We start from the raw sequence: 144,179 nt of genomic DNA, 5'->3' as shown, positions 1-144,179 counted from the left end.
TAACTGCCTTTGCTCAAACAGCTTCTCTTAATAGAGAACGTTGAATTCTGTCTGGTAACTGCATCCTGAATAAGTTTGTCTTGGGGAACAAGTAATTATTCTTGGAAGAGTTTCAGAAGTTTTTTGGCTTTCACAGGCTGCCTGAACGATGGACAGATACCATCTGCTCATATAAGAATATACAACTCTAGTGTATCGTCATTCTCATGTATGAAGTATATAGACACAGAAGTGCAACATCCCTAATCCCATCCCCACTGTGAAAGTAAGTGGCAAAAATCTTGGTACTTGTTTTCTTTTAGAGGTTGAATTAGAGGAATTGAAACATTAATAACACAACGATTCATTGCTTCTAAAATGTTCCTTTGGTGATCCTTTGAGAATAGAAGTAGCACCTGATGCACCCACTTAGGTGCCGTCCTTTACAGGGCTCTCTTCTCTAAAGTTATAATACAGGTACAATATGTGGGAACAGGGTGTCTGGCAAACAAGGCAACCAAAGGCATTTTACATACAACCATAAATACAGTAGTCTCTGTAAGGTGATATTTCCAAGTAGAGAAATACCACAATTTTCCTTTCCTTAGCGGAGATGTGAGGAACAGAAATATTAAATGACTTGTTCAAAATTACATAGGTATCTGTGGCACAGAAGAGAGTCATGCCTTGTTTCCTGTGTTTCAAACCGCATACCTTTTGGATATGTGCCCAAAGAAGTTAAAACCCTTGTTTTATGTATTGCTCTGAAATAGTAATTGGTAGAACTTGAAAAAAACCAAAACAACCAACCTCAGAAATCCAAATCCCAATGATTTTCAACAAGACTAAAATTTTTTTAGCTATGAAATAGAAGTACTTTGAGGTATTGCCCAAGAGGATCAGCACATGGAAATATTAATGCAGGCAAAACATTAACTAGGATTTCCAGTAAAGACAGCACAGTCGATTCAGTTCTTGGTATCAAATAGCAACATCTGTACTCTGGTAGGTGTGTATGACTCCCATCACTTTTTACTTCACACAGAATGCTGATTATCAGTATGAGAGAAAGTATTTCTTGGTCAGGACATTAAAGTCAAGCTAACGCATACCAAATACATCATCTACATATTTTTAGAGTTCTTGGGTTGCCTGCCTAGTAGAAAAGTTTCTTTTTCTAAGATTATTCTTGCAGAGGCTAGATACCATGAAGAAGAACTGTAGACTGTACTGTGTCCTTCTCTCTCTCAACCCGGGGTCCTTCTCTTCAGTTGGCATACAGGTGCTCAGTTTTGACTAGCTGTGACAAAGTTTTTTGGATGACTACGAGCCTTCAGGAGTTTTTTTTCCTGAAAGATTGCACCACAGCCTTTCCCCCCTCAGAGAACAATGTCCCTGTTAAAGCAATATTGTCTAAAATCCACATGTGCATCGCTTACCATGACCATAGTTTGGGAATGACCAAAGTAATCTACAGTAAAACTGTAGATTATTTGCAAAGAAAATTCCCTGTAAGGCTGTCTATTATTGTCTTGAGATCCTGAATTCCAAAGATCGTCAAAATAATCCTGTCGGGCATCATTAGTTTTCTCTTTCTCAGTTAGGCCCCCCAACTCCTGACTATAGCACAGTTTGCAATTTTGCACCTCTCAATATGTGTGAGTTGTCATGTCTGTCTCTACCTTCTTTGTCATCCTCTAACACATGAAATGATGCAGATTACTCCTAGATAAAATCTGTACCTGTTAAATTAGAAACATGCATTTATACAGGATGTCACAAGTATCTCAAAACCAGCTATTAAGTTATGAAATACACAATGCATAGAGAAACCTGAGGTTTGCGCTAAAGAAGGAGAAGTAGCATGAAAAAAATTCATTTCTGTTTAATATCTGAGACTGCTATAAGCCTTAAAGGGCAGTTATCTAGTTTTTGGAGAACATTTTTGCACTGTGTAGAGAATGTCTCTACAAACATGCCACCCCAAGTGCAGCTCGGTTTTGCTGTCACTGGAGAGGAAAAGCTCTCCAGTGTCCTTGAGAGGCACCTTGACTTGGGTCTCCCTGATAATAATGGGATACTGTTTCTATTTTTGGGGGGTGGGGGGGGTGGGGAGGCAGGCTTTTCTTTATAGAAAAACATCACTCTAAGCTTTTATTGGAAGAAACCTTTTTAAATTCTGAAAAATGATGACCAAGGATAGGACTGCAAGTCCTCCCATCATCCATACATGAACACATGTTCACTACACAAGACCCAATTTACTGAACGCTTCTTCAAAATACACAGACCAAAAAAAATAGTGACCACCTTTGCCGTAGAAAGGACAAAAGCAGAGATGAAATATCTTGCCTATGATGATATAACAGGTCAGTAACAGAAGTAGGACTAGAAAATGTGCCATCAGTTAAGTGAATCATGTACTATTACAAACTATCATATTGCTTTCCTTAAATATTTACAGAAAAATAGTGGCTTAAAGTGCATGCTGGTCTGCTTTGTTTCCAAATTCCTACTTCAAAGAAAAGTTGCAAATATTTATTCCAAGGGTGCTAGTGGGCAATCTTTTAGAAGCAGAAAAGCTACCAACAGTATGTCATGTGAAATAAGTGTTGAAGTTACTTAATGGCAGGGTACTAGGACAGTTATTTGGGAAAAACAGACTCTCAACTTTTTGAGACAAACTAGGGGGAGTGGAGGAAGAAAAAGGAACTCTGAGCTGTCAGCTCACAGCCCTTGCAGATAACTGAATGACTCGAAGTCACAGGGAAGTCTTATCCAGCCCTTAAAACAAAATGTAATAGCTGAAAGAGTTAAGAAATCTTATGACTGGATGAAGGGGAGTTACTTATAATCATAAATGATTTTACATGTAATTTTTGTAGGTTTCCCTAGCTGTTATTTATTGGCAAACAGGTCGGTAATAAATGATGGAACTACATTCTGTTTCAAAAAAAAAAAAAAAAAATCAAAGATCCACAGTTTTTCTTTCTCATTCTGTGATTTTCTTTGCAAAGCTTGAAGACCTTTCTACATGAATTTGATTGCATATTTGTAATTTTTTATTCCCCTACTGTTAAACCCATCTTTTCTGTGAAAACGCTGAGCCTTTGTGAGAGCTGTTAAATGAGTGCAACTAATCAGTCCTTTTTCTGGAAGGACTCTCAGCTAGAAATGAGGTATAAGATCTGTGGCTTTCAAGTTCTACTGTCTAAATTGTTCTTCCGCAACAGCTGGAGAAAATGCTTTCAAGAGTTTTATGCTTCTTCCTGTGTGGTGATGCAGCTTTCCTCTAACGAATATTTCCCATCAATACCCACAGACACCTACCTTCTTAACCACTGGTTTAACGGTTTCTTACCACTTCCACCTTTCCGAAAAAAAAAGACTCGTTTGGGAGAAGGTTTACAAATATCTGCACACCGGGCTGTTAAAGGAGATAATATCTCAAAGAACTTAAAATTAGGTGTACAATTCTTGTCTCAAGAAAATAAACCAAAAATGTGTTGAATGTGTGCAGGCAGCAGATGTGACCAAAACGCTTGGTGTATATACTCTTTCCAATGCTAAGACTACAATGTTCTTTACTGAACACTTCACAGCAATAAAAAATAAGTGACTTTTTTCCATGCAATATAACTGTTTTAAGACTGATAGTTAATACAGCAAACTCCACAGTTCTGAATTATCCCATATTCTTTTGAATTACAAGAAACTTTAAAAAGTAAATCTTTCTTAAAAACAACAAAACACATGAAAGCTCTGTTTCTTCCAAGAGCTGCTATCTGCCAACAGACATATGCTGACTTTTCTGGGAACTTTAATGTCTGCTTCATTTTCTAAAGGACTCTGGAGATCCACCCAATTCTCTTCTTAGACTCAGATTGCATTAACAAAAGTATATTTTAACCTTATTAGGGTAAAAGTTACACACACACATTTATTAAAAATTGCAGTGAAATATTTAACTAACTGGTATTTCCTTAGATAGTAATTGAGAGTATCAGAACAGCCCAGAAAATCAATGTGTTTTAATACTGACATGTACTCTAGATTATTACAAATACTGTAAGCTCTCTCATACACATCTAGTTTACTTGTTATAAAGAAAAAAACAAGGACAGCTGCAGCAGAAGAGCCTGTACATGACACAGTCTGGCAACTGTTCATATAGACCACTATTTCATGGAGCATGTCCAAACTTCATTTAGGGTAAAAGGTGATTACATGATTCAAAAATTCTAAACTGTCACCTGTTTTTAGACCTGCTTCTAATGAAAATACAAACCGGTTTCCATGCAGAAATTGCATGATTTCCATGCAGATTGCTCCCTGCCTCAAAAAAAAAAAAAAAAGGTGCTTTTATTTAAATCAAAACATGCAGACTGAGAGTGATGACAAAATGTCACAGAATTTATGCCTTTATAAGATCAGTCAACTAGTAGCTAATTGCAAAAAAGAGTATAGTATAAAGTGATTGCTGATATCCTCTGACCTCATAAAACACAGATTGTTGACATCACTAAGAGAATGTTAAGTAGACAGTCTAAGGACTAAAGTTGAAAAGTGCTGAAAAAGTATTTACTGTGTAGTAGGGATACTGTCTGCAATCAAAAGGAAAAGAAACATTAAAATACTTATTTTAAAACTTTTTTCCCAGCTGAAAATAGAAGGCTGTTCACAACTGGAAGATTTCACTTAGTCAAATTAATCATACAGAGGAGTAGATTAAACTCAGATTAAAAATAAATTCTTGTTATCCAGAAAGGTCAGTTCTGAGGCATTCATGAACAAAACAGCAGAATGAATGATCAGGGTTTATAGAGAATCATCTGGTCCACGAGTCTATATCCAAACAGGCCAGTGCTCTGGAACTAAAAAGCATGTCCAGCCCAGAAGCTCAGCTACGCTTTGTGTGGCAGCCAGGAGCACTATCAAGGTTGGTCTCACAGACTCAAAAGGGGAAAAAGGGCACTCTAATCAGTTCGTAATTATTAGCATCACTTGATTATGTAATGTTTGTGCCACCGCTTAAACACCACAGTCAGCATCTCGTCTCCCTCCAACAAAAAATATTACAAATGCATTAATAATAAGATTGATAACGTTGTTGCTATGTTACTAATATTACTAAATATGTTAATTAACAGGAGTTGGTTTTAATGTGAAATGCAGCAAAACTTTTAAAGCAGTATATCTTAACACCAGAATGAGATGCTCCAAATTCAGTTTGTCTGGCTTGAGCCAGATTTACAGGAAATATAAAATTTACAGGAAAAATACAGGAAAAATAAAGAACAGTATTTATAAAGAAAGAGGACAAGACCAGAAGTTAGATGAACAGTTCAAATCTAAGTGGAAATTCACAATTAATTTATTCTTAGAAAGCTTTTTATGGTCTAAGAATGAGAACCATTTCAGCTTGCTTGGCTGCTACAGCAGTTCAGAAAGGTGTGTTGGATACTGATTTGGGAGAGTTAGTAAGAGAGAAAGGACTAAATAACCTAGGAAAATAGAACAGTACCCAGAATCTCTCACAAAAAAGATGCAATGAAGACAATAACATAAGTAAGAGAGTGATTATTTTTATTTCCTCTGCTTATTTAGGAGAGTATCTCAAAGAAAAATTCTGAAATTCCAGGTTTGTATTTTCCACTAGAATTTTTATCATGCAAAAATCCAAAGACAATTACCAGCAATGTTTTTATATCATTTAGTGAAAATAACTTCTACTTCCAATGCATAATTATAATTTTTAGTCGGATATCAAGATTGTTCATCTTCTGTAATGCTTGTGTTAAAACATCAGACAAGTTCATCCTATGGTTTATGTTTTCCGTTTCACTTTTCCAATTCATAGACCATTTAATTTATTGGTTTTATGCAAGAAATTCAAATGAGGTGTTTAGTAGAGCAGATACAGAACTTTTGTATTGCAAAAATCTGTCTGATTTTCTGCATTTACTACTCTCGGAAAAGCAGTTACTTATTTAATATTTGCCAGGTTTATACTTTTACATTAACTAAAGCTAAGGATATGACCTAAACTGAATTTAAAGTTTTAATTTAGACACTAAGAACTTATTTAAATATTTTATTTTAATTATAATTTTATTTTATAATCTTTTTCAGTTAATGAGAACTTTTGCCAGTTTTAAAATAATGTAAGGACCATATGGACTATTTTTCTTGCAAAAATCTTAAAATTACCACATTTTAATTAAACTGTGCATGCACCTAGGCTTGTAAACAGCCATTTTATACATTTTAGTTTCATTTTTAAAAACAGTGAACCTGTAAACCACTAAAATTAGAAACAGCTCATCGTTTCGTTGTAGAAACCATACAGACGGTTGTAACAAAATGAGAATCAGGCTTCAACGCACACATTCAACATTATAAGTAAATATATGCCCTTAGCAGATGATAAGCATTTGATTGTTTATTTTTATACATGACTAAGAGCTTGTTTGGAAATTTCGCATACATAGATATGCATCTATTTGTCAGTGCAAACACTAAACACCAGCTTGTTAACTGTCACAGTTTCTTTCTGTCCCTCCATGAAAAAATGTGCACAGAAACAAATGTACCCTTTCCTCTCTCCAGCTCGCCAATGATCTGCTACAATGGACTTTGTCAGAGGAGAGAATGTACCTTTCATTCTGCATTTCCAGACTTTGTGGAAACTCATTTTGCAATATTAAGATAGAGCTAGATTTTGTAAACAATATTCATACAAAAACATTAAGATTATAAGAATGTAAATCAACCTTTTCTCATTTCTGTGACAGCAACTGCAATAAGACAAGGAGCTTTCATTGACACTCCTTTCAGGCCTCATCCGCTGCTCCCACGGACTGTGTTATTCATAATTTATCCCTGCTTTCATGGGTAACAATAGCATCAGCTGATAATATGCCAAACCAAATAAGTCTTATTTCTTTCACTTAGGGGTAGCTTAAAGTCTTAACTGGTGGTTTCTTGGTTTTGGACTGAGAAAGTGGAGTGGAGGGAAGGCTGGATTTTACTATTCATGTGCTTTCTTTTGTATAGGTGATGGAGCATTAGCGGAGACTGGGATGCATGCATTTCTTGAAAGTAAAAAAATTAACATACATAATCCAAGGAGACAACACAATAACTTGAATAGCATCCATTCACACAGAAAACTAAGTAAAAATAATCTGTCTATACTACAGATATTCTATGTCCCCACTTGTATCTGATCTTTCTATAGATGGCTGATACACCGGCTCCTGTTGCACTTCTCCAAAATCTCATGGCAAAGAGGAAACTTCACTGTTGGTACTTCAGCTGTCTCACCAAAACAGACTGCAGAGAGCTCCCTACCTTCAACAACACTGGAAGATGCCTGACAGGACCACTGCAGTTTTAAGGTGATTTGTCCAAATGGTACCAGGAGGAACAGCCGTAAACAAGGTGCGCGGCTGCCCAAGGTACAGGTGCTAATACATCTCATAAGCCTAGTGTCCACTAGGATATAAATGTGAGAAATTACAAAATGACTTGCCATTAAGCTTCCTTTGAATGCATAATTTACAGTTGAAGCATTCAACCCTTGGTCATTCTCACTGGCAGCTACTACTTTCAGCCCTTACTGTATGAATCAAGTCAGGACTGAAACATCTCATGTTACTGCCTGCCACCACAAGAAGGACTGAAATCCAGAAGCATGAAATTCCTAATAAGGAGGGCCACAAGCATTTCTCCTATTCTACTGTATATTTCACATTAAATTTTCTAACTCACTTAATTTATTCATCTTTGGTGAGACAGGAGGTTGCTGGTAACATTTCACTAATTCTCACTGGTCACCAGGTTGGCATATACAGCTGACAAAATACATAGTTGCCTTTTATTTCTTTGCTTTCCCCACCTTTTAAACATAAATGAAAAAATATTACCTTTGTATTACACAAGCAATTCCTTTCCTGCACAGTCTAGAGCTGTAGGCCTTCCATCAGTCTTTTCCACCACACTTTTAAAGCCACTTCAACATTAAGGAACTCCATAACTGTATGGCAACTGGCTGGCTGCCAACCAGCTGCAAAATGAACACCCCTTGTATTGACATTAGAGGTTCCTTGATCATATTCAATAAAGTACCTTTGATGTTAGCACTGTTGGCTAATACGATCTTACAGGGTCTTGAGGGAGAGCTTAATGACTCTGTAAGACAGATCATAAAGCCAGAAAGGACCCTCTAGTGTTAGAATAAAACAAAGTTTGTGTCTCATGAGGTAAGAGTAGTATTTATAGGTGAGAAAATGTCAAAATACACACATCATCTATGATTCATCATTTTTTGCGTAACATTTGGTGAACCACAGATCCCACCTTGTCTAACAAATATCAAGCTGTTTTCTCTTGTTATCCAGCCTTAACAGAGAAGTCCCCATGGGACACTAAACAACCAGTTGTGCTTGGGTGCCTTTCTGTCACTCCTTATCCTCTGACCTTCCTTTGTTATAGCCAGGCAGTTGCCTCTTTCTTCCCCTTTCTGGCATGCTCTCAGAGCAAAGTCTGTCACCCTGCCCACAGTGTGGAACTTCAACACTTCACAGGCACAAAGCAAAACTTCTAGTGCTCTAGCACTGTGGGCTGTCTGGTTTAGCAACACCCCTTTAAGTCCACAAAACTGTAAAAGCAGAGAGACTGACAGGCCTCCCAAAGCTTTCTGAAACAAAAAGGACACTGCCCTGGGGTAGGGATGGGGCAGGGATGGGTGCAGTACACAGTGCCTTGTTTCAGCACAGTCTCTTTTGGGGAATGACCTCTGGAAAGGTAGAAAACTTTCCACATCCTTTCTGAAATATGGAAGGTATTCTAGGTTTTGGTGGTGGTGGTTTTGGCTTTTTCTCCCTCCTGCTTCATTAGCTTGCATGCCCAGCCCTGCAGCGGAAATCTTCTCCACTGACAACTTGGTGCAGTCATCATCTTTTCCTCTCATCTTCAGTTTTTTGTTCTGCCATGGGAAATCCCCCAAGGGTACAGGCTTCTTGTCCTCTTTTTCAGCTATTGCAGAATTACACCTTTCCCAGCCCTCTAGACCGGGAACAGCACCTGGCTAAATGTTATGACCTGGAAGATCCTTTCCAGTACTACGCTGAAGAAAGCAACTTCCCTTACATACTAGCTGTCTCGTCTTAGTCTGGGCCAGGTCTGTTTATAGGCAGGTAAAATGACCCTGCTGGAGGAAGCCAAAGTGTTGTGGCATCAGGCCTGCCTCCAGCATTGGCTATCGAAAGATGAAGTGAAGTGTGTACCAGGCAGTCACACAATGATAGTTTTTCTACTATACTCCTCTAGATTGCAATAACCAGAGGTTTATTAGCTCACAGCTCTCTAAAAACTCCTCTTCCTCCTTTTTTTAATAATAGAAGGAAAAGGCAGAAAAAGGCTATTGCAGATCACTGACATGAGAAAACAAGATATTCTATTTCAGTTTTGTGAAACCACACAGACACAGATGGAGATCATCTTCATCATCTGTTAAATGCTGGATTATGTTCTCATATTTGCCTGACTCACTCAGCAAGGCATAGTCATTCTATGTCATTATACCTAGCCCCATATGAAATAGTTGACATTATTCCTCAGGCCAGCTCCTCCTTCTCTCCTCCTCTGTCTCCCCAGCTCAAGGGCTGCTGCCTCTTCATTTCTACCATCCACCCAGGTTCAGAGATATTTTCATCTTAGTCTCAGCACCTCGTGCACACGTAGGTCTGCCATACCTCCTGCTCTGGGAACACTGATAGCACAGTGCTCTCCACTTCTGAACACTGGTGAGAAAAACCCTCAGACATGCAACTCAAATACGACTTACTCTATCTTATTGTCTCAGTCAAATACACTAGAAATGGACTTTCAATAACAAAAATATTTCCTTATAAATCTGCACACTGGAACACCTTTGTGCTTATTTACCAGCTTCCTAGATGAGATGTTTAGCTTAATTGATTTGATGCCATAAGGCAGATACTGTAAACCAAGTAACAGATGTACACACTTCCTTCAGACACGAACTGTTCAGGTTATCATATTGTGTCAAACCAACATCCAAACACGGTCTTATGAAATACCCTTAGCAGTGAGGAATTTCCCAGTGCCACAGCCTCCAAAAGAAGCAATATCTCTCATTCCTGCATTTCTATATCATTGTGACCCTTTCCCAGCTACATTCTTCAGATGAACACGTTTTTGAGAGTTATGTTACGTTCACTTCAATAAGAATTTCTTAAAACGTCTTGTTTTCTTTTAAATAGAAAACTGCAGAATAACATAATCAGAATAAACTATAGCCATATTACTATAAAAATATTTTAGCAGAAAAAAATCCCATAAATGAGTAAAATCTCTAATTTGTGAAAGACTGATTAGCTACTCAACTCCACAAAGTTAAAACTGTCAGATCACCCAAATGTTTTATACCATGACTATGACTCAGTTGCCTTTTAACAGCATGCATTCATTAAATCAGTAAAAGCTGTCACTTCTTATTATAATTCATCTGTGTCTTTTTTTTTTAAGAAACAAAGGAATAAAAAACTGCCTGAGATATAAAAGCAAGTTTCTTTAGAAGAGGAGGAAAGGAGATGTTAAGAGTAGTAAACAAATTATATACGTGAAAGAAAAAGAAACAGTACACCCAATAGTGTTATCTCCACTCTATAAATTAACTTTAACCACCCTTTCCAAATATTCACTTTAGATGTGACTACTTGAGAGGAATGAATTCAGTTGAATGATCTCAGTAAGTCAATACTTGAGTGTTGCTTTTTTAAAAATTAAGCTTTCTAGACTGTGTCCATGTCCCCTTGGCAATCAGTTCCATGAAAGAGTCTACAAGCCTTATACACACAAATGGTTATGAAAGGCAAGTTGAAAGGTGCACGTGTAAGTATTCAAGGAAACTATTCAGGTTCAGGCAAAAATATCTGCGACATGAGTACTTATCCACCTGACGAACAGAAGCATCATCACATAGATTAGCTGACTATCCTAAGTGCAACAGCACAACCCAATTGCTTGCACAGAACACCTGATGGTTGTTAATCCAGACAGACAAGATATTGCTCCCAAACAACTCTAATGCTGCCCAAATAATCAATATATTTTGGTAAGAAATTTTCTGAGCATGAGAAAACACTTTCCGTAGGAAGGAAAACCCTTAGAAGAAGGGAGAGAGGATTGTAGTTGAGCGGTAGTGGGAAAAAAGGGATTAAGGACAGGAACCCCTGAAACTGTCATTTTCACTCTATTAAAGAAGGGGTATGGAGGCATAAAAAGGGGAAAACCCTATGACAGTATCAAATTGCCTGGACCTGCAATAATCATTGATGATTTTAACTCTAAAAAAAATTTCACATGTACAAACTAGTTATGTCTCTAATCATTGGTGCCCTTTCTAAAGGAAATAAAGGGTAAATAAATTGCATTATTTAATATAAATTACTACTCTTAATTGTGAAAGTCATGAGAAATCCAAAGAGACAGCTGAAATGTCCAAAGACCCTGAAAAAGGTACTTCCAAAGACAGCCAGTTCCCAAGTGAGTCAGTACAAGAAAAGAGTTTGAAAGAGTTAAAGTCCTGATGCTTCTAAATTACTTCACAGATTTTGAGTTCAGCCAAAATAAAGCAACCAGCATAGTTTCAACATTGGATGAACAAAATTAGATCTTTTAAAAAGGCTTTAAAAGTTTCCTGCATTTTGCCTATTTCTAAATCTGATGTCTAGTATATACTGAGTTAATACTTTAACAATTATGCCTTTTCAAATCTGACCTCCACTGCTGCTAAGACAGAAAGAAAAAAAAATTATCTTCCTCATGCTAGGTAGGATTTAGATAAAGGGTTAGGAGCAGAAAATTCTAAAAAAGATAGTAAATGAGATAACCAAATTTTAAGTATTACTGTTCCAAGAAATTCAGGGGTGTCTCTAGCTTATGTGAGACTTGCCTCTCATTACAGGTATTACATGTTGAAGGTAAGATGTCTACTTTCATTTTCCTATTAAAGTCTTTACAATTTTTATTTATTTATAATTTTTTTCTTTCAATAATCCTATAAAATCAAAGGGTCCCTAGTGATTTTGCATGTTGCCTATGTCTGACAAACATTAATAGGCAAAAAGTAAATGTTGTTTATTTGAAAACTGGATGTATAAGTGAAACTTTTATCAACTAGAAAGATTTGCAGTATGGACATTTAGCTTTTCGTGATTTTGTGAACCAGTGAAGTTCTTGTAACTATAAAAATGTTAACATGAGAGTTGCATTTATGTTCATAAACCACACCTAAATAATAAATACTAAATAACATTCTTAATGGAATTTTAAAAGGTAGCACACTTGTGTTCATTAATATAACTACATTAAAGATGAGGATTTTTGCTTCTTCAGTGCAAGATGACTTTTTTGTTCATATAATACAAAAACTGAAGCCAAACAACCTGGGTTTTCTTTTCAAACCTACCATATGTTTTTCTAAAATAACAAATTTAACCTTCAAAGATGTGTATGGCATAAAAGAGGCAGTCAACTGGTAGTTTACTTTGCTTTTTATAGCCACATTACTCTCTATTTTCACTGAACAAGGCCACACATGCTATTTTAAAGTCTGATGACTCTGGCCTTTTCAGTGTGAACCCTCAGCCCCTCCCAGCCTCCTCCCCAAATCCTCAGACTGTCTGGTGACTTGAATAAAGTATTACTTTTTCTGCGCAAGCATCTCTCTCCTAAGTCAACAGCTATATACTGATCCAAGCACCGCAGCCCAGCCTATACCCTGGTGAAGGTAGCTTGTCATTTCCTGTCACAGGATACCCTTCTAAATTACCCTTTTCTTTTTAAGAGTTCAGCAAATCACGTTTCAAGAAATGACCATTTGTATTTCCTTTTTGATTTAACATGTTAAAAATAAACACCAGCCATCCTTCTTGTTAAATCCAGAGCCAGATGAGGGTATTGTAGGTCAAAAATAAACATCAAATTATTTCTTCTCCCAGCTATAACAACTTACATTTGAAGTTACAAAAGAAAACAGTCTTTAGGCTGGATATTTTAAAAGATATATAGAAATGTAGAGAAGGGATTTGAAGAAACTGCAGCAAACTATTTCCCCTGGTTTTAAGATTTTATGTTGGAGCATGCATTCTTGATTGATAAAAAACAAATGTCCACAAGAATGCTTAATATACTTCAGATTTAAGCTTTAGTAATCCAAAAGGTGATGAAAGTAAAAGCAGTTAGAATTACAGGCTTTCACACCATGAGGTTTTGCCTTGGAGTTCACAAGGCTTTAGACTCAGATGAGGAGTTGCCACATATGCTGTACAGTTTTCACAATTCTCATCTCAGAGGAAAAGTTACAGCCTCAAATTCTATGCAATGAAATTGAGAATGGAACTTTGTGAAAAATGGGTCTCTCACTTGAGTGGCCAAACCAAAACCTTTAAGCAATAATAGATTTAGGCCAAATTGTAGTGAAATATTTTATTTGATTTTCAAATTAACTAACCTTTACTAAAACTTCATTTTCACTATGGACCAAGAGTCTGAAAATATTTACTTTTCCAAAAGTTGTTTTCTGACAGCAAATGAGCTATTCCTTCACATTTTCCTTGACAGTGAAGTCAGGATACCTCTTAATCCATCTTATTACCAAGTCACAGGTCACTAACAATGCCAGCTTGCTGGAAGACAGCTGGATAGTGTGCTACCCGCTGGGCAGACTTAACTGCAGGGGTCGGGCTGGATTTGCCAGGGTATGGGCTGGCCTGCACCACGTGGGTTGGTGTGCAAACACTGATTTAGGACACATGCTCACCCAGAAAAGACATCTTATACAATCCTAAAAACCTTGGCATGGCAAATTGAGGACTTCACTGCAACTTCCCTATCTCTATAACTCTGGTCATGCAAATATGCCAACACATGCTTGGCCTTTTATAAGTGAGTAATTCTATTTATTTCCAAAGTTAAGCACATGCAGATTCTCTTTTACCGATTTTCATATACAGTTAATTTTATGTCTGTCAAGATAATTTTAGAAATATTTAAGGTTTAAATTAAAGAAAGTCATTAGCAATCATCCACCCAAAATTACAGCTTTAAAATATTTACATTCTGAGGATTAAAACAAAAGCACAAAGCGTTCAAAGTTCTCCCATTTCTTAACTCTAACCAATGTTGCAAAAATAGTAATTTTCAAAAGTCTTTTTTGTCTACTAGCATCCCTGATTTCTGAACTTTATTTTTTTACATCTGTTTCATATTTTTTCTCTACACTTAAGATTCAGATGTGGTGGTGGGACTAAACAAATGGTCATTCCTTTTCTAAATCATAAGGCAAAGTATTGATTCTCCATATCTTCTTCTGTACTCTTTATTCCCTTTTTGGTGGAAAAAAAGACAATAAAAGTTCAAAACCCCTCTACAATCTACTTCAGCATAACAGTATCAACCTGAAAAGTAAAATGTCTCATGCCAATACAAATATATGCATACATTTTAAAACAGCAATGCTCTGCACGAGTCCCTAATGTACTGCATTTGTTCATATAACCTTTACTCTTAAGCCTGCTTTAGTGTTTTGGTCAGTTTCTGAGGTCTCTAACAAGGTCTCCCATCACAAGAGAGGACTTTCTGTTTCTTAAATTTGTTGGAGGTTATCGAACATTAGTCTCAGTGTGGAAGATGCCCTGTTTTAGAGAAGTGCACAGACAATTTTCCAAAAGTAGCAAACGCATGGCTTTGCCACATGTTGATTAAGGTTAAGGAAATCTGTGCATGTCCTAAAATCAGACCATGACTGTGTTTGTGTTTTCCACCTTTACTGGATCTGTCTAGGTCTCACACATGACAGATCTTCCTTACATTGGCTCTTCCTTCATTATTGGTGAATGCTCTGGATTTATCTCTTTTTTGTAAGAGTGGCTTATGAACTTGTGGAGACTGCTTTTCTTCTCTGAGGTAACCGAGGTCTTTATTAGCACACTCAGGGGAGTAATGCAGTGCCCTGCATACTTACTCTTTGCTTATGTTTGGTAGGGTTGAGATTTCAGTAAAAGCATTATTGCTGCAACAGCAAACTCAGTTAGCATAGGAAAATGTGATCACTGGTGTTTCTTTTCATTACAAAGTGAAAGAAAAGCTTTAGGGTAAAATATAGCTTTTCCATTAAGCTTCTTTTCCAACTGTACAAAAATGATGCTATAAAAACTACAGTGGCTTTTGCTAATTCATTGGCTGTTAATTTACAATCACATCAAAAGCTAAGATTAGGTGTTTGAACTTTTTCTTTCCTCACTGCTGTATTTTAACTAATTCCATCAAACAAAATGTCAACCTTACTTTCTTTAAACAAAACTCATAACTTGCTAAAAGAAAAATTGAGTAGTTTTCTATTTGGATCCAAAGTACAATGAGGTCAGTAAAAATACTCTCATTAAGTTTAAACAGGCTCTGGATCAGGCATTTTTATGGTAATAACTGGACAACCAAGATGGATGGATGTCTTTTATAAAGCTAGAAGCATTTTGCATGAACTTTTGCCATTTATCATGTTAACATATGGATATCAATGACTTGGAATACAAACAAGAGGCATTACAGTATTTCACTGAAGGGACTAATAGCTATTGAAGTTCTTAATTGATCTGATGAGGGGCCTGCGTTCTTTAAACTCAGGAAATCTAAACAGATGAAAATCCTTTTGTAATATATGTGGATGAATATGGACTTAAACTCAGAATAATTGCAAACAGAGACATTCATAGATGCCTCGTATTTCACCTTTATCTTTAACTGCACAAACTCCAAAAGTTCTGCTGGTTGATTCTGCCCTTTTCTGTCCCTCCCCTGCCATGTTCTCAGCTTTTGTTCTACACCAGAAGTCAAGCATGAATTCCAGTATGGGTTAATAAGTGAAAAGTCATAACTTTGATTTTTGGTGTTTGTTTGTTGTTGGTTTCTTTTTTTAATTAGTACCAAACAAAATAATTTTGGATTACAGTAAATTTTAAAATATTTGAAAATCTAGCTTTGACTCTGTACTTTCTCAGCCAAAACCAGCACAGACTCTGAGCATATTTTAGCTTTAATTTTGAATTTCTTCAAGTGAGTATTTTGTAAGAATGTTTTAGTCAAGTAAAAAAACTTGAGGTGGACCTTAATTTTAGATCATGAAAATTCCTTTGACTATAATAAAATCTCACATGCAATTAAGATAATTACTGTGCGTTACACATCCTAGACTGTTCATCACAAAGTTTCATCCTCATACTGCATGTCCACAGTAAGCCACTTACCCATGCTGGTATTTCAGGTTACTGTTGCCTATTTTTCTTTGCTCATGCATGCAAGAACATAATCAGTATTTTAAAATTAGCACAGTCTTCAGTCATAAACATGTAATATTTACCATGCTTCTTTTAAAGGCAAAGAGGTTGTCAATGCAATGCTAAAGAATGCGTTCTAGTGTGGCTAAAATACTTCATGAAACTATGGAATGCGCATTAATGGGTATCACTGTGATTGGCATAAGATAGCTACAGAAACCAGCTACAGTGAGCAGAGGCTTGGACTACAACAAGTAGCAGCATTTCCAATAGACTAATTCACCTGCTGCTAGCCACATACCAATAAAAATCACTAACACGGTAGCTAGACTTTCAAATCCATAGTGCTTCTGCATAAGCCCCTCTTGCACTGCCAGCAGTATGCAAAATAAATAAATAAAAATCTTACCATGCCTAATGCTAGCCAGACAAAAAAGGATGGAAAGGAGTGGAAGGGCAGAATCAAAAATCTTTAGACTTCAGGAAGTTACCTACAATTTTCAAAGTGAACTTTTTATTTCAGTTGTGTTTTAAAATTATTGTTAAGGAAAAATCCAAGCTGCCAGTGTGCTCCTCTTTGAAGAGGTCCCAGAAAGAACAAAAACACTTGCTCAAAAGCCTTCACTCACTGCTGTCCAGATTTCCCGTTGCTGTCATGTTCATTTTGTACCTCTCCTCCATTTTTCAGGCCCACTTTTCCTCTTTTGTGGCTGTAAAGCATCATTGTCCTGACATTTTCTTCCTAGTCATCACCCTTTTCTACTCAGAGACTTCTCATTACCTCTAAGGTTCACTCTTTGCACAGATAGCTTCTGCACCATCCCCCCACCCCAGTGCCAGTCAACTGTGCTAAATGCAGACATTCCAGATGCCACAGATACTTGTCCATTATATTATTTCCCTTCAGCCCATCTGCTAAAATCAAATTTGCTGGATGAGGGACTAAACAAATGCTTCCCCTTCCCTGGCCTCTGGTAGCACTAAGCCAGCTTAGGGTCAGTAATAACAGCAGAACTTTGAACTCAGGACTTTTGGTTTTGCCTGAAGATGACCAACCCAACAAATTAAAATTAAATGACCAAATGAGCTCTCCTCTCATGTTAAATACTGTTACAAATATTTCAAAAAGCTCATCTTTGCACTGCTTTAGGACCTAAAAGGCCTAATGTTCAAGCCCTGGAATGGGATCAGAACTTGTTAACAAATAAAGAGTAACAGTAAGTATTTATCAACGCAATCATCTTTGTAGTCCTCAATAACCACAATGCTATTTTGTATACACATGCACTGCATACCATCTGCTGATGTTTATTTTAATTCACCAGGAAAGGCCTGTGTTTAAGTTGGAATTTAAGTGACAGAATCAGAACAAAAGGAAAAGGGCAGCAGAAGAAACTGAATAAATTCCAAATATGACTTGCAAAGGCAGACAATATAAAAGCTATAATCTTAGTTTAATCCCCACACTTTTTAAACATAGTAATTACTAGACATCTGCTAGTAACACAGCCTTGCTATTGGATAACCTTAATTACCCTGTAATATTTCCTGACACTCCCCAAAATATGCCCTATGGATAATAATTCATTCACGGTTCAGCCCCATTATTAGCTACTAATTCAAACAATCAAGACAAAGACAACGAACAGATGACCTTGAACAATTACCCACTCACTGAACAGAATTTATTTCATGCTTTTCAAAGACTTTACTGCTTTCCTGGCTTCATGAGCAGCACTCAAAAATTAACAAAATGCAAGCAAGAAAAGAGATGTAGAATAAAAGGAGATTTGCTGGGGTACCCCAGCTCCCTTAAACATCATTTACTTGCATTAACAACATAATGACTACCACAATATATCTGATTTTCTAAGATTAAATAGGGACCTAGACAGACTAGGTGAAAAACCCGATACAATTGTTTTATTAGACTGGATTTGTAAGCTGTTTAATTATCTGCAAGAAAAGTAACTCGGAATAAAAAAAAAGAATTAAATGCACATAGGTAAAATGAGTGGAATTCATGCAACTGTTGCAGGAGCAGATACAATAATCATTGACTTCAGTGCTGAAGCAGAAGGCTGCAAATGTCTGAGGCTTCTCTGTGGGCTGCCCAGGAAATATTTCAAGCCACAGATCACACTTTGTCTTCATTTGAGCTGCCATAACCTGATGCCCTTCTTTCTGATTTTATAAGTAAAATGAAGTGCATAAGATAGACCATTATTTCCCTATAAACCTAACCTCTACTAGTTTGGATGGCTGCTTGTCTTGTTTATTTTGAGAAATTATTGTTGTAATGAACATGAAAGGGGATATGGCTTTCTAAATTGTTTTCATCATAATCAGGTTTTGGACATTTTGTCTTTAGATTAAGATACAGAGAAGGTACACCAAGGAGTGTAAAAAATTCTGTTTTCCCTGTATCTCAGTTCATCCTCTCATTGAGAGTCTAGAAGGTCCCTTGTAATTCATCTGAAAGTCAAAACCTTCAGGTTCAGCTGGAAATAGGACTAGAATTACGGAACTCACAGGAAAATAAGGTTGACGCAAAATATTAGAAAAAATATAAATCAAAAGTCAAAGTGAAAAGTGAAAAGTCAAAATGAAATAATTGTTTTCTGAGGTGGTTCTGAGAATGACACTGGCATTGTAGGAATACAGTAAAACTGAATGGCAGAAAGAAGGTATTATAAATAAAATAAAAGAATAAAAAGACAGATGCTACAGAATTTTCTCATGCCAAAATCAGAACTATGATAAAAAATAGCTTCTAAACCCTATTTACTTATTTATTTATTTAAATGCAGTAATTACAATTACTTCAAAGATGAGGTTTTTTTTTTAAGGCAAAGTTCCCAAGAATGAATAACCTTGTGAAGTTTAGAGCAGGATACTTAGTCATAGTCCTGGCCAAACAATCAGAACACCACAGGTAAAAGGACCACTATGGTTCTCCTTGGTCTTGAAAGATATGCAGTCTGCAAATACAAAACACCCCAGCAAAGGTGGAGTGGAAAAGGATTTTCTTCTCCAATGGAAAGCACGAGACTATAATTTCTTCAAAGAATAATATTTGGGTCAACATGGCATCATAGAATACTTGAGGCTTCTTTTTGAAGCTATGCTCTGGGAGGATGATTAGCTTGTCAAAAGTACCTCATGAAACTTCTGAGATTTAAAAGTCCACCTCCCAGAAAAGAGGTATATGATGAAATTTCTCTTCTAGCTCCAAGCAGGTTTTTTTTTCAACTTTTCCACTACCTGTCTGAATGCCCTCTTCAAGGATGGTGTTGAAGTGGTAGCACATTTTCCTATAATGTTGAACTTTTCTAGTGTAATAACTGCAAGAGTGACTCCTTCATCAAATCCTTACTTCAAGATTGGACAGCTTTCCAAAAGATAGTTTTGGAAGCATTTTCAGTAGCAATATACTGGATTAAATTTGGTATAGTCTCTTCTGGCCTCAAAATTCATTAATTACATCAACATTCCCCTTTAACATCTTTTCTTTTGGTCATTGCATGATCCACAATCCAACATTTGAGACTTTCATTAGGAAGTGCCTTTTTTATATCTAAAACTTCTCTGGAAATGGACATATGCCATTTCCTTTCTCAGATCCAGAGTAGCCTCTCAGGTCATAACCAAGCATCCAGGAAACAAGTCTGTTATCAAGCCTTTGTAAGAACAGTACACTCTGTTTATGTTTCAAAAGTCACTCATGTAATATATTGTTAACATAAAATATTTTCCTGTGGATAAGCCAACAAAATAATCTCTTGGCCACAGGTCAGAAATGGCCTTTCCTAATGCATAAATATTCAAATTATTATTTTTGAGGGGAAAGTTTGAAGTACACTTGTTATTAATTTTGATACAGACCAAATTAATGCAACTTGCCTGAAGCTCATGTCCTTGTTCATTCAGGAACTGAAATGTCATGTACAGCAAGATAGTCTTTTCTTCTAATTAATGTGGTCATGAAACAAATGAAACACAATATGCAAATAAAAGCTATGATGATTAAATAAAATGCTGTCCCTCCAGGAAGAAAACACTCAAAACAAACTAGTTTCATATAGTTGGTTTTGAAAGGCCCATCTGTTAAAACTGAAAGTATTTTTCTTAAATTACATCTGGTTACTAATAGGTACTGTGTTTCAATTACTTCAGGGAAACTTAAAAGACAAAAGATTTTGCCAGAGTTCAAGTCCAGAATGAACTGCATAACTGGGTTCTCCTGTGTTTAATCTTAGATGTTGGGCCAAGATCAAAATTAAATTCACATTTCTGTTCATATCTGAAAAGCCTCCTAGAAAGTCAGTATGAATCTAGATAATTTCTCTTTATGAATGTTGCACAGCCTAAAGACATGTTTAAGAATATAGAACCTAATTTTAAAGCTCTTAATCTTATGATTGCTGCAGAATGCCAAAAAGCCAACACAAAACAACTAGTCTTATTTACAGAGTGAAGGGTCCTTACAAAAATATGATTCTAAGAAAAATTACTGGTTTGCATCAGTGGTTCCCTTATCATTTAGTATGTTTGACCTAATCATCTGGAACACACAATAGTGAATGAGGGTCTTGCATGATTATTTTAGAAAATACCTATTTATTGAAAGATTATTTGAAATAGGGCAGAAAAACAACCAGATACACTAGCAAGAATTCTGATTCAAGCATTTCTTTAGCCAACTAGTTCAACAGGGGATGGTGTCCCCTTTCAGACTGGAGAGGGTACAGCTGTTTACTAACGTCTTCACAGCAGAAATTAGACCTCCCTCCTTATTATCCAATGGGAGTTTTGACAATGGATCTACAACAAGTTTCACTTACTGGACCCTTCTGGGGTGGGACACCACATCTGAGAGTCAGTAATTTCCCGTTCCTCCTTAAAGCTTCACAGAAAGTGGCTCCTTCAATCTGTGACCCTGGAAGTTTTTATGACTTTGAAAATATTCAATTCCAGCAATCCCTTTCGAGATGAAAACAAGACAATGGAGAAGGTGGCCATTTCCTCCAGAAAATCCAGAAAGCCAGGGAACTTGTCTGACATGTAGGAACCCAACATTTCCTGAAACGAATCAGGTACAAGACCTGGCATGCAACGTTCTCTGTCATAAGCAATTGTTCTGACTACGAAACTGTGTTCTTAATTAGTTTTGTGCATCTGGACATAAAGATATTTTCCAATACGATCTCTGTCAAAACTGTTATACTCCCATGAGAAGTTTTACTGTCAAGTTACTGGTATTTTTCAGTAACAAGTATTTCTGTTGAACTTGATTTTTCAAATGAGAATATGAAGGGTAAAGCCCCTTGGGAAGTTAGAGTTACAGAAAGTAGTGTTATTAAAGAGATAAATAAATCATCGTCTGTATAAACAAAGATGATGTTCTGACAGAGTAGACCTTTTAGGTGCAAAAGAGCTGTCCAGACCCAGAAAGGACTTTGAGAGCAGCAGAACTGTATTTCTTCTCAGCTGCAGTGTTAAGCAATCAAGGCTTCAGACCTACCAAGGCCTAATTCACACAACCCAATGGAAGAGCTTAACTTCAGTTGCTACCACCTGCTTTTAATTTCTTGTTTGTTTTTTTTTTTCCCCAGCTCCCCTTAGCATGAAAGCTGCTTTTTCTTTCTTAGACTGAATGGGTTTTCCTGCTTATGCTTTCTCTCTCCTTCCTGGAGTTTTGGCTGTCTGTTTTTATCTTCCATGTAGTCAATTCCTAGTCTCTACCTAAGATTTTGACTAAAATGTATTTTTTTAAATGGAAATAAATAAACCTGCCTGATTCTTTGCTTCTCTGTCCTTCCAATACCTCCTCTATGCTGCCCAACTTCTTCTTCCTCTTAGCTTAATCTCTACTTTTATATCCTGCGAAATTAATTTGCTATATCATGTATACTTTCATTCCTTATTACCTTTCTCTCCCTACCTTTATTTTCACATGCTGTTTTCAATGCCAAAATTTGTTTTAGCTTGTAAAACTTTGTATTTTTTTTTCCAAAATAATACTTTCATTCCTTAGCTTTTTAATCTAGCAAAATATATTTGGTTGTTTGAAATCAGCAAAGATCATTCTACCTTCTGAATGGTGGATACCAACTTGAATTGTACAGTATTTTCTCTCTGAACCTAAGTGTTAAATTCCCGAAGTACACTTAGAACTTGCATTTTTAGTTTTGCCACAGATGCATTACATCGGTCTGTTTTCTAGTTTGCTATTTGATGTGAAACGTCCTGTGTACTGAACTTTCATAATTTTAACCTACTGCAGTCTTATGTGAAACATTTCTTCTGGATGATTTTTACATCTTTTCACTGCAATATAACCTGTATCACTGCAAGGGACAGAAATCACCACAGTCACATTTTTATTTCATATATTTTCTATGTGAAGTAAAAATTATAACTATATGTAAGATGCCATTGTTGGTATAACAAAGCAGTTTTAGCAAAAACAATGGTTTTTCCATTGCTTTGTTGCCCACTGAAGCTCAGATATTGTCTGGCAACTATCCTCAAGGGCAATTGTCTGGCCAACTTAGCAGTGGGCCCCCTGCCATCCTAACAGATGGGCACCAAGTGTAAGTAGCCATAAGACCATATAAGTGCATTTAGTGTGAAACTTGGGGCATAATTCCCAGCCTTGATCACCATATGGCTTTTCCATACTGAGTTTGTGATAAATGGGATATGCAGTGCTAATGTAACTTTGAACATGAACAGCATTAAGGAAAATAATAACGAGAATAACTCCCACCATGTCATGAACAGGGGCTAAGTCTCGAATTAGCAGGAGCAGTAGGAGAGTAGGTTTATTATACACCAACGTCTACCCCACACTTTTATTTCTGTTGATCCACTAAGCTTTTCATGACAAATTCAACTTCTGAAAACCAAGGAAATTGACTCCTTCACTCCGTCCGTACTCCTTTACAGGGAAAGAGAATGCAAAATTATGAAGGCCAGTGGCTTCAAGAAAAAAACTTGAATTGATTCACTTAGTCTTGTAACTGAACTGAATCTACATTTCAGAGTAACTTCAACATTGAATTCTGTGGGACAGTTTTACAAGCGAGGGTCAGAATTGCATAGAATCATTTACCATACAAATATTAATGCTTTTACTTTGTATTCTTAATGGTTATGGAAAGCATTTCACATCCCCTCAACACATGTTGTTTCATACATCTGCCATACCTGATCTAATGCTCAAGGAAAAAGGAACCTATCAGTATATTTGTGGCCACCATCTTTATTCTAGTTCCAAGTAGTACATGCCTCAGTGCCTGTGGATTTTAGTTATTGCAGCAAACTTCATTTGGGTTTGTTAACAGAAAGGATTGAAAAAAAACCCAGTAAATACTGAAACAGGCATTTAGTTCCAGGAACGGGAATCTATTAAAAATTCATATATTGGCTGTGAGTATTTTTAGACAGCACTTCTGAGTTTTAGTTACTGTTAACAAAAGGTGCTGTTTGAGACATTTGAAGAGTGAAAAGGATCTAATTTTATCAAGTCTTGAGAAAAGTATGAGGACTCTGATGAAACATTCATCTAGATCCAGTAAGGCCACATCTGGAGTACTGCGTCCGGTTCTGGGCTCCCCAGTTCAAGAAAGACAGGGAACTACTGAAGAGAGTCCTGCAAAGAGCTACAAAGGCGATCAGGGGACTGGAGCATCTCTCTGATGAGGAAAGGCTGAGACCCCTGGGTTTGTTCAACCTGGAGAAGGGAAGACTGAGGGGGCATCTTGTCAATGCTTATAAATGTCTAAAGGGTGGGTGTCAAGAGGATGGGGTCAGACACTTTTCAGAGGTGCCCAATGACAGGACAAGGGGCAATGGACACAAGTTGGAACACAGGAAGTTCCGTCTGAATATGAGGAAAAAAGTCTTTCCTTTGAGGGTGACAGAGCAGTGGAACAGGCTGCCCAGGGAGGTTGTGGAGTCTTCTTCTCCAGATATATTCAAAACCCACCTGGACAAGCAAGGGGGTTGGATGAGATGCTCTTCAGAGGTCCCTTCCAACACCTACCATTCTGTGATTCTGTGATTTAAGACTTTAAATGGTAAGAAATAATATAAAAAAGGATTTATTTGGTTGTGTTCTTATCTTCTCTCTATCATACTTTAGACTGGAGTTCATGATTGATTTACACCATTCTAAAACCATGCTAGCAAAAGGAAGAGTCCCACCTCTCCCATCCCCAGCTACATATTTCTACTAGAAAGGGCAATGCTGCCTTTCAGTGAGGCATGATTTCAGTAGTTTAAGGTATTTATGGAACCATTGTTGTAGATAAAAAAACCAGGGAAGCTTAATCTGATATACACTAATATGGATTTTCCTGGAAACACTTAGAGCTGTGCAGCTGAAGGTCTAACATAATATATCTCTCTAGGTTCAGTTCCTAGATCTGAAAGAGCAACACCTTTCATGGATACTTATTTGAATTTCCTTGCTTTCCAACAGTGTTCAAATAATCAACTCTGCTGGCATCAACACTTACAGAAAGCAAATGTCGAAGCTGCTTATGTGAGCTTTTCTGGAATCACAATGTAAATCTGGCTTTTCAAGAATTTTGTTGAAACTTTTACCTAATTAGGAAGAGAGATAGCCGACAGACACCATTTCATCAGAATCCCTAAGCAACCATAATAGAGAATCAAACACAGTCTGGCTTTTGGTTGACATATATGAACCCTTTCTGAATTAACTTCCTACTACTTTAAAAAAGAAGGGTTAAATTAGTGCCTATTTATGTATTGGTTACTTAGGCTACCAACAGCTTTTTCATATATGGTTACACATGACTAGAGCCCATTATGTTAATTTCCTCTTAAGAAGACTGGACCTCTTAATTTTCTTTTTGACTATTAACGTATAAAGTCTGAAGCTGAATCAGGTTGTTTCAAAAATCAGGGAATTAACTAGGCAACATTAAATCATGTATTTTTGCAGACCTGTACATCGACAGAAGGCTTCAAATGCTTATTCAATAGTTGAACAGGTGAGAGACAAACCAAACATACCAATAGAACATGCCCTAGTCAGCATCAGAGTATGATTAATAATGTAAAATCCCCTTGGAAATACAGAATCTAACACAAGTATTAGGAGACCAAATTCACAACAGAGAGAATGCCTTTGTGCTTCAATTGTGTCTCTGTTGAGAAATGAGTCTAAAAGTTGCACAGCTTCCTGTTCATTATCTTTCAGAAACTTCCAGGTCTGATTCACACAGTTTATCTGAAAAATATTTTTCTCAGTTGTCAGCCCTGCAAGACTGACCTTAAATATGAGAGTCAAAGCATGGGCTCCTTCTGATGAGTGCAACTATGAATGCAGCACTGAAAAATCACAGTTGGAATCACCATTACTCCCTTTTCATGATACAAATTACACCATAATTTGTCCATCGTGAAGACTTAAATATGCCAAACTCGAAATGCAGAAAGAACAAAAGAAAAAGGACTTGAGTAAGACAAATCTAGACATGAGTGAAGTAAAAATAAACAGCAAGAAATGCTCTAATAGGCATTTATCATCCTATAAAAGCAGAAATACTGTACTTTTGATAAAATGAGATTACAAAAGTTAACTCTTTTGATTACAAAGAGAGACATTTTTGCAATATAATTAACCTGCAGAACTCACTGCCTACAAGTGATTAGACAAATCAGGAGTTTCTTTTGTTTAATGGCTCAGATATTTGTCCGGATAGTGAAATTAAAGAGGGTCTTTACAAAAACAGAAAAGTCTCATCAACCCACTGCTTCATGCCGTAAATCACAAGCCTGGGTGAGGCCAGGGCTGTGCATAAATTTCCCCAGTGGACAGCTGACTCACAGAAGTTTCTGATGTTGGCAGTTATAAGAGCAGTGAAAGCCACTCACTCCTCGGCTACTTTTACTGGGTTTCAGTTTCTTCACATTCTCCTCTTAGCTGAGGTATACAGCTTCACTGCCAGCATAGGTTGTGATGCAGAGCAACCCAGGAGGGACACAGCCCTCCATCTGCACCCTCTTGATCATCTACAAACCAGCACAGCGCACAACACAGCTCTCTAACCCCCATGTGGCCTCAGGGGTCCAAATTAGAATAAAAGTTACAAACCTACTGCAGAAGTAAATTATAAAGTATTGTGTGCATCTTGAAAGAAAATCAATTCTATTTTGCAGCAGGTACATTCAGAATATTAGCCACATTTTCAGAATTAAGCAGCAACAACCCTTTCAGAGAAAGCAATACATTTTTGATTGAAATTCCATTGCATTCAAAACTATTAGAAACACATTTACAAAGTTGTGGTCATTGTAAAAGTCTCAAAAATGCTTTATTTCTGCTTGTGTTTGCTGGTGTGGTTTCAGTCCTCGTCAGCCAAAACAGAAGCGCATTGTGATTTAAACTTTCAGCTGCTAGGATGCAGTCGATGGTCCAGCTAACACTGACTCTGGCTCCTCAGTTTGTTCTCACTCGTGTCACAGCTGTACTAAGGCACTCCTGAGTGCTACTCCTCTGACGCCTGACATATCCGGGAGCTGCAGAGCCATGGGGCCCCTGGAGGCTGCACTTGCCTGGCCAGTGGCGGTCCTGGGCATGGGGATCTCCCTCTCCGTGCTGCCCCTGTCCCAGCACCAGCAGTTCACAGCAGCACAGCATCCCCGAGGCACACAAACACCCAAAGTGCTGTAGGTTGCTACTGCTCTGATACAAAACACAATTCAAACATCACGGCCTCTGAGAGCCCCAAACAGATTCGTAATGGAAAGACTGGGGGATTCTAGTTTTTGTTTGTTTGTTTGTTTTACAGTATTAATCTCAAGTCATGGTTTTATCCAGAAGTACTGAATAACATGGTGTGTATAGTCATTTAATACAGGACTGAAACTTTCTAAAGCTGTTTTGGGAAACTAATTTAAGAAAAAAATATTTCCTTATTGGCTACCTTATAATAAGTGGGTGATATTTTAAAATGTGTCCAGATTTTTCTCTAATAACTCTTGGCGTAAAATGTTAGTGTTAAAGGCACTGAATTCATAAATGAATGCAACAGAAATAGTTTTGGTTTTTTTAATTATGTTTCTATTTCAGTTCTTCTTCTTCCCAAAGTATTTTATTTCCTAAAGTATTTATCATTTGCTCAAAATTGCAAACTGGACACTGTAGTGCCGCTTTCAGATTCCACTTTTATAATCCACAGAATCTTTGTGTTTAATCTTTTGTTAGACCCTAAAGTTCTTTGATGCATGCACGTCATTTTCTAGTGATTGCCACCACATGAAAAGGGTGTTAATCCCCTGCTAATTAACAACTTGTTGAGGTCAACGGGGGTCAGCACTTTACATTTTTGGATTTAGTAAATTTTTAGTTCCTTGGAACTACTTGTTCTCATCAGTTGAGCTATTTCATCATTTTTTTCTTGGCGTATTTTTTTCCATGTCAGCGATAGCATCCTTTTGTGCTCTTAGCCCACTAAAGACATAGTAAAAGCTTTTGGTTTGACATAGGATTCAGTTTGCTTGTACTTTTTGAGTAGCCATACTACCTACTCTACAACTACTTTGATTGCAAAGCCTATTGCTTCAGGCAGTTTAGGTGTTTTGTCTAGTCAGGAAATGGAGTTTCCACTGCTTTTGACAGTCATACTACATGTTTCATTGCATACAGCATTCCGCAATAAAATTATAACACAATACTTCCGCAAAAGCATTAACAGATTATAGAAGGCATACAAAATTTTCCTATCAGTAGAAAAAAATTTGAAGGAGGTCTTGCCACTTTTATTTATTAAGTTATGTTTATTTATATAAATACCTTATTAATATGAAAACCAGCTTAACTAACATCAGGCAATTTTAATTTCTTTCACCATTACCATCACTGAGTGCAATGGCTTACCTAGTTGAAATTCTATTAATCAGATTTCAAGAATAAATTTGTTTCTCTTTTCACTTGATATTAAGAATAAAAAGATGGTAGCTTTCTTTGGGGAAATGATACACACCAAAAACGTTCTTATCTAAGCAACATGAACAAGATCCTCCTTATTTTTTTCATAGCATGTCAGTGAATCATGCTTATTTTCTAAATGACTATGTAACAACCTTTCAGAGTACTGCTGAAATATAACTATGCTGCCTTATCTGTATATTTTCTTAAAAAGGTTCTGAAATTTGAAGAAAAGTAGATAGCAAGACAGCAGATGTTTTGTTTTGCATTCAGTTCCCACAAACTGGAAAAATTGCATGAGAAAAGGCATCATAGAAACAGATTAATAAAATCTGATGGGATTGGGAGAGAATATGAATGAAGAAAAAGAAAATGGAAGGGCACCAAAACAGTCCATACATATATATATAGTGATTAAGAAACAGGTCTAGCCTTAGTAATCTTGCTAGGGAATTCCACAATTCCATCACATATTTTGTGTAAAAGCACTTCCTTCTTAAGGAAAGAATTTGATTTTTCTATCTTCAGATTAGGTTGAAGACCTCTCTCATCCCTTGTGAGAGAGAAAAGTAACACAGGCATTCCTGTTCTCTCTCCTCTACAAGCTTCAGTACTTTGCTTTTATTTTTTTCCCCTCATGACCCATTTTAATTCTTCTGCTTTCTTAAATAATTAATCCTAATCTTTGCAGTCTCCTTCACCCAAACCCCTTGCATTTACTTGACTGTTTGCATCACTATTCAAACACCCCTATTTCTAAAATACCCTAACAAGGAAACTCTGGAAACAGTGTTTCTTAGTCTAGCTTAAAATTAAAAGAAACTGCTTAGAAAGAAAAAGTGACTGCCACTCGTAATTATAATTCCTTCAAAAATTCTGGAAAAAAATACAAAAACCGTCTAAAACTGAAGTGCAGACTTATCCACACACCTGCATAGACACTGTGACTAATTACATGTTATGTAAACGGTATCTCACAGACAGCACTGTATAGGTGATAGACCATTAAGACAGTTTACAAAGGGTAGTGAGTGATCTTACCCTTTTGAATCTTGATTAAAAGAAAAAATACAATCGTATAAATTACTTGGTTTAAAACAATTTTTTTATCTGACGCTCAGTAAAATCTTCGCAAAGCAGAGGTGATTCATGATCCAGGATATGCCTATTTTTTTAACAAACGAAATACCTCCAGGGTGCTGAAGTTTTGCGGCACTTACTCAGCCATTTCAATGGTGGAAGGGTAGAAGGTTTCCCTGAGGTACCCTTACATCATTACTGAGTGCACACCTTCAGCTCCTGTTACAACAAGGCACTGATTATCTCCATAATTACTTTTGAATGGTAATTTTGATTGTTGAGAAGAAGCAACTTCTGAGATTCTGTTTATTGAGATACAAGTTAAAATGAAAATAGCTGAAGAAACACTTGCCTTTCTTTTCAGTGTTCTCTTTCCAGAATTTGTTAAAGAATTTATTAAAAAATTCCCCCTTTTTATTAAATTATTAACATCGCCTTTTATTCGTTCTGCTGTTCATCTGTAGTAATAGATTTTCATGCAGATAAACTAGTAATTCACTTGAAAGTCAATTCTTTCCTTACCCTACCAACCAAATAAGGAATTTCAGTGTAAATATTGGCATTAAAACAGTGCTATAATTTTAGCATTTGAAGAAGTTTCACTACTTGAGGAATTGCAGTATTTAGATAAAGTTAAATTAGGCCACAAGAAAATATATTTTTTTTAAAAAAGACGATGACCTAAATGGTGAATTGTGACAGCAGCCAAGTAAATAACTTAACAAGAAAAAGCTTTGCAGAATATTGATTTAATGCATCACTTAAGCAGCAGAATATCTCAAACCCGCATTATCCATGCTCTATTTCCCTGTACCTTGGATAGTTTATCTATTCACCTCTCTCAAAGGAACAAGCACATATTTCTACATGAATTGTTTGTCTATGATGTACAGTTTTTAACAGGATGATAAAATTCATCTTCAGTATAATTCTACTTTTGTGGACGATACTAATTTATAGAAATTTTAGCATACTGGAATTAAAACTCTGCAGAAATTGAACCAAGATATCGTATACATTAATTATCATCTTTACTCTGTAAAAATGTGTCACTGCGAAATAAGGTTTTTCACTATGTCAAAGGACTGTAAATTGCATTTCAACTTCATTGCACAGTTTCTGAAAAAGCATTAAAAGAATGCCAACAATCTGATGCAAAATTAAACTGATTTTAAATTATGGCTTGAAATGTTACATTCAGGACGAAGACTGTAAAGGTAGTGCTGTCTCACAGGAAGGATAAAAAGCAGGAGAAAGTACTCAGTTTCATTTTTGTATTTTTTTTAAGAAACAAGTGAAAGAATCTACTTTTTTATAAATGTCTGTTTTATTACCCAAAGTAAAATCTGGTGCTGTGAAGATTATTTCAGCCAAAATTAGCCTTCATCAGTGTTATGTAATTTAAAATGCATAAACGACAGCTTGATGTCTAGAGAGGGATCCGATCTGAATTCCCGGATTTCCACTCTGTGGCTACAGAGCTGTAGCTACTGCTGCCCGACTCCATGTCATCCAGCTGCTACGTCAGGTTCTGCACGTAGACAGGACTGTTTTCACAGAGTACACTTAAATAGTTCTACCAAAGTCCTAAATGAATGATGAATATTATGAATGGGACCCTTTCCTACATGCCTGTTCTGAGGAAGCGTTTAAACTGCCTTTTGTCCAATGGTTTTGGTTTTCCCTGATTAAGCACTCAATTTTATGGAAAATGGGCTAAGAAGATAGAGTTACTCAGCAGGTGGTACAGGAATTGCACAGGGTAACAGAAGCCCAAAGGAAACTATGATTTTCATAGCATTTTGCAAAAACATGAATGGTCAGAACATTGTCCCCAGAACAGGGTTTGGATCACTATTTATTCATACCATCTTCAGTAATTTCCATCACTGTTACCCAGTCTCAAAGATATCTTACCAGAGACCAGCAACGAATATGGAGGTAAAGCCACTACTGACGAAATGAACCACAGCTAAACTACTTTTTAGGAACACCCATTTCACCAGTAGAAAAACTGTTCTAAATTTTCAGGTCTCGTCTCAGTCTTAGAGGAGGTGGCCACAAGGTCTTACTGATTTCCCTCCCTCCCTCCATGCTGTGGTAAAAAGCTCCCAAGCTATTTGTAGTCTACCCTTTGTAATATCTGCAAAGCAGATTTAAGGAATTACAGAAGTTACCTCCTGGCCAGTTTTATTTATCTTTTACAGCTAAAGGATGCTCTAAGAACATCGTTGGAGCCTATTTGGCCACCCTTAGAGATCTCTCCAGCTGAGCAAGGCCGGGAATAAGACTCATCTGTTCACCTCATGTTGATTCGTCATTTGACATCTGTGTCAGAGCAACACCCTGTAAGAGCAGACACTTTGATGCCACTGCAGCTTTAGCTCTGTCAGGACTAGGGCTGGGTGGACTATTTACTATGAATAATGTATTCAGCAGATTTCACCCTTTCTTCTGTTTAAGAGTTCTCTATACATATCCTAATTAAAAGAGATAATTGGCTTAATACTCAAGCACTTCATTCTTACTTGTTCCCTTTGTCCAGAGGTGTCTTGAATAAAGGCAGGGGTGAAATCCTGGTGCTACTTAAGACACTGAAACCTACTTTCCTCCTTGATTTCAGTAAAGTCAGGCTCTCAGTCAAGGTCCTTCAAGCAAGAAAGCTCCAGTTTGGATTGTGAGATGCTACCAATGATGTCCATAATTAAACAGTGGGAAGGAACAAAAGAAACAGTGAGGGTCGCAGTAGTAGGATATTTAGATACCATCATGATGGCTCTATATAAAAAAAACCCCAACAAACAAAACCCACGATAGAGATTACATAAAGTAGGAGGACATTTAGAAGGGCTTAGGGTAGGATTTTATTCCACTACAAGGATCAGACAAATATGCGAACATACTTTGGTGACTGCAATTATTTGAACAACTGCAGTTTGCATTCACTTCCCCCTGCTGCCCCCCCTCCACCCTTTCCTCCCCTCTGCCTACATCTTGTTCTTTAACCAGGATCAAAACCCTCTCGGTAAAGGAATTCTTTGCTCTTTAGTGAATAAGAATTCATTAATCAATATAGGATATATAATACAATATATAATTAAAGATAAAATGTTATTACTAGAGCAGCAGTTCTATTCAACTATATAATAATCTATTTCTGAAAGCATCTCTACCCTGCATGCACCTAGGAAGGATCAGTGCCTGAAGGCATTATTGAACTGTATTCTCTGAAACATCTAGTGTTTTGCTAGCAATTTCAAACTCCTCTGTTCTTCAACATTCAGTCACTAAACTATGCTGCTTAAATTATTAAATCCTTTTAATTTAAATTTTCATAAGCTACCAAAGGAAAAATGCACATCCTTAAAGTAACATGTCTGGCTTCTTGCAAGGAAAACTATGGTATTACTATTGCTTTTATGCAGTATTAACTTCCCTTAAGAAAAGAATAAAACAAATTATTTCATTAAGGAGTAAAATGTGGAGGGCAGATGGTTAAACAACAAAAAAAAATCCTTTTGAAATTATCTTGGTTTAGGACCACCCAAAATTGGAACAGAAATGGGGCAAACTGCCTACTATCTTAATCCCTAAAAGACTGACATATCAGGCAAGAATAATGAATCAAAAAATGGGAGATGTCTTTAAATCAAAATTATTGATAAAGAAGAAAAATAATCTCCAAGATTTATTATATTGGTCCCCATCAATACATTACTTTAAAAAAAGTTGTAGTATATTTTAACTTTAATATATTTTTACTGAAAAAGAAGTTGCAGCTGTTAATGACTTGTTTCATTGCAAAGTTTTCATCTCACCAATAATACTGCACTGCTGTTTCAGACAGTGCTGCAGGAGTGGGAAAATGGAGGGAATGCTCTATTTAATTTTGTTACATATAGTATGAAATACTTTAACATTCATCTACCTCCTCTGTGAAAAAAGAAATGGTTTATCCCAGAGAACAATACAGTCAATAAAAAAATTTCAGAATTAGACCACATATGACTTTTACATCAAGAGACTTCTACATTTGAAACGTGAACTCCTAAATGTTTCTTCAATAAATACTGAGTTCCACAAAATTTTGATACGTTTCAGATTTTGAAACCAATAGAATATCTTACAGCAAAAGAAAAATTAGAATACAAAGTGCCAGTTGCAGGCTACTATAAGGAAATGGCAATTTGATGGATAATTATGAGATATACATATTTATATATTACTGTGGGTTAACTGGTGATGAAATAACTTACCTAAAACAAGAAAAAACTACATAACCTTGGAAGAGTAGCCTGAGGGAAAAAGACCCGTTATGGTTACTAAATCAGACTGCCCCTACAAAGTCCTTAATTTTTTTGGTGAAAATTAGGCCAGCTGAGTTTCAGGCCTGTGTTTTTATGGAAAATAATTTGTTTATACTGAAAGGAGTTATGGGAGCAAGTGACCAAAGTAAAGGAATAAAAATGGGAGGATTCAACAAAAATTGATGAAACTACCCAGGGGAAAAAAAAAAAAAAAAGATCATTTAAAAGAAATCACCATACTTTCTGGAATATGCAGATATGATCTAATAATTGTTCAAGTATTTTTCATTTCAATGGTACCTATATGGTTACAAGGGATTTTATATATTTTAAACTTGAGGTGCATCAGATTAAAAGCATGGTTGGTTCCAGCTTTGCTGATCAAATCTTTCTCGACATCAGAATTCTATAGCACTCTAAATATAGCCAAGCTTTAAAACATTTGTGTCACTCAGTTTCATCTGAACAATATTGCAGTTACCAACCCACTGTTTACATAACATTCCATTTTATCTAGAAATTTTCTCCTACAAATATGGTCTTTAACAGATTATTATAATTTTTTCTTGTATAAACCTTATAAAAATTTTAGAATTAATTAGCTGAAAATCCTGGATTTTTTTCCTAAAGTTATCAGTTCATCTGAATGAGATGATGATGAGATCTGAATTCCTCACCAACAGTCCTGTAACGAAAATCAGGTTTATAAATATGAAACAACTAATAGCTCGAAGTATGCATGAATTTCAGTACAAAGAGTTCAAGAGCCTACTGAACCTGAGGTGGTTTTTCTAGCGATTAAATTGCAACCAGACTATGTAAACTACCCACCAAAACTTGACCATAAAGAGAAAAAAAGGCCTGCAGAGAAAGCAGGAATAAGTTCTTCTGACTTTTACTAGTAATGGGAAACCAGCTTCCTCTTGGCCTGCTGAAAATTATCCCAGTATCTCATGGCTTCATTCACATTATCTACATAAATAGCTAGAGGAGACTGAGGAATAAGAAAAGATGTGATTGGAAGAAAACCACAAACAAAACTAAATGTAAACATAAAAAAGCCCTACAAAATCAGTTATGATATTGACAGCTTTGCTGGTGATTTTTCATGTAAATGGCAGATACTGCAACCTGGCCAGCTGGTTCATGTGCAGCAAAGTCAACTTGCTCAGACAACATTTCAGCAAGTTTCACCTCTCCTGGTGCAGGAGATGAGAACAAACCTTCCTTCATAGCCCTCCTGTACCAGATGCATTTGAAAAACTCTTCATGTTAGCTTAGGGTAGTTTTTAATTAGGGTATAAAGCTATTTCCAGGATATAGGTACATCATGCAAGCGATGTGCATGTTTCTAGGCTCTAGTAATTCCTTTCTGCAAAATCCCTTTTGGGTGCCCGTTGTTCACTTGCCTGTCCTCAAAGACTTCCGATGACTTTGCTTCTTTTTTTGCCTTTTTCCAGTTTCTCCAGTATCTCCTGTGTGTTTTGACTTTTTATTTCTTCTTTTCTTATGCATTACCAACACTGAGAGGTTTTACTAGCAGTGACTAACATAAGATTTAAACTTTAGCAGATACCACCTACTGCTGAATTATAAAAAGCAAAGGTGTATCGAAGAGCAAGAATTCTCTGGCAAAGGTTCAAGCAAATACACAGTCTAAACAGTAACGTTCAATTATTTTCCACAGAAAGAAAAATGAAAAGGCTTAAAAGTGCTGGGCAACACAAAATCTACGTCATACGCACAATAGAATTTGATTTGATTTTCTAAGGAAGTAGTTAAACTGTTTTCAGAGGTATCTGTTTATGTATTACAACACATCGACATGCAAACTGCGTAAGTCCTGTTATTCTAAGCATTTCTGAAAGAAATTTATATTTTTTGATTTTTGCCTTTCTAAATGTAGCATTCATTGCTAAGAAGAAGGCAAAGGGCAAATCTCCTCCTTCCCCCAAACAGTCATTGAACTCAGATTTACAAAAGAAAAAATAACTAACTGTTTTGTAAAGTTGTTTGGGAATGAACCCCATACGAGATGATCAAGGCCATCCTACTTTTTTCCCTCACACCTTATGCCCTCTAATAATTCCAAAGAATGAAAAACAGCTATTTTAGTGACTACCATTTCTAACTTAGTTTATTCATCTCTTTTCTTTTCTAGAGTTCCTGGCCAAAGGACAGTGAAAATTCTTAGGAACAGGACCTCTACTAAGCAGCAGTTAAAGTGTCTTTACCAATCTTTCCTTGATCAGGGGAAAAAAGCCCCAGAACCCAAGAAACCCTAACCCAAAACCAGAAGACCATTCTGTCAATGGATGGAGTCATAGAGGACCACATAACAGCAACAGTACGGTCTCCAGACTCTGACAGCCCTTTTCGTACAGCAACATCTTGCCTCGTATCTTAAGGGCCATCACAATGACACAATTTGCAAAGTAATGCTATTTTCCACACCGTGGTAATTTTATGATGCTCTCATTCTTTGTCTCTTACACTTATGAAGTCTTCTCTAGTAACCAATAATGGAGAAAGAAGCAGTTTATTATTCAAGGAGAGTGAACATGATGTTGCCTAAGTCTTCATTTTGATTTTTTTTTCAACGGAGATTATATGGAAAATAAGACGTCCATTGCAATACATTAATACATGTAAAGATGTACTTACTTCTCTCTCTGCAGACAACAGTGATGCTAAGTATTAATGTGGTCTCCATAATACTAAGAGAGTCACAAAAATGTCTGCTTGTATCACCTAAGTCTTTGATTCATGGCTCAAGAACTGCAGGTAAATAATCATTGCTCCAGATTCCCTAACATTTCCTGAAATTCACTCATGATTTGTTTGAGGAAAGAGCTAAACAATACTAAATGAATTCAGATGTTTATTCCCTCTCTTTAAATAGCTTTTCAATGTTTTAAAATCAGAAGCTGACATTCATGAGAAAGATGTATTTAAGACAAGACCATGTACTGGTCTTAAAACCAAAGAGTTTACTGCTCTCTGGAGTAAGGTTTCTTTTACTAGTATTTCTTCCCACTTTAATTGAATTAAACAACAACAAAAAAAGTAACCAAAATTATGAAGACCACCAGCGCTGTGAAAAAAAAGAAAATGTCTCCCAGGGTTTTCAGTTCTCTCCCCTCAGTGTTCTGGAGTCCAGATGTGGAAAGCCCAGTGGGGCTGAAAACATCTTTGGAGGAGGAGAGAAAGTTTTGACGCTACTGCTGTAGCCTTATTTTATCCAAACCAGGCAATTACCTTTCTTCATGAAGATTAAAAAACCAAACAACAAAACCAAACCCCACCTTTCATATATGATTACAAATCATTACTTTTAAGTGAGCCTGCTAAAGAAAAATAGAAGCTCTGCATCTTCTTAGCACTTACAAGCAAAGAAGGCTTTACAAGGCCGCCTTCTTAACTCAGAGTAGAGCTTACAGTGTATTCATCTTCTTTGAAACCCTGTTTGTCAGGTGTGTAAGTACAATTTTACAACATATATTTTTCCTGCTCACATATCAAGCAAACACATATTGATTTGCTGCAGTGATACCAGGTCACAGGCTACAGAGGAACATTCCCATATCTTATGCAGCTACACCTGGAATATGGTGTTCAGCTAAGTGATGACAAGGGTGGTCGGTGAGGTGATGATAAAAGTCTATAAATAGCTTGAGAGGGTGAGCTCCAAAGAGGAAGAAGCATTGTTTTAAGGTGGTCTGAACAAGCTTGACTGGTAGAAACAAAAAGATGTCCTGACACCCAGAGCCAAGCATAAGCTGCTGAATAAGAGCTTGTACGTAGTACAAACGCCAGCAGTGTAGTCTGTCAGTGTACACCACAGGCGTATAATGAATTTACTATTCCAGAATAATTATTCTGGTAAATTTCCAAGTATAGTTAAGTCCTTCAACTGTTAAATTAGGCCCTAACTTCAACAGTCCACCAACAGGAGCCACACGTTCAGGGTATTTAGAGCCACATGAGACAAAGCCCTGGAAAGATCGAAGAAGAAATAAACCTGCCCAGAGAGGAGGAGGGACACAAACCCTGACAAATCTGTCATACCTCTGCTTTCTGTGGTTCTAGGAAAACATGCATGTGGGATTTGGGAAAGGTCTTTTTAATAAGGGTTAATTGGAGAAGTATGTCACACATGACTGAGTACCTTTTCAAATTACTGCTCGTGCTGGCGTAACTAAATCAGGCAAATGACAGAACACCACAATAGGTGTTCTGTTTAATCTTTATGGTTTCATTATTCTCAAACTGACCAAATATCAGCAATTCTAGATTTTATGGAATTCATTTCTTTTTTCAAAATATTAACAACACATCGTAATATACCCCAGAGGTCCAATAGGTTCCGTAAAATCTATTTTCTGTTGTCACTTGAATTACTAGTCTAGGCTTTGGAACTGTTGGATTAATTTGTCTGTCCTATGTGATGCAAAAACTCAAGCTAGACAATGCTGATATATATATCCCTTTCTGGGCTTTAAAAAAAAAATCTAGAAAAGAGAAAATAACCACACCTTAGCTAGCCAGTCTAGAGTTATTCCTGTAAAAATCACTGTATGGTCTAAAACAGTGTGTTACACTAAAAGTCAAGTCCCTATCCCTGAACCTGAAGAAAGTCACTTCAGTTTCTCTGCGCTGCCCAAGTTAACTGCAAGCATTTCCTGACACACAGAACGCAGGCAGAAAAAGGAAAAACGTCGACACGAGAAAAGCACAGCTTCCAATCCCCACCCACCAGCTTCAGTCAAAGGGATGACTTCAGTCCCTTACTTAACTAATCCTGCCACTGTAAAATCCTACAGTCATTCTTCCACACATAAAGGGAAAACGGACTCACTAGGAGGACCTAGACTCTTTCGGCTTGAACTGTTAACCAATGGTGGAAATGCAAGAATGCTGAAGTTGTGCCTTCAGAGCCAATAGAGTGGATTTGTGTGTCCCACATGACTGTGTTTCCCCTGTCTTTCACATGGGCAGTATTTAGTTCAATTCAGAACTGCAGATAGTATAGCTTGCAGAGCAGCAATGGGATGTCTGAGCACAAGTGGCTGACTTACAGGCGTCTTCAGGAAGCTCATTTGTACATTTCTCCTGAATAAACTGGGATTCTGCACCCTTGACGTCCTCCTGCCCTCCTTGTCTCTGCGGAAGGAGACAGCGACCTGCACAGCACAACAAAACTGTGAGTACATGGTCTATTTATTTTTATTTTCACCCAGAAAAGCAAATCTCTTAAAATTGTCAAAATGCTATGTGCCCTAAATCGATGGTTACTTTTTCTTATGGAATTAACAAGTAGCTAAAGTACTAATCAAATTCAGAAACATTTCTTGCATGCTTCAATAAAAGGAAAAAAAAAGAGAGGAGAAAAAAAAAGAGTTATCCTCCAGGGCAGTGCCTGCATACACGCTGCATGCCACGCTGCTTCCTGACATAGCCAGCATGCTGCTTTGTTCATAAAGAAAAACAAAGACAAAAACCCCTACACATGTATGTTGTTCACTTTTATTTGTACTCTGTGTTTAATAAGGCCTGATCTGTCCCCAAGGGGAAAAAAATAAAGGCAAACTTTAACTCCGCCAGCAAGGGCAGCCCAGACTTTCCAGACATCTGACAGTTATTATAATTAGCTATGAAAGACAGCAAAGACACTTTGGGGCAAATAGCTCTTACGTTTGGAACAATGAAGTCGAGCAAGGTTCCCATCCCACCCCTTCCACGGGGGGAGGGGGAGAGGCGAGCCAACGGGGGGAGTGTTAGAAAAGGGTTATGGCTGGACTGAAAAAACACAACTAGTGTAATATCTAGACTCACTCAGCATGAGGAGAGGCTTTTTGATAAGCAACTTTAACTACCTCTAGATTGTGGCTTGCATTCACTCAGATTCCTGGTGGGGTGGGAAGGGGTGTGGGGCTCTTCGCAGCATAACGTCAGAAGGTCGGGGTGGCGGGGGCAGCAGGGACGAAGGGGGCAGAAAGAAGAGACTATCCATAGCAAGAGATATTGCAACTGCTTCCCAGAGCTTTGCTGACCAGATCTCCTTAAGCCCAAGTTGCTTTCTGGGCAAGATTTATGAGAGTTCTCAAACAGAAGCAACAGACAAAGCAGAGCTTTTTTTTTTTTTTTTTTTCCTTCTGCTTCTCCGGAAAAGAAATTGAACCCAAATGGATAATTGTATAATAAGAAGCACTGATTTGTATTTTTGTTGTGTTGTCCCCCCCCCCATATTCATAAGACCTTTATTAAGGCCTTTTCCCCTCTGCCTGCATGCTCCTTCCCACCGCCCCCCCCACCCCCCCAAAAAAAGTTAGATTCTGAAAACTACGATCAGAAGAGAAAAAGCAAAGACAATAGAAACCTGACTCGGTCCTGGCTGGGCTGGATCTCTAATAAAGCATGAAGTGAAAACAGTTTCTAAGTGAAAGATGAGCAGACTTCTTTTAAAAAAAAAAATTAAGTGCAATAAGGAGAAATTGTTGAAAGACTCCAGACGCTACTAATTATGGCTTAAATAAATCTTCCTGGACAGATGTTTGCTTGCTCCCACTGCGGGGAAGGGAACGTTAAAAGAAGCATTTTTTAAAAAAGGATTTGCCGTGAAATTTTTACATATGATTTTTATTTTTTTAAATACACCATTTTATTCTTTGTCTGCCCTCCTGTTATCTCCCCCTCCCCCAACCGCCGCCCACTGTGAGCTGAGACACCTGAAGGCTAGACATAATGATCAACAGAGCGCTGCTCTCGCCTGTCTGGATTCCAGCCAGATTTTTTTTTTTCCCCTCCACAATCAAGGAGCCTGCACGCAATGCACGGCAAACCCCTTGCTCTGCTATGTGCAGATCAGACAGAAGTCTGAACTGTGCTGCAGAAAGATTAAAGACAAACACAAGGCTTTCCTCCTTATGTCAGCCAGACTCAGTTTCAACTTCATTATGATTCACAAAAAATATGAAATAAGAAACTCTGTAAACATATACGCACATTATTGTACAAAACATGCGCATATGTGCACACACTTTCCAACACAGTGTAACTAGGGGCATCCGCTGTTCCCATTTTACAGTGATTTCTACTCTAGCTTTGCAGTCAATGCAGTATTTTGTTAAGTTCATGCATCACTTACATAATTTCCATGTAGCTCTCAAATCCTATGTAAAGATCTTGTATATGTATACAATATATTACATAAAGGCAAATAACTAGTGTACAGAGACCTATATCTGAAAGGCAATCAAACTGAAAAACATATTTGGGTTTAGGGAGATTAGAAGATCTCCTAGACATTATTGTGGCAGTTTTAAAGAAGGTGGTAATGAAACGCTTTGCGAGTAGGTTGTCTTCAAACCGAAGAAGGGGTGCGTGGCAGGGGACTATTTTAGTTAGCTGGCCTTGCAGCCCCCAGCCTTCCTGTTGCCACAGCCCAGAGAAATGCCGACTGGCCCAGTGTCATCGTGCCAGAAAGTTGGTCTTGGGAATGCAGTACTCCCCAAAATAGTTGCTCTCCATTTGGCGTGGTTATGGGTGGGGTTAGCAGAGACATCCAGGGAGAAGGGAGATTCAAAGAATTCATTCTATTTAATTTTTAAATGTATGCTGTGCAGGCCTATTTTCTAAAAGTTCTTTGGAGTTGCACTGTCTTCTGGTACAGATTATGGTACAATACACATGGTGATTAATCCTTGCTTTTCCATACGGACTTTGGGTGAAAAAGACTTAAAAGAAAATACGTTTTCATACACACATGCACACATACGCACACACACTGCTTTTAGTTTACTCCCTGAAAAGTCTTAAACCATATCTTAGTCACACTAACAGGTATCTTAATAGAAAGATAGGAAATTTTTTAGCTTTTTTCTTTAATATTGCCAATAAACACTATTTTGAAAAGAACCGAGCATAGGTATACCATAAATTTAGTCTTGTAAAGAACTTCCTTTCCAAATAGCAGCAGACACATACAAACAAAAGGTTGCATGTAGTGGCAACAATATCCACAGGCAAAATAGAGATTATAGAAAAGATATTTCAGAGAAATAAAAAGAATCAATTAAGAGCTGTGATAAAATTTCTATTCCTGTATATTTTTTTTTAAACAAGGGATTTAACACTTTTCTGAAGCAATGTTTTACACACCTTATATGAAATATACAAGCTAACTCAACACAGTGGTCATATATGAGGCCTATATACTTGTAAATTACATGTATATGCATATACACAAGTTCATTAATATTAAGTATTACTTTCTTTTCTACTTTTCCTGGCATATTATGCTTGAAAAATAAAATTTGTCACTTCTGTTTCACAAATGTATTTCAAAATAATGCCTGCAGCTACAATTTGAAGTGCTTTTATTTTCTCAAGGTAATGACAACAAACAATCATATTTTTATCCATTTCCTAGAGACTGAAATCCTATGCAAATCAATTCCTCTAACCTTCAGAAGTGATTTACACACCACCTTTTATTAGAAGGTATATTTCTACTGGCAATTTATATATTGTTTCTCAATGCAAAAGTAATGACTAATCACATAAGAGCTAAGCATTAAACCCGAGCATATGAATACAGGGCCCTTGACTCCATGTTTAGTTCAACACACTCCCCTTCTCCCAGTAAAGTCTTTTGGGTTTTGTGAATGCTGGGTGTTCAGCAGCTCTGACTGAAGTGGGTAGGAGATACACATGCCCAGCTTTTTTGCAAATATGGCATTATCCTCCAGCTGCCATTGTCCAGACACCTGAGATTTGGAGCTTTTACACTAGGTTTTTACACAAGAAGTTTATTTATCTAAATCTGAAATATTCTGACCTGTGTTTTTTTGCTAACTTCTTTAAACTTTTAAATCGTTTATGTTGAAACAAAGCAATCATGGAAGCTCATGCATAGTTATGATTCCATTTCTTAAAAATTTGATGTCTATTACAGCTCATCTTTCAGCCTATGGCCTCCAATAGGTTGTGCAAACTTCATGGTGCTACTTGCACAAACTCCAAGTTCTAATCGCTTTTTTTAAACTCTCGTCTTCCCTCTTACCCTCATGCTTCTTCTGTTGGGTCTGCTTGTTTGAGCCTTTCCTAGTTCAAGCAGAAGTGCAAGTTTTAGGCATAGGAATAAAGTGCTCAGGATTACTTCCAAAACTTTCAAAAGATTGGTTGTTCTACTTACACCTTTACACAGCAGAAGTAACTTGAGACCCTACCAGAAACATAGGCAGTCTCAATAAGGTAACAGGGTCAAATGAGCTCATGTGTTACAGATAGGAACGGAACTGCACACTGCATTTTTATAGATAAAAAGCACAGAGTGTTTTAACGTAAACAGATTTCTGTTCGATATTTTGGCAAACTGTTGCAAAGACCAAACTACAGCTGAGCCAAAATGACTTTTGGCGTGGTACAGTTAGACCAGATGGCCACGTGTTCTTTTCTTATTTAGATGAGACTTTTCCTTTCAATAACATCTTTCTTCCTGACCTGCTTAAAAATTCCAGCGAATGAAATCAGCACAGGATTTTCAATTCTAATTGACCATGTGCAGAGGAAGGGCCAGTAGAGAAATCAGTAGGGCCATTGTAAGGCACACTGCATCAATCTCCCCTTTGTCCTGCATCTTTTCTAGCATGAACCAAAATAATTAAGAATATTTAATTTATATTATTTGTACAGCAGCAAATCTAGTCGCGTTCAGGCAAAAATTATTGTGAGCTCCTATTTTAAAAATGCATGCAGCAAGGAATATATGTGTGTCTCAGATACCAGACAAACAGGTACTCAGCATCATTTAATTGCCAAATATATAAGAAAAAATAAAAACCCTCAAGCAAAAAGTGAACAAATAAAAAAAAGGAAAGTTGTGGGTGAATTAAGGCATGAACTGATTTGCCTTTTCTAATGAAGTCCGAAAATATGAAGGATATGGTACTTCTCAAATTAAAAAAAAAAAACCAACAACAAAAAACCAAAAACCCCCAAACAACACCAAAACACACCCCCCCACGACATTTAAAAAATGTCAGAAAAATGTAATTTTCCACATCCAAAATTCTCACCCTTAAAACATCGGTAATCTTCAATTGTTATTAGCTTCACTACATAGATTTTACATAGAGTTTACATAGCCATACCTCACCCATGCTATGTGGGTTGATGATCACAGTCTCACTTGTGGCTGTGTGATCTTCATGCAAAGTACATATCGTAAATACTGTACATATCACACACAAACATTATCTACAGAAATATGCACACAGCTGACATAATTACAATCTTACCTACTATTTTATTTGGATTTAGTGAGATATCTGTGGAGTAATATAACAATATTTACCAAGATTCAACAAGTATAGTATGCAAAAGATGCACGAGGTCCTGCCCATATATTTACATAACCCATGGATAAGGTAAGTGAGTAAAATGAATCCTTTAGAAGAAAAGGGAGGGGAGAGAAGACCAGTTGAAAGTAATACAGAGCAAGTTTGGTTGTGGGATTTTTTTGTTTTGTGGGTTTTTTGGGATTTTTTTTTTCACAAGGGATAAAATCAGCAACAGATTTATTATTCCTGTGTATTTTGTACAAATTTCCACTACTAGTCATTTCAGTTTAACATTATGCTTGAGTGGTTGACGGTTACAGACTATCACTATAAACTTGAATCAAGAAATGGCCAAAGAGCTCTGGAAAATAATTTCTGGAAAATAATTATGAAAATGGATTCGATAAGATATCCCTCTTTTTTTTTCAGTTGTAGCAGGTTTTCATTAAAATCACAATCACTTTTTAAATGGAAGGTGAAAAACAATCCAGGAGAAAATGCAGTGGGCAACATGGCCTTTGCTTTATGGCAAGCATGCAGTCCAAGCAACATGTGCATGAAGAAACATGCCTGAGAACATAAAACAAAGCACAGACTTTGGGACTGGGCAGGCAGACATGGTAAAAGGTCTGGTTTCAGCTCTCCAGCAAGATGCTTTGTAGCCTTGGGCAAATCATTTAACTGCCTGGCTTCTAATCTACATCATATTAGTAGAATTCAAGCTTTGAATTTGGATTATTATTGTGAGGTTGGCATTGAGATACCACAGTAAAGGGTACTAGATATACCTCTGATGCTTGAAAGGAATATAAAATTCCAGACAGAACAATAGCCTTTGTTGTTGTTGTTATTAAATCAGGTCATTTTTGGTGTGGTATTTCTATAACTAGACAAGATACAAAGTCTGTTTCTCAAGAGGTTCATGTAACCCAGTTCTAGCTTAATTTTCTTAAGTTTTTCATGTACTTCAACATTCACTTTTTATTTTTTGCTAATATGCAACAAAACATCAGAATACGGGATAAACAGAAGACACTACTGCATCTGTAATGGTGCCGTGTTCCAATATTCAACATAAAGTGCTATCATGCAGGGCCTAACGCTAAAATGCTGACTCCTGTAGAGTAGTGCCTTCTTTAACAGACTGTCCCATGGTACCAGTGAGACTAACTGCAGGCCAAAAAGCTGCACTGCATGACCAGGAGTACCAAACCCGAGCCCTAGACATTTACTAGCTCCAGTATTTGTGCACCAAGGATCTCATATTGTAATGGCATTGAGCATATTCTTACTTCTAAAGCTTGAACGCAAAATAGCAAACGACTTCCATGCTCAAAGTTCAGCACATGCTTAAAACATCATGCTGAAATAGGTCTTTAATTTCTACAGAATCCTTTACTACAAGAAGTAAATACCTTTGCTGCATTCTGCCCCCTTTGCTGGCAGACATTAAATTGTGCTCCCATTTTCACCTTTCTGTTTCTGTTAATGATTCTTTGATTCCTGCCATTGAACAGACTGCGTTAGAAAACCTGAGGCAGCAACTCTAAAAATCACTGCACAGAAACAGAAATCAGTGGGCATAAAGATGATGAGGTTTCACAGAAGATTTTTTCAGGTCACCATTTTGTGACTAACTGAAATGATGGTGTCATATACATGGAAATGAAAACTTTGGTTTCCCTCCATTAACAAATATGAGGGATCTCTGTGTGAAAGAAAAGAAATAATTTTCTGCTGAATGTTTCCATAAATCAATATTCATGCACAGTAGGAAAGAAATACTCAAACTTTCAGCGATCTTTTGTTAGCTCTGTTCAGGAGTTGTAAAAGTTAAGAAAAAGGCAATGTGGCAGATCTTCTGGTCATCTCAGTGGGTTTGCAGAAAGGTTGAGACAGTGAGAAGTGCGCGAGAGGAAAATATCTTGTGTGGAATTATGGCCTTGTGCAGTGCTCTGAATGAGGAGAGGAAGTCAGCAAAATGTGCATGGTTACACGCAATTGGTGGGCTGCATTTCACCAGCCTACTCGTACTGTCAAGGCTCCAGGCTATATTAGGAGTCTATCCAGTCTCTTAAGCGGGGATGCGGATAATGGGATCAGATAAAATGATTAAAATCAGTTTGGTCTCGTGATTTCAGCATAATAGATGTAAAACTGAAAGACTGAATTGTATAACAGAAGTATAAACACCTTTTTATGTTTACCTCTATATTTTTCCAGTTTAGAGAAATAATCGATGAGGGTTTTTTTTGTTTTTTATTTTGTTTGAAAACACCCAAAACCCCTCCCCAACGATAGCAAGAAAGATTCTTTTCTTGCAGCATCCAAGTTGAAACTGGTTTCATCTATCCAAACAAATAAGCTCAGAAGTTGTAAAAAACAAATTTCATACTACATCCGATGAAATATTTTACATGAAGTCTTTAGTTAAGAAGCTTCAGATAAAAAGGATGCATTTAAATTGTTTACAGAGTCTGATAACTACCTTTTTTCAGAAGTAAAAATCTGATCATTTCCCACAATGTCTTATCCGTACACTGAGTTTTTGTTACTGTTCCCCAGCATTATTTTTCAGTCCATTTGAAAGGGAATAATTTGAAAGGGAATAATTTGAAAAACAGAGGATTTAGAAAGATGAGAAGTCTAGCGAATGACAACGGTGAAAAAAAGCAATTTCCAAAGTTGATTAAAAGACATAGAAAGGGTTAAAATTTCAGATCTTTATGTAAGAATTAAAAATGAAAGGAGAGTTAAAAAGGGGGAGAAGGGGGGGAAGAGCTAAGCTGCTGGTGACTTGAGTGTTTTTATGGATTACTATGTCTTGAAAAGAAGAAAACCAGAGTTGTAAGATGACACTGCAGGGGTTGTCTGGACTTTTCACCGAGTGTAAAGTCTGTTTAGTCAGTGTCTTAATGCCTAATGCTGACCTTTGCCCTCTTCACTCCTCCCTGCTCCAGGTGCAAAATTTTTGCAAGTGCTTTAACATTATTGGAAAGTTTGTGCAGGTTTCACACGCTGCAAAGTGCACAGAGCATTTTACGCAACAACATCCATTACACACACCCAATATCAGGGCTTAGCACCTTTTTTTATCCTAAGTACACACAATGATTTGTTTTACAAATTTTCCCTTATTAGTTATTACTGCACTAAATTAATAAAAACAAAAGCTTCTTTGTAAGGGTATTCCATTTGCATAGTTCTATACAACAAGATACAAGATTAAGATTAAATTATGTTGCATACTCCCCAGCACTGTGAAATATAGCAGAAGTACGCAACGTATACCGGCAATGCTATTGATCTCTCTTAAATTAATTCTCTTTGCTATGGATATGGAAGACAAAACCAAAAACCATTGCTACAAAACAGCCAAGGCACTTCAGCTGATTTTCCTCAGAAATAAATTGATTTCTTATACAGTTATTAATTATATTGGATGGATATACATTTTAAAGAAAAATAACAGTTTTACAGACTAATAATAAAAAGAGCTAAACTACATAAGGTCTGTATAATTTAAATTTACAAAAGTAAGGAGTGTAGTAAAATGTATATTAAGTATGAGATGCTATAAATCATACAGTTGTCAGTGATGCAGATAATATAAAAGATGGCACATGCATATGTAATGTTTATTCATCTATGCCTTATATTTAGTAGATGGTTGCCAAGATTTCTGAGGTCTTGCAGTTTGACTTTGCTGGGGAGAAAGTATAAGCTGGGTACCATCACCTTTGAGACCATTACAGATTTTGTGTTGTTTCCGAAAAGCCTACCATGGGTGCTTCCTGCCACTGTGGGCAAGGAACCCAGTTTTCCAATTCATATTATGCTGCAGGACTGACGGCTTCTTCAGATGTGGATCTGGCATTTAAAATCCAGAAGTTTTCCACCTTGGAATACCATCAACTAAAATGCACTCTGTACAACTGTGGTATAAAGCTCACTGGAAATACAAGACTGTCCAGCACATGTTTCCTGCACTGTGTGATCTATACCAGCTAACTATGGCTAAAAATTTTTTTTTAGAAATTATGATTTAGACATTTAAAAGCTTTAAATAACTGACTTCCCCCACATTCCTTCCTCTGAGCTATGCTGCAAGATGTTCATTAAGCTGAAGAAAAAGAAAAGAGGAAAAGGATTGATTTAAAAGAGGTGAATAGCAGCAGGTAGTCTTTATGGGCAACCCTACTAGTCAGAACTGTCTAGCCAAAATAACTCAGAATAACACCTCTTCTAGGTATGACAATACTTCAAGGTGAGACTTACATAAAAAGAGGTCTCACGAGGGTTTACATTCAGGGAACTTCCATAACAAAGCTATGTTTGGATCTAGACTAAAGCATTTATTTTACTGGATTGTCTTTCAGATATGACAAGCAGCCTACGGCATACTGTGTTTTTCTAAAAGACTATTCTGTAGTTTCCCTATGACATCTATATAAAAAATAATTTAGACCATCTTCATTATCTAGATAGTTCTAAGATGTTCAGTTTTGGAGGAGTTTTCTTCTGTAAAATAAAACATGGATCTTACTATACTAGTTTATTCTAGGAGTAGGTACAGGTCAAGCGATCAGAATACCCTTGGAAGTACCCTGAAACATTTTTCTTATGTTCTTTGATTTCATTTGTAACATTTGGACTGCAAGAGAATCAAGAAAAAAAAAATGAAACATCGTTTATTGCATGACAGACTATTTCCAGAGCTGGGCAGCTTTATCTCAGCACAAAGAGTGCTCCTGTTCACAGTGCAGCTGCTAACAACTCCTCAACACTCCTTGTTTAAGGGTAGGGTACAATTAGAAGTCAAAACTTTAAAGCAACCTGAAATGTTATTATTGTAGCAAGCTATGCAACTGGATTTGATTTCTAGCCAGGCTGTATCCCTTTGCTCCTGACACTGTTTACAAGACATATTTAGTGCAGGTGGTACTCTCCTTAATTTCACTGAAGGTCAAGTGTACTTGTCATAATTGTGGGGTTTTTTTGCACAGCTGAGAATTCAACTACTACTATAGACTGAAAACAGACATTGTTTCTGTGAAGGAAATGTATAGTACTGAAGAGTTGGGCTTGAAATAAACAGAATGAAGTAATTTTTCACACTGTTTTCTCTGACTATCTCATCAAGACCATCACTTCTGAGATTCCTGTGTGTCAGTGGAAGCAGACATTTAGGTACTTACAGAACTTCAGAATCCTTTGTCTGGAAAAAGTGGTTTCATTTGTTTTGCTTTATGTGGCTACTGTGAATCTTTTTCAGGACTACAGTCTGAGAGTTGTTCTTATAATGTTTGTAAATGGCTGATTTTACAACAATTTGCAAGTTTAAAATTGAATAAAACTGAAATTAGTCAAGTTTCTAATTTAAGTAGAGAAAAAATAGATAACAAAAAATATAAATTAATTTAGTTTTCTGCTACTTTCGAACATCAAAGTTATGTCTTTCAGAGAATACTCATATAAAGCTTATTCACTGTAAATTCTAGAATGATTTGTTACAATTATTACACACCACACAAAATCTGCAGAAAAAAATAACATAGTAGAAGTAGAACATTATTCTTGTGTCTTGATTCTTTTATCCTTATGAATTATCAGCCCCTTCCATATGCAATAAGTGCACCTAATATACAAGAAATTGTCCACTGAACCTGTTTTTTCTGTGAATACATATTTCCCTTCTCCTCTAACTTACAATCATTCCTAATGCCTTCACTACACATTTTACCTGAAGGAAGGAAATTAAAGCAAACCATCTTTGAATTCTGTTTGGTTTTAAATTTCTTTTGCATGCCAGTTGAAACAAGCCTAAACAAAACAACCAACCAACCAAACAAAAAAAAAAAACCACAAAAAACCCCCAAACCCCCCAAAAACCCCAGATGTCTCCTGTAATTCTTATATACTTCAGTCTTGCACAACACTTGAAAAACAGCTTTCTCCAGTAAATGACTCCTCATATATCATGGACATGGAAGAGAAGAAAGCCTTCTTTCCAGATCCTGTGCACTATCAGGATCAGAGCTCAGGTGTGCTCCAGAGCATCACTTCACAAACTTCACAGATTCCCCTTATGAAATCAATTTTCTGGTGAGCTGCTTCTTACCTCTCTCTTCTACACCCATCCAACCTACTTCTTTAAACCACTCTGCCCTTAATTGCTGTATTCCTGTGCAAAGAGTGTGTAAGATGTAAAAATCAGAATCAGTTGCCATAAATATAAAAAGTTACTCTAGATAGGATGAGATTTTTTAAAATTTTACTTAAAAGCATAAATGCAAGTTAAATATTGCCTCAAATATTTATATTAAAAATACACAAATATTTTTGTTACACTGACACAAGAAAGGTTAGGACTTGAAATCTACATTTTCACTATTAGTGGAAACCTCAAATAAATAACAAGCTTGCAGTCTGATCAGTCTCTCTTTCACAATTTTCCTACTTCCAAAATTAGAGATAAGTTTCCTCAAAATGCAAAATAGTATAGTAAAGCAAGCATTGTCTCATTAAATTTCAGTGAGTCAAAATACGGGACATCATTACTTCAATCTGTGGGATTCATCTGACTGTTTCTAAATCCAAGCTTCCTCTTTCTTCACCTCGTTGGTGAAGACTCATGCACTTTATTTTTTAGTTTGATTTGTTTATTAAGTTTTACTGTCTTGTTTTATGGTTAAATCCATATTTCAATCCTACAAAACACATCGCTAAAAAAAGAGGTAAAAATATCCCTCTAACTGATATCTTCTGCCAGTATTGTACATATGTTCAGGGAATAAAGTTTACATAACTTCATTTAAAGAGTCATTCATCATGACTATTCCATCAGTAACAGTATTCTAGCTGAATTATTCAGGCTGATTGGCAAAATTTGGGTAACTCAAGACCTTTTCCATGAAACAAACAAACAAACCAAACCAAACCAAACCCAAAACAAAACAAGCTCGAACAAACCTAACAATCTATTGGTCATGTTAACAAAGGAACTGAAACGTGAGTTACTTAAAAAGCTGATAAAGTTCATGTTCTTTTCAAAACGGAATTAAGAATTTTTTTGCTGAAAGATGGGTTTAAATTTGTACAGTACAAAGGCTCCTGAACTTTAAGAAAGAAATAGGTCAAAGGAAAAAAGGACTAACACTGAATGTGCATCAAGTTCATGAATATATTTCTTGGTTGCTTAACTGTGTGAGTTGGATCCCCAAGGGCAATGGCAACACACCTGCACCCATGCAGGTCATTTTGTAGCAACTAGCACAGGCAATGACATTTAGCATTATCCCAGCAGGCTTCAATGTGTTAGGACTCCATCATGTGTTTCCAACATACCCCTGGAGGAAGGAGACTGATTGCATACACAAGTTATGACAACATCAAGGCCACTGAAATCACCAAAGGGACTTGGCTGAATTCACAAACTTTTTATTGTATTAAGACCTAGCCCTCTACTCTGTTCTTCAATGCCTCTCTGCTGGGTAACACACAATCCGATGTCTATGTCCTCTCCTTTTCTTCCCTTCTTTGGGATTTATACAGAACAGACAGCAATGATTTCCTGCTGGATGTCCTCAGGATTCACTGCGTGTTTTGGACATTGCAAAGGGAGAGCAGACAGTCAAGAAAATTTGAGACTTTTACAAGAAAGGGGGTTGTGGCCTTTGGCAACAAGATCTTAATGAGCTTCCTGCTCCTTTTTTCTTTAGGTCTCTACAAGAGGAGGTGGCAAGCATAACGAAGACTAGAATTGTGCATCCCTCCTTGCCAAAGATTTGTCATCCAGTATTTTTAAATTTAGAAACTTCTCTTGGCTGGCATTTCTTCTCCTGCACAAATGTAAAATAAGTGAGGTTAACATAACATGAAAGAGAAATGTGGGGGAGACCTACTTCTCAATTGTTCTGTTTGAAAACTCATACTTTATTTCATGACAAGCAATAAGATTCACTGAAAAAGGCATTCTGCACTGAAAGATATTGGGCATTCTTTATTATATGAGACTATTTCTGAATGAAGACCTTCTGTATTGTTTTCTATTACCTTAAAAAGGCCTCAGACTGTACCAGCTGTCTAAACATATTTACAGTCTCTCCACACTGCTGCAAGCCCACTGTAGTGGAATTTTTGTAAGGGTCAAAGGTAGCATAACTGAAGAGGTTTTGTTTTGGTTTGTTTTTTAAGACACAAGAAGTAGCCATGCATTTTCTGCAAACATAGCTACATGTATAGCTGGCTCATTCTAGAAACATTTGTTAATCTAGAGACACAACCTTTCTGAGTAACTGCTAACCATTTGGCAAAGTTGGGTTTTTTGGTTTTTGTTTTTGTTTTTTTTTTTAATTTAGTGCTACATTCTGCAACTTGCTTTTCACTTACCTACTTTGTTCTCTACTGCCCTTCTTTTCCATTTTTTTTTTTGTAAGATGCTAGTTGAGCCACAAAAGTAAACCCTGTGTGTCCCACTCTACTTGCCAAATTAATTTTACTTTTACTTACTCATTTAAGTTTGGGGGTGGGGTGGGGAGGTGGCCAAATGTTTTGGATCAGATGATACATCCACATCTGAAGCCAGGGGCTAAGATGAGATCAGATCAAGTTCCTAAAAGCAGACAAGCAATTACTGAATAACCAATACAGCATATTTATCACTTGAATCAATTGCTCAAAATTTGACAGTTAATATCTTTTCTGAAATTGCTATTTGGAGGATCCCTCCCCCATCCTCCAGGAAAGACATCTGGCTAGCACTGAATGGAGTTTAGTGTTTGAACATCCCATCTGGTTCCATCATGTTAACACATGATTCCAAGTCATTCAAGAAGTATGAACAATGGATATTGTATTTAATATAGTGCCATGTGGATTTAATCTTTAAAAGATGGTGGCACTGTAGAGCTCAACCTTTTAGTGAAAAGTCAAAACATTTCATGTACTGAAAACTTATTTCCCAGAGCCTCAGAAAAGTCTCATGTTTTATCCTACTCTAAGAATGACAAGCAGACAATGTTTCCCCCATACAGTGCCATTCCTATTCTTACCTACCATAATACCTATCTTGTTAAATCAAGAACATATTTCCTAAACATGGCAGTGAAAAGCAACATTAAGACAGACTTTTTCCACAAGAATATTCATTATTTTTGTCCCCAAAGTACTTCCACATTGCTTAAAAACAAATGCAGAAGTTTGCTATGAGGCAAATGGAAGTTGTGTACCTTTGCCTTCCAGAGCTGATAAATCTACCTTTCACTGAGATTAACAAAATCTACAGTATCTCCAAAACAGTGTTTTCTTCAACAGAGCAGCCCTAACCTGTCTCAATGATGCTGAAATAATGTCTCGTTTCTCTCCCTCCTCTTAAATAAAAATTCAAATTTCATTTACTAAAATTTCTTATTCAAACACCTCTTTTAAATTTATTTCTTCATAAGGATGACTGATCATTGTCCTCTAACACTAAATAGGTATTTTCTGTATTTATAAAAGGATTCCTAGTAGAAGCAAATACTCCATAAGTGGTTTGTTATGAAAAACTAATAGAACTGATTTCAGACTGAAAGAGAATCATAGAAACTTCAAATGTAAACAGTTAAGTAAGTATCTGCTAGCTGTCCTTTAAGCCACCCAGTAAAACTAGATGGCTTCATCTGAGCACTTGGGAAAATGAATTAATTTTACCTGCTAGGACAAGAAGATGGGGACGTAAATACAGAGATTAGGGACAAAAAGATCTTTTTAGTGGAATGAAGCAGGGCAAACATTTCGAAATTTACACAACATGTGTGATCATGTAATTTTTAAGTCAGATTGCTGAATCTCAACTCACATTTTATTTTGGGAGTTAAGATTCTAGAAGATTTAATTTCTCATCAGAAATCCCTGGACCAGGAAGAGGGACTAGTTTATCTTCAAAACTGTGAAGCCAGAATCAGTGCTGTGTAACAAGACATTATAGATTTGGCTGACGAGAAAAGACAGGGAGAATTCTGTGGAGGCTGATAAAGGACATTAAATTACACCATCCAACTTTTTCTGAACTCTGTTGAAATGTATCCTTTCTTTAGTGTCACCATAATTACCAGTCAGCTCACAGGGTGAAGTTAGGTAAAAGTGGGCAAGAAATGCAAAGTGGATCGCATGACATCAGAATTTTCACACTGACACCTAGATCAAAAGTATTTAAGAGGCTACTGATGATGCTTAAAAGATCACTTTGCATTGTATGGAAAATTTGTTTATGTGCTGTGTTTCAGTTGACAAAACCTATCTAGAGGATCAGGACTACTGTATTTAGAATCAGAAGGGACAATGGAGGAAGAAATGTTTACTTTATGGAAGCGAATGAGTTCCTTGTGGGAGCAACTGGATAAGTTCATAGCAAAGCTGGGTTGAAGGTTAGCTGTATCAGTTGCGGATTTCATTTTAACCTACAGAGATCATATAGACTGTTAAACCAGTAGATAATAAGGATTCAACAGTGTAACCTCTAGCTGATTACGGCAGGGAAGCCCCTGAACTCCCTAATTCATAACAAATATAAAATGCAAGAACTGGAATAAAGCTGATCAAACTTTGCTGGTTTTAATATAGTGTCTCGCTGTTCCTATAATCTTTCATGATTAAAAAATCATTAATATATTGGTGACTATGTTCATTCATGACCACCTTGGTTTTACAGAACTAAGACATTTGACAATACTACTATCAACTCTTTACAAGTAATTCTGGTTAAGCATTAATTCAGCACGGATTTATGCAAGCTGTAGCAGACAGCCTGTGTAAGAAAGTCTTCATAGTCTGTTCATCTAATTCAAGTTCTCTGTCTAGAAAGGCATTGCTTTCGAGTGCTCAAAACCTATTCATTCAGTTCCTTATGTTGGCAGGCAGAGTCTCAAAACACACAATACTTTTCTGTCTGTAATTATTAACCTAGAAAATGCTAGGTACCTCCCTCCATCATCTGTAACACCTGAATTACTACAAGCACTTGTCATGCACTAAATAGAAAAAGGGACACTGAAAAATGGAGCTTCAGGAAACTAAGTCCTAAACTGAGTCTGCCCTAAAGGCACTTTTAAAAGATTTTCGATTTCTGTGGCCTTAAGACATGAAAAGCGTGCAAGGTCCTTACTTAAAAAAAACCAACTGACAAAAAATCCTGTCTTCTAGAATTTAGACAGTTGGTTAAGTCTTGTTGGTTCCATGTAAGCATTTTGCACAAGTTGACATTTTATAGTGGAAATGTTTGACTTCTCAGACAATATCAAGAGTTACACTTGGTTCTACTCACATTCGGTTTCACTTAAGATGTAGCAATAGTTTCCAAAGGAGATAGAAATCGTTTAAATGCTTTACTGCAAGTTAGATCATGCTGGCCTAGCTAGACAACACAGACCTGGTGCCAAATGATTCTCAAAAGAGTAGCAATACATCCATATAAGAGGGCAGTAATACATTGCCTCATGGAACTCTTGTTACTACATCAGTTATTCTTTGATTTGCAAGAAAGTGTGGAATATTAATGGTAATTTTTTAGTTCTTGAATGGTGTAAGGTGTATTTATTTTCTAGAGCATTGTATTCAATCATCTTGCTCCTTCCTATGATGTTTACCTTCACAAAAAATAGAATGCCTTCACAATTCTATTCTGCATTGGGTGGGGAGGAACATCTCAGCAGTTTTGTTTAAGTTTCAGCATTAAGAGAAAAATAAGCGGCTTTACTGAATGTGCCTACTCTTGCTGGATATCTACATAGAGCTACCACCATTAACTGAAACTAATGGGTAGTCCTTATATGAAGACTTGCAAGGGTAGCCTGGGTTCTTACTTGGACTTCGATTATTTGTAACTCATGGAGGCTCTAAGTGCATTATGATATAAATAACTAAATTTAAACTTAAATCTCTTCTCCCTTAATTAATGCAACTAAGATATTTGTGCGCTGCAGACATTTGAAATCTCAGTCCCTCCCTCTTGCTAATACAATCTTGCTTTCCACATATAAATGGCAAGCTGCCAGTTAGGGAAGTGCATGTGCTGCAATGCAAAAGAAAATAAGTAGATATGTCTGTATGTATTACCTACAAGTCAGAGTATTGGCAAGTGCAGCTGGAGTGAAAAACATTCCAAAAAAGCTAATTACAACTCCAGTCTTTATTATTATAAGTGAAAGCTTTTGTGAGCTAGAGCTACATTCCTCACTACATCTTGTTGCTTGTTTTTAAGTCTACTTTGTTTTTCTTCTTCCACTGATTCGAAGTCTTGAAAATACATTATCAAGGCTATTAAAACAGCAACTATAAAAAGTTATTACAAGGCAGTTTATCAAAACTATAGAACAAAGAAGAAAATTCTCTGTATTCATTCCATTACCTCTGTGGGTGAGCCTTCTTGTTGCTTTTAGCCACGTGTAGATCACAATTCCAATATAGACACTGGAATTTCATTTAAAAACCTAATAAACAAAACCTGTTAGTATTGATCAAAATATTTTTATAAAGCTTCCTTTTCCCCTTCTTGGTGAAGGAAAGTGCAAGTTACTGGTGAAGCCAGCAGGACACCCAGATTCATATGGGCTCCTGTTGCAGATTCAGAATGATGTAACTTGAGAAAACCATCATTTATTCCCTGACTGCCGGGCAGTGGTAAGGTGTATTAAGATTATTTCCTTTTATTCATTCTACTATAAAACAAAGAAAATTTAGACTATTTTGGACATCACTATACAATAACAAAGAAATCTAAGCAGTTCTGTATGGCATATCATACACAGTCATAAAATACCCTCAAAAAACCTGGCAAGGGTAATCTTAATCAGGATACTGATGAAAACATACAAAATTAACAAAACAAAAACCCCAATATGTTCTCTCTCTAGCTGTATTTTCTGTCCAGGAACTGTAAGCGTCTTGACCATCTACAAGGTCACCATATTTGTTGAGCCTGCTAAAATAAAAATATAATGAAAATTATATTTTATTCATCCTCCTGTCTAGTTAAGAATGAGAGACTTAGCATAACTAAATTTTGTGGGCTCTGTGATCTCCACATGACTGTGCTGCATTCTCTTCTGATGAAATGCTTGGCATCTTCTTGTGCCACACTACTCAGCATAAGCTGCTTTTCTGTAATTTGTAGACCACTTCTGTACAGGACTGTTGCCATTTTTCATTGCAAAAGCAAATATATGAAGTGATAGAACTTTCAGAAATTGAAAAAGTATGTCCTACTTTTAACTTAAGAGACAGTAGCATTTCATCTTATAGCTTTGCCAGTGCACTTGTTAGTAACGTGATGTGATGTGTCATGTAAATTGAAGTGAATTTGTTTGCCTCAAGGATCAAGTGCCACTTCTCACCAAAAACGTAAGAAGATTTCACTTCATGTTTGACTCCTAATTCACAAGTAGTGCAGTCTTTGAATATCAGCTTTTCTGTCAAGCTGGAAGATGGTGATTCATGAAGTTAAACTTCATTTTTAAAGAAAACTCCTTCAGAAAACATTTCTAAGGATTAAAAGGGAATTTATAGTAAAAAACAGACATATTGACTCCAGAATAGCTGTTTTCCATTCAGCAGCAAATTATTTTAGGCAGATCTCTTCATTCTTCCCAAAGTTCACTGAAATTAAGTGTAAAACAGAACTAGTTTTGAAGTCAAAGCTTTGTGGGCTGGAAAAAATGAGTTTTCTGCTTACCTATGGTCATGAAATATTTATCAGGTAGCCATTTAAAAAAAAATAGCAACGAATGATATACTGTAATTAATTTCTATATGTGAAGGTCTTCATATAAATTAGCAATCTAGCATTCAGTGGTCACATGTATTCAACACATTGAGTGATGTTACTTTATCTCACCCTCATACAAGCATAACAAAAACGTGGCCTCCCACTAAGTTATTTAGTATTTAATGCAGTGGACCAGAAGTACCTCAAAGTTGCTTGGCATAATTAACAACCCAAGATAGCACTAAAGGCACAATTTGTGGGGAACTTCTGCAAGAAACCCTATGTGCAACGGTACCTACTGTGTATTTTTAATTTAAAAACATTTTAGTCCTATTTGGGCAAGTGTAACGGCTTATGTGAACTTTTCAAATGAAATATCCAGTAAAAACCTTTAGTAAAAAATAAAAATGCCCTAACCAGTCCTCCAGATAAAGTATTTAATTTTAATAATAGAACTATCATATCCCAGATCCAAATCCTTTTTTAAGGTATTTTGAAAGAGAATTGCAATTGTTAAGAGGTATGCAAATTTATACCTTTTCCCAGGTCTTTGAAACCTTCATCATAGTTTTATAGTTAACAAGGCTTTTGAGATGCTACTCTTGTCGAAAAACGTCTTCAAAAAGTACCAAAATTATGGCAGGCTGCCATTTTCCGAGTCATGGAACTGGGCTGTTTGGATGTCAGGCATTGCAGGGAACTTCTCACACAGAGAAGCCTCAGGTTTCACAGGAATTTGGCAGAATACCCTAGCTATTACCAAAGCCTTCACCTTCAATTTTAAATCTTTTTAAGAGGGCTAGATATAAACTTGGAAGAAAAAAAAAAGAGGGAATACTTGAGAGCATCTGTAAAGATTGATCTGTTTGAGACGTGGAATGAAGGAAAAAAAACTCCTACTAAGCACAAAACCTGTATGTATTTTGAACTATCTTAATATTTAAGACAAATCCCTTAAAAGAAATTTCTCACTGTGAATCATGTATTCGACTTGCTTTCATTGGTTTAACACTAGAAAGTTGCCTCAGAATATCAAAAATGCTGATTGTTTATTACAGCATCATAAAAAAAGCATATTGTCCAATGAAAGATATAGTTATTTCTTTACAAGGACAAACCCCATAAAATGAGAAAGGTTTTTATGATTAAAAGAGCAAAACTGCAAATATTTAACAAATATATATCTTCCTCTATCAAGTGCAAGTCAAGCATAAGGCACTGTGCTTGGTAATAAACATCGGAGATTGACTAAAATTTCTGCTGATTTGATGGGAGTCTCATCAAGGTTAGACATCTCCAGATTTAAAAAAAAAAAAGTAATCAATAACACTTGTATACACTCTACTTTTTATATACTTCAAATCATTCTGATAATTTAGGTTGTTGATTTTTTTTTTTTTGACAGATTTTTACAGATGGTTCTCTATGCATTTTAAGGCAGAAGGATCCATATAAAAATTTTAAGAAATAATTGCTAAAAATATATAATTACACATTTAAGAGGAAAAATGCTATTAACAATCAATCAAATAAAGTAACAAAAGGAACACAGAGCAGGTTTCAGTTCACTAAGACCTACTTGTGTTTGCAGAAATTCTATGTGGAAGCTTGCACAATGCAAAGAGTCATAGCACTCTTCTGCAATGTCAGAACTCAGTGTCATGAGGTATGATTTTGCTGGATACAGAATTATTTAAAACTTTTTTCCCAGTTAAAAGAATTAAAATGAACAGTTAAAACCTCATCAATGAGCCAACATCACCACAGCAGGCTATAGTATCTGCACTGGCAGTAATATTTGCCAGGGCACGTGCTGTTCTGCCACCATTATCAGAGGGACTTGTGATGGAGGAACAGAACCAAAGGCCAAATTCTTTCAACCAACCAAGACTCTGCTTACAGCAATATATGCTCCCACAGGTTTTCGTTCCCCTCCCAACTATGACCTTATTGCAGGTGAAGGGCAGATTTGAATTCTGCAGGTGAAACAAGATGGAGAAGAAACACTGAAAAGTATTTCATGCCCTAACTTGAAGGCATGGAGCATTACCATGCTGATGTTTATATATGCTAATTTAATTAGTAAAATTAAGGTATTATATACCATACTACTTACAAGCAAGACTCACTGCATGCACGAAAATACTATTCAACATACTGTGAAGAAAATTATTTACTAAAAATTTCTTGTTGAATAGCATGATTTATGTACTCATGAAACAAGTTTGCCATATCACCCCACTTCCTAGACTAACTTTACTCAGGGAAAAAATATTGTACAGAGCTTGGCAAAAATGAAGAATTTAATGTCTGTGGTTTTCTTATTTAACAAAAATCCCTTCCTGTATCATAAATGAATGCTTCAACTACACCTATGCCAAGTGTACAAACTAATAAAAGATGAGATCTTTCAAAAAAGAGAGAAAAAAAGAAAAAGTGCTGGCTACTTACAAAAAAGAATAGAACTTGCTGTTTGTGAGAATGGGAAATTATCCCCATTCAGAAAAAAAAAACAGTGGAAGAGGAAAGTATCCTTGACCTTTATTCTGTCTCCCTAGATGCTTTATTATAGAAACAAAAAATCCACTTATTTAACTGGTCACATTATACTTAGCTTACCTAGAAGAAGTAATGCTTCTGGAAAGAAGCAGCCCAAGGTAGTTGTAAAAACCTTTATGAGAACATTTAAGCAAACAAATACCCCATTTCATCATCACATATTCCCATCTCGTGGCTTTTAAAAAAATACAGGCATTTGTTTTTACAGGAGTAAGAACATAATACATGTTGGATTGATGAGTCTGAGTTTAAACTAGGACGTTAAGCAATAATAATAGGAGCAGGTATTCCCTTACTCCTCTTCTGCCAAAAAAAAGATGCAACTCCTTGCTAGATGTTATTACTGCCTCCTCTGATTGACAGTGGTGCATGTCAATTTGAGTTGCTCATGCTTGAAATGGGTATTGCAAGAAATTTTACTTTTGTTTTTAATTTGTTGTTGTACATAAAGCAAGAGTCTTTCCTTTCAGAATGAGCATTTGGAGTATTGGCATTTCTCTCTCCTTTTTTTGACACTACCACTGACTATCATTAAAGAATGCACAGTGAGGAATCCCAGGCCATTGCCCCTCCTTCTCAATCCCTTCAAGGACATATGACAGAGAGAAGGACTCCAGAGAGCCCAGAGCCTTCTGCACTCCACAGCATCAGCCAGCTCTTTCTCCTGAAATAAATGCAGTAATAAGTGTCTGCCACTTTACAGAAAAGAATAATTTTAAAAAATCTTTTAATGTTAGCAGATATCCTCTGTTCCATATTTTACAAACAAGAAACCAACAGTTTAAAGCATTTTTTAAAATTGAGTTTCTAAGGTCAACACCATTGAAATTTCACTGCCTGAACTCACATATCCTATTGGCAATCCATAGCTTTTACTACCTGTGGGTAACCCAGAACATTTTTTCTTTTGCACTCCTTCCTGGAAGCCTGGAGAGCTCCTGCACATAGTAGGGTGAACCTTCCAAGATCTGGCTAATACTAATGTGGTAAAAGTAACATTTCAGGCAAATTCTTTAAGTCATAATCCATCTGCATGCATCTATTTTCACACATCCACAGTAACTTCAAGCATTTTCACCTATACAATCATTACTTATTTTGAAAGGAGTATGAATGGGAATACCGTCTTTAAATTGTGTACAAAATTAAGCTATTGTGTTTTTTTTAAAAAAAAGCAAGCTGAGCTCCCTAACTTCGGTGAATTAAAGGGATTTGCAAGACAGTTCCTACCTTAATGTGAAGCACTATAAAAATAAACCCTTAGAATATTTAAATAATAGTCTGGAATGTAATTAGAAACTTTAATAATTGAAGTTGAATGCAAATGCATTTTCCTTCACTTTTCTTCTAGTTAGGTTTCTTATAAGGAGCCTACTGCTGAAACAGAAATAAGCTTTTCTTTACCCTTGAGTAAATTAGACAATCAAAAACATTTTAAAATGCTGGAGAAGGAATGATCACAAACACACACGAAGACAAATATGCTCAAAGTAATTAAAAATCCTAAAGGACAAAAAGAAATATTGTGTTAAAAGGTGTGGTATAAATCAGGGTACCTACAGTTACTTTGAACCTCACAACTTTAACAGAGTGGACTTTGAATAATACCCTATATAAAAAAAAGAGGGCCTTAATGATTTTAGAAAAAGGCATAAGACGATACTTCCAACACAACATAAAATAAACAGGAAATATAGATAATATCCTGGAAACTGCTAGTTATCAAGAGACTTTCACTTGAAAACTATGTACCTATAAGTTTTAAGATAACAAAATTCTGCTACTAATACCCAATCCTGTTAGGACTGTAGTTTCTCATATTAACAGCTTTTAAATTAAACTGCCTCTGTATCAGGAACATTATTTTACATTATTCTACTACTTATTGTACCTGTTAATCTCTCTGAAATATGTATTTAATCAATCCACACGTACTAGTGCACACAACACAAGTTGTATATAACCTGAAAATTCAAGAAATTCAAACTGTACAATGATGTCTCACCTTTCTTTCTAAAAGAAGCACCTTAAACATGAAAATTTCCTCCTTAGTTATGCAAAGCATGCATCAAAAGCTGAATACAAAGATTAGGCCTGATACGAAAACTCTCTCTGGGATGGGCAATTGAAGATATGCAAATTTTATTAAGATGACTTGTATATTGTTTTCTTTTTAATTATAGGAATTTCTAACCCTAGATCTATTATGTGCAGCATATAAACACTTGATTTTGAAAGGTCCCAAATAAATGAAAAATTCACACAATTTTCCTCAAAGCTCTGCTAGATAATGCAACTATTTTTTGCGGTAAAGAAAATGCACCTTGTCCACAATAAAATTCCCTCGGGAAGTGACTAGTAACTACAGTTCTGACCTAGGAAAAAAACTTGACAGTACCTTACAGTTATCCTGAAAGCACACCTTCAACAGTTGTATTTTTGACTTTTTCTTATTACAACAGTCATTTGAAGTGACATCTGAAATATTTATTTGCAGTAAGAACCCAAGCACTTGTGTCAAGTAGTGCCACATTCCATAAGCTGTCTCATTTAAAAGCTGTAAGTCTAGCTAGATACTGGTGTGTATGATTCAAGGTGACGGAACTCAGTACTTCGCAGGGGAAGGAAATGCATTTAGAAAATAAAAAGAAGTCCAGTTATGAACTATGGAAATATATAACCTCATTGAGTCGAATGGAAAAAGCCTATGCTTAAAGTTAGGTACAAGTGCTCAGATCTTTCATTTAATCAGTCAACAATAAAAGTATATCTGCCAGTAAATGTTTTAACCTGACAAAGTATTGTAAATACTGTATCTTCTCCTTGGATATAGTCCGTTGCTTTCATAGTATTAGCTACAGTCAGTGGGAAAAATAAGTGAAGTTACAGGACACAATGTTGGGATATCTTCTTTGAATTTACTGAATTCCTTCCAAAATGCCTTATGGACAGACTATTTAGTATTCATCGCCATGCTCCTGTACAGCAACGGCTGTCAAACGTACAGAAAAGGAAAAACATTAGCTCTACAAGTAGGCTTATTTTGGCCTATCTTGTAATTTTTAGTAGATGAGCTGTTAGGTGTTCTACAAGAAAAAAGAATTAGTTCTAGTAGTTAACTGTAAATTAAATAGCTAAATTAGGGATTTACTGTCTAGTGTGTCTACGAATCAGTGAAACAAATACACTTTTCTTCTTTTTTCAAGGTCAGCACTAAGATGACATACAGTCTGTATTACACAGTTGTATCATATAGTTGACATGCCAGACAATGAACGCATAATTCAACAAGCTCAGATTTAAGATCCAGCACAAACACAGAGTTAAATGGGCTTCCCAGTGCTTCTGAATATTGCACTCAGTCATTGCTGCTCCCTAGGAAAACAACCACCCCCCAACCACTCACACAGAAACCTCCTCCTTTTCCTCCCCCTTCAACCTCTCCCCCCACAATGTAACCCAAAAACCAAAGAAAGTCATAAGTATGGCAGGCACGGGCAAGACTGAATTTTTGTCATTGCAATGTGGAGTTCCTGAAATGACCTTAACAGCTCAGTGAGATAAATAACACTGCTCTGGTTTTACACTGGTACAGAAGAGATGAGGATCTAACTCCCCTTTTGTTGTTTAACTGATTTTAACGGGAGGAATTGGGGAGGGGGAGGGAAGGGTTCCCAACTACTTTCTGAAAAGGTACCTTTGAAGGGAAAATATAGTCTCCAAAAAGGAAGAAAATAAAAAGCTTTTCCTCAAGTTTCCTTTCATTTCTTATCTTCCTAAAATACATATATACAGTTTGTTCCAGGAAATGTCTGAAATGCCTTCTGGTAGCTTTTAAATAAACATGAAAATCTCCTTTTGAGTTCAAAGAGTTTCAAATAATGATGGGGGAAGCGTTCTTGGACTATCACACAGATGTAAACAAAGGTCAGGATCCACTCTCAATAATTAAAATGCATTATCGTTACTTTTGGACTTTTAGTCTGCTATCACATAACTGAATTAAACTTGAGCAAAGCTCTAATGCTCTTCAACAGCAGTCTTTTCCCGTACACTAAACCCAGCAGACCTCAGCCACATTTCTCAGCTAGGAGCTAATGTTTCTGGGTGCACGTTACTGTTGCAGTTTCATTTGTCAATAAAGCCTTATTTACTTGCTTCCTGTTATTAATTATGGGAAACAGGATCTCTTCAAATTGTAGGAGAGGCTCTTTTAACTCCTGTCTAGACTTTTAAAGACAAAATATTGATGAGCCCTTTAATGTTTGTGCAGAGACGCAAACTGAGCGAAAAAACATCGTTACCTCAAACAGCTTAAGACTCCTTATCACATATTCACAAAAAAATATCCTTTAAATCACTTCGGCTCACATCCTTATTGTTAGTCACTGAAGTAAGGTTTTCTTTCATAGTTGGATACTTTCTTCATCTGTCACACTGATTAATTAACAGCTCACAGTATGAGCCCTGAGCTTAAATAGCCTACTGAAATGAGGAGAAGAGATCAACGTTAATATTCCATAAAAAGCTGAAGAGGAAAAATGCTTTCTTTAGTATGAAGGGATCTGCCTTCTAATAATAATAAAAAAAAACTAACTAATTTCTGTTTGGTTACATTACACAAGGAGATGAAAGCTCATGGCCTGCAAAGGAAGACTGCAGTCAGGATTAGGGCAAAAGTCAGAGGAGATTTTAAGTGTTTTAGATTAAGCTGTTGGTTGGAAACAACCAGGTCTTGAACACCAGCGAAATAATTTTCATCACCATTAAAAAAAGCTAGTTTATCAACACGCAATAAACAAGTCCATAAACACAGTACTCTTGCCTGTACAGATATATGGGGGAAAGGCATGCAATTACATGAAATGCAGAGTTGCTAAAACCTTAAACCTAAAGTTGTTTTTATCCAAAACATTTGTAGTTTCTCCCCCCGCCCTTTCCCAAACTGTTACAGTCCAGCAATCATTTCAAAAGTTTGACTTTCAAGAGCTACAAGCTCTCCCCCTTTTCTAAGCCCCTCCAGTACTGCTGAGTGGACAAAAATTACAGATGCAAGAAAAGCTGACAAATGAGTGCAAGGCCCCTCCCCTCCAGTGCCTCGACAGTCAGAGCTCCTGCCAAAACATGCCTGAAAGCTAGTGAGGAGACAAAGACACAAAGATTCCATTTTCTCAGGGAAAATAGATTTTATGTAGAAACTACCGGGGAGAAGAATAGCACACTGGCATGTGTGTCATTTCAAAAGCAGAGCAGGAATGAATGTTTCAAGAAAAAAATGAAGTCATATTTGATTATTCAGTAAGTTCAGCAAATGCTGTTTAACACACAGCTCTTTTTAAACTGCAAAGTGCTATGGGGGGTGGGAGGGGGAAAGCTCCCATGAAGCTGGAAAAACATTTTCAGTCATGGAGAACCTTCAGTTCAACATGATCCAAACTAAGAGTTCACTGCTGTTGCTCTAAATCATCTCCTGATAAAGCCGTCGTACACATAAAACCAAGACAAAGTAAAACCAACTTTTTTTAGCTCAAATCTGTTTGAATGTGTTTACTATTAAAAGATTCTTCCCCCAGGGTGTCATTAATAAAGTTGCAATAGGTTTAAAACCCTGGCACCTAAGCATTTGCAAGTTTGCAAGCTTTTCATAGCAAGTTTACTACTTTTGGCTTCTTATGCTATCGTGACTGGCACTCATCACTGAGCTGGAACAGGTCTGCCTGTGAGCAAGGAGAACAGCAGCAGGGTGAATGCAGGCAAGCAGCACAGAAGAAAAAGCAAGAACATGATTTCTCTTTGAAACTAGTCAGAAAGTTAGGAAGAAGTGCAACTGATGGTGGGAAGATTTGGGACCGTTCAAGTTTCTCTCTATATTAAAAATAAAAAAGAATATTTACCACAACAGCATATAAGATTAAAAACTATCAACTTTTTGAAGTGTGATTCTAATCCATTAGGACTCAGTGACAAACGTAGCTACCATTAAAAATAACATGAGATCCCACCAGACTGGAAATTTGGGAAATAGAGGTGTAAAATGGAGGCTTAGTCATTGGCAAGGTTTTCAAAATGCTCCCAGCTCTGATAATTACTGCTCATCAACACATAGCATTCCTACAAACTCTCTGCTTATAATAGCCCTTTTCTCTTTTATGTGAGGCTGCTTCTATATACCTGGTGGCAGAGTCACCTAAATTCAGCTGAAGTCTTCCAGTCTTTCAGTAGAAACACCAATGCAGTATAAACAGAACACAGAAAACGTTACATAATGAAAATACTAAAAATGTGATTAATGCCCTGAACTGATAGGCTTGCAATTGAGGATAAAATATAACTGCTGAGAGCTCTTTATAAGAGGACTCCCAGGGGCCCTCTGCCCTGCAGAGAGTACTGCAGGCAGAGAGCCCCACTCTCTACCCTCTCCTCACACTCATGTTCCCCCTCCCTTCAGCCCAGACATGCACCTTGGCACCTCCCCTGCCCACCCAGATCCAGGCCACAAGGATGTGGCACAGTTCTCACTCTGAACCCACATGCTGCCTCTCAGCCCTCCCTTCTTTCTGCTCCTGAAGACTGCTTTGATGACAAGCTTAAGAAAGGAAGGGCTGGTAATCCTTTGACTAACTAATAAGACTACTTCAGGACATCAACACTGATCATTATACAGGGATTGGGGTAGTCAAGAACAATATGAAAAAACCAAAGATTTTGTTGAGAAACCACCCTACTCTCCTTATTCTGTCCGAGGTGAAGGGCAGGGAACAAAAGAGCAAACCTTGAACATTACACATTTAGTTACAAGTTTAGATTTATTTTTCATTAAGTTTATTCACAACCCTTTAGCTGATCCCACTATCCTCCCACTTGCTAAGTCCAGGCATTTTCTAAGTCTTCATAGTCAGACAGTATCTAAATCTTTTTTGTTCTTTTTAATGCATTTTACAAGCCAACCATCACTCAGCTCCTCCTCAGCTCATGTTCTTGTTGCCACAAAACCCTCTCATCTGCTCTGATAAAATGCCATCCTCCTCACACACAGCTATTCCAGTTTGGTCCCTATTCTCAACCAGACCAAACCACCACTGCATTTTCATTTCATTGGCACAAAGGGGTACTAAAAGTTGGCTCACTACAGAGATGTGAAAAAAGGCTGCTTCTACCAGTTTTATCCTCTCATAGATACATCATCTTCTCCTCCAAATTCTCATAAAGTGGATCCCAACCTCCTCCTGTACTCCACCCATAGAAAGCAGAACAACTGCTGCACTTTAACACATATATCAAGAGTGATTTGATTGCCTGATTTACAAAAATACTGCAAGAGAAGGAGACTTAGTTCTGGGGTCAAACTCTGGAAGGACTACTAACAGCAGAGATCTTTTTTTTTTTCTTAAAAAAAAAAAAGGCTGCAGTTACTGATTAGGTGAGAGATACAGAGTAGGAAATAGAATAAGAAACAAGATTTGTGAGTAAGGAGTTACAAACATGCTTTCCCTTATACAGCTGGTAAACTCATTCCTCAGACTACCATTACAAAGGAATCTTTTGAGAGAAAACTCAAGTCATATCAGGTTATAGAAACACTTCAGCAGTCAAAAAATATTATCACTTGATTTCATATATATAGTAGGATGATCCCTCACTCAGTTATCACTATTCCTATTTGAATGCTTTTAAAGATAACTTGAAGATCAAAGCTCAGAATTATTTCAAGCTATAAAAGTTCTTGAAAACCAAAATGAAATCTCGTGTCTTTGTCTAACGCCTGTTGTCATTGCAACTAAGTTCATTTTAATGACCACATGTCCCAGGAATACATGTCACAGGGTTTGAAAAGGAGGGAGACTTATATTTTAGCTGGCACTGGTACAGCATATGTCTTTAGCATAAAATTTATTAGCATTAATGGACATTATGTAACTAAAGCACTGTGCTTTAATTCCCTGGGTGGTGGTGGTGGTGTTTTCATGTCCTATAAAATAGACAAATAACAAATGTGAGATTTTTCAAAGTTACCTGAAGAATTCAAACTTGCATATTCCTCCATTAATTGTAATGGAGAAGGTGTAGCTGAACAAGATGGATCCGAAATGAATTCTCAAAATGTCTTCCATGAAACTGCATGGTTAATACTACAGACCAGTCTTTTAAAGCATATGCTATATAACTACAGTATTTTGCAGACCACAAGCTCTTCAAAAAGTAATTATTAGACTACTGAAAACTATAGATTTAAAAAGATTTCTTTTTAGATTTAACATACCATACTTACTTGATACTAGACTTATTCAGATGAGTCCAATTTAATAAAGTATCTTTAATAAGCAACTCAAATATTTCTTACTTGAAGCCTGGCATTTTCAATCCTGAATGCAAAGAATTTAGAAGGCTTTGGGAATCTATCACCTAACCCACTGCACTTCAGGGATAGGGGATAGTCGTTTACGTATTCCTTGGGTGCCTTTGAACATTGCAGGCTAAGGATGGAACAATTTTCAGAGCTATTGAAAAACTGCAAGACTTTTGCAGATTTCATCAGGATTGGTGCATGGTACCAATAAAGATCACACTATTACTTAAACCTGTATTTGAGTATTTAAGTGGGATTATTTTTCTTTAAGACAGAAAATGAATTCAAAGCTACCCTATAGAAAAAGACTAATGCACACAGGTTTAATATTTGAGTTTTCAGAGAAGGATCTTATCAACGCTTATCTGCAGCACTGAAAAATAAGCCTAGAGCTCATTTTCTGGCAGTTTTTTATTGTTTTATATGTCTGAATAATCTCACAAGAACAGCAAACCAGAACAGCATGGAAAAAAAGAATACCATAGACCCATATCTTTATGATGTTTAAATTACTAAAAAAGTAAGGCTTATACACAGTATTATTTATCAGTTTAATATTCTGAATAATCTAATTCCACTCAGAGCTAACTTGAAGCACAACTTATTTTACCTGAAAATCCAAAGTAAAGAATTAGTACAAAACCACTCAGACCTTTATAGCAACTCTAGTGATTTTTCCTTGGGTAATGTCAGGACCAATTATTGTCTAATCTATTGAGCATATCCTAAGCTATTACACAAAATCTTTTATTTCTTTGTCTTCTAGACAAATCACCACAGAGCTGCAGACCAGCAAATGAAGTGAACTAAGGGCAATTTGACCAACATCATCTGTGTCGATTCCCCAGAAGTCGATGAAACATGTTATCAGGTCTCCAAGGTACATCCCAGAGATTAGTTGGTCATGCCATACAATCAGTAAATGATTAAAACAAGCTGTTTTCTTTGATTACATTAAGATACTTGCAGCAGTGAGAACTATTGCCTTCTACGGAAGAGTGTACCTTCCCAAATTATGTTCTTTATTAGCACTTCATTAACAATGTGCCACATCAACCAAATAATCAGGCAACACAGTGGTCTCAGGTACAAGGAAAAGATCATTATGAAAATCCCCCTGCCTCATTTGGGCAAATCAAGTAAGTGTATGTGAACCACAAACTGCACAGAAATATTTGAATGCTAGTTTTCATCTCAGGCTTTTTGTGTATTTTGTGCCAAACCCATAAGCCTTCTTCAGAGGAATCAAGAAAACACTGTAGAGACTGAATTAAACAGAGACGTTTTTAAATAACTTAAACTTTTTTTTTCTTTTCCTTTCATAAGAACAGGACCCCAGGTAAATAATGCCTTCTAATACAGCACATGAAAATCTCAATTATGGAAATCATTATTCTAGGTAATATGTGCCATTTTATATTCCCAGCAGGATGTTTTTCATCTCATCAAGAGGTTCGAAGGCTGTTTAGTACTTCTGTATATGCAAAATATATTTAAGGGCCCCCCAAAAGATCTGCTAATTAAAAAAAAAAAAAAGCATAGCCAAGTGGTCAGACAGACTGGAACTTGAGGATTATAGGTAAGAGGGATGAAATGAAAGTTCGGGAACTATAATTTCTCTTTCTGTGGTAGCACCAGAAGCAGCTGTTATAGACTGGGCAAATTAAAGATGTGGTTGACTAAGCCAGCAGTCTGGAAAGAAGACATTGCAAAAACATAACAGCAAGTCATCTTCATCCCACTTTTAAAAAGCCAAAAGTGCTGACCATTTCTTTTTTTCTCTCTCTCTTCCTGTTATTCTTATCTGTCACAAATATCCTCCAGCTGGTACCCTTCCAGCCCTTGCTCACCAGTTCTAATTTCCCACCCCCATCTTGGGGAGTTAATAGTAATTCCTGGGACTGTGGACAAGTACTCCATAGTGGGAGTTGTCAGCAAACAAGACAGGACACTTCTCAAAGAAGAGCAGGTGAAATAACAGAACTGCAGTTCCTTCTTTTTTTTTTTTTTTTTTTTGCAAATGAGAGTTCATCAAACATGTGAAAACAATCTTCCCATACTGAACAATATTTACCATTCCTTGAGAGCAGTTAGGTGAAACTGCCCAGTAAAATCAGCATCTAGATACAGAAAGTTCTCCAATTAAAAGCCAGACAGATTGCCACCTTGTTTTTCAGATACATTAGTTAAGGGTCTTATAATCCTTATAATTTACTATTTTCAGAAAAAACTTTGCTATTTCTTCTGTTTCTAGTCTGTTTACCCTGAATAATTTAAAAATCATTGTGTCATAAACTAATGAGGCTGTATATTGTTTTCCATATCAGAAAGTGATCTATGAATTACTGCAAAAAGAAGTTACTTTAACAAGAAAAAGACCCAAAACCAACCCTTTGTCTTTCCTTGACAGCAGGTATAGACTTCTAATAAGAGGTAGAAGAAACAGTAGTTGCCTTGTTCAGACAGCTTTTAGGTCAGTGTTGTCAGCGTAGAATTTGTCTCAATTTATATTAGCATAAACCTGCAGATGACTTTTGATCACAGTTTAGACATCATGAATGATTACCACCAGATCTAATTCCCCTATGTTTATTTGCACTTAGAAGAAACCCATCATTTCAGATTTGTGGTAGATGCATTTTTTAAGTGCTGCCGTTTCAGTACTACTCCAATTATGATGTTAATAAGGTTGCTGCATTCAAACATTGCATCTGATTTGAGGCACATTCAAGATCTTTGCAAACAATGATTCATTAAACACATTTTAAAAACGTTTGTGAGATTCATACCATAATCTTTAAACAGACACAAAATTGATACAGGCAAATTAAGTGCCCCATTTCTTATCAGAAATTAATTTTGAGTGGCATGGGACCTTTGTCTGATGCCTTTACCTGAAGCAAATCTATTGCCATTTTGCATTTTCATACAAGTCTAGAATATGAAAGAACAGCAAAAGAATTCTAAAGGTTAAAACCCATATTCAGTAGAGTCTCCCCCCCCCTCCACACTCTGTTAGAGTGGGTATTTGAGGAGGTTCTTTACATCTCCTCCCACGCAGTTTCTCTGCTTCATAAGCAGAAGGCAGCTGCTGGTTCTTTCAAGTCTAGCAGTTAGTTGACATTTACCATTACTTTATGGTTCTCATTCTATCTTAGCAAGGAAAAGTGCTAGAAAATTACTTCTAAAGACTGAAGATTAAATCTTTATATTTATAATTCCCCCAAAACCGGAGGGGCCTGCAGACAAAATGTTTTGGTGGGGCATAAGGAAGGGACAAAAAGACAATGCTGTACACCAACAGAGACTAGGACCAACAATTCTTAGCTTAGCTGTTATCATTCTTTCTCCTGGAAAACACCTCTTTGCAACTCTTGACCAGCAGTGCTGATTTTGTTTATTTCCTTTTCAATCTCAGTCTCTAAAAAAGTGCTGTGTAGAGCGTTGATTGCATTTCTGACTTGACAAACTTGGCAGCATTATTTAGCAACGGCTATAAAAAGAAAAAAAAAAAAAAAGAAAAAGAAATCCTGCATATATTTCTATGACAGAGTAATTTGATGGTAGAGATGGGAGAAATGAGAAAGAGATCTAGGACACACCACAGAAAATACTTTACTTTTCCAAAGCAAGGAGAACATTAAACCCAGCTGGAACCTATACAAAGTCCTGCCAAAAACTGTGTAGTACACCCATGTGAAACTGTAGTGGCAATTTTTAACTCCCCCTCCAGACACACACAGTGATACAGCCCTAACATCTGACTTTGTTCCCAGATAAGCACACTGATACAGGTCTGTTTAAGGTTTGTCTCTCTGACATTTATCTTGAAAAGAAACTCCTTTATGAATTTTATTTATGTGAAATTCTTACACAAAAGTACAGATACAAAACAGTAGTGTCAGCACCACTATTTCAACACTGGAATACACTTTCTAAATTTATTTTCAGATTAATAGGTATTTTGAACTTGCAATAAGAACATAGAGGTGGCTCCCCTTAAGGGCAAGTTCATACATGAAGGAATCAGGAAAACACAGGAGATCTGATAAGCTCAGTGATTCTCTCTCCAAGTCAGGAATTCAGAAAAGCCATACCTGTAGTTGTTAACATCCCACTAAAACCCTCAGTAAAACTAAGCTCAGAAGTCAGTCAGCTGGTAATACAGTGTTTATTTAATGGACTTTTACAGAGCTGAAACCCAGAGTATGTAGCCTTTTATCTGATGATATTTACTAACAAAGAGCTTTAAAATAAGTAACTTTAACAGAATTGCTAAAGATATGAAATGGAACTCGGAATGTGTAATTACTGGATGGCTCCAAACTTTATCTGATGTGTTTAGGAGCCACAGAAGAAAACCATCCAAGACAGCTCAGTACAGAGAGTGCCAGAAAATACCATACTGTTTTTTCCAGGCCTAGGTCAGGACATTTGAAGACATCCAGGACTGAATATGATTTCTTTTTCCTAATTCATGGTTTCCACAACCGAACATCATAGAGGCAGTTATAAAAATCATACTGGCTCACAACATCTGCAGGAATTCAGTAGTGCAGCTGTTCACTGCATATGTGTTAAACAGGCAGCACTAAAAACTGTAAAACCAGGTCAAAACAAAACCAAAAAGGATCTGAAATGGAGAATTTCACATAGATAACTGAAATAAAATGTAGAAACAACCTTTTGTCCAGGTCAGTAAGCTGAAAGCATTAAGAGAAAAGCAGTTTGCCGCAATCCACACACAATAGGTCTTGAGCATTGCTTCCTTTTATTGTGTCTTGCACTTACGGGGCACTAGATTTTTCTAAACAGTATCCAAAGCATACTTTCAAGTTCAACAAACATCTGAATGTCACAGCAGCCTTTCAAGAGAAAGTTACAGTGCTGTGAGTTTTTAAATACAGACTGAAATATTTCAAAGACACCAAATATACCCCAGTGCTGCCTCCTCTTGTTCCCTTGAATTGAAAATGAAGAACAGCTTATCTGGAAAGCAGAATCTAATTAAAAACTTTCTTTTCTAAAGAATAAAGAAGAGCACCAATCTTTAAAAAAAGGTGGAACCTCATCTGGAGGAGGATGGCAGTGTCTGTTTCTTTTTGCAAAGTAATTATTCAGAACACCCAAAATATATATAAGTGATGAACATTAAAACATTAAATACTAAAATTGAGGTGCATCCTATGGGAGCAGGATCCAGCCATCACCTTTCTTTCTCCACTGATAGAAGCTTTAAAGAAAATCCGACATACCTGTGTTCAACTACATTAAAAAAAAAACCAAACCTGTAATATCTTAGCACATAGGCTGAAATTTTTGAAAGACACTGTACTGATTTCAGTTAGAATTTGTACTTCAGAAGAGATGCTGTAATTATTGACAACAAAATTAAGTGAAGGTTTTTCATGTTTTTGCTTGAATAGAAGAGAGGAATTCAGGTATATCAGACTGATTATTTTTTCTATTCTTCCATATAGAGTCACTTTGGCTTTATTGACAGGATTTTTTCCTCACACTTATTTTTTTCTGTTTGGTTTTGTATTTTTAAAGCAGCCCTCACATTGTCAACCTTAGTTCTAGTTTTCACTATGTGTAAATAAAGTTAAATATTAGGTACATATAGAAGTGCGCTGACAGCAAATGCTGTTTTGCAAGACTCAGTGGAATAAATGTAAGAATTTCCCATTTCTCCATACAGAGCTCGCTAGCCACATCTACAGCACCTTTCTCTTCATACATGTAAAGTTGTTTTACTTCATTGCTAAGGGCAAACTCTATATCATGATTATAGTTTTTTCTTTACTAGACAACATAAACAATGGATCTATGCATTACTGTTAAGATTGCTTTGAAAATAATCTCTCTTTCTCAGAGACATAAAAAGAGATTTTGAAATTTTTTATTCTGTGTTAGACTAAAAAAAGGTATGTCTGTATTATTTTAATTTTCTTTTGGGGAAAGGAGGTCATAGCAAAGGAAAGAGGACGATAAAAGCTAGGCAGCATGATCACTTTCCAGACAGATAGTAGTCTGATCATTAAGACTTTCACACAGAGTATCAGAAACCCAGGTTTCCAGGCCCTTCTCCAACAACAACAGAGCTCTGACATTCTGGAGACACACCAAAAACACCAGGCTAGCAACCATTCTGGGACAGCAAGGGGTCTTTTTTCTTCTCCTCACACAAAATTCCTTCCCAGAAAAATGTCCATTGAAAAATATATTTCTTCAAAACATCTTGCATTTTCCCCACGGGGAAAAAAAAATAAATTTTCAACCAGATGTAGTTACAGTTTTGTATACATCTGCAGTTGCAGGGAAAAACTAACAGAATGAGAAAACACATTCTTTCTATAAAGTTCTAGTAATACCTTTAATCATATTACGAGCTTAATGCATTACATTAATTTGTTAAATTAACACAGTTGCACTTTTAGATCAAACAAAAGAGAGAAAGACGACTGTGATCCAACAAAAGCATGTTATAAAAACACTGCTGTTCAAAACAGGCCAAGTATTTTCTTGTACTTGAACCCTAACAAAGGGATTTTTCCTTAAGGCAGTTATTAGGTGTTTTGTCTTCATTTTTGTTACTTTTTTTTTTTTATGGTAACATCACTTCTACTGCTTTGGTAAATACACTCTAAACTATTCTTATTCCTGAGAATAGCAATTTTCTTAGGACACCTTTTTTTTTTTTTTTTTAATTAATAATAATAGTGATAAGATTGCTTTCTCTCAAGTTTGCATTCTACAGAAGACCACAGGCCTCAGAAGATCACTGTGTGGAAGAAACACACTGGGCCAACCTATCTTGCTGATATTAAACAAAGCATAATCCAGTCTGGTATTCTTTCTACTCTGAAGGAGTTTCACATCAGCTAGTGGAAGCTAACTCACTTATTTCTTTGCTGTTGAATGATTTTATACCAGCATACCCCCTTTAAGCACAATTTACATTTTAAGATTCTTGAGAGATAGCTGCTGCTGTTAAAGAGCCACGTAAGATGCTGCCATTCCACTGCACTATGGAGAAAGAAGGGGGCTGGTTACAGGGACCCCCACACCTTCCCTGTCTCATATAACCAAGTAAACTCTATTATAATCAATGTAGTATGCAGAAAACAGAAGAGAGGGCTAATTGAGTTTAAAAGCTATACAGTTGCAGCCTCATTTAGGAAATGCCTCTAGGCTTCCTTGAGCATTTAGTAATAAACCTAGACCACAAGGCAAAGTGAATGTTCAATTCTGCATGCCCAGAAAGGAGAGAAGATCCTTTTCTCCATATTCCTAAGCCCATGTTAGCCTCTTCAGTCTTTCTCCAACAAGGTAGGATTCTAGGAATCCAGAAATCATCATCTCCATTTTTCTTATCCTGAAGTAATACATTATTGTCTGAAATCAAGGCCCTGTTTTGCTACATGTTGTAAAACAAACAAACAAAAAAAACCCCAAACCCAAACAAACAAACAAAAAAATCCACAACCAAAAGCCATTTTCAGGCTAAGCAGACTAGGAAAATAGAGGTGGCCACACAGATTTGGGAACAGAAAAGAAATGAACGTTTGGCATTCCTCTTTTGCCGCAGTAGCAGTTATAGCTAGCACCAGAGAAGCTTTCTGCCCTTTATCAACAGGTCACTAGGGCATTTAAAATTATTTAAATGATCTGTAATGACAATTTAAAACTAGATAAACCACAACTAGAATATCCACAACATTTAATGGCATAATTAGTTATGGAAGGAATCCAGGATTAGCCCCCAACCCAGTCATGAATCTGTTTGAGAAATTTGAACACATGCACATTCAATCATGGTAGAACATATTCTGAAACAATACCAAAAAGATAGGAACAACCACAACTAATGTTGTTCTCACATTCTTTGTTTTTACTGAATCTAAGCTTTATTAATATTTTAGTGTCCTATAAAAACAGTCCCATGAAACAGGGGGAGAAACACCAGAGCTGAACATCTAGAAACACTTCCATAGACGGTTTTTCTTTTTCACCTCTACATATATACTGTAATCATGACTAAAGCAAGCAAGTAGCATTATGAAGGTGAAGGGTCTAGAGAACAAATCCTACAGGGAGCAGATGAGGGAACTGAGGTTGTTTAGTCTGGGGAAAAGGAGGCTGATGGGAGACCTTATCCCTCTCTACAACTACCTGAAAGGAGGTTGTAGCAAGGTGGGTGTCAGTCTCTTCTCCCAAGTAACAAGTAAAGACAACTTCTTTTTTGCCTCAAGGACAAGAGGAAATGGCCTCAACTTGCACCAGGGGCCATTTAGATTGGATATTAAGAAAAACTTCACTGTAAGAGTTGTCAAGAATTGGAACAGGCTGCCCAGGGAAGTGGTTGAGTCACCATCCCTGGAGGTATTTAAAAGACATGTAGACGTGGTGCTTAGGGACATGGTTTAGTGGTGGACTTGGCAGTGTTAGGTTTACAGTTGGTCTCAATGATCTTAAAGGTCTTTTCCAACCTAAACCGTCTATGATTCTACGAATGGCAGCTTCAAAACATTGGCTATGTTAACACTTATATGCTGCTTTAGATACTGCTAATCTAAATAGCTTTAGATTAGACTAATTCACCCCTTACATGGGATTCAGTATTATATCCTCAAATCTAAGTGCTTCTTGCACTCACTTGAGCATTACAAATGCATTTGAAGACTGCAATCCATCATATAGGTTCCTTCATACTGTACATACACATCACTACAGCCACAGTGAAAGTATTTCAACAGATACAACATTATCAGGTAGCCAAATCATATCCTTGCTGTCCAACAATTACAGCACCACTCCGTACAGTGAAACAGTAACATCTGGAATTCTGCTCTCTTGAGAGCAGCTATGAGTGCACCACTACACCAGGAAGTGAACTGTGCTCTCCTCAGGGTTTTAATTGTTACAGAATATACTTAGTGCTTTTAGCAGAAAAACAACCATTTTGGTTACTGAAAAAATTACTTGTGTACAAGACTTTTATTAAGAAAAAGTTATCTAAGTGCATAATATGCTTGTACGACATGGAGAAATATTGCACGTTCATTCTATATTTGAAATCCAGTTGAGCACAAAGAATAGTTCCCTTTCATTTCAGAAATTTTTTCTTAAGAAGAAAAATAGTGTTATACTTAAGACTGATTTTACCAAACCTGCCACTAAGAAGAGTTTTTCTACTAACTCATGTTCTGACCTTACTTAAAAAACAGGCTGGGAAAATGTTGGCCATTACTTCTCTCAAGTTGTGCTTTGGTTTCATGTTATTCCTCATAGAGGGTTTGTGGCAACAAATGCAAGAAACATTACTTGTTTCTCTTTGGCTGAACTCTCTTATATGACAGGGAAGTGATCACATGCAACCTTCACCCATATCAGCTAAATGAAGCCAGATGAAATTAAATTCTTACTGTAATGGCTGTCGTGCCCTCTTTAGCTTTTTCCAACACCACTGCATATGCATACCTTTACAAATTTTCTCATCTGTGAAGGTAAATCACAGAACCCTGGCCCACTAAATATTACGTTACTGCTGATTTGGCTTCACATATTCCCACAGGAGCATAGGCACTAGATACTACTCAAATACTCTCTGTCTATTCTGTGTGAAATACATGAACAGCATCTTAGCATCTCCAAATGCTCTTAACTAAATTGTTAGTTAATCCTTGAGCTTTTTGGTGTGTTCATATTTATTTTCCCACTTTTTTCAGCAACTGATTAATTTTTCTGCTGATTATGCTGTTACCATAGTTTTCAGAATACAGAAGAGGAAGAGATGTAACAATACATTAAAGACCATAAACCCTTCTTCCATTCAGTGTCTTTGAAACACTATCAGTAATAATACTACAGTTAAGAGATACATACCAGTCCATCTCCATGAAGTATATATGTTCTGATCTTGAGGGCACACGTTATGCTGATAAAGAGATCACAATACTGCTTCTGTGCTATTCAAGCTGATAGTTTCAAATCTGTTAATAAAATATGGGCAGATGTATGACAATTTCTGAAATATTCTATTAAATATTTTTAATTTCAAAGTTTGTTCTGTTCTTAAAAACAATCTGAAACTTATGCCCAGTCCCTCTGAACACTATGGAGAGCATTAAGGCCAAATAAGTGGGGGAAGGTAATGCAAATACACTGCAAATTTTCCTAGCATTTCCCCTAAATTTCCTACTAGAACACGTTGCAACTTAAAGATCTGAAGATTATGGCTATAATATTAAAACACTGGGTTTTTCTTTCAAGGTCTGTGAGCCCTCTCAGGTATTAGCAATTTGGTTTGTGAGCAGCTGTTACAATACCCTTAAGCTCTTCCTGACCCTTACTATTCTTACAAACACTTCCACTAACTTGAAGGAGATTCCAGCATAGGTGATTAAGCCCTAGGTAAAGTCTAGTTTTCTATGGGTTTCAAGAACAAAGGGAAAGAATTCCTAGCCTGGTAGGCCAGGTTTTTGCGATGAGGGTGCTAACAAAGAAATAATTATTTTTCAAATGTTGCAAGCAAAATTGTTAGGAATTCTGAAAGTAGATAGTCACTATTTTCAGCAATTCACATATTTAAATTCTGCATTTCCTGTCATTTTTATCTTGCATGGAAAGACATAATATAAATTAAAGGAGCAAAAGTTTGGGTAAACTTCACACTTGTAGGTTGCACATCTGTGGAAATAGTACATGGTAAACCATGAGCTATGTGCGCAGAGACACACACAAGTCTGTCTGCAAAACACTGAATTTGGAAGGGTCAGCACAAAAAGTCAGAGGCCTCTACTTATTTGAACTACTGTTTATTTCAATAGTGGGTACACAAAAGGTGGTTTTAATCACTGTGACTAGCTATAGTGAGAAAGTGCAGTCAACTAACACAAATGACTTCATAGGCAATGATTCCTTTGAAATAGAAAGGAAAAAAAATGTACAGTAGGAATTGAGAATAAAATAAATCTTATTTCTGTTTGCATTATTTCTATTGCACTGTAAAGCAGAAAGACAAACTGTAACATAAATTAGTACATTGGCAGGGCAGTGAAAGAAGAAATCAGCCACAAATATAGGAAGAGGGGAAGCCAAGTTTTCTCAATATTTGTATCCCAAGACCCAGAATTTTGATATTTTATTCATGACACTTCCAAATAATGACAAGAAAGAAAACAATGTTCTCTACAAGACAGAAGCTAGAAGTGGTGCAGCTCCCCCACATACTCCAAGGTTATATCTGTTGCATTTGTTGTTAGAAGTTGAAAAAACCTAACCTTCTGAAACTTATAACTTACAGGCATAATTTCTAGTTAAAACTCTTGGACTGCCTGACAAAGAAACTTTATTTAAAGCCACTAAACACTTCTCTGAAGAACGCCCTCTGCTCCCTGCCAAAACTAAAAAGTACTGACTGTAGTACTCATGCAAAGACGTTTAGGTGAAATCTCTCTTCACTAATAGTCAGAAGGGAATAAACACAGACAATTGCTGTTGCTTGGCCAATGTACCTTTTTGCATTTGCTTGACTGTTCTAATCACAATTCTTTCCAAAACTAAAGCAGGCATAAGATTTCTCTTTGCACATTCTAGTAAGAGATTTTAGAAGAGCCTGAGGTATTATATTAATGCACAGGATCAGTAGAAAGCCATTCTGGCGATCACAGATTTGAAAAACTCTGCTTCAAAGAGGTAGATGCACAACAGATACCAGACAATGCTCAGTAAATACTACCAAGATTCAAAGTTTCTATATTAACGCAGTAGCTTAATTTTTCATCACCTTCCCTTCAGTATAAAGTAGATCTATGTGATATGTTTTCTAGCAGAGGAATATGCATTGAATTTTAGGTATGATTTGTTGTTAAGTGAGAAAAGAAAGGCATACATACACGCACATATTTACCACGCTTAGAACCTAAGGCTCATACCCTAGAGATAGGTTTTCTGAAACCCCCTACCTATCCCTTTATCAACTATGGTTATTTAGTTGTGATTTATTCACGGAAGTTGGATTAAACTTTACTAGCACTGCATGAATATTTTGAAGAGAGTCCATTCACTTAGCCAAAACTGGAAACATCTACTATATATGTGGTATAGTACCACTTTTACACAATGAACCAGTTTAAAGGAGAAAAAAAAAAAAGCCTAAGTACAATTTATAAAGGCTTGATTCTTTTGTTTGCATTCTATCAGTATAAAGAAATAATGCAACTGTTACAACAGTCTCCTGCTAGAAACGGCAGAGCATTTTAAACAAGTTTTTCTTACACAGCATTTCTTCTCCTCTTTTGAAATACGTGCTTAAAAAAGCTTCACAATTAACACTGTACACATTTTGCAAGGTTCTCAAAGATCAGGAACTGTTTCTGGAAAGACTCACTTCAATTTGGCAAATAATTACAACATATATTAGACTAAGGTGCATTAAATGTTTGGCTTCTGCGAGGGTATGGAAACGTGCTTGCCCACAGTTCATTAAGCAAAACAAAGTCAGTAATAATTTAAAATATGGATAGAAAAATAAAAATAAAAAGGAGAGCAAGAGAAAGGACAAGTCGTCTAAAAGGCAGAGAACATCACAACAGCAGAGTGGAAACAAATGAGATATTATGACTGGGATGCAGTCACAGGACTATGTGTAACTCTGTTACAGCTAAACACCAATAGCTTCTGGTGAAATTAGTTCTGTGGGCTACTTTAGTAAAAGTATAAAGAAGCATATTCAAAAGCCAACGAACACAAAGAAAACATAGTCATGACTATTCACAATAGCGAATTCTGTACTGAATTTGTGAACGGGACATGAGTTAGGCAAAATACAAGCAGCCTCCCTTTGCCTGGGATCTTTGTGGTGACACAAACCAAGCAATCTAAACAGAAAATATCTGTCTGTACTGGGAGGGGGAATAAAACCCCACAAAAAACCCAAAAACTTCTTTCCTCATGGAAGAATGGTAACTTTGGACAACATTTGGCATCACAAGTTCAAAGGGCTATTTCATCTGCATTGTAAGTACAGACTTGGAGATTTCACAGTATTCCTGTCTCCATGCTATTGCTTTTTGTGCCATTAATGGCATTTAAATTATAGACCTGCTGCAGCCATGTAGTCAAAACACCACATCTCCCAATGAGACGCTGTATTATAATGTCAGTGCGTCTGTATTTTAACTGTTCTTTCATATACTGTGCTTCTCGTCAATCACCGTCTTTCTCTGCCAAAAAATAGATACAAGAGACAAGTCTGTCTTTAGTCTTCACTGAAATTTCTTTACTCAGATGGCTGCAGTACTTCGTTCGCCACATAGCCAAGACTCTTGTTTACACCAACAAAATTTTTAGAGGTACCAATAGTACAGAGCCAGATAAAACACATTCATGAAGAATTTAAAATGAAAATATAGGATATGTTTAGGGACTCAGATAGAAATAACGTGCTTTAAACAAACTAATTTCTAAACTAGATCAGGTAGGGTTGGGTGGGGGGGGTTGGTGTTGAGGTTTTTTGTTTGTTTAGTTTTTTTAAATATTAAGTATTTTTTGTTTCCACTTTCAGCAAAATATTCCAGATGTACTGGAACACTGTTTTCCAGAAACAGGAATATATTGACCTGTACATATGTGCAGGTATTCACAGTAACAAATATTGATTAAATAGCAGTTTTGACTTTGGCAGCACCTTAAAAGAGAATAGATTCAAATTTCTAATTATTTGCATTACAAAATGTGAGACATTTCTTCTTCTAAATTATTCTAACAAAGAAGTTAAACTAGTCATATGAGTCACTAACAGAGGTAGGTACTGAATCCAGATTTTTGGCCTGCATTTAAAACTTCTTTTTTTTCATCTCAAAAGCCTGAAGAAAGCTGTTGCAAGCTCACAAAACTGCTTTTTGGGAAGGTCTGCTCTTATAAGCTGGTCTGCTGCTTGTAGTCCTCAGACAGCCAGCTCCACTTAAGATGAAAGGATTTATTTATCTAAGGAAAAATTTTCCAGATTTCATGGTTTCCTATTTTCTGCAGTGTCAAGTACATGCAGTTCATCAGTCTAAACACTCTGACCCTCAAATTAGTGTTTCAAAGTGTATTTGCACTAAGGAAAAATTTTACATTATTAAATTTCAGTCAGCAAACTTTATTCTGTATTGCCTTATTTCTTATTTCTAATGCCATTTGCAAAATAGCAGTGATTCTTGCTTATTAAAGGCATAGTCTCAACTCAGAAGAAATCCATGAATTTTTCTGAGCCTATTCTAAACTTGCCAAGATTATCTAGGGCAACCAAATACATTCAACAATTCAACTAAACTTTTAAAATTGTTTCCACTGGGTGGGGGAGAAAAATCAGCCTCTAATTTCTTTTGGAAAGTTGTAATAATTTTATTTTTTTCCTAAATGAAAATAGTATTTTAAATTTTAAGAGTGACCCAGCTTCTTTATTTCTTTCATTTTTCCCCTCCATTGTAATATCTTTTATATCCCCCCTTCACTCCATTTTAAACATCATCCAAAGCGACATTTGGCATTGGATAGCAGAGTATGAAAGCAAAACAAATCTCCTGCCAGCTATTCACTCACCCCTTCTCACACTCAAACTACAACAAAAACCCCACCACATTACAGATATTGGAGAAAGTTATGCACACATATGAAGATTCCAAATGTAATTATTTTCCCTAAAGTGTCAATAACAAAAAAACCCACATTTATTCTTCCTGACCTTTAGAACAGAAATCTGAGAGCGGCATCCTTCAGATACACAAGTTCTTCTCAAACAGCTGACAAAACCATGTAAAAGTAAATCTACTTTAAAGTCTTGAGCTGTCTGGAATATGCTGATCAACGGAAGTGCCTCTGAAGCAGTTTCATCAAGCCTTATAGATATGTACTCAGAATGACTGAAATAAGAGAAACTCCTGAAATAAATGTGCTCGGAAGGGACCTCAGTACCTCACCTGTCCAATGTCCTGCTCAAACCAGAGCAAAATCTGGCATTACCTTATTCTAGTTGCCTTGCCCAATCAATTTTTAAATGTCACCAAGAATGGAAATACCAGCCTCTACTGACATATCAGTAATAATCTGAGGCAAAACTTTAAACATTTATTTAATAACAACTCTACACATAGGCTTACATCATCAGCCAATGTCGAAAGTAGAAGAACATCTACTTTTTAACTATAATATTTAACTGTTCTTCATGACTTATGGGCTCCTTTATAAAGAGAAATAGCTGTGGTATGTCAGATATGACCCCATGGTAGCTCTTGGTAAATGCTTTCAATTTAGTGTAGACTGCTACACAATGGTGTATTAAATTACTTAGTTATCATCACTGAATCTAGCCATGGATGATCCTTTGAAGATACTTTTAGTTTTTGCATTGTTTTAATCTGACCACATTCATAAATACCTCATTAATATTTAGTTTCTTTTAAATTAACGTCATTCACTAGAACTGCCTCAAAGGCTCTTCAGAAGTTGGTGCAGTCAGGCTGGACTGGATTCATTCCAAGTACTGATGTTTTTTTCCAACAATTTGATCTTAAAGTCCTTGCACAGAAACAATTAGCCTTTCCTAAATTCAACTCAAAGTCAGCATAAAGATTCCCATTTAACTTCATTGAGAGCAAAGTAAAGTAACATTAGGCCCTTCTGAAAACCTACCCTGAAGACATACTGTTTAGCCCAAAGCTACCCTTAGATCAATTCACTGTTTGTAAGTGAATATGACAAACCCCCAAAAGTATCTATTAAAAGTTACTAGGTTTAATTACTTAAGAATTGGAGATCATCTGCATAGAGTTTGCCTCCTTTAGTTGGTTCAGTAAAGATTCTGATCACTGGCCTCTGAATAAAGGTAAAAATACCAGGTATTACTTTCAGACATCTGCTTGAAAAGATGTGGTATTACGTGACAAAGATGTAATTCATGCTTGGCCACTAGCATGGGAAACACTAGAATACCTTCCCCTCTCTTCCTCTGAACTGGGAAATCAGGTCTGTGTTTAAGCTTACTGTTATGTCCCTGTTGGCCTCATCAACAGAAATTCACTGATTACTATGACAGAATAGGGAGAGAACTGCATTTAAACACAAAACAAAACTAACCGATAGCACAGATCTGTGCCCTCCGTATCCCTCTTTACAAATCACAAGTCTCAAGTTAGACTATGTATTTCTATGATTGTCAGGAATATTAATGATTAAATATATTCACTTTTATACCTTGTGATATGCTTGTTTTCTTATCTTCTTCCTTTTTAAATCCAAGAAAAATACCATTTATTATTCAATTTAGGATACGTCAAAGTGAAAAAGGTATACTATTTTTCCAACACATGCATTCTTCAGTACTAGTGTAGAAAGGCAAAAAACTAAATGCTTAAGTCAATACATTTTCGAGCAGATATTATTTATGGTGTGCTGATGGAAACAAGCCTTTACAAAAAACAATTCAAAAATATTTTGATTTGTTTCTCAACTGCATAGAAAGTTTTTGCTCTGGGAGGTCCAACAGACAGACAAAAATATTTGATGCCTCAAAATCCTTTTTGAGTCAAAAAAGTCTATTATGCTTGTGTCTCAAAGATCCCCCTTTATTCAGACCTGCTTACATTTATTCATGTTCACAGTGACCAAATTTTTATTTTCCTGATAAAATATCTCTCCGTGTTCATTTGTTTTAAGTATTTCGGACATATTTTCCTGTTTTCTCTAAATACATTCCTTACCTTCTTCCATTTTTCAACTTGCATACAAGGGTAGCACAACTGTCTGTAATGCCTAGTTTGTATATTAAAAAATCTAGCAATACATATTCAATCATTTCCTTGCATAGTCAAGTAGCAAGCACCTATATTCAGAGACATGTGATGGGATTGCAGGTGACAATGAAATAGAAACTACCTGTCCACTCTGGGCTTTTCACTGCTTGTCACCACTGAAATGCATAGGGCTGTAGGGCTACTATACCTATGATTTTTAAATACTGTTGAAGATATAATGATATGAAAATCAAACAAATTAGAACAAAATTTAAGCTACCACAGGAGAGTTTCCATATCAATTGAATAATTACTTTTATAATCAGACAATTTGCCATAGATACACTCTAGAGTGAACATGAATTAGCATAATCTGTGAACTATTTTGCTGAGCTTGTCCAGAGACCTCTTTTTAAGCTGCAAATTTAATCATGTGCCTGGCAGTTAAAACATCATTTTTTCTTTCTAAGTACCTACATCTGATTTCAAAGAAGTATGGAGAGCCATACTTCAGGAGGAAAGAAACCAAACCCAACCCCAAAAAGGCTCCCCAAACCCATAGAAACATCTATGCCTGCATTCTGGTCCTGAAAAAAAAAATGCCTCTGCTGCCTGATCCAGGACAAGCTTTCTGATTATTTTTTTTTCAAACACAAGAAAACCAGGAAACCATGTGAACACAATATGATGAAAAAGCCAAACCTAAATAGGATCACCTCTCAAATGAGTATCTGTAACAGGTTTAACAAGAAATTATATAAACCGTCCACTGAGTTATCTTCAGTTTATAATTACCAACTGGTCATAAGCCACAGACACATAACCTCTTGCAATGCAATCTACATTGCCACAGTTCACAACAGAAGGATAACTCCTGAGGCTATTGTTTCCCTTTTTCTCTTCTTGCATGAATTTTTGCAACATATTTCTGAGTTTTATCATTAGACTCCAGCTGGAAACATGCTTCTATTGCCAGCTAGTATTCCCCCACAAACTCTTCCTCCCCCATGAAGGGAAAACATAGGACAGTGCTGCAGCAGTGGGGAAGCAGCAGGGAAGGCGAGGGACGAAATACACAATTAGAAACACTAGCTGTATTAGACCTGTATTAGGCAGCATCCCTATTAGTCATAACAGCTCTTCAACTGCACCTCATCATAAGCCATTGCACTGCACACCACACCTCTCACAAGAATAGGCATGTTTTCAATGTTTCTGCACTCTGTCTCATTTTACATAAGCAACATTTGTTCTACTTCATTGTCTCAAATTAACGAATGAAAAAATCAAATGAAAGTCAGCAAGATTCCTAGTATGGCACATTTTTACAGTTAGTTTTTCCAAGTATCCCCAAAGGCATCTAGAGATGAATAACTAGATTATTTTCAATTACCTGATCTTCTGAATAATAAGCAAAAAAATATCAGCATAAAGTTTCAGTAATAAAGCATTCTAACAACATACTCAGGCAGGCAAATATGGATAAGAAAGCTCAAAACACACTGTTAACCCCTTCCAAAGTCAATTAAAAAGGAAAATCCCTTCTTAGAAAATCCCTGTCTAAAAACAAAGATCCCCCTTTTTAAGACAGACTCTAGCTGGCATACTCAGAGTAGAAGAAAACTGCAGAGCGATTAAGGTTCAACTTTGCAGATAAGCAAGGCTTAAGACTCCCATGCAGTGAAGGTGGATTATAACATTATCAAAATAAAGATTATCAAAGGTTTGTTGTTTTTTTAAACACACAGCAGAAAAACTGCCTTGAAGGTTACAGATTACTCCCACTCTTAATTCTTCTTATTAATAATCTTAAAACAAGAAATTGGTCTCTGCTGTTTTCCACCATTTTAAATCCAGAAAAGAATTTGTAAGATATAACGAGCCTGCTGTTTTCATCTGGGCCATCCAACTACTTGCTGGCAGAGTAATAAATAGAAATAAACTCTGTAGTTTGGTACACATGAATATTATTTTCTTTTATCTTCTCAGGTTTACTTTCAGTGTGGCTTAGCTAAAAGCCAATTTGTGTACTAGAAATCCTTCTCAAACCTTCAAATTCATATGCTAACATTTTCAGCTATCAAAGTCATATGCATAAATACTGGGTTCATACATTAGGCATCCAGAATTAGGAGTTGAAAGTAAACCCTTTGATAATGGGAACAGATTTTGTGGCTCTGGTTTACCTGCTAAACCTCCTCCTAGAGAAATATCCAGCTGAAGAAAACATCCTGCATACAGATTTCTTGGCTGTGCTGTGTCACACATCAGCCAGAAGCTGTCCCTTCAGCAGAAAGAGCAAGATTAAATTAGGCCTAAGAGGAAAACAGAATGTCCAGCAAAGAATGGATTAGCCTCTTAGTTAAGGACAACAGGAGTCAACCAAAACTCACAATGATTACACCCATTTCCTAACTGGGGGGCAAAGGAGGAGGGAAAGACCTGAAGATAGGTTAGAGCAACCAAAGGACTGAAGTTATAGAAATAATAAATGTTGTAGTTATCTTCCAAGCATCTATACCCGAAATATCCATAGAAATTTATATCTAGGCAGATACCTGTATTATTTAAAGAACTAGGCACATAAGAGGATTCTCAGAAGTCAGCAGGTTGAAAAGAGCACTCCTAAATTAGGCAGGGGAGTAGATCTAGAACTGCAGGCTTGAAACTTGATATTCAGTGTTGCTGCCATTACAGTGATATGACCAGGAACTCTCTCCTGGAGTTTGGCCCTGAAAACTCTCCTCTCCCAACTGACAAAGGAACAAGCATTTTTACTGCCTCCCTCTCAAGGAATAGCTTAACCCATTCAGGGCATGGAGGGCCTAGATTCAAATTCCAGCTTTACCAATGGGATTTTGAACACAAATCCCCCCCACCCCCAACCTGTTACCAGATATTCTGATTGAAAGATGCTCTCAATTGCCCCCTCAATAAGCTTTCATAATTTGCAAGGAGCAATTAAATATGCAGTTGGCAATAGAGAATATGCTCAGCTACAGCTTGGTAATTGAGGCACCAACTTCCCTCGTCTTTAGGATTTGCTCTAACGACTACTCATAGGAGCAGAAAGCACAGGCGAAGGGAACTGCATGCTGCTTAAGCCTGATGTGCAAGAAAAGCTGAAGTGAGGCCAGGAGGGCACCTCTGCAGAGGGATGCTCAGGCCAGCCTGGCCTAAGCAGTAGGGAATTCATCTGGCAGGCATTTTGGTGGCCAGGGGGTTTGTGCACCTCCATAGTGACACAAGTACTGAATAGGGTGTTTTGAGGCTTCAGATACCGAATTTAGGTAGTGTGAGCTAGTTAGGAACCTAAGCCAGCAGTGGAGCATATTTAAGCAAAATAATGCAGCTTGATCGGGTTTAAACTAGGCTAATTTTGTAATGATTGTTTTAAATGCCTACTAAAAATTATTTGCATATTGTCAATGTGATCGGAAAATTCATTCTATTCTTTCTTATACAATCAAATGGCTCTCAATAACTTTGGGAAGGTCCCTGGATTCTATAAAAACTGGAAATGCCATAAAGATGCATTTACAATTGTGAAAAGGATTTGTTTGCAAATTAACTTCAGCATTACATTTTCCCGATTTTAATATTACACCATTTTATTTTTCAGTATGCCAGCTCTGTACAGACATCACCTGAGTGGTGGAAGCTGGGGACAGCTGAGTTGCTTTATAGATACTCTGCTGGTTGGCGTTCTGTGCACATGCAAGGCAGTTTGATGTTGATATTTAGACTTGATTGGCAGTAAAACACTTCATTTAAAATAGAAGAATTTCTAAATTCACTAAACTTAAGTCTTGGCAAATGAAGAACTGAATGACAAATACCACAGTAGCTGAGCATAAAGGCATTCCATGTAATATAAAATACCAAAAGGAAACAAAATAGGACCTTGCTACCATTTGAGACCAGAGATCAGTTTAACTCCTTATCCATGCAGGATGGCAAGACATTTGTTACGTAACAGCATATTCAGATGGCATTTTTAATTCCTGCTATCTTTTCACTGAAGAACAGAAGATTAGACTTCTACAGACTCTGAGAGACAGGGATTGGAGCCAGCAGCAAAATTTAGCACAGAGTGACTGATTTTTCTGGCACCACCTAGCTTCTCTGCATCAGTAATCTGGCAGCCTGGTAGGTGCTTTTCAAAGATGTTGATAGAATAGTTGATACTAGTGTTATACAAAGGCTCAAAATAGCACAAGAAAGAATGAGAAAGAGTAGGTCCTAAGCCCCAAAACTACATTAATTTTTCTTTTCCCTTTTTTTTCTTTTTTTTAATAAAGATAGTGGGGAAAAATATCCTGGGCAGAATGCCAAAGACATTATTCATCATTCAGCTTCTATGTGTCTCTGACAAACATCTAATATATCAAACATTTTAGGCACAAAGAAGCCATAATGCATGAAAGATTGTTAGTTCTTAATTGTCATGAGACATGGTATAATCTGCACACAGTATAAAACTCCAAGTCTTTGTAATTATAAAGATAGTGAATTTGTACTCATTCACTACACATATAAGGAATTTTTAACTAGAGAAACTCATTTGTCACCACCAGCTCTGTATGAAAAACTGCTGATCATTTCAGAAAAATAGCCATGTTTTGTTGTTGAACGTCAAATGGAATCAGCTGATGAGATGCACAAGCTATGGATGCTTGTGTGCTGTAAAATTTTGCAGAAACATATTTACTCATCTGCATAAAGACATGTTTACAGACTTATACCTTGGGAAAACAGAAAGGAATACACATAAGGTTGGTTTAAGCCCTCAGTAGAGGAGGAAAGGGTAGGGGAGGGCAGAATCTTACTGCACTATACCGTGCACAGAAGCATACTTTCTCCTATTCAGAACCTTTTTTCAAGTCGCACGGTGAAACTTTCCATTTATCTGAAATCACCTGGAATGTGCTTTAGGAGCTAATCCCCACACATTTGGTTTTCTCAGCATAGGCCTAATCAAAGAAAGGATTCTCAAATGCATGACCAACCCAACTCACTTTCTCATTTACTTGGTCTTTTCAACTACATGCATGCACAGCTACTGAAATAGAAAATTAGCTGGTTACATACAGCTAATACATATGAGTTTCCTAATGGAAAGAATGGAACATAGTTACATGCTTTTTCCGATAATCCACTTGAAGTAATATTTCTCTGCCTGTCCCTCAGCGGTCTTGGCTCAACATACTCCATCTGTATAGACACAATTTCTCAGTAAAGAGGCCTAGAGTTACAGAATCCAGAATGATAGGGGTTGGAAGGGACTTCTGGAGATCATCTTGTCCAAACCCCCTGCTTGAGCAGGCACACCTAGAACAGGGGACAAAGGAATGCCTCCAGGCAGGTTTTCAATGTTTCCAGGGAAGGAGACTCCACAACCTCTCTGGGCAGCCTGTTCCACTGCTCTGTCACCCTCACAGAGGAGTTTTTCCTCATGTTTAGGTGGAACTTTCTGTGTTCCAACTTGTGCCCATTGCCCTTTGTCCTGTCGTTGGGCACCACTGAAAAGAGTCTGGTCCCATCCTCTTGATATCTACCCTTCAGATATTTATAAGCATTGATAAGATCCCCCCCTCAGTCTTCTCTTGTCCAGGTTGAACAAACCCAGAGGTCTCAGCCCTTCCTCATAAGGAAGATGCTCCAGTCCCCGATCATCTTCATAGCTCTCCACTGGACTTGCTTGAGCAGTTCCCTGTCCTTCTTAAACTGGGTTATTCTGCTATTGATTCATTCATGATCAGCCTTTGTGTTTTGTGATTTCTTCCAACCTCTGAAGTGTAAATGTGAGGGAAACATAGCTCACTATTTGTTTTAATTGTATTTCAAAGGTTTTCCTTTAAAAGAAGAATCTTACATTCTTTTCTCCCTAGATATTTAGGGTTCTTAGACTACGTATTTTCCACTTCTTTTGATTATACAAGACTATGAAGGACATATATTTTCCACAGCATAGGGACAGCTGATGTCTGAACATTAGCAAGTCAATATTTGATGTGGCATGAGTAAAAGTATCAAAGTGGGAAGGAATTTCAAGATTTAGATCTGAGTAAGAACTCAAATGAACCCAATCTGAACTGCAGGCAGAAGTCCAAACTGAAGTTTGAAACTGCTCTCAAAGTCAGCACCTGTTATTTGAGGATGCGTTAAACTCATTGAATGGTTACAGATCAAAATGGAAGAGCAAGTAAGACAAAATTAGGTAATGGGAACAAACCAGAGAACATGTTCATAAAGGGGAAAGGAAAATTAAGGTATCTGTCAACACCCTGTATCTTGAATGTCTGTTAATGGTTTTATATTCATATATATATTACTCAGTTGTAATTACTATGGATTACTACAGATTTTGGATGAGCCACAGCTACTAGAACTGAAGAATCTTAGGCATTACATTCATCTGAAAGAGTTGTCTGGACAGGGTGCTGGGACATCTTGTTTAGACTCTGCGCTTCCTAGAAAAGTTGGACTAGATGATCCCTGAGGTCCCTTCCAACCTGTGATTCTGTGATATGGGGGTTGGACTAGATGACCTCTAAAGGTCCCTTTACAACCAAAACCATTCTATGATTCTATGATACATTGCACTGAATTTAACACGTTTCTATGCTATTCTTGCACTAGATTTCACTTTTCAGTGCTGCAGAAAAAGCACTGGAATTTTGAGCAGAAATTCCACTGAGTGTCAAGGGAAGGGATCTTTCAAAATCCCTTGGTCCTTTTGGAATCCGCTGCATGCAGTTTCAGGGTAACATATTGTTTTTGAAAAATCGGGAAGATTATTTACTATAAAGTGGTAAAGAACTTTCACTAAGCCATTCTCCCTTCCTTTTTCCTAAGGGGCTCTTATGTACGGCTATCTTGAAGCAGAGTGGCTTGCACATGTGTAAACACACATGCACACACACAAACTCTTGGCTGTCTATATTTGTGCTGATTTTTTCAGTGGCAGCATGCCCAATCTGGAATTGTCTGGGCCAGAGAGCTCCTCAAGAAAAATGCTATCATGGGCTGGATTGAAAAATGTTATGGCATTGCTCACATCTTTTTTTCTAAAAGGCAGCTCTGCTGTTTTCTTCCACATGAAGTTAGATTTCCTGGCATGCACATATGCAAACCACCCTCCCCCCCCCATCCAAAGACACAACCTTCCTCTCCACTGTATTCACATGTGCCAATAAAATAAGTTGCAAACCTAGCAAAAAAAAACCCGAACCAAACCAACCACCAACCCAAAACAAAAAACATAAAACCAAAACAACACACATCCGGCAAGTACTGAGTTTACGTGAATATTTTCAGGAGACACTTATACCACGCAGGTAATCCAATATAATCACAAACAGCTGAATGAGATTCTGATCCTAACATTCAGGTAACCAAAATAGGTGCTTAAGAGTAAGCATCGGAAAGAAGGCAAAGAACAGAGGAGAGGGAAAAGTGTTAAAAGCATTATAGGAATGGGTTAATGTTATCCTTATTTTTGATATTCAGGAGGAGTTTGTCATGACTACAGTAGCCCACTCCCTTTTTGCACTGAATAATTCCCAGCATTTCTGTATCACCACATCTCAGATACATATACTGATGCTTAACTTTCTAATCTTGCAAGTGTGGGTGGAGAGAAGGGGAGAGCAAAGAACGCCAATAAGCTTCCCCTCCCCTTTGCCCTCACATTACTAAACGATACTTCTCTCTCTCTCCAAATACTTGAGGAATTCACTGCCTCTGCAATAGAAGGAGTAGAAAACTGAAAAGAAATTACTGATTTGTATATGCCTCATAAGGATTTTTTTTATTTTATGATTTTAAAATATATTTTATATGTATATTTCTCACATAGAGGGGGTGAAATGGCAGTTCCAGAGAAAAAAAAAAGAGACCAGGATTTGTCACTCTGCTTTTGCCTCGTTAAATGGATTTTATGTATTATAGAAGGATCTAGATTTCAGAAACCATTTGTCTTCAATTTCATTCCAGTTTTTGCCCTAGGAGAGGTGCAGCAAATTGCTAAGTGTTTTAGCTGCTCTTTCCTTCCTTACTTCACTGTGTCTTACATTACATTAGCAGTGTTGTTAACAGCATATGACAGTAATACTGAACTCTGATGCAAGACACTCAGACTAGACTCCAATATGCCAACTAAGCATCATCCACATTTCACAAGAAAAATAAGTTCCAGAGACATGAACAGACTGGCTATATCCTTTCTTTGGTCATATTATATTCTTCCTTCCATCCTATTCACTAACTTATTTCTTCCTCAGTCTCATAGTTTGTCTCCCACAGCCTTAAGAGACAGTGTTTGGAACTTTCAACCAGTTTCTATCAATGGGATGAGGTCAGCCATCACATCCATGGGACTGGCAAGATTAGAACATATTTCTCCCAAGACCAAGTGCAGTGCCCTATTCAGACAGCTATGCTGCCTGCTAGTTATCAGGTTGAACTTAAAACAAAAGTTATATTAAAAGACAGCAGGTTCATTATTTCTCCCTTCTACCCCCCTCCTCAAGTGCCTGAGGACATTTTCCACAACAAAAATTAAAGCCCTTCTTGGAAGTGTTTTTGTGCTAAACAGCAGTACTTAATTTCTTGCAACTAATTAGTTATTCAAGTGAAAGTATAATGATCCTCCAACATGATTGAAAGTGCTTCAACTGAGTTTCCTGCTAACAGCATACTTCTAGAAAAGATGCAATAAATCAGCAGGGTTATGGAAATCTTTAAACAAAGCAAGTCTACGACAGGAACCCATTAAAGATATAGCCATGTAATATTTATGTACCTAGCTGACTTGTGCTTTTAACCTAGCACTTTCAGCTATAGTTTCTTACCACCTGGGTCATATTCGCTATGAATTAATCCCTATCTGCTAAGAACCAGCATAATGTCTTTGCATTAGGTGTTCAGAGTATAGAGCTACCATAGGACTTAAGTGATGGAGCCTTCCCACTAAATGGAATTTCATCCAGATTTTTTCTAAAGAAAAATACAAACAGAACACCTTTAAGCAGCACAGAAATTTAAATGTGATTTCCCCTCCTGTTTACCCATAGCAAGAAAATTGGTAGGTACCTAAGCAAGAAAGGTTTTATAAATCCAAGGCAATATTGATGCAGAAACAAAACTTGCCAGAATAGCAAACGTCACCTATAGTTGTTCAGAATACGTTTTGTTGATTAAGAGTGGTTACTGAGATGATAACAGTAGATCTCTCAAGATTTTTCTGCTGGCTGCATGAAATGTTATTCACTTACTCCAAAAACTACTAGTTCACTACAGGTTGGTTTAAATGTACTAGGTGCTGCAGAAAAGCAAGACCCAGTTGTGTAGAAATACATTTTATTTATATTTGAGCCTTCTGGATGTTACAGATGTACAAATCCGATCCCCTTAAATCTCCAAAAGGAAAAGACATTTTCCTTTCCTCCAACACATTAAACTATATCTGTGTGTATGTTTGCATGTATTTTTAACACACACATAAGCATTTGTGAAGCAGAGGGAATAGTTTAATAACCTCCACTTCCTTTGGCTATGCAGGCTTTCCCTCATCCCATTCACTCATTTACTTCATTGACAATCTACCAATCGGTCTTTCCATGGTTTTAAGAGGTAGAGTTTGGAGCCACAAACCAGTTTCAGTCAAGGTCCCAAACATTGCTTTATTTCCTGGCCTACCCTTCCTTACTGCAGCAGATGGCTACAAATAGGGAAACCCCACTGCTGTGGGGCTGGAAAGGGGAAACTTCAGGAAGTAGTGTAGGAATTGCAGTTTCCTGGGAGTCTGGGAGGGGGAAAGAAGCAAGAGGGTTATAAGAAATTAGCAGAAGGGGATTGAAGAACAGAGAAAAGGAGACCAAATGTCACTCCCCCTTCTCAATAAAATCATCTTTGCTCTCACCATAGGTTTTTGGGCCAATGACCACTTTCAACTCACACTTTCTGTTGGGAAAATAAATTAGGAGTCCAGCTTAATTTTGTCAATGGAAAGTTTAAAGTGGTCACTGGAGCACAAAGTGCTTTTCAAAGGGCAGATGAGCTCAACAGGGACAAGGAGGAGGATGTTGAGAATACCACAAAAATACAGGCAGATTAAAAACATTATAAAGATAAGGCTTTTACAACAGTTCCTGTGATCTTGTATCTATTTACTGTGGGCTATTTTTCTTTAGAAGAATATATATTACTTAAAAATACCTTTGCCAGGGCAGAAAGAAAGTAGTTTGTGTGCGTAGGTCTTCATAAAGAAAAAAACAACCAACAAATAAAAAAAAAAACACCTAGAAAACCCAACAGAAAACAGTAAAGGAACTAGGCATTTGCTCTCTGACTATATGGGATTTTGCTTCTCGTTCATGCTGTAAATCACTGGATCCAGTACAAGTAATTTTACTGCAATGGGTTTTGCTATGCTAAATATTTAAACTGTGTGCCGAGTCCTTCAAGGCCTGAGCTTATTCTGTGTTCAGAGCTTTTTAGGGTTGATTCAATAGCATATTTGTTTCGAATGTTTGTTCCTAGATAACAGTAACAAAAATCCAAAACTTGTTTACATCATTTAACATGCCTAAAAGCTTAGCTTCAGACACAAGGAGAAAAAAACAACCCAAGAAAGCAGAAAAATGCTATTCTTTAGAATGGTCTTTGTTGTTGAAAATTATAAGTTACACCATCAAAAGGCAAAAAGAACGTTTTGCCAACCATGGACCAAGAACTGTTTTGTTTTTAAACTGGAGCAATGACTGGCATAAAAAGATTTCAAGGTACTTCCTCTTCTCCCTGAAGACAGCCATGAGCCTTTCTACTACCCCTGACTGCACATGGTAGTCATAGCAAAATAGGCACATCTTGTGGGTCCTAAGCAGTAGCCTTTATTTAACAGAGCATGCAGAATGTGCGACAGAGTCAAAATGAAGAAAACCAGGCAATGCCATCAATCCTATCAAAACTTTGTTCCCATCTGAACAGTACCTTCAGCTCTAATAGATAGATGTTACACCAGATGTTTAGCAAGTGTCCTCTAATATTTTCTTAACTTGTATTGATATCTTAAGAACAAGATTTCACCATTTCCACACAGGCACCCATGGAGTGTTCAACATGCTCTTGAATTGCATTTGTGGTCTAACTTCTGTAAAGTATGGTGATATTTTTAGGAACAAAGATGAAGCACAATCTCTCATCTGTCTCAAATGACAATGAAAAATACTGAGTATGTTAGCAACTAACAGATTTGCATGCAGAAATTTCACAAAGGAAAAAAATGCAAGAATGCCAAAACCCTATTACAGCAAGGAAATAATGCAAACAGGCAATGATTTACCATCCTTACATTTTCAGAATCGCAGTTCTAACAGAATGCCGTCTGCCTTCAGTTAGTATCCAGTACTGTGTAATGAACATAGTATTTGAAAACACATACTTTTTTTCTTTTTCATATCTACACGCTACCTAGACAGCTCCTGATACTTAATCTGGAAGCAGACACAGAACCCAAAAAGGTGCCTCTTTTCCAGTGAAGACGTGATTTCCCCAATAAGGGCCTGGGGCAGTGTGCCTCAAATGCTAATAGCTTGAGTTGTGTGCAATAGCCCTATATTGTTTATATAGCACTTCACATGTTCAAAGCACTATGAGATATCAGCCATCACTACACTTTTATGAGGCTGTAAGTATTACCCACTAAACATTAGGGTTCAAATGACTTTCTCTTGATCAAAAGAAACTTTGTGTAGCAGGACCATAATTATTTGAATTTGGTAATTCTCGCAGTCTGTTCCTATGGTGACTCAGAAAGAAGAGGGGGATGGGATATTAAAGCCAGTTGTTACTGCACACTGCTCTGGGAGTGAGATACAGACACAGGAAGAATCCCTAAGCTAACATGCACTCAAACACCTTTTCTGGTAACTTCTAAAAATAAAATTAAATTCAAAAGCACAAATTAAACAAAAGGTTTTAAAAGCCCCAAACATATTTTTCTGTAAATGTTTTTTGTTTAGTCACTGTGAAGAACCTAAAAGACAGCACGCAAACTACTGAAATATTCCAGAAATCCTAAGATGGGGATTCCCCGTTCATTCTGAAGCAGGTTAGTTTTTTTAAAACCAAGATTAGTAGGCAAATTAAAATCAATCAGCCCTTTTTTTTTTTTTTTTTTTTTGCAGGTAAAGAACTGCATTCTATTATCTCACACTTTACTACAGTAGGACTCAACAACTTTTAGAAATATAGAATATTTTTATCCTCTATTTTTATACATACCTTCATTCTATGAAAATTCAATTGTCATGCTGACATTTATAGGTCTAGCCTCAAAATATCAAGTCTCTACACCCATAAAATAAATACAAACAAGGTGTTGAAAAACTATCAATGAATCCATGGTCTTGGTACATATGACAACCAAATGAATGCTTGACCTAAACACTAAACAGAAATATTCTGAAGATTCTTCTCTTTAGAGCTAAAAACACTTCATGAAAAGAATACTAACACTAAGAGTGAAGAAAGACAGAATAAGAAAACTCTTATTCTCTGCCTTTCCATCCAGCACCCATCCTATCATACAATATTGTCCTTCCCACATCTTACATTTCAAGTTATACATAGTCTCTCTTTCCACATGTACCACGTGTTTTCTGAGTGCAGCTTCACAGTTATTGGCCTTAGAATTTTGCCTGCAGGATCACATGGGAAATAGATCATACTACTAAGACAAAAATGTAGACGTCTACCCACAATCCAGATTCATCAAATAAGAAAAGGATGCCCATTTAAGCCTATCACAGGAAGGGGGATGGGAAGAAATTCCCTTCAAAGGCAGTAATGAGTATGGGGAACTACTAACAGAACCTCTTGTGTTATAGATGAGTTCATCATATGGCTCTTAATATTTACCCCCTCTATTGTACATTTTTTGGGTACAGGCCACACAGAACTCTATGCCAGGCTGTGTTTGCAATTTCTACTGTTTTGACTTACATTGCCTGAAAAGTTAATTTACTGAAATATTTGCTAAATTATTAAAGTTTAAGCGTAATATCAGTAGGTGAGCATTACTTCATGGATATTAATGTAAAAAGCAGTTACAATACTCCATCTACTGATCTAAAGAACAGATGTTTGCATATGATTTATGGACACTGAAATATGTGCATATCTTCCATAAATAGTAATGTGTTCCAGTAACAGAGAGTGGCAAACTGTCATCCAAAAGGCTGGGAAACTGCAGGCAGTATTAGAATTTATTCACCGATTTCTTGGCTTTAAATAAAAAGCAAAGCTTATAGGTCCAGTGCTGCAATCCTGTATGTTGGAAAAGCTCTTACAATTTCTAACAGGACGAACAACATGGAGTAATAAATTGCAGAGTCAGGCTCAATAGCTCAGATATAAAGTCTGTTTAGAACACAGGAAAGCAACTACGATTTGTTAAATAAGAGTAACTATTTATATTGATTGAGGTAGAATAAATCTAAAGCAGTAAGCAAAAAGCAAATATTGCCTTGGGTATTTTTAATTTAAATTTTGTTTTGGAAGCATCTTTAATATCAAAATTTAACAAAATACTGATCAGGTAAAATTCTAATATGCAAAGCATAGTTTTGAACACTGCAATTAATTTATTTCTGGAAGTGCAATCAGATATTTTATTGAACTAATACAATCACTGCTCCTCACATTTGTTCTGTTCCTAAATTAGCTTAGCTAATCAGCATCCCACCTCATAGCCTGGGTTGTGGACATGTATTATTATCTAATGGGTTTAATCTCAAGAGCACAATTTTTGGACAGCAAACTTACCAAAAATCTTAGCCAAAGGCTACAAACACATGAACGAGAATACTTGGAGATGCCCTGGTTTCTGGGCCAACAGAACTCTTATAAGACTCAATGAACTGCAGATTGTTCTGTGTGTCAAACAAGTTTTGATAAAGTTTTTTTTTTTTAAAAAAAAAAAAAAAAGGCACAAAAACAAAACAGTCTTGGGGTTATTATTTCACTCAGAAAGTGTGCAAAGATGTTTTCCCCCTCTTATTTTATGAGCAAGAACCAGGATGACTCTGCATAAGCTTTACATTTCTTCATACCTTATGGACAAAAAAAGCAGCCTTGAAGAATGAAGAATTTAAAACAAGACAATCACAACTTTTGCTCCTGTCTCAGGCTGGCATGCACTAGTGCTTCAAGATGTTATGCAGCTGCTACTTTTGTCCAGAGAAGGCTGTACTACAAAAAATAGTAAATAGAAATAGTATATAGTAGAAATACTCCCTAAAACATCTTTTTTCCAGCGGAGGTTTACATAGATGTTACCATAGGTTGAAGGCAACATGAAAACATTGTGATTGTCTAGTTGGATTTATTGAAAAACATTGGCTTTAGAATTACTGCATTAGTAATTAGGAGCCAATGCTATACTCCCCAATGCACTGCAGGTAGTGTTTGTAGAGTACAGTGAGAGTCTTAGATGACAATGAAGGTTATTGGATTCTGTTCTTGCAGTTAAGACCACAGAAGAAATGAACACTTTTCATTTTGTCAGAAAAAGGACTTCCTCTTGATAGCTGCATAGAGTTTTTACTTTCAGCATATAATTCAAAGTCATCCAAGAATAAATTGAATCTCTAATAACTATAGTCAGCTGGATTTAATTCCTTTTAGTGTAAGGACAGCAATGTCAATACTGAGATTTAGTATTACTGTTAATTTATTGCAGGTAAAATGTCAATACAACATGAAAATTTATCATTTGAGAAAGGTTTAATAAAGAAGATGAACACACAACACTAAGAACAGAAAAGGCGGTAAGAACTGTTAACTGATCATTCTACTTCACTTCTTTTTTTTCCAGACGAGCATCCGGGTGCCAGCTGGTGTAAACGCAGATGCCACTGATGTCAATGGAGCTGTGTCAGTTTACACTAGCTGAGGACTGATCCCAAGTGCGCTAGTGCCGCTTTTAGACACTGCCACTGGAATTCACTTTTGCAACACAATTAAAAATTTATCCATGCATTCCATTTTTTTCCTGTCCCCAAGTGTATAACTGGAAGCCTGTTGACAGACTGTGGGAGAGGGCAAGTGGGAGGTGGAAGTAGCCAACAAAAGTATCCATGACGGGACTTTGCAATATGAGTATTAACGCTGTTGTTCTTTTGTTTTCCCTCTATACAAATGAATATTTGCCTTCAAGTGTCTTAACTCCACCTTCCAGTAACAATTCAAAGCCAGCAAAAGAAAAGGCATGCTGCAAACCGTGCAGAGTAACTACCATATAAATATGTTAACGTACTATTTTAATCAGTGTACAATCTGAATAGACTGTTCTAATGCATCATTAGGGAAATTATCTAAAATCACAAGAACCCCCCCAAACCTGAGATCTGTGTATTCACCTAAGTATTTGTTCTTAAGTTATCTCACCACTGTACAAACAGTAAGATTGTTTAAAGTACTAAAACAGCTGCTTGAAGTAGCCTGCAAGACAGACCTATCTGACACCTATCATTTATATTTCATCAAGCATTTATGTGGGGGAGGGAGAAAGAAGAGAGGAAGAGGCGGGGCAACAAGCAGGGCAGAGTAGTATTTCACAGCTCCAGCCACCATTTCTAAGTAGGGAGAGGGGCTTTTATTATTGTTTTATATAAGGCAGCTTTAAACATGAGTGTACTGTATAACAGTTGCCAGTATTAGTCAGTAGAATGAAGTTCAACATTAGCCTTTTGATTCAAGATATCAGGGTCAAAATGGAAAAGCTAACTAATTAGAACCGAAGAAGATGCAGTTCACATAGCATTGAAGTAATAATTGTCTGTGCAGCACAACACCCATATCTTCAATTAAGGTCACGCCATCAAGAGGAGGGAAAGGACTGAAGATGAGATGCTCTACTTCACACAGTTGCCCTCTGGAAGGACTGGCAAAGGCAGTCACTTAAATTAAGTACAGGTCATCAGACAAGATATCTAATCTATTCCTAAGACAGGCAGCTCTAGCAGTCCAAATCCCTATGGCCTTTACAGCGACACAACGAACTACTTCCTCATGTACCTCTGTCAATTCACGTTAGGTTCCAATTTTTTTAAAGTGATATTTCATGTACACCATGACCCTATTGCTCATAGGAAGGAAAGTGCTTTGGTTTATTTATGACCTACTAACCTTAAATAAAAAAAACATACATCCAATCTGAATGTTCACATAAGCCTGCAGATCTGAAATAAAACTTAAAATAAAGCTGGCATTTGTAACAGCTAGCTAAGCCCGGTAAGGGATTTAAAAAGAAAAAAAATATTAAAACCAGATGAGAGAAGATGAAAGCATTTTTACCCTGCATAACCTGCACACATCAGGAATCAGGGCTGGAGCTCAGGAATACTTTTCCGTGTTTTTGTAGTTACAGGTTTCAGCCCGTTTCAACAGAGGCTGTGTAACTAAGGAAATACTGAGGTTTTTCCATTATAGGGGGTGGGAAGGGAATAATAATAACCTGTGAAAGTAATTCCTTCTAAGATGCAATCCACCCAGCCGCAAGATCTACATAGATCCTCTCCTTCCCCTACACCCCATCCTAACTGCCAGGTATCAGCTAGGCAAGACCCCATATTGAAATATGAAGTGACAGATGGAAGCAGGGAATAAGAGCAAAGGAATAAGTACTGAAAGAAATGGTATACAGAAAGAAAGCTTATAATAGGTCGGATGTTAAACATGAGTGACCCTAAACCATGAAGTGTATTCATTTGGCTAGAACAATGTTGAACAGATGCACAAAAGACTACTGAGTTGGAGAGTCTTATTCTCTCATCACTCATGCTAGTGTAAGGAACTCCTTTCGTAACATCCATGGAATTAAACCGTAGACAAGCCAGCACAAACAAACGGAGGGGAAAAAAATAATCAAACTTCAGAGTTCAGAGCTAAAATACTGGCAAGCAAATATCCCATGCTGCTGTATCAGGGGAAAAAAATGTTGGCTGCCACATTTGCTTAGAATTCAGGTATATTCATAATCAAAGTGGCCTTCCTTAACCAAACACATCTAATCAACCATAAAGGAGAAAATTAGTTGATTCTGTTCTTGTCTAGTTCCCCAGTTGGCTGTATTAATGACTCTCTGTCTTTTAGATATATTTGATAGAAAATGCAGTTGAGTTAAATTATGTCATAAATACCTCCACATGCAAAGCAATGAGTTGAAAGAAACAGCCAGGACAAAGTCCTTGTCATGGTGTTTGTTTACAAAATATATACACACAGCACACTTATGACCTGCAGTCTTTTGGTGCTGGGTCCCTTTACACAAATACAAACAAGTTGAACAAAAAACCCCAACACACATAAAGATTTTTAAAATAATCAGAAATGGATGGGAGAGTGTAAGACATCTTTTACCAAAGGACAAGGTAAACAAACAGCAATTCATAGAAGCCAATTAATTGTTCACATAATTTCAGTGCAGCAAGATAAGAGGGGACCTAGCATAAAAGAATTCAGACCATCCGAGCTGTGAGACCACCTTCTGCAGGAGAACTCTGCTCACAAATGCAAATAGGTAAAATTCCTCAGTTACCATGTTTTGCCTTCTGATCAAGTCTCTCAAACCCTTCCTCTACAATATGAAAATTGCAGCCCTACATATATATTTTTAATTTTTATTTATTTATTTTGAGGATGAGGACAATTGAGTTGGAAAGCTCAGAAGACTAGAAAAAAGTATTGTGCTACTGTGGAAATTTTTAAGAATAAGTACTTTACTGTGTGGTGATCAAATTCTGGATATGGACAGCGTGCTGCCACCTAAAAAACTATATAAAAAGAAATTTAGGTCATCGAGCCTTTCTTCCTCCTGAAAACTACCATAACAGGTTCTGCATGTATGACAATTTGTAAGGGAAAAAAAGGTCTTCCATCTAAGACGTTTATAGAGAAAATAAGCCTTCTTAAAAGAAAATGTAGTTTTCATCAATCCTAAGCAAGTTTAAATCCAATTGAACTATGTCAGCAGAGGAAATTTTACTGGGCAACCTATAATTGACAACACTGATTCATAAAACTCTTAGCCAGCTCTGTTCATATATGGGATCTTGTGTTTTCGTTTGCTATGAAGTTCAGTTTTGTGAAATGACAACATTAACCCACTTGTGCCTGGATCCCCAGCCTATATCGTTAGAGCCTGAATAAGTGAAATATCTTTTCTTTTCACAGAAAGAAATTTGGAAAACTGCCAGCTCCTTGCACAGAGACTGAAATAGAGGGGCAAAGAAGGGTGTTGGTAAGAGAAAAATGACTGAAGTCACACCGACTGTATGATTAAAATCATTGCGTGATTTTTTTACCCCCCCCCTCCAGACATTTGAGGATGCTGTCAAGTCAATGGAGTTCTGTTGTTGTGGTTGCTTCAGTGAACATTCAACGCTGTCGGTGAGTTTGGAATTAAAGTGAAAACCATCGACCGTTGATTGTACCCTCCAGCTAACCATCCTCCTCCTTACTTCATGCTTTCAGGCCTTAACACCGAGGATAGCAACCTAATCACCACATGAAGTTTCTCCCCCACTCTGCCAAGCTTTACAAAAAAGGTCACAATCAACATTCATTGCTGTCGGTGGGTTTAACTATGTGGACAAGCTCACTGAACAATGAATGCAACTGTGGCCCCACATTTTACAGTTGCCGTTGAGAGGAACATCAGCTCTGAAAGCAGTAGTGAGAAGCAAACACTCCTTATAGGATACATTTTTCTGGTCAAAAAATAGTTGGTGATACTCACTTTTTGCTTGCTTGTTTTTAAGTGTGTTTAACTTAGGTGACCAAAAAAGAAAAAAACCACTGCGTTTTTTCTGGAATATTGTCCTCCCAGGGTTCACTATCACTGAAACCATAAAAATTCTTATTCAGTATGTATGAGGAAATAAATAATAATTCAGGAACTCTGTGTATAGCCACTTCTAGCGTAAGAGGAAAGAATATTTAAATCTCCTTTTAACTAGCCATTGTAGAATTGTTCAAAAATTTCTTCTACGTTTGTCACACAAATACAAATGGGAGCCAGAGTTCAGAGATACTGATAAAATGTTACATCAAATAAAAGATTAATTTTACATGAAAATTACTTTAAGAAGCTAAATAAATACTATTAGACAGTATATACTATTACGTTTACCCTTTTTTAGGGATCTGTAAGATGACAGAGAAATGTATATCCAGTAATAATAATAGAACAGTAGTTACATTGTAAAAATTGCTGTAAACTTTGGATACCTATGTCACACTCAGTACTGCTGATAGTAATAAGAAAATAAAAGTGTAAGTAAAGCTCACAGCTTTGTCCTTATTTCCTTACAACCCTTTAGTAACCTGGTCATGCACACAGAAGGACCAGTCTACATTTCTTACATCACACAGTCATCCAAGGTAAGTTCAGTCTTCAGGTATTCTGCAGGCAACTCAGGTATTCTGCCTCTAGAAGTTAGGTAATCACACAGCATTTATATTGTTCCTCCTCATAATGGGGGTCCATTAACAACACTTCAGTCTGATTGTTTACAAAGCATCCTCAGCACATCAGCTACACAACAGCTGTCTTGTGTATTGTTCCTGCTTTTTTTATCCATATTTCACCATGTAGCAACTGAACAGGATACAGGCATCAAGGCTATCACGGGAGGGTACAACTGCAGTTGCTTCTTTTGTGTCACCCGTCTGCTTAAACGATAAAAGTATATTTAAATCACAAAAGAGGCCACTCCTCAATCCCATGCGAAACGGATAATCGGGGGGGGGGGACGGAAATCAGTTCCTCAAAGACATAACCACACTAACAAATTGAATCCTGGAATTGATTGGACATTATTTAAAATTTATATTTATGAAGATTATATTTTTTCACTGCAATATTTACTACAGAAGAACCCACAGGGTCTGTTGCTCATTGGATACCATTGCGGTCAGAGACAGCAGAGTTAGGTATTAAAAGGAAGGGTTGCTATGGATGTAAGACTTCTCAGCAACACTGGTCAGAGATAAGCCTGTATCTTTAAAGTGTACTCATTTCTACGAGAACGGGAGCTTGAATTACTACTAACTTACATATTGCAGATAGGTAAAGATCATATTAAAAGCAGGACACAAAGGTATATATCCTATCTAGAAGAAAAAACTTTCAAATTAAGTTGTAGCTAGTATGTTCTTGGAACAGTATCAATCAAGGTTCCTTACTGGAAAATAAAAATAGGGTCCTGTTTCTGCAATACATTTATTAATGCTAGTTATAGTAGTGTTATGTATTTTTAACAGAGAAAATACTTATCAAAATAGAAGATTCTGAAATTCGGCAACACTGGAAAAAAACAGCGTCTTGGAGCACGAGTGGTTTCTGTATGTATGTTTTCTCTGCTAACAGATAATGTCTGAACCATTAGCATCACGGGGACAGATTCCAGTGCAGGAAAAAGATAAAGTTACATCCTTTTCTAAGGCAGTGCTTTTCCTCAAAATACATGTTTTTCCCTGATTTCTATCATTTTTTTCATACATTTGTTAAATATTAAACAGAAACAACTAGAACCCTACTAGAACAGGGTGCAGAAACCTCAGCCAGCATTGACCTAGGAACAGATAATCAGTCTGCACCCATCACAAATATAAAATAAATATTTTCACCTGGACTGCAAGTTTTTACATTCTGAAAAACAGACTCTCCAGCAATGGTCTCTTTTAATGGTGCCTAGTATAAAATTTATCAGTGATTTTCATGACATCATGTTTTCATATAGAGATAGAAAAATGTCATCTTAGTATACAGATATATAATATTTTGTACAACTTAAAGTCAACATCTACAGACTAGTAACTTACACAATGTTCATTGGCAAAACAATACCATTATTCCACACCCCACAAGAGATGCTGACATGCCTACATCTTTTCTAGCACTGTAAAGCCACAGAACCATCCAATTTTGGTAACAGTAGCTGTGAAATACTGTGGAAAGGTTTCATGGTCACTTTTTTTTTTTTGTTAATACCATACATGTGTACTCAGTGCAATGCCCGCAGGCCACACAGACATTCTAGAAAATTGCTCCTCAGTGTCACTGTAAATAATTCACTCACAGCAATATTTTTAGGTCAATCATATCAAAGTTGCAGTAAATGCGATGGACCTTGACATAATAGGAGCACTAGTTTTACAGCAGTGGAGGAAGAGAAGAATTATACTTTCCACACATGAGAGATCAGTTGCTGTTCCTCAGTGCACACTATACTGGGCTTGAAGACAGCAGAGGTGGTACTAAGGGCTTGTTATAATGTTTGGAGTTGTTGGGTTTTTACTTACTTCCAAACGGGCTTTTTTGGTGTTTTTTGTTGTTGTTGAGTTTTTTGTTTGTTTGGTTTGTTGGTTTCTTTTTTTATCCCCCCCCCCCCCCGACTTCAGGCATAAGAAGGGTCAAAACATCTAACCCAACAGTTTCTGCATCGCCTATAACTCCTGTTTAACAAGTACAGAAAGACACTTGGTTTTAACTCTGAAACTACAAGTCGAAGAATTCCTACGATAGAAATAGTCTGTGATATTCAGGATCATGGTAAGAAGAATATGTTAGACTTGCTTTTTGGCACAGCCTAATGCCACCACAGTAAGATCTCTTTCTTTACAGATGGTAAAGTGACATACAGTAAGTTAAAGAGTTAAATATAGAAGCAGTCTTTAGCTGAACTGGAAGCAGTATCTAGATGATCTTGGACTCCAATTATGTGTCTTTCTGGAAAAAAAAGAATAATCCTGTAATCCTGACTTTTCTTTAATGCGAACACCTTGTTTTTCTTGCTGACCACCCCCTTTTTCTTTTCTTATGACGTTTTTGTTACTTACCAGAGTTACAATGAAAACATTTTTTTTAAAAAAGAACGCTTGCATGGTGACACCCTCTCCAGATTAATTTTTATATCTTGCCCTTTGTTTTATTTAGGTTTATATAATTTTTTTCTTTTTCTTTTTTCAGTCTTCCTGTGCATCCTCCTTAAGCGTGAGTGCCAGAAACGCAGACCGCATTCTAAACATCCCAGCCAAGGCTAGCTGAAATAGGCTGATGTCTCCTTATTTTACAGTCAATCACTGATCCTTTTCAGTCAAAAATAGCATTAATAATGGCACGACACTGTTAATACATTTAAATTTATCTAACGTTATTCCATAGATGCATAAGTGTCCACAAGTTCTCTCCTAGTTTGAAACAGATTATTTCATCCCCTTGATATGCAGCACTTGCAGTTTTTTGGACTTAGAGATGGTTTTTTGTTTGTTTCTTTTTTGTGTTTGTTTGTTTTGGTTTTTTAAAATATAGCTCCTCCTCCCCTCCCCCCCCAAAATCCCTGAGGTTTTGAAACTTAGATACCATGGCAGCATGTAGTAGTAAGAATGAACTTTGAATACAAGCAGAAGCCTATCGTGATTTAGTAAGTTAAAATCCAGACAAAAAAAACCCAAACAAAAAAAAACCCTAAAACGAAAAAACTAAAACCACCAAATTAAACTTGTCGTAGTATTTCATTTACCCCCATTATTTTAATTTTAAAGGTACAGACTGCAAAAGGTACAATAGAAAGAATAAATACAAAACCCGCAAGCTTTTCATGAGTTTAAAAACACATTCCTTCTCATATAAATGAGGTGTATCTTCAAGGTGCATAGACATAGGAGAACCATTAAAACATTTGCCATTTGTCATTATTAGGAGATATTGCAGATACTGTAATATAATTTAGGCAAACAGAATTTATGGAATGCAATTACAAGTGTTAACTACTGTCCAATTAAAAAAAAAATGTATTAGAAGTAAAAGGATAGCACTATTTTACATTACTGCACCCTCATTCTTCGTTCATATACTAAGTAAAACGGTTAACTGCCTCTCCTGCTGTCTGCATCCAAAGTGTACTTATAAGCTCAGCGTTTTATATTGCCATGTTAGATCCCTCACTTTATAACAAACAGTAATCACAAATATGTCTGACAAATATATGTAAGATAAGGTTTATGTCTGAATTTAGGAAGTATTGATCTGAGGAGGAAACAGGGCAAGTATTCAGATTGCACAGCTTCCAAGTACAGCTCTTATCAAAAAACTGATAGAATCGTCCAATTTTCTACATCTGCTGGTTATGAGACTGCCTTCACATTGTCACTGGAACCAAAAATATTCTCCTCCTCCTAGGTTTGGATCTGAACTGATACTAAATATTTAGGGAAATCTGCAGGTGCAGAAGTCTAATCCACACAAGCCATGATTTACAACAGAAACTTTGTCTATATTTCACAGTAAATCAGAAATATGCCCATGATACATATTCTGACCTTCCCCGATTTTGTTTCATGAGATACAGCTGCTTCCAAACTAGCCCTAAAAATTTTGATGATGTTTTAACAAAGCCACTTTGACCTATCTTAAATTTGCAAACATATTACCATGCGACCTGATGACATAAATTGTTGTGTTTTGTTTGGTGTGGTTTTTTTATTTAATTGTCATTATTTTCTCTATTAGAAATGTCACACTCGGTCTTTATGATGAAAAGTCTAAAACAGACCAGGTACCACAATTCTAGGATATCAGTGTTCAGAAGGTTCAGATACCAGGACAGGCAAAGAGGCAAGATAGCGGGAAAGTAACATTCACCTGGCCATTAAGATAGTGGAATTTTCACTTTGCACTCAAAATAAACTACAATGTTCATAAACTATCTAAACTGCAGTATCACCTATGCGTAACAGCAAGTTATCCCAATAATCATGCTATTAAACTAATTGATTACATGGACCTATTTAGTGATTAAACAGTTAAAGTATTTTATCACAGCCACTTTGAAACACTGAAACAAAAAGAAATACAAAAATATTAAATTTAGCTAGTGAGAGATGAGTCCAGGTGGTTGGCCTCAAAAGTCAACATCACCATCTGATGTGTAAAACATTCCTAATTATCATAAAGTACACCCATGCTAATTACTGTTTGCTTCAAAATAATGAGCCATGATAAACCTAGATATCATTATGATAGATTTACATTTAAATGCCATCCAGTTCACTGTGTCACTATCAATATACCACTGGTTACCACACTGACAGACACGATGAAATTACTGCGTCCACTGTCCTGCAGACTAGGGAGACCAAACTTCTAGAGGGATATCAAAACTAAAAGAACATTCAGACAGATATTCAGGAACTGCAGAAGATTACAGGAAAAAAGACAGTACTTTAAAGACAGCAGTCAGTTGTGACTTACAGGATATCTTAAAGGAAGTCTTTGTAGCCTCTCCAGGAATATCTCTGTACCTCCCAAAAACAATTGCAGGAGTTCACTCCATAATTTCACATGGAATGTGGTCTGCTAACTAATGAATTCAGATTTTCTGCTGGTTTTAGTCAACATACTTTTATTGATTGCAGTGGACTTATGCCAATTTGTACAAGCTGAGGATTTGGCAAGCCAACACACAGGAGAAATGTAAAAAGTATGGTCCCACACATCCTATACTAAATAAAAATGCAGTCAGAGGTAGATGTCACTCTTGGGGAGAGAAACAAAAGAACATGTACTTGAAAAAACACATGTTCCCACCTACAGAGAGAGCATTTCTGCCCACAGACAAACAGTGGGTGGCCCTGGACACACGGCACTTGGCCACCTAACTACTCCATTTGTGCAGAACACTGCTTTGCAGGTAGAAATAAGGAGCTTTGCAACACAACAGGCAGGAGAGTATTTTGGGGCAGTAACATCACACCCACATTATGATAATCTGGCCTTTGCCTCCACATGACAGTCTCTTTTGCTTCATGAAGCTTGAAGTATGTGGGTGGGAAAGAGCTCACAGCATATTTTTGTCTGACGATGGCTCCCACAGCACAAGCGTACAAACTTGGAGCAATGGCAGCTTGTTTCCTCTCTCTCCCTTCACATTGTACACTTTATATCATCTCCCATTATTCTGACACAGAGCTAGTAAAACTAAGTCACTCATTGGTTGCATTTGAGGAAAAAAATAATTAAGCCAAAGCAAAACATCATAGCATTTAAAATACCTTCTGTCAAAATATCCAGAATCTTGTTCTTGTGGGGTGCCTATTGGCACCCTCTCTGGCCTAGAACTACGTACTGACTTCAGATTTGTATCAGCATTTACAAGAGATGATTTATGTTCTGCAAAATTTTAGACATTGAAGGTACAACTACAGATGCTTGTAACTGCTGACTGGAAGGGCCTTCTGGAATAAGATGACATGCATCAAGAGTAAGATAAAACAAACCACAGGTCTGTTCAAAGTCAATACCACAAACTGGCTGTTAAGAGTCAATTTTAAAAGAAAAAAAAAAAAACACCTCCCCTTCTTCCCGTCTCCCTATTGCTACGCCACTTATCCCATCAATGTCTTTGGGGATGCAGGCAAGCACCTAAGACTAAGACAATTCATACTTACAGGAAAAAAATCCCAAACCAAAAATCAACCAACCAACCACCCACTAAAACAACCCATTGAGTTTCCTCCTTCTTATAGAGACTGCTACCTGTGTGGGAGCATGACTTCTGCTTTAAATTTTGTACTAAGATTTTGGGGGCGCTACTGTATCTATTGCTAATTAGTCAGGAGCATTACTCAGGAGTAATCCAAGTCCAAGACATACATACAGGCACAGAGTTGTTTTTGGTTTTTTCCCCTAGAACTTAGGTGGGTACCTTTCCAGTTGGTCTTGACCAGTCATAATGTTTAGATACAGTGGTTCCTCTCTGCTTAGACGAAGTGCCTAAGCTATGTTTTCCTGAAAAAGAAGTCTTCCTGCCTTATTCATTTTCTGTGAGGACACTATCAGATTAGCTCAAGATACCCATGATAAAATTATTTGCTAGGAGGATATACTAGCCTTTGCTTGACTGAAACTGGAAGGTAATCTAATAAAGTGCTTAAATGGAACAGGTTTTAAGGACTGTTTGTAGTTGTTAAAATTAAACAGACTATTTATACCACTTAATTTGTGGTAGAAAGATGGCAAAGGTCACATCTACAAAGAAATTCTGACTTGTACCCCCAAAGCAATAAGATTACATCAGCAGCATTCTGTGCTTGAGCTCACAGGGTGCTGGTGCCATTATCCCCCCCCAAAACAGAAAGAGCCACAGTTTTAACAGGCCCTCCTGACTTAACTCCAATAAAGTTGGTATCTCTCCACTGTGCACAGATGAGACTGGTAGGTTCCTGAGCTGAATGCAGTTTATATACCTTTATTATCATCAGAAACTGTAACAGTCAGTGTTAAAGTGAACACAAAGCCTGCGTACTTACAAGTGCAGAATACTGCAATTTGTGCTTAGGCTCTATGTTCACTTTAAGATTGTTGGCTGCTACATTTTATCAGCTCTTTTTAAAATAAGGTTGCTCACTAACTGCTTTCCAAGCTTTCACATATGTATAATTTCCATCAGCTACAAGTGTAAATTTGCAAGCAATGGGAACACACACACACGCATGCAGCCTGATGGAATCTGTTTAGAAGGTAAAGCTGTCACCAGATGGCATTCTTAAGTTTTGTGCAGCCAGATACTCAGAAGCAGCATCTGAATTTTGGATGCTTTGCTTTTTTTTTTTTGGATACTCCCAAAACACAGCATTTGCTCCTAGAAATAACTCTTGTGATATTTTTTGGATAAACCTCTAACAGCTCATTTTGCATGACTACATACCTAGACCGTAAGAGCCCTAAATTAGTACTTGGGTAGAAACCGCTCAAAAATTCAGTCCATCATGTCAGTAAATAAACTTTTTATGAATATAAATTTGAGTCAGCCCTAACAGTAGCAAAAATAAGTAGGTTGCATACTCCTTTCCTATGGGGAAATGTTGCCAAAAATATATAACTGTCACTTTTCATCTTCGGAATAATGTTAGCCGCTGAAAAAAAGATTCACAATGAGCAATTATGTCTTCAGCTTTCATGTAATTTTACATCATTCCACTATCAGCCACGCTCAAAAGCTTAGAGGCAACATTCTAGGTCAGTGACTTTTGCAGACAGTGAGTTTGCTGTTTGGTAATTAAATTAGATACACTTTAAATAACCAGATTCTGAAACAGACAGTCACTTACAAACACATGACTAAAGGTATCACAGGCACTGTTGACACTGGATGAGGAAAATTATACATGCTAGCAATCATCAACTATCACTGAGGATTATAAATTCAAGGATTATGCTACTAAGAATAAGTGGATCAGCAAATCACTGCAGAGAAAAATCTTTAAGACATAGCTAAAAACCAGACAGGACTGACCTACTTTTCAACACCAAGTTTTATTTATACGTGTATAGAATTTTTTCTTATGTTATGATTATCAAAATAACTTCTCCTACCAAAAAAACTCTCCACTATTAATAAGACTAAATAGAGAATGAAATACTGCAATAGATGCTCAGCTTTTACTTTTAATAAGGGTTTAGCCTGCATCTCATTTAAATAGCCACCAGTGCTGTTTCAGATAAAACTTTAAACAGCAAAATAGAGACATTAATTTTCACTTTATATAGAAAATTTTTGTGGATAAATTAAGTAAGATAGTAACTCTTAAGTTAAGACTTCAAATTGGAACTTTAAAAAACCTCTGTATTTCATATCAAGCATGGCTTAGAGGCATCTACTCTAAAAAAAGTATATAGGTTTGCTATATTTTCAAGCCTTGCATTTCTAAATGAATATTTTAAAAGTCAGAAAAAGATCTGATGGGTGCTATATGTTCTTTGTAAGAGCAGTTCTCATAACTCTTCAAGGGACAAACAGACCTGTTTCTTAAAAACAAACAAAACAAAAAACCACCACCACAACAAAATAACACAATAACAACAACAACAAAAAAAAACCCACAAACCTACAAACTAAGAAATTTAGAGAGGCACTGTTAAAAAAAATAAATCACACCCACCAAACCAACATTTGGCATTCATTTTGTGCATGTTTAAGTAGTGATGTTAATGGATCAAGGCATGAAAACAATAACAGACCAGAGAAAGAATACAACTTCAAGCTGGAGTCTTGTAAGTCATGCAAGAGGTTCCACAGCAGAGGGAGACTATTGGCGTTCCACTGTTTTGGGCATACTTTCTTCAGTTCACCCAAGGTTCAGCTCAGAGTTTTTGTCAGCTTAATTCCCCCACCACCTTGCCCACAATCACTGTTCAAGTGGAAGTCCTCAATTTGTAACAGTGATGCAAAAAGGCCCGTTTTAAAATCCCATCTTGTCTTTTCTTCTGGAGCCTGACCAATTAGCTTTTTATTTCAAGATAGACATAAGCCACAAGGTACAATCAACAGTCACAGATTATTAAAATATCCTGTCCACCTAAATGCACTCATTGCCACTGTAAGGACATTGAAGCCAGCCCCACAAGCTAAAGATGACATAATACAATTGTAGCATTGCCATAGTTACTTCTAAAGTAGTGAGATGGAAAATTAGTCTTAATGTTTGCAGGTATTGCTTTGGCTGAAGCACATGGAAAAACTGGCTTCAAGGACAAGGAAAACGTAACCCACCACATGCATGTTTCTGACTATTACAAAACATGAGACTGAACAAAGGGGTTCTGTGTCCCGTCCTGTGCAATGGGTAGAGGTTTGCAGTGGTGTCAGACTCAGCTGCCAGCAGGTGTTGCAATGGGCGGCTGTGTAAAGCATCTATTCACTGAAGTCTGTCACTCCAGTTATGTGCTCTTTATGGCAAGGAAAACAGAAAAAACAAAGAGGCAGTTATGCTTTAACTTCAAAGCCTTCATACTCCCAAGCTTCAGCTCTGTACCTCAGGCAGTGCAGCCCAGAAGAGAGGCAGCATAGTTTCAGGTAAAGATATTTTTCTGCTCCAATAACCTAGTCTCTGTAGTGCTTACAAAAAAAGATTAGGTTTTTTTTAAAACAAAAAGCCTTGGTATAGACACAGTGATAGCAGAAGGTCATCTGACTGACAAGTAAGTTTTATTCTTAAGCTTTCCAAGTTCACAGGAAGGTTTTTTTCTGAAAGGTCATAGAGGAACAGTAAGTTTATCCATAAGTGCTGCAAGAATCAATGCACAAGGAGTTAGGTGATACTCATCTTCCCAGTTTACAGCTCCCATTGGAGTTATCATTCTCTAGTTGCACCAATTTCCTCTTCACTGGGGTAGAGCTTTTATGAGATCCCTAAAGCCTACGTGCAATATTTATTCTGTTAGTCTAATTAAAGGTATTACCGTGTACCTTGTTACTGGATCTGTCCCCAATGGCACTTCACATCATAAATAACAGATGTGATATGTACTCCTGTTGGGACAAGCGCTAGTATCAATTCCTCTTATATTACCTCTTTAACCAGTACATCATCTCACCATTCTTTAGGATTTTCCTTTGCAGGAAAAAAATACCATCAAGAAAATATTACTTTGGGATAATTAAATTTACTAAATCTTCATGGGTCTATATGAAGAAATAATCATTTTGAGATGTATTCACTTTACCATAATATAAAAAGAAATAGTTAGTTATACAATGTATAAGTAAGCAGTACAAACTTTCTCCTGTTTAATTGCATGGGACTGGCCCAAGATGAAATTACAACTTTAAACACATGTTCAAAAGGCTTTAATGTTAGTCCATGAAAGACTTGGTAAAAAATCGTAACAGTTTGGTCTTCCACTCCAAACTTTAGAGTTATTAAGACTATAGATTTGGATTAATCCACCTATACTAGGATATATAAGCAAATAATCTTTCAGTGGGAAGGAGAGAGGTTGTGACTACACAGTTGAATTATCTTTTCAGATCTATACAGATGCTACATTAGAAGATCAAAGTATGTGTGTTCTTGAAACATTAATTCAACTGCCTAAGACTAAGGTAGTTGCATAGTATCTCTAAGCTGCAGATTATCAACTGCAACATGTATGTCTGGCTATACTACTCCCTCACAAGGGTCCAATAGTGTTAATTGGGTATGGTCCAATACAAGAATTACATCAGCAACCACAAAAAAATCTAGTAAGTTTCCCCTTTATTCTCTACATATATCATGTATATAGTTGTGCTTTCATCTAAAACAATTCTGCTTTACCCTACATTTTTAACAGGATGCAGAATTTTGAAACCATAAGGGAATTTGAGAAGTCACATCAAGTCCACCTCATTTCTCATGCATTTCTCATGACTAAGCCTGTAATATCTTTCTGAGAACAAGTTTTCTTTTCTTATATGGAGGAAGGTTTGATATCTTAAGACATTCCCCTCAGCTTTCTTGTCTTAGGCCAAAGCACTCAGATTCTTCCAGTGTAGACATCTGATAATTTTCAATGATCTTTCTAGGATCTCAGTGTTTCTGGAAGTGGCACATCCAAGACTGTATGAAATAATTTAGATGATGCTTTATACTGCTGACTATAACAGATACACTTTCTAACCATTTCCCCAATTTCCCCAACGTACTTGCAGTCCCCGCTTTTCCCAATTTAAATCTTGTTTGTAGAGCTAGTGAAGATGTTCAAGTTCAACACTAGGTTTGTAGAATAGTCCTGGACTTGGGGCAAAACGTTGCATACCACCATTCAATAGCTTTTCATTTTGAGAGTGAATAACTGACAACTACCTTGAACCTCAGTAATACAAGGATAACAGTTATTGCTTCTGTTTTCTACCAGTCCCATTATCCCATTGTAATGGAAATTAATTTGACAGTTTGCTCCTTACAAATCCATGGCAACTGTCATTATCCTCACATTTCAAGAGTTTTTTAAAAATTGGACCATTTATTCCACTATTAATTCAAGGAATTTATCTTTAGCCAGCAGATCAAAAATTCTGTGACTCCTCTTACCCTGTTACCAATTCTTAAAGATGGGAAAGATCATTTTTCTTTGCAGCCATCATCTGTCTTCCACAAAGCTTTTACATCTTTCCTTGGAAACACATCTTTCAGGCATTTTTTCAGGAAAAAATCTGGGAGAAAAACTAGGGAGTTTTACAGATGACTAACACTGTAAGCACAGGACCCTTGGCAGTAAAAAAGGAAAAATTACTTGAGAGCAGAAGTGTACCAGAACTGAAGGAAAGCTTGTAGACAGAAACGCGTGACCCCGTTTCTCACTACAGACTGATAGTAAAATGGAACAAGTGACATTTAGCATGGTGCAAGCATGAAGGCAGGCATCACTGCTGGTCTTTGGCAGACTTGCTTTGGAACAGCATTGATGTGACTGAGGTGACTGAGTGACTTGGGTACTGTGGACACCAATGACACAGTTGGATAACAGTGGGGATTAGATCAGGCAGGCATGGTAGAAGGAGGGGGCATCATCAGGATGAAGTGTGGGACGGACAGATCAGAAAACAGCATTTCATATACAGATTCCAGTGAGGAAAAGTTTGGAAAGGTTGTGTGAAATGACATCTTAAAAAAAACATTAGAGAGAATACAGAAGCATCAGATGGTATCTCAGTATAGGTTAAAATAATTCAGCAAGAGGAAGCATGACATTTTGCAGGAATGGGGAAAACAAGTCAACAAATGTATCAGAAAAAGGAGCATGGAGGGACATGCGATAAACGCCATGCAGCTGTTGAACCCCTCTTCTTGCTCACTTCCATATTTGGTAACAGCCCTTTGCAATCATTAATCCCTTCGATAGTTTAAAAAAAGATGACACACTGACATCCCACTGGGCTTACCTTTGCATGGATAGTTCTACAAAACTAGATATCCACCTCTTTCAGACCACCTCACCTTCTAAGTTAGCAGCTTGGCTGAGCTGTCTTGCTACGGCTCTATAAGTCAGACGCTGAAATGGAATCTACTGTGAAGATAAGCTTGTTCTGCATCACAGACTGGTAATACCTAGAATGTCACTGGCCTTATTCCCTTACTCACAGCTAAAGAGATCTGTCTTACTCCCCCCTTGCTCCCTGAATAAGATGCTATTTGGTAATGTAGTGCATAGAAGAATTTTCACTAGCTCACTTTTGAAATAAGCTTTCCCATTTCTAGTATTGCAATAGGAACTGAGAGTTAGAAGGTTCAAAAACGTAATTAAAGTTTGCTTGTGTAACTACTGTTTTTTTCCCTCTTTGTGTGTATTCTTCAAATTGAAGAGTTCAGTTGTTTTGAAGAAACAGTGTCTCAGAAATGCATTGTGAATTCTGGCAAATAAATATTAGTCCTTTTGTAGACAGACCCAGGATAGAATCTTTAAAAATTTAATGGCTCTTCTTATTTATTGAAATATTTTGTTTCTGGGTGGATTTTTTGAAGATGAACATCCCATTCCTGCCAGCACACTTGGACAGCTATGTCCATGCACAGCTGCCAGTTCAAAACTTCACGGTGCTGTTGTATTACACTGCCACATCAAAACAAGTAATCCAAATTTTTGTTCCCCAGTTTTGTTAATCAACATTTTTTCTGGGTGTTTTTTTTTTGGGGGGGTTTTTTGGAATGTGACTGTAGTAATTATTGATGTTCACAAGTTAGACTTCTCTTATAGCAACTCTTTGCTTTGTGATGGTTTTATACGCGCAAGAATATTGGCTTCATCCAGAAAGCATACCCTGTGAACCCCCCTCGGCTGTAGACAATGAGTTGCAGCAGTACCTGGTTAAATTCTTTCATCTTCTGGAAATACTATTTTGAAGTTTCCCTGTCCTATGACAGTAGAAGTCAGACTGCTGTTGCTTTCTGCTTCAAAACTTAGCATGAACATAGGAACACATAAGCAATGAAGGTATTTGTGTTATTCTTGCAAGTGGCAAAAACTGTTTTCCAGGAGTTAATTTTTTTTTCATCTCATTTTTCTTTTCTTTGAGCCAACTCTTTGTTTTGTTTTGTTTTCCAGACTGTTAGAGTTCATTAAAGAAATCTTCTGGCTTCCAGCAAACTTCTGTTCTAGTTTCATCTAGGAAGGCATAAATGTGTTGAGAAAAAACCACAATACTCACTGCCATTTGAAATAACGCGTGTAGCTCTCTTACAAAATTCAGTACGCTGACCACAGCACGACGCTTTCCAACTGTCCACACACACCATCCTCTAGGTAAACAGAGTAATATATAGCATCAGTCTGTGGAGTCTTTTATGACAGGGATCAAAATAGTTCCATCAACTAGCATGTGTGAATATTGCTTTTATCATCCAACCAAGTGACATTCAAAAATTAGAATTACAGTGGTTATTTCTGCTGATCTGAAAGATTTCACAACTCTCTTCTCATCAAAAATTCTATCTGAAACAAAAGATGAATGCTTCCAGTTCTAGTATTACCATACAGAATGTAGGGAAAACACAGTAATTTGGTATCTCAATAAATTTTTAAAAATAATATGGAGGCAAAAAAAAATCAATTCCCACCAATGAGACATGGGGGAAAATTAGAGTTGTACGACAAGTTCATTTTTTGTATCATTCTATATGGACAGACTTGACATTCAGTGCAACTCAAGCTTGTAAATCATTCTTGCCTCAGAATGGTCTTGAGGAACATATAACAGCAGTTAAACATGCAATAAACAAGCCAAAGCATTTAGTATAACAACTGGACTTCCCTGCCCACCCGCTCCCACCCCAGTAAAATAATGGCTTAACCATAAAATACATTTAGTCAGAAAAACAAGCCTTTTGTGATTTCCAGTCAAATTGCATGATCAGTATGAATCAAAACAGACGGGGGAAAATTGGAAGCTCACAGTAATTTGATTCAATACTTTCAAGCAAAAACATTGAACGTTTTTATCTTAAAAAATAACCTCTCTTAATATAGATTAAACAAACATAAAATAACTCCTAAGTTAAAACAGTAATTTCAGACCAACTATTTGGGTTCACCCAAAAGAAACTGATGGGAAGGCTAACCCCCACCTTCTCCCATCTGGTTTGGTTTGTCCTGAAACCATTTCCCCTCTCTTCCTTTTGAATGCATTAATTCAATCACTGAACTGAAAGAGTCCAGTTTTATTTAACATCTGTGCTTTGATGCACATATATAACTGGAATATTGTGACGTTGTTTCGTAAGCAGTATTTAATTATATTTCTAGGACTGTCTTTAAATTTGTTAGGATTTTATTAGATGTTTTCAAGGGTCATACACCAAACTGGTGGGCTGGGGACAGAATCTGTAATAATTTTCTCTGGACATCGCTGAAAAGAAAATTTGACAGTGGACAAGCTATCACCGCAGGGAACCTGCTGCACAATAAATTCAGACATAACTGAGTCTCTTTCTTGCTCCCTTTACTCTCCTTCCACTCCGGTAGGCTTTAATACTATTGTCAGGAAGGGGCCTCCAAAAGCACAAGAACCAACATCCACGTTAGAAGGCAAAACTATTCTCATTTAGACAAATTATATATTTTATGGTAATAGCTGTTTCATTAGATCCAAAAGCTACAACTGAGGAAAGGGGAGATCATGTCTGTTTGTTTTTATAAACATTATATAGAAGCACAGAAGCATGAGCAAAAAGAGATGGTGTCAACACAGAAATTATTTCCTGCAACTTTCCTCATACTGAGGCATTACCAGAATTTATGTATTTTTAGTGTACACATAAAAATAGTGTTTACTCAAAATAGTGTCCAAGAAAAATGTGCAGGAAAGACAATGACAACCAAAAGGTGAAGCTATAATGATAAATTATGGCACTCAATGACCCCTCACTCTTTCCCTTCCAGAAATTTCCAGGCATATTGAGAAGCAAGTCTCTCCTTCCTGTATGAATCTTTATTCAAAAACTGAGAAGCCTGTTCAAACTACATAGCATCTGTGAACTGTGCTATGGATCTTCAAGGTTGAAGAGAGGTTGCACAGCACAAGGTGATATAGAGCAGTGTTTCGTCCACTTCTGCCGTGTCCAAAATTAATTTTGTTTCTCTGTTTGCTAGTTTTAAGAAGTTAGGAAAAGCAGGGGCCTTATGAGAGTGACTTAAGTTTTTATCATTCTCAGGAAGCAGCACAAAAACATGCCTCACAAAGCTATTTGCAGGCAACCAGGGTTCTGCTGTGTTAGATAAAGAATGGAATTAAATAGCATGGTAATGAAAGGTGGCAAATTAAGAAATATTTTGCAGGGCAATTTCAGCTACTCTGGTGGTCTGTGTGAGACAGAAAACATGCTGTTAGTTTGTTCAGTTACTTTTTGGGCTGGAATTTTCAATGTTTAGGAGTAAAAATTGAATACATGACGACCTTAGTCACCTTTGAAAAATCCAAGTAATAGTAAAGCAAACAAGCAAAATCTAGATAAAAGCAATCTGTTATTTTAGCTCTGAAGACCCAGTATTTGCTTTTTCCCTACCCAGGTAATTGCTCAGGTATTGGAAACCTGGCAAGATGACCTGCTTGCTTTCCAGTATAAAGGCAAAAATACCCTGTTCAGACTCATTCCAGAGCTGTTACCCTTACTCTAAAAATGGAAACCCAAATGAGATCAGTAATAATTCTTTCATCACTGCTTCTGGAAAATGTTTTTTCCTGATGTGTAATACCCAATTCAATATTCCATCTGAATGCTTTTGATAGGAAAACGCCAAAATGATAGCACATATGAGCATAGAACAGCTAAATCTGCACAGCAGAAGACAGAAGAGAGCATGAATTGGCATCAGAAACCTGGACTGGAATTTACATCTTGGTTCATGTAGCTTGCAGTTTGCTGGGTTTTTCGGGTGTGGGGTTTCTGGTTGGGTTTTTTGGAGGGTTTTTTTTGGTGGCATTTTTGTTAGGTGTTTTTAAGATTAAAGAGTCAATGAACATGGGATTCTAGGTACAGCTTCTTTGGCAAATCAAAGCACATGATGCTTCAAAATGAAATAAACCAAAAGCAATCTTAATTCCCTAACACATCCTGAAAATAAAATGTGCAAATTTCACAGAAGTCGGACATTAGAAAGTTTTCCAAACCTGGGTTGCAATGCAGAATTTATCATGCATATTTGTTGCATATTATGTCATTACAGTATCTGCAAAGTTCTCCAAACTTACACAGAATAGATTTTTAATCTTAGAACACTGGGTTTATTCATTGCTGAGACTTAAGGTTGGCCCCAGGTATAAGTGAGGGTGTCTGCATTGGTTTCAGCAGCGCCAACTACATCATCTAAGAATTTGCCCTCAGTGACTGAGCAAGCCAGCACCAAAACACCCTGGGCATTCAGGGAAGTTAAGGACATAAGTTTGCGCAGTTCAGGCTGCCTTCTTTAACTTGCAAGTTTAAAAAAAAAAAAAAAGCATCACTGGGTAACCACAGCAAGCGGTGACCTTATGAAAGTGGAGACCAAAAGAGTCTGATACAGGATGTTGCTATCTGGCATCCTTTTGCTATATCTGTCACAGGCCCTACACAAAACAGGAAAGGGTTGTGCAGACCCTTTGCTGGAAGACCTCCATTTCAGTCCAACAGTAATACCACTAGTGCTTCACCACATTTGGGTTTGCTAGCCTTCCAGTCAGCTTACAAACCACAAGAGGTGATAAAGTTGGCAGCTTACATTCTAGAGAGAACCTCAAAGCTTTTTAACAAGAAGAAACACAACCTTATAACATAGACGAAATTATTATGAGCTTCAAACACATAACAGACCTATTAAAAAAAGAGCAAATATCAAAATCAGAATGTTAATTTTGGAAACAGAGTAATTATGCCATATACAGTTCTTAAGCCTGTATTTTAACATGTCGTTGGAGGAGAAAGATATTCCTGAATAGTCTTTCCCTGCACAAATGGCTGAAAAAAGCACATGGTAAAAAAAGCTGAAAAGAGAAAAACCAGGAAAGTTTTTTTTAAGTGTGAGCTACAGCAATTTTAATGCTATGCAAGATTCAGAAAAAGTTTCAATTTTTATTTTGAATTAATCATGTCAGGTTTAATAGGGTATGGAAATTAAAGTCTGAAGTCTCAAAATCATACTTAATGCTACATAAGACTTCCTCTTAAAAAATAAGTTAATGCTCTTTGACACCAAGCACAGAAAATGACCCTGTTAAAACACAGACATAATACTGATCACCCAGTTTTCAAGTATTTTCTAAATACATGGTATGTTGAACTGTTTGAGTGGGAAGCCAGCTCTTTATGGAATTGCCCACCAGGCTTCAAATGGACATTATTTAAGGTAAATGAAAGAATAAGTTAGGTATAGTCAAAATACTGCTGCATATTATCAACCCCAGATATTAGATTATGCAACATTTTGATAAAATTTTATTCAGGAGCTCACAAGTCCTTCATTACTCATCAGACATGCAGAGTTAGGTGCTAATTAAGAAAGTCCTCACACACACAACGGCTGTTACAACTTCAAAAAAAAAAAGGTATTTAAAAGAAAGAATTCTCACTTTGTATCTTTAAACAGCTGTTAAAGACAGGGTACTATTTCTAAATCTGTATTCTCAACAGCTCTCAGAAACAGCAACTGGTACTTCATATCAAATACTAGAAAACTTCACCCCTTAAAGCAATCTTTCACACATTGCTTCTATGCTTATCTATAAATATAATGAGCAAGCAGCTCCCACAGTGGTGCCTTGCTGTCTGTCTAGAACTACTCTGCTATTGTAAAAATTTTCAAGACAGTGTTTTTGTCCATTAATAAACAAAGCAGTCGAGCTTACCTCCTTTCACTAGTTTAATCTCAGAATATCTAAGCTGCGCATAAACCCATATATCTTTATGAGCAAATATTTGGCACAGAAATAAACTTTATTAAAGATCTGAATTTCAAGCTACAAATCAGAAATGGGCTTTTTGATAGCCTTTCTTTATATACACACTACAAAGTACACCATTAATAAACAAACATATGCCCTAAATTCCCAGAGTCAGATTTATAGCAAAGCTGTCTTTATGAACATAATGTTAGATCTCCCTCAAAAACCACATTTGCTTAATGAAGAAAGCTGTGTGGCAGACTACATCTGCACCCATATGACCAGAATATACATATATAAATTAGAGACTACCGTAAATGCATATTTAGAAAGGTGCCTTGTGATACAACACTTAATTTGATATCAGTGTAGCCATCTCCCATATGGGGACTTAGCTGTGGATCTTTTACTACTCTTGAGCTTGTCCATCCATGTTTTAAATCTGATATCTGCTTTAAATTGTTTTGAATGTAATCCACTAGGGGTTAAGAAAATGCTTAGGAAGAGGCCTTTCAAGTTTTAACCGTTGGAGCTCTTACCATGGCACCAGGAACATGGGTGGCATATTAAATAGTTAAAACACCAGATATGGACAAAATCCCATTTGAGTCAGAAGCTAGGACTAGCTACAGGAGAATGCTAATGGGCAAAGACAAAGTCTTTGGATTCAAGCAGGGCAGACATTCAATGCAGCTTTCCTTCTTCCAGATGCATTTAGGAGAGGCAGATGCATTTAGGAGAGGCACCACCTGTTTCCCCAGATGTTTATATGCTCCTTTAGAAGATAACTAATCAACCAGTTAATCAACCCTGATTGTGTTATGACAATTATACAATTAATGGATACTCCACATGGAAAACAACCCCCAAACTTATTGTATTTCGTCTACCCACAGTAGTCCCATGAATTTGTAAAAATTACAATTACATCCATGCATAAAAAATTATCCTCATGAAGCATCGAAGAAGCCAAACTGAAGTAAAGCTGTTGAACCTCTTTCAGGGAAGCTATGCTTTATGTAAGTTATGGGCCTTCTTTTTTCCAAAGGGGTTTCTCAACACCAAAAAAGGTAGTGCTCTGTCAGCTTTACAGGGACTACAGTTACCTATTCTATACCTTGCTGGTCACACAGCCCAAATTCAGTGACACCATTCAGGTTACATAGCTGCCCATTTTCTTTGTTCCTGCTGTTAAAGGCAAACTAAGTGTGTGATATAGTGAAAACTGTGGCACATTACTAATATAAGCAGAAATACCTAAAGAAAATACAAAAAAGAAAAATCAGCCAAACAAACCTCAGGTGCATATGCTTAAGTTTACTACAAGTACTTCCATTAAAGCATCACTTAGGCCAAAGTTTGAGAATATTTTGTAGCTTAGGGATCTGTACTTGTATTTCCAACCTGTATAATGAAGTAGGCAACTTAAAAAACAGATATCAAGAGCTGAAGTTCATACACCCTTGATAGGTTGTATTTGAGACCATAAGAACCGATCTAAATCTACTGTTTTCCTTCATAGCAAACAATATTAAATATTTAATTGGTATTTGGTTCAGGATATTTTTTGTATGTGTTGCTATATTAGTTCAACTTCCTGGCTAAACTATTTTTACCATCCTTTACTACAAGGGACTGGAACACTGAGACAAACTGAATGCAAACCATTCTGTTTACGCAGGTTTTTGTATGTTTGTGTTTATAACCAGTTTCTAGTTGAAGGGAAACTTACAATACTTAGCACAGAAACACAGCCCTTTCTGTCCCAAAAGCATGTTTTCACAAATATGGGAAAAATCTAGTTACATACATGGGTTTTTTTTATCCCTGTCCCCTCTTTTTTGAGGGCCCTTTTCTGTCCCTCTTCAGATTCAGGTCCTGTTCTTTTTCCTTTAATTTCTCCTAAGTAGGAAATAAATTTATTTGGTTTTGAATTTGAGTCTGACTTTTCAAGCCACCACTGCCAAACTGGACTCAACACCAAATACAACTAGATTCCCATGAACAGAAATTTTCTTCAAGCCCTATATTAAGCCTCAGTCTTCACTAGTAAACTCTCTCCTTACCCCTCCCAAACCAATGGACCACAGGATGAAGACCAAGGGGATAAAGCCCACACACACATTGTAAGAGAAGATCAGGTTTATGACCACCCGAAGAACCTGGATATACACAAGTTTATGGGACCTGATGAGGTGCATCCCAGAGTCCTGAGGGAATTGGCTGATATAGTCACTAAGCCACTCTCCATGATATTTGAAAAGTCATGGCAGCCAGGTGAAGTCCCTGGGGACTGGAAAAAGGGAAACATTGTGCCCATCTTTAAAAAGGGTAGAAAGGAGGACCCGGGGAACTACCCTCCTGTCAGCCTCACCTCTGTGCCTGGGAAGATCATGGAACAGATCCTCCTAGAAGCTATGCTAAGGCACATGAGGACAGGGAGGTGATCTGAGGCAGCCAGCATGGCTGCACCAAGGGCAATTCCTGCCTAACCAACCTAGTGGCCTTCTGTGATGGAGTGACTGCAGCAGTGGACAAGGGAAGAGCTATGAATGTCATCTAACTGGACTTCTGTAAGGCCTTTGACATGGTCCCCCACAGCATCCTTCTCTCTAAACTGGAGAGATAAAGATTTGATGGGTGAACTATTTGGTGAATAAGGAACTGGCTGGCTGGTCATACCCAGAGCATAGTGGTCAACAGCTCGATGCCCAGATGGAGACCAGTGACAAGTGGTGTCCCTCAGGTGTCTGTACTGGGACCAGTACTATTCAACATCTTCATCAATGACATAGACAGTGGGAACAAGTGCACCCTCAGCAAGTTGGCAGATGACACCAAGCTGAGCAGTGCAGTTGACACACCTGAAGGACGGGATGTTATCCAGACAAGCTGGAGAGGTGGGCCTGTGAGAACCTCATGAGGTTCAACAAGGCCAAGCGCAAGGTCCTGCGCCTGGGTCAGGGCAACCCCCGGTGTCAATACAGGCTGGGGGATGAAGGGACTGAGAGCAGCCCTGCAGAGAAGGACTTGGGGGTACTGGTGAATGAAAAGCTGAACATGAGCCAACAATGTGCGCTTGCAGCCCAGAAGGCCAACTGTATCCTGGGCTGCATCAAAAGCAGCGTGGCCAGCAGGTCGAGGGAGGTGATTCTGCCCCTCTGCTCTGGTGAGACCCCACCCAGAGTGCTGCATCCAGCTCTGGAGCCCTCAGCACAGGAAGGACATGGAACTGTTGGAGCAGGTCCAGAGGAGGACCACAAAATGATCCAAGGGCTGGAACACCTTTCCTACCTCTCCTATGAAGAAAGGCTGAGAGAGTTGGGGTTGTTCAGCCTGGAGAAGAGAAGGCTGTGGGGAGACCTTATTGCTGCCTTCCAGTACTTAAAGGGGGACTGTAGGGCAGATGGGGGCAACCTCTTTAGCAAGGCCTGTTGTGACAGGAGAAGGGATAATGGTTTTAAACTAAAGGCGGGTAGATTTTGACTGGTAATAAGGAAAAAGTTTTTTACCATGCAGGTGGTGAAACACTGTCACAGGTTGCCCAGAGAGGTGGTGGATGCTCCATCCCTAGAAACATTCAAGGTCAGATTGGACGGGGCTCTGAGCAACCTGATCTAGTTGAAAATGTCCCTGCTCACTGCAGGGGAATTGGACTACATGACCTCTAAAGGTCCCTTCCAACCTAAACCATTCCATGATTAAAGAACCACAGATTTAACACATACAGGCTATTTGTCTTACATATTACATGGAATAACTTTTTTTTGTAATGTCCATTTCATAGGTTTATTATTTTTCCCATAGCATATACAATGTTTGATAGCCAAGAGCATAAATTATTGCAGTATTCTCAGAATCAAAGTTCACTGCCTACCTCTGCTAACTAATATGTTGCTTTTGCTTCTCTAATTGGTATAACTATCATTTTATGCCTGAATTCTTCTATCAATAAAAAGTGATCTGCCTAGGAAAAATAACAAGGAATAGATAAACACAACCTTATTTGAGTCTTATTATTTGAAAGACTAGGGTTTTAAACTTCACTTTATGTTGACTTTAGTCTTGGTGTATAAAAACACCAGAGGTAGAGTTTAATTCCACAAAAACGGAATAAACTTACTTCTCCTCTCCCCCCACCTCTAATCCAAGCAACTGCCAATAACCAATTTAAGGTGCAGCTCTGATTGATAGAATATGAATGCAAGCCATACGTTTACTTTACATTTCTTTGTCCATGCTGCAGAGTAAATGACAAAGATTTTGAAATCCAAGTAGAACTTCTGGTCCTACTAGTAAAGAAAGGAAAATTTTCTTAGTACCAAGAAATATAAATTGTATATACAATTGGACCATCATCATTACACATGTTCCTGAAGAAAAACCACACCACTGAAAATTTATCCTCATTAAAAAGCACTGAACTCCTTCAGCTACTTTTCAGAGGCCAGTTTGGTATAGGAAGAATATCTTACTCAAGCTCATGATCTGTGACACCACCAGAAAAACAAATCCCTGTGAGACAACCAGCCATAACAAGAGCACATACAAGAGATAAGGGCACCATTCAAACTTCCCTCATGAATATTTGTTAGGAATCACATCATACTGCCATTAAAGCACAATTTCATCAAAACCTTTCCCTGGTTTCTCTATACATACCTTTTAAGGGTCCAAACCTCCTCTCTGCATCGCAGCACCTGCACATAGTCACAGCCAGCCACTACAAGGCTGGATGAGTGAAACAAAGCACCTGGGAACAACAGAACAGAAACTGCATTTACACAGGGAAGTTTTCACAAGCATAAACAACTACATCAAGAGCAACATTACCCTAAATATGAAGCAAGAGTCTTTAAAATCTCAGACCCCAGGTCACTTCCAGACAAGGAGGAAACCTTCCCTTCCCCCTACCATCCACAGAGCTACTCCAACAGCAGGTCAAGGATGTTAGCAGAAACCAACCACCTGAGCACATCATTTCCTTCCTGAGGTACTGTACAAGCACCTTCCCCAGAGGGCTCACTGCTGGCTGAAGACTGGCCCTATATAACTTCTCCTGAGGGGAAGCTGCTGGGCCTGGGATGGGCCCAGGTGCAGCCCCTCAGGGCTCAGGTGCTGTGCATCAGCCCAAGCAGGGGGTCTCTGCAGAGCTGCTGTGCCCTGCTGCAAACATTTGCTGAAGCTGCTTCTCTAGCTTCCTAGCATGGGAGGTAAGGACTGGAGGGAGTTAATTTGTTGATTGTGAGGTACAGCATGGGGTGACAAAGCTGTAAACAGTACCAGGCAGGTGTGCTTGGTGGGTACTTGTGAGGGCTCTCTGAGGTGTTGCTCTGGTGGTAGGGAGCGCCTCAGCACTGGGCTCACTGCGTGGGTTTGGATGAGGATCGGTGCTCTGAATCGCCTCCCCAGCCTGCAGCAATGAGGGCTGCAGGCAGTTATGGTATGCTGTGCAAGGCCTTCCACTGTGGCTGCAGGGAGAGGGCTCCTGTCAGCACCTTGCCAGAGGACAGCTGTGAGGGGGAAATACAGAGTGTGGAATTAGGCCATTTGCCTGAAGCACCTAAACATGAACTGTCTGCAGGGACCAGCTGAGCCACCAGGCTCCTAAATGTACAGCCAGCTGGGAGGGAAAATGCTCAGAACAGGCCTTGGAAGAAGGATGGATCAGTGCATGCTACCTGACTGGGAAGATGTCACCGAAGCGGTGGGAGCAGGGCTCTGCCTTTGTGGGCTTGCTTACTTTTCAGAGACTGAGTAAAACAGACATTGGGAATGTTTCTGCCCTTCATTGACTACAAGGGGTTTGATATTTTTAAAGGCAATTAGAAAGCCTAATGTCTTCCATACTGCAAACTGTTTAAATGCTGTATCACTACCTGTGCTCCTCCTGCAACGTCTGCTGGTTTCACCATCCTTCAGCTAGCTGTTACGTAGTGGTCAGCTAATGCTAGCTAATGAGTATGCATTTTCACAAGGGGACTTCACTTGTGATATTAAGCAGCAAAAAAAATAAATTGCACAGTAGTCTATGGGTATAGTGAGATGTTAAAAGTTTTCAGAGCACTTTCTGATTCATGCAGACAGAGAATTTCACCTCCTAAAGTCATGCCTATGGGGATTTTTTTGTGGGGTATGATCAATCTTTTGAGTTGCACCAATTCTTAATTAAGTACGTGAAGAATCTGTTGTGCCTGGCAGCTCTGTCCTTCTGTGACTTTAAAAAGTATCAATTCAAAAGTTTTTGAGCACTACAAAGAATTCAGAATGTTTCTGCTTCTAATATTCAGCATCTGCCTAGAAAACATATCAATCATATGATCACAAACAGCTGTTGCATTAGACTTTTAATCAGCCGTGATTTTCAAGAGAGACAAAGAATGTTGGAAGGGATGATGGAAAGTTATTGCAAAGAATGCCCTACTTGAGGACTCCAAAATCCAATTTTAGGGAGACAGAACTTAACTAAGCACTGTAAAAACTCTTCATGTATAATATTACAGACAGTATAGCTATCTGATATAAATAGAAATAAAATACTTGGACACAATACACATACAAGCGACAGTGTAAAAGGTGCTCCAGGCAGGTATTTTATTATTACATATAAAAAGTATGCATCACTAGCTTGCACAGAGTGCAAAGAATAAAATTGTTGCCCAGCAGTCCATTTTCTCTTCAAGTTCCGTAAATCCCATTAATGAGGGGTTATGACGCCATATTGGAGATACAACATATCCCTTTGCTTAGAAAGGGTTGATGTCCAAAAATGGCCAGTTTCTCCTTTCAGTAATGTTGGTGTAAATCTGCATTAGCTCTGTTGGATTCAGGAGACATTACAGGGTAGCTCCTGACTCATTTTTAATAGACCATGCCAATTTAAAATAGTAATATCACTGCTCCATGTTATCCATCTGCCATAAAAACCACAAGTCTTAAAAAAAGAAAGGCTACTTCTATAATTGCTTTGTTTTAACAAAAATCCCAAACTCCTGACATTCAACTGTTATATATAGCTTCATAAAGTACTAGAAGTGATATATCATACAATCCCTTTAAAATACTTTTGAGTCCAGAGCCTTAGGGCATTCTAAACACATCCATACTGGAAACATCAGGCATGGTGTTTGCTCTACAGTCAACCTGCATAAACTTTTATATCCTTTGACCTGATCCTGACTCATCTCCCAACCCCTGCCTGAATTAAATGTTGCCTGCTGACCCCTTTTTACCCCAAAACAGGGGTTGGGTGTCCTGCCAGTGCTCTCCAACTACCTGTGCCTGCAGCAGAGGTGAAGGTTGCAAAGACTGGTGCAGCTACTTGGGAGCTGCCATCTTTGTGCAAGGGATAAACCCTGGAGATAATGTCCTAAGGCAATCCATCAACACACATAACACTGATTAGCAAATGACATAAACTTCCTGGCAACAGCCAAAAGCTTTTACTTTTTACTACGGCTATGTACCTTTGCTTTCCTTACTCTTAGGCAGATGAGGCGTCTCCATTTTGGGCTGCCCAGGCTGCCTGAGAGGGCACATTGGAGCCATTCCTCTGCCTGCCTTTTGCCTTCTTTTCCAGATGTTTATTCTTGCTGTGCCCAACAGCAGTCCAAGTTCAAAACACCATGAATAGAAGAGGCATTTGGTTGGAAGAAAGATTCTGTGAATGGGCAGGGCAGAGGCAGCATAAAACTGTACCCTAGGGCAAAAAATAAGATTATTCTGTCATGCCATGATTTGTGCACCTATCTAAAAGAATAGCCATGGGATCATGAAGTTCTGCAAGCCTGACACAGACACCAGAAACAGTCACTTATGACAAGCGGCATGTTGAAAGTATATTAGAGGAAAGATTAGGACCCAGAAGTCCTCTACTGTATCTAGCTGAGACACCATTAGCATATTCTTTGTATTTAAGTGGTCAGAGACACATAGTAGATTATAATTTCATTTCTGATGCCATCTCTTCCCCAGAAAACACCACAGATACAGATTCCAAGTATTGCTCAGACACTACTGGAACTTATTGTTCATTGCAAGCAGTCGCATGGAAGACAGGTAGAAAACTCATGGGAATGAATGTTCCATTGTCCTTCAGAGGTTTTTCACACAGGTCCTAAATAACATGCATTTCCAAAGTGTTCCCAGACACAAATTTAATTAACACTATAAATCAGATTCATAAACCAATAAAACTTCTAGAATTACATAATTATGGAGCACAGAATAATTGTAAAAAAAAAAAACAAAAACAAAAACAAAACCAAAAAACTTAAAAAAAAACCACACAAAAAAAAAAACCACAAAAACAAACAAACAAACAAAAAAAACCCAACCCCGAAACCTCACAAAAACCCGCCAGCATTCAAGCCTGGTTAACATGGATCTACATTCCCTGCTCTGCCTGGCTGGCCAGAGTTCTGGTACCAGCACCAGTGATTTAGAGTGTGTTTTCTGGAAAGAGCACTCCAGATATTTCAGATGTGATCTGAGGACATTCCATTTTTGAGGGCTGAGTGTCACCATTCTCACTGGCCTCAGTGCCCTGATTTGTGAATGGGTCAGCACTTTATAATTATCAGAGAAATTATTTCTTTAATGTGCAATTTTTTTCAAAAATCAGTGGCATGAATCTCATATTTTTGATGGCACAGGTGCAGCTGGGAGTGGGGCTTCTGTTGAAAAGAAATAGCCAAATTGAGTGCCATTTTAACCTTTTCATGATAAACAGAATCGTAAACATTGCCAATAATAAGTCAACAGGTAAAATATACATTCTTGAACCCTGTCTTAATGTTTGACATCAAAAGTTCTACCTTTTCTCTTAAACCCTTACTTAAAATTCAGAGAGAACTTCCAGGTGAAAAAAATGAGAAAAAATATCAATATGAAACAGATGATTGTTTTACTAGCAAGACAACTAAATTTATGAAAAACACTCAAAGATCTGGTTTCCTTTGTGTCACATGCCTAAGTGTTCTACCACTGCAGATCATTGGCCACTAACTGAAAAGAGTGGAGTAGTAAACTTGAAAAAATTTCTTCAGAGTCATGCTTAATTCTTGCTTCTGTCCTGCAAAGCAGCACCAGTGAAATAAAAAAGTAATTTCCTCAGGCACTGATCAATCAGATTCAGGAAAGAAAATCCTATCATCTCTTTGGTTCCATGACTGTAAAAAAACTGATTCATACATGAAAAATAATTTAGCACCCAGAAAAGAAAACTAATAGGAAAGTGTATGGTTTTTCTCAGTGCAATTAACATTATTCTAAGATATATCAAAAGAAAAGCAGGTACAGAAAGAAAGGAATTGCCATACGTAATCAGACCCAAGGCCCACTGTCCAAGACAAAAAGCTTAACACGGAAAACAAAAAACTTTGCACTAGGAAAGTATGAGATGATCTTTCCACTCTCTCCATTCCTGGTTCTTTTTCTTAAGTCAAATCACTTGATTTGAACCCCATCATGTCTGGAAGTCATTTATGTTTTCCCTGCTAATGGGCATTACTTTGCACGTGTGTCCCAAATGACCTTCACTTCTGCTTACAGTCCCCGTTCCTCTTGACACTTAAGTCTCCACATTCAGCAAATTAGAAATGCTTTTTTAGCTGTTAGTACTCACTAATAGTCATCTTGGAAATTTGTTACACCTGGGTTGCCAACACTATGAAACACATGTCTCTAACAGCCTCTTAATTTAGGTGTGTTCTCAAGAAAAGCATGTTCCAACAGCTCTTTCACTCTCCGCAGTTCCTGCCTGACCACATTAATGATATGAATCAGCACTCCTGTTAACATGTCTCCCCATTAGTGTTGCTTCTTGTAAAAATGTTTGGGTTTTTCTTTTTTTTTTTTTTTTTTAACACAGAATGTGTACAGTGCATTTTTGCACAGAAAATCATGGATATTATTCACTGCTTTCTGAGCTACCTAAATCTTACCTTGTGTTCCTCCAGACATTCCTGGTTGAGATCTTCAGGCTTGGATTTTTATTCCATTAACTGAATTGAAACGGACATGTAAATTTAATGGATAGCTCTGAAAGTCCTAATTCCTGTTCTGTGCTCTCTCTGCCAACCTGCTGCAGCATCTAGCCCTGAGTATTTTATAGTACAGCAGCAGCTGCATGGCATATATAGTTATACAGAAATTTCACCTATGAAACACAGCCTTTGCTGTAGGATCAATATAAACTGCATAATGTAAAGGATATGGGCAGGGGTTAGCCTGCCAGAGCAACTCATCTTTACTGATCTCATCATTCATAGGTATACGTATATAAAACACTTTCTTTTACTCACATTTATGTCCTGCTTCCGCTTCCTCTTTGATTCACATAAAAACAAGCTACATGGCAGTATTTTTTCTTCTAAAAATGCTTGCTTGTTCCCCATTACTGAAGATAATTTCTCAGTCTCTCAATGCTTTTTTATCTCACAATAACTTAACGCTATTTCAAAGTATTATATTCCTCACTTTCTAAATAGCCTTTATGTCTTATTTCCCAGAGTGACTCACCCAGAATCACATAGGAAGACTAGGGTAGAGGAAGGAGCTAAGCCTCCATCAGTGTTTCCTGGTGGGTATATGTCTCTCTAGGTTAGTTTTCTTTCCTTGAAGCTGGAGTTACTGTGCCTGGAAATAATGGTTCTGGTCCAAGAGAACCCCATTAGATGAAAGGCTCACATTACCTGGAAAGGTCTTAACATCAGATTATGTTCCTGAATTTCTTTCTCCTGGAAGCTAATGCATGTGAGTTTATATGCTTAACTATTACTCAGCTATTTAGACTTCAGAAATAAAATACAGACATACTCTTTGCCAAGCATTCATTTAAAGGATTCTGCTAAAGTAAAATCTAGTTATCATAGATTAACAAGTGTATGGATCAATCTTAGAAATGTCTGCTTTGATACTTTGATATTTATCTATGCGTTCCTACTTCTATTTCCATTCTTAATATTGTACGTGCGTATGAGAGGGAAAGGGAACTGCTTTACTGCAACTTAACCTTTTTTGCTGAATTCATAGAGAATGTCTTTTCAAGCAAGCATACTCAGACTCTTGGTTCTCTTGAAGCTACCAAAAGGGAAAAGCATAGGAGCAAAACTATTTGTTTTAGACACAGTCTTGTTCGTGTGTCTTTGAGACAACTGATCTAATAAACACTGTGATCTGGCACCCATTTAAGTCAGTACAATATTCTCAGCACTGATGGCACTTCTGAATTGCTCCAAATAAACTTGCCTAGGTACCAGGCACTATAGCTGCTCTGTCTTTGCAGTTTGCCAAGGCAAATCTGTCCTGCCTCTCAGCCAGCCTAATTAGTTCTGATGAGAGTGCTGGAACAGCATTGCTACACTGCATCTGATTCGTGGCTCCAAGTTCACTGGTTCAGCTTTAGCTGAGGAGCTCCTACGCTGCCCTCCACTGTAGGACGCCTTCAGATACCCACATTTCAGTGAACATGCATTGTATGTAGACTCTTAGTAACATTCAAGCTTTTGACAGTTTTGCCCTAGTTATACAGTACATAAAAAGAAACTGCAAACCACTGTGTGACCGTCACTTCCATTTTCCTCTCAAAGAGTTAATTTCAGGTACACCCAGAAGGCCATGAAAGGTTTGGCACTTAATACCATGTTCTCCTCATCTGAGGCAACAAAGATTAAATAAGACTCCACTTTATACAGAAAAAGCAAAGTCTGTTTGCTTTAGTAATATGGTTTTGTTAGTTTTTTAATTTGGGGGTAAATGTTGGTGAAATTTAGTGCTCATAAAAATGAGAGATTAATCCTGGCCAGAGCAAGGTTTGGTGCAAGTGGACCCTGTGTAAACTACCACACGTGTCTGTCAATGCACCTCAGCCAGGAGTGGCAGTGAAACATGGCTGCTGTCTCAGCACTGGACCTCTTCTGAGGGGAGAGTGCCAAATCTGCTGAAAAGCTCAATGATTTGCTTGATTGCAAATACGTTTCAAGCCCACCAGAACAGCACAGTTAATTACACTTCCCTGTTGCTTAACTCTGACATGGTAACAGGTACTTGTGTGTCCTCTAACTATGCTCAAGTAATTGGCCCCATCCAAAAATAAACCATGAGGTGGCAGAAGTTGCATCTTTGATGATGGTTTTGTGGATTTTTATTTTTTTTAAAATGCCAATCTTTAATCTACTGGACCGAATCTTCATGTAACAGAAGCCACTTGTAAGAACAAATTCATGTTGCCTCTTACTTTGATCTTTTACACGCACAAAACACCCTAAGAAACAACTGATACAGACGAAGAGAGCATTTGAAAAAGAAACAAGTGTAAGACTCTGAAAAACAGTATAACCAGGTCAATAGGAATTTCCCACTTGTTGTTCAAATTGCGTGCCTGTTTGCCAAGGAGTCAAGGCTAACCACATACTGCTTCCCCACTGTATACTGCTGGCAGGGATCTTATCACTGAATCAAATTATCAGGAAAGCATATTCTTAGATTGCTGGTATCTGAGGACCAGTTTAACAGTGGGCCCCAGGTAAAACTTAAACCAGATTATTATTTGTACTGTTTTTTCCTTAAAGAAACAGAATGTGAAAGTTAGTACTGAGTCCACCGCAAATGCACCCTGTTTCTGTTCTCCACTTACAGGGCAGCAGAATCCAAGAACTGAATTGTTTCAAGGCACAGTAGTGTGCCAAATGCACTTTTTAATGTAGATGACCTCTGTTTTCCCCTTGCTTTTAGGGAGAAGAGAGCATATTACAAGAGGGAAACTTTCTGTGTAGAGGCAGTGTTTGTGAGTGTCAGCACCTCTGGTACTGAAGAGCAAAAAAAAATATATCTATTGAATGTAATCTATTCATACTTGCTTCTCTTATTTATGCTCCAATTTACTGCATAGCAAAATTATTGGAAATAATCCCACTAATTTCAGTTGATATAGGACAGAGTCCTGGCTCAGAATAATCATATTGACATCACTGGACACTTTTAAGTAACATTGCAAAAGCAGTTTGTCAATGGAACTGCTTTTCCCATGCTCATAATGTGCTTCAAGAAGTAAAAATCCACACTGGGGAAACTCAGGGAAAGCTATAACTTGGGGAATTGCTTACGCATTAGCCTATTGGGTCAAAAAATTTTGTTTTTCAAGAGAATGTGAAATGCATTGGGCTTAAAAAGCTCTTGGCTTATGTAATAGATGCCAAAGGGCAGTCTATTCATTAGCCAAGACATAAAAGTAAAAAGGCTGCTCCAAGGCCTTGAGGCAGCACAGTTTCTTGAGCTGCGCTTCATAACAGCTGCCCTCCAAAGTCTGGTTAACGTCATCAGAAATGCTCTTTAACAGAGGACTAAGATGACACACTTAGCGTCACAGCATCCCCTCTTTGGACAGAAAAAGACATCCTTAGTTTCCAGAGCTGTCATTTCCAGTGCAGAACTCTGACTCATCAGGCTTGTCCTTCGTCTCAAAGTAATCACATCAGGAAAATTTGCTTTTTCTCTTCTTTCTTATAACCTTCTGCTCTCCTTAGTCCTTGATAAACAATGGATGCTCAGGTATTTGTTATAACATGGACTACTGGCCCTGCATAGTTCAGTCCTCTATGAGGAAGCTGCCGTAATTATTTGAGGATCAGACAGACTTACAGAATATGTATGCTTCTGTTTTACAGGACAACAAGTAGGGAACCAGTATGAGGGAGCAAAGGGAGTGAATATGTTCCTTCCTACCACATGATTTTTTTCATTTGCCACAGAAATTGTTAGTGTGAGCTGAAATTTCTCCCCTAAATGCTGCCATAAAATATGTAATTGGCTAAAAAAACTTCCTCGTTAAATCTGGTGTGCCCTTTTCCAATTTAGAAGTCCAGCAGAACATCCAGACACTTGCATTTATTTCTCGCATACAGCCCACTTCCCTGCTGCAGGATGGGTTACTCATGCCACCTTCTAACAGCCCTTTATTTATGAGCTCTGCCTGTGAACCACTTCATAGGAGCCATCGGCACACAGTTGTAGCTGTTCAGAGCAGTTACCATCACATGGTCACTTGTTTGTGTTTGTGATGTTTCTCAGCCAAGAGTGTCAGGTTGCAGGGGAAAGTACTGGCTGGGATGTCTACTGTAGATCAAGCTCTTGCCAAGAAAACCTGAATAAACCCAACAAAAATATTCTCTCCTTCCTATTTATCTTAGATTTTTTTAAGTTATAACTATTTAACTTATCAAACTTGATTAATTGAAATATTTACCTTGGATGCTGTATACTTGATGGTTTTGAGCAAAGACATGACTAATTCAAAATGACAGTTGGATGAAAGAAGTCACAGCACCACGAACTAAACTAATCTCAACTCTTGACTTATTTATATTTTTAGCTATAAGCAAAAGCTTGAAGTTAAGTAATAGAGTGCTAGATGCAAGTCTAAAAAATGTAATGCACAAAGGAACCAAAGCAAAAGAAAATTCCATAAATGTAAGGAAGAACCCACCTGCTCCATCCAAACACTTTGGAAGAGAGAAGGAAGAAGGTATTGCAATGGCTATTGAATAGCATTCATTTGATGACTCCTAAGCCTTTCTTTACAAAAAGAGCATGTGAATGTGGGGCCATCTCAGTTCAAGCTGCCTTACTCCTTCTCAAAGAGCGCCTCCTGCTAGAAGCACCCTCTCATGCAGCTAGCACCACTGCTGGCTTCACACTTGCTCTGTTTCGGCTTAATGAAGCTCCTCTATACAAAGAGGAGCCTACAGGAAGGCTATGGAATGTTTGCATCAAAGACGACATTTACAAGTGTTCAAAACCTATTGGAATGCCCCCAATATTCTTGAAGCCAATCTACATTCATTTTGTCCATTTGTATGTCTCACAAGCAGTTTAATTTGCAGAGTGCTGCTATTGCCCTAACAGTGAAAAAGACTTTGCCCACATGAGTAGGACCAAGACAACAGTTTCGCACACATCATCAGTTCATAATCATGCATGTCACCTATGTGTTAGTGGCCTAGGCTTCAAGGTCTTTAAAACAGCTAAGACCAAAAAATTACTGTAGCCAAAACTGAGCACCTGTTTTTTCTGTAGCCTATCATGAGTTGTGATGTTGTCTGGACACATACATCTATTGAGACAAGGAACATTTTCCTCCCTGTTTGGGCATAGGTGAGAAAAAAACGGAGGAGTAACTGGTATCCCAACTCTCTCATTTGTTAAAAACAAAAAGAGACAGCCCTCTCAGAAAACAACAATTTTACAGCACATTAAGTAGCTTTGTCCATCAAGAGACCAGAACATGAGATGTGGTGCTTCTTAATACATATCTGTGCAGCAGTGCACAGTTCATGACCTCAAGAGGTACTAAATTAGGAAGTCAAAATTAGCAAGCTTGAAACTGTGACTCTCACAAAACATCATCAGAAAACTGTTTGCAAGATGGATATGTTGAGAGCAAGATACCTGGTTGTGGCGATTTCTTTCCTATCGTGTCTAAGATGAACTTTCAAAATAAAAACCTCAGCTGACTAGATGATGAGAGAACTCTCTTAGGGTGCAGAAGATGCAGATGTAGCTTGCAGAGTAGAAATGGTCCTTGAATGAAAATATACATGAGCATCCTATCTGTAAGTCAATGAACTCAGCTAACTTGCTTTTCTCTCACCACTATATAACTCTTCACTCTAAATTCTGCACAGATCATCATAAACTAATACTTTTTATCAATAAAGTTTCAACTTTTTGTCCAAATATTCAGTTGGCGCTCAGCCTGTGGCACTGATTTTACAAGGGTCAATGGTTTTCCTATCATCTAAACATACAAGACCTAAACTACCAGCAGTCTTCAGAAACGATAGAACAGAACCCATGGAATCGTGCATTGTGATACAACAGCTCAGCTGCTGAGACACTGTGCTAACATATCCTACCTTACCAACCTCATATGAGTACAAGTATGACTCACTATGTCACAGGCATGACATATCAGAAAAGACATAACAGAAACTTTTATCTTGACACAGGCCAGAAAACAAGAGGCGTTAATGTAAGGAGCTCTGCCTAGACCTGCTGTGCAGGTCTACCTGCACTTGACCATGCTTGTGGCTGAGCCTGACTCACCACCAGGACTCCTTGGCCTCAGACCAGCTTCACTGTTTCGTACTTGCCTGGGGAGCAGTGGACTGCTGTCTGATGCTGGTTACTGTCACCAGACCTGCTCTGCTTACCATGGGACTATGACCATGTGGGCACTGTCCCTCCCCTGCCTGCACTGTTTCACCCTTAAGCTGGGCTCCGCTTCCCTGGCAGGGCAGCTGGCTTTTGCTGCTTCCTGGCACCCAGGACAGTGGGGGAAAGGGGCAGGGAAGAGGGGGATGGGGATAGGGACTGGGATGGGAGGGGAAGGCTGTTGCAGAAAACAGTCAATGAATGACTCTTCAAGTCGATGAATGCTGAATATCCCAAATAAGGAGAAAACCTAGAAAGCTGATATAAATATTCAGCCAAGAAGAGACCACTGGTCAGTAACTAAAGCAAGAGATGCAAAAGGAAAATGCAGAGACTTTGACTAATGGACTGTGGAGATGAGAGGAGGGCTATCTGCTGGGGAGCGGGAGCTGCAAGACCTGCCCTCCCTGCACAGCCATAGGAAGAGCCTTTCCACTTTGACTGGAGCAGGGCAAGGCATTATTTGGTAGTGAAAATGCCCCACTCTCTTTGGAAGGAGACATAATTCTCTATGGAATAATTTATTAATGCCATTTAAGAAATTGAATTCCTGTTCCGTGAGAATTTTATTTATGCTAAATCAATACATGAAGTCAGAATTTCAGTTTATTGCTGAATAAAAATTACATTAAGACAGCAGCATAGAAAAAGGAAACCCTTAATGATACTGAACTGTTCTGGTCTTGAAGTGGTTTCAATGACATAATGATATATTAAAAATAATATATTTAAATATTTCAGAAAAGAGCAGGAGTAAAAGGAAGTACACTCCTAAACTTAGAACAAGATATTGTTATTCTCAAATGATGTATTAACATTAACAAAATAGGATGAAAATAATACATTATTTCTTTCTTAAAAAAAACCAAACCCAAACTGTCACTTCTTGCCAAATGTCTGCATTCGGCAAGTACTTCATCTTCCAGTGGTAACTCTCTGTTGTCATTTTTTGCCTTTTTCTCTGCAGCTGAAGAATGTACATGTTGACTTCTACTGAAACATCAGGAGAGCTGACAAATAACTTTTTAGTAGCCACTGATGACAGCACCAATTTAGTCCGTGACAACACAAACACTCTGTATGCTTGCCGTCTCCTGTACCTCATCTGTAGCTTATTCATAACTAATTAATTTTTGAAAACTGCTCTTATAAAGCCCATCAGCCACACAACCCAATATTGGATCAGTGCTGCATTGCCCCACAAAAAAGTTAGCTCAGACCCACCTCAACATCCCTGTTTCTCCTATTTTTCTTTTTTTCAAGCCAAGCAGCTGCCAAGTCAGCAGGTCATCCATTTCTGGTTGGGAATGTAATTTCACACTAAGGCTATGAATGATGCATGCACACAGACACATGCATGCACACTCTCTCTCACCCTGAAATAGTGATTGGTCTTGGACAGACACAATCTCTGCAGTGCTGTAAAAAAAAATGTCATCTTCATTACCTCAAATGGCTCCACGTTACTGAAATGGAGCAAGCGGGATGCATTGCAGGAACACTCTGAACAGAGCAAAAGGCATTTGAAGAGTTTCAGCACAGCCTGGCGGGTAAGCTTTGAAAATACACCAGGTCCACCCCAAGGACTCTATGAGAAGATTGACATGTGAGAGCTCTGGGTCTCAGCTAACTGCCAGGTAAAGTCAGGATATCATAAGGTTTCATCTCCAACCCAAAAATTTTATACTGAGTGCTAAAATTCATCCAAAGTAAACTTCCTTTTTATTTTTCCCTCCGTATGTTAGACAGTCACACTTATGACTACATTAGTACTTCCAGCCGCAGTTGTGTGCAGCTGTGGGATTCAAGAGACAACCCAGCTATAGATAGTTATATGCCTATTCCTCTGAAAAAGGTTTATGATATTAATTTCAAAAATTCAGTAACATTATGCATTGCTGATGATGATACTCCTGAGTCTGAGGACATAACTATTTAATAAATACCTGTTTTTCACTAAGGTTAAAACAATGAGGCTAGTATTTTACAATAACATGTACTAAGTATCCTTCCTAAATAATTATTTTTTTGTCCCTATAAAGGAAATCTTTTAGTATTAACTTGCTTAGTACTTCTGTAGTCATCATCTTCCTTTCATTTGCATTGAAAAGTAAGATTGACTTACAAAGCTTTTGTATAAAACTTTACTCCTGTGTTGCTGTACCTTTAAAATTATTGGATTCTGTTCTTCAGAAGACTTAACGTTTTTTCTGGGGTAGAGCTGATGTATATAGAAACGTGCTCTACTCTGTAACTGAAATTTTCCTTTTCTTCTATTTTAATTTTCCCTAGTCTAAAACACAGCATGCTGGCTCTTGGTAAACAGTTGCTTTATGTACGGAAAAATAGCTGTGGTACAGCTGTGTTGAGCCCTCGGGGAATTTCTGATAGTCTTTCAGGGGCAATCTGGAGAATGTACAATGTCATAAAAATTGGGCCTTTACAAAAGCAAGATGCCTTGTTGACGAGATAAGCATTGCTACTGGAGTGGTTTTCTGAGGAATGCTAAGTAAAGGGTAGAATTTTTAGCTTAATGAGACTCCTGTCTTGAGCCACTATTCTTTCTTACTTTCTTGGCTATCTCACACAAACAAATGGCTCGTGATGTTAGTACTATACTTCCCTTCGTAGACCCTAGCTTCAACACTGCCATGTGTCGCAGACTCACTATCCGGCTTTACTTGTGCCTCTCATACAAGATTTAACTTAAGTGTCCTGTTTTTCAGCAAAGCTCACAACCTGCTTCCTTCTTCGCTCCTCCAGCAAACTTCCCCCCCACAGGTGATGTCCTGGCCGCAGTGAGAGGTGCTGCAGGGGCAGGTGGGGACCCTCCTGGCTTGGTCCAGCCTCTCCAGCTCCTGCGTGTGGCCACCAGCTCCTTCCCAGCAGATCAGATTACAGCTAGGGAAGAAAGTGCTCCCATCCCCAGTGGGGAGTGAGCTCACTGCCACCGGAGGCTGCGGGCTCTGACAGCACAAGCTGGCTCAGAAGTGGAGAGGGTGAGTTCATGGACTGGCTGCAAGTACAGGTGGAAAAAGGAGCAGGCACAAACGTACCCCACAAGAGCCCAAACGCAGCAGTTGAAAGCTGGGGTGCAGAGGAGTGACAGGGCTTTTGTCATGTCCTTGAACGGCATCCCCGACCACCACGGCTCAGCGCGCTGCCCATTTTTTGTGGTGTATAACATTTATCTCAAGATAATGTACAGTCACTGAAAAAGGTTTTAATGTAACTACCTTGTTCCTTACAGAGCACAAGAAACATAAAAATCTAAACAAAAGCAAACACACAGTTCATTCCACACTGCAGGTACCTGAGTGAGCAGAATGTTGTGGAGACTCTGGGATCTTTCCTCTCCCGCACCTTCCCACACGGGACTCCGCTAACACAGCACTGTCACTTCTCCACACCCGCTTTTCTATCAGCTTCTACCCAGCAAATTGTGGGAGAAATCACACAATCCCTTTGGTCACATAAGCCCTTGATTACCTTTGTTTGTTGCTCAAAGTTCTCTTCCAGCCAATCTGTTTCTGTGTTATTTTTATCCTGGACTTCAGGTTATAAAACACTTTTGAACATCTAACTCTTAGCTGGAGGCAGTGGTTAGCAGTCTTTGTGCAGCTTAGCTCTACTTGGGAAAATAAACATTTTGCATCTTACTTAGCATGTTTGTTTCTCAGCTTTTAGGCTATGCCAAGCCTCCAGCCTGCTGCAATGTTGTTCTTGCCCTAACAAAGCCAGAGCAGTTTCCTAGCAGAGCTTATTAGCTTGCGTTTCATGCCTTACCTGCAATACGCTTCACTGTGTTCCTGGAAGACATAAAATTAAGCCTACAAGTGAATAAGGCAAGTGACTATGGAGCATCCAGCATAATGACTTTCTTCTACAAGCTCTGTGACACCACCTCATGGATTTTTGAAATTCAAATGGCAATGAAGAAGGCAAAAAAACCATCCCTGGTACATACATAGACAGTTCCTTGAAGTAATCAGAACTTCTAAGCTGTGTTAGGACAGGTTCCCTCAATGTCCCACAGGGATTTAATGAGATTTAATTGTACAAAGTCTTATTTGATTTGAAAATAATTAAAAGCCAAGAGTTCAGTTTATCCCCTTGTGACTATAAGGAACTTTACTCCAAAAGTGGCACACTTTGCACATGAAGGCAGTTTTAAGGTAAGGCTCTGTGTTTCTGATTAGGCTAATAATGAAGATAAGCATGAGGCAAAACTTAACATAGTTCAGGACTTTTCTTTCAAAATACATGTGTAAATCAAGTGTTAACTTGGCATGCTTTTTTTAAAAAAAGTATGCAAAGGAACATTTAAAGTGTTCCAGAAAACAATTTAAGCAAAACAAAATCCTCCAGAATTTTTACAGCCCAGGTGCTGCAGGAGCTTAAAACGCTGCAGAACCATTTTTCAAGGAATTGAAGTGTATGAATGACCTCAGATTCACAAAAAATGAAAATTTGGGCCTACTTTTAATTCAGGAAACATTTTCAGTTATCCCTAAAAGTGTGACTAGTGTCTGTCTTTACACCCTTATAATAGGTAGCTGCACTGACCTTTTTATTTTACTACCTGAACTAGCTAAAGAGGCTTTACAGTAGCCAAACCTTAGAAGAAGAAAAAGAAATTAATTGTTCTCTGTCATCCAATGAGCACCAATGAGTCGATCTTTATCCAAAGCTCTTTACCTTTTCTATCTTCAAAAGTATGCTAAATTTGCAATTCTGACATGTTCTTCTAAAA

General features: G+C 37.4%; 1 long non-coding RNA gene across 2 annotated transcripts; it reads left to right on the top strand.

Annotated features, from left to right (window-relative positions):
* Nucleotides 1-38,461: 38,461 nt before the first annotated feature.
* LOC142059018 (uncharacterized) lies at nt 38,462-104,826 on the top strand. 2 transcript variants are annotated; one of them, XR_012661175.1, is made up of 7 exons: nt 38,462-38,901; nt 69,458-69,571; nt 100,219-100,306; nt 102,962-103,059; nt 103,713-103,779; nt 103,857-103,928; nt 104,013-104,826. It is a non-coding gene; the product is annotated as an uncharacterized LOC142059018 (long non-coding RNA). The 2 variants fall into 2 exon arrangements; XR_012661176.1 differs by lacking the exon at nt 102,962-103,059.
* Nucleotides 104,827-144,179: the final 39,353 nt, after the last annotated feature.

This window comes from Phalacrocorax aristotelis, chromosome 6 (genome assembly GCF_949628215.1).
Source record: "Phalacrocorax aristotelis chromosome 6, bGulAri2.1, whole genome shotgun sequence".
NCBI lineage: Eukaryota > Metazoa > Chordata > Aves > Suliformes > Phalacrocoracidae > Phalacrocorax > Phalacrocorax aristotelis.
The sequence above is the reverse complement of the archived record's forward strand: the minus strand, read 5'-3'. Positions and strand labels throughout refer to the sequence as shown.